Source organism: Macaca mulatta, chromosome 8 (genome assembly GCF_049350105.2).
Source record: "Macaca mulatta isolate MMU2019108-1 chromosome 8, T2T-MMU8v2.0, whole genome shotgun sequence".
Lineage (NCBI taxonomy): Eukaryota > Metazoa > Chordata > Mammalia > Primates > Cercopithecidae > Macaca > Macaca mulatta.
The window spans coordinates 10,721,638-10,865,816 of NC_133413.1; the positions used below are offsets into that span (position 1 = coordinate 10,721,638).

Sequence of the window (144,179 nt, forward strand, 5' to 3'; positions counted from 1 at the left end):
CCTCCGTTCCAGCCTCTGTTCCAGGCTCCATTCCAGGCTCCGTTCCAGGCAGAGGCACACCTCAGACACATTGCGGGCTCCATTCCAGACCATGGCAATAAAGAGACTATCAAGCTAAAGCTAAGAACACTACTTGTTTTGGTTTGTTTGTTTCCCAGCACATATAAAAGTTATATTTCCAGCCGGGCATGGTGGCTCATGCCTGTAATCCCAGCACTTTGCGGGGTTGAGGCGGGCGGATCACCTGAGGTCAGGAGTTCGAGAGCAGCCTTGCCAACATGGTGAAACCTGGTCTCTACTAAAAACACAAAAATTAGCTGGGCATGTTGGTGGCACGCCTGTAATCCCAGTTACTCGGGAGGCTGAGGCTGGAGAATCGCTTGAACTCAGGAGGCGGAGGTTGCAGTGATCTGAGATCGTACCATTGCACTCCAGCCTGGGCCACAAAAGCAAATCTCTGTCTCAAAAAAAAAAAAAAAGTTATGTTCCATTGTAGTCTGTTAAGTGTGCAATAGTATTGTGCCAAAAAAAAGCCATGCACATACGTTAATTTCAAAATACTTTATTGCTAAAAATGCGAATGAAGTAAGCACATGCTGTTGGAAAAATGGCACTGATAGACTTGTTCGATGCATGGTTGCCCCAAACCTTCAATTTGTGAAAAATATGAAATAGCTATGAAGTGCATAAAGTGCAGTATAATAAAACGAGGTATGCCTATAAAATGTTCCTAGTGACTGGGGTGAGCTATCCATATACACAAAGCAGGGTACCCCGGGTGGAACAGTCAAGACAGGTTCTCTGGAGGTAAACCTTCTTACCTGGGATGGGGGATAAGTGACTGGTTCCCTGAGCAAGTCAGAACTATGGCTGGTCCAAGATCTCTTGTCCATTCAGCCAGTGCATGTTGCAAACCATCTGCTGTGTAAACAGCCAAGTCATTCATGAGATATTTCCTACCTCCAGAGAATGAACCCCCTCTTTCAGAGTGACAGGGCAGCGTGTCTACAAATCTGCTCCCCTGAAACAGTGAAAGCACAGCGTAGACTTCACACCCCAGCAGCCTCCTCATCATCCAGTGACAGGAAGGCGTCTAAGTGGGCCCCTCACCTGGTAGCAGGCAGGTATATGTTCCGGGGCCTGCGTGGTGTTGCAATACACAGACCACGGACATCTGTAGGAGGGTGGTGGACCCGCGCCCCACGGCCCCCATTCCTCCCTAAGGTCTGTGCCAGGTCGACTTTGCTCATCTGTGTGTCCTGCCTGGTTCACGTGAGCAAAGCCTCCCTTTCCCTGTGTGCGATTCCACAGATTGTGTCCTGTGTGTAATCTGGTTTGGGATCATTTCAGGTAGCACTGGGTGAGCAGGCCATCCCCACCTCCTTGTTTGGGAACTAAGGGCCAGCTTTGGTGAGGAAAGTGATGAGCTCAAGGTCACAAGGCGAGTCAGAGGCGGCAGCCCCCAGGCTCCTGTCTCTGACTGCTGCAATGTTCCCCTGGAGTGGCTGTGCCTCAGCTCCTGCAGGGGGATGGATGTTCCTCAGCTTCTAACCCAGTCCTCCCTGCTTTGCTGAGGCCCTCCTCATTCCAGTGTCTCTGCCTCCCATCACCTGTGGCCACCTGTCTCCATGTGCACCTGGATCCCCTCTCCTGAGTGTCTCCTATGGAGAATGAGGGGGCGGCAGACCTGGCTGTCATCTGGTGACCACCTTCTCTCCCCCATCCCTCACCATCTCCTTCAGAAGAGATCCCACAGAGCTGGTGCCATAGGGATCAAGCCATGCTCATCACAGAGTCCTGGGAGCCCAGGCCCAAGGAGCCTCTGGTGGACACGGTGAGGTCAGGGGCACGGGGCAAGGGGCCGGGGCTGGGCGGGGGATGATTTGGCCCCAGCGGCCATCCCGAGCCTGAATGGATGGAAGTCCCGGCGGAAACACCTGGTGGGGACGGAAATCCAGGACAACTTTTATTATCCCTGTTCACAGGTCCATTCAGACTATATTGGGGGCTTCCTATTTCCTCTGCTGGCACCTCACACTCATTCATAACAAGAAAGGCCATTGTGCTCCTGAGTTATGGGCCCAGGAGCCCCATGGGGCGGGCATTAAACACATCAGCCCCAAAACTTATTTTTAAAATCGTATTCCCTGCTGAGTTGCAATTCTTATTTTTTCCTCCTCCCACAAAGAAAACTTTATGGGTAGTTTTGTCCCAACTTTGAGGGTGAAAAATAAGTGAAGTCCCTTTCAGGCACCCTGTGGGATCCCGCTGATTGGGAGGGGAGCTCCCCACAGCTCCACCCCGATTCCAATCCTGGCTGTGCCCACATAGTCTCTGCTTGGCATTGAGTGAGGAATGTAACCCAATGCTTCAGTCCCTAATTGTCAAATGAGGGAGTGAGCAAGATCTCTAGCGTCTCTTTCAATTCCTAAATGCTAATGATTACATGGAGTGTGCACCAAGGGTGAAATCTTCTGCTGGGATGTGGCCCATGGAGAGGAGCTCCACTCAGAGCACAAGAAGCCGGGCACGGTGGCCCTTGTCTGAAATCCCAGAACTTTGGGAGACTGAGGCAGGTAGATCGCTTGTGACCAGGAGTTTGAGACCAGCCTGGGAAACATGGGGAGAATGGGAGAACCTGTCTCTACAAAAAATAAAATTAAAAAAATTAGGTGGGTGTGGTGGTGTGCACCTGTAGACCCAGCTACTCAGGAGGCTGAGGTGGGAGGATTGCTTGAACCCGGGAGTTTGAGACTGCAAGCGAGCTATGATCGCCCCCCTGTACTCCAGCCTGAGCAAAAGAGCAAGACCCTGTCTCAACACACACACACACACACACACACTCGGCAAGACATGGACACAAACCTGGTTGTTCATCTGCGTGCAAGAGTCAGCCACAGCTCCAGGAAACACAGACCCTGGCCAGCATCCCACGATACTGGGAGACTGTCTCCAGGGTGAGGGTGGCTTTCAGCAGAGGCTCCATTTTCAAGTCAGACCCTCAATAAAGAGGCATCCAGCCTTGGTAACCACCAACAGAGCAGTAGCTGGCACTCTGCTAGGGCTCCCCTCCAGGGCTGCTGCCTGGAGCTGCTCAGACTCTCCTCCCCGAAAGGGAACTCCCGCACAACTGGGTTTTCCACCTGCCACAACTCAGCGTTGGTATAAGGCCCCATAATGGCTCCTCGAGGCACTGAGTCAGCGCCACAGCTCATGCAACTCACAGGCAAGCGCCGTATTCAGCAGAGCACCCGACCAGAGCAGATACGCATTTGTTTGTCTTTGTGTTTGCACCTAATATTACCTGTTAAAGGAAACATTATTTGATGCGTGTTTAAAGGGTAAGGAAGGCTTTACTCAGGACTGTCTGGGCAGGTTTCAAGACTGTCACAATAGAGGAGAGAGATTGGCCCAACTTGGAACATAAGAATAAGTGGGGACTTATCACCAAAGAGCAGGTAAGCGGGTGAGCAGGTGGAAAATCACTAAGGGGAGATATCAAAGGGAGGGATTCTGGCAAAACTGACCTACCAGATTCTTGCCGAAGGCAGGCCAGGGGATGGGGCGGAGGAGGAATTTGACCTGCTGTCAAGGGTGACTAACGGGGTTCTTAATTAAACTGAACTGTATAAGGACAGACGAGGAGGCCCAAGGAGGAGCCTGTGCTGAAAAGAGGGCACAGAAGAGCGTGTCTCATGTTTGACCACAGCAAGTGGCTTGGTCCCGCCTCTGCCCAAACATGGGAAATAGATTTTCTTCTATTTTCTCTTCTGGGTCTTGATAATCCTACAGTTGATGAGTTCTCTCCTTTCTTCTCCTGGCAGGGAGAGGGTCCTGGCCTTGGGGGCAGTTGGGTCTGGATCCTGACTCAGTTGCCTTTGGATTCCGAGTCCACGATGGGAGAAGTGCTTTGGGAATGATGGGGAGAGCCCCAGGGCTGCTGGGTGCACCAGTCCCTTCCCCAGTGCAAGTAGCTTGCAAGAAGCTGGCTTTTTTTTTTTTTTGAGTCTTGCTCTTTCTCCCAGGCTGGAGTGCAATGGCATGATCTCAGCTCACTACCATCTCGCCTTCTGGGTTCCAGTGATTCTCCTGTCTCAGCCTCACAAGTAACTGGGATTATAGGCACCCACCACCATGCCCAGCTAATTTTTAGTAGAGACAGGGTTTCGACATGTTGGCCAGGCTGGTCTCAAACTCCTGGCCTCAAGTAATCCACCTGCCTTGGCCTCCCAGAGTTCTGGGATTATAGGCATGAGCCACTGCTCCCAGCAAAGCTGGCATTTCTCTTTGTCTCTTTTTCTTCCTCCTTACTTAGCTGCTTGTAGCCAAGGGGAGGGGTCACATGGATTGTCAAGCCTGGGAGGAAAAGGCTGGGGTAGGACCTGTTCTCTGTGCAGAGACTCCTCAAACAGTGCCTGCAGGAGTGAGTGAATGAGGAGCAGATGGGATAGGGGCAGAGATGCAGGGTGAGCAGGTCCCTGGAATGTGAGGCTTTGTGAGGTTGTAGGACCCTCGGCCCACCGTGGCTTCTGAGAAAGGTCCAGGTTTCCCTTGACTGCCTTCTTAGCTCTTATCTGGGGTTTTGCTAGTTTGGCAGCCACTGGAATTGAAAAATGGAAAAGGAAATACACTGATAACCCTAATTACTGCTAGTCCCAGACCTCAGTGGGTCAGATTAGAGCCAGCCTTGGGGTGGGACAGCTGAGCAAAGAGGCCTCTGCACACCAGCTCTGCTCTCTGCGGTCCTGGGCTGTCCACCTGCCCTCTTGGAAGGTCAAGGAAGCAAGGAGGGGCTGCCACATCTATCTCCAGCTGTGCTTCACGGTTTACTCACTTTGTCTCATCAACCACTGTGAAAGTCCCTTGATAGATTCTAACATCCCCGTTTTACATCTAAGGATGTTGGGGTTCAGGGAGGTTAACCTTGCCCTAAGTCACACAACTGCAAAGAGGCTGAGCCAGGATCCCTGCCCTGATCCCCATCCATGCTGCCAAACCGGGCAGTACTACCCACTCTGCCATAGCGCCACTGTGAGAACCCCCTGGGCATGTCTTTGTGTGGTGTGGAAGGGCTTCCTAAGATGATCTGTGTCTCTCACAGTCAGAAGATTCTTCTTCTCTCAAATCCCGATCACCTCTGTCTCTTTAAAGTGGGGGGCCTCCTGAAGAAAAGCAAACAGACCAGCAATGAACCAAAGGAAACCTCTGAAGAAGGAACGGGCTGTAGGGGAGAAGCACATGCCTCCATCTCTCCGGGGTGCAGTCAGTACTTGCTGTGCTGGCCCCATTCACAAAGAACACTGCAGCCTGAACTGCAGACTCCTTATTCCTCCTGGGCCCAAGGGCCTTTCCTCACCTCATCCAGGGCACTCAGCCACTTGTAGTGCATGAGAGTGCACACACACATGCAAACCTATGCATGCATATGCATGCATGGGCACACACCTGCACACACATACACACACATGCATGCCCACACATACAGGCACACATGCACGCACACACACGCATGCACATACATGCATGACACACACACATGCATGGCACACACATTTGCATGCACACACATGCACACACACAATACGGAGTAGAAACCTAAATGTCAGGAGCCACTCAGGGACACCCAGGACACCACATATCAGCCAGGCAAATGACTTGTGCAAAGCGGAGCTGCCGCAGGCTGCCATGAGGACAGAGGCAAGTGCTTCTCAGAGCCTTCAACACCCCTCAGAGAAGCTTCGTCAGGGCAAGTGAGCTGTAAAACAGTTACCAGGTGAACTCACGGGGACATGGGGTGTGTCGGGGGCAGGTGGGAGGTAGAAATCCCCAGGAAGAGGGAGCTAGTTCCAGAGAGGGGAACCCCAGCAGCTCATGGATGTTCTGAGCTGCAGCCAGGTGGGCCAGAAGACAGGCGGTGAGAGGGATCAGTGAGGGATGAATCGGATTTAAATGCACGGGTGCTAGTCATGGGGGAGCGGGAGGAGTGGGGTGGGGTGCTGAACAGTCCTCAAAGACTGCCTCTGAGTTTGGAGGAGCCCTCGGACCCCCTGGCCTCCCTATCTTTCACAGGCTTGACTTGGGGGGCTCCTTGACAAGGCAACTGGGCTCTGGTTGAATATGAGTGTGGGAGGGGACTCCCCGGGTTCTAGTTTTAGCTCTGTCCAGGCTCCCTGGGTGGACTGGGGTGGTCCCAGGGTGAGCTAAGCCCCAGCTTCCTGGCCCCATCTCAATGGTCTCCAGACACCCTCTTGTTCCTAAATGCCACTGCTCTGCTTCTCGTGGTGGGAGCTCACTGCCTTCCCTGAGTTGTATGTCCACCTCCAGCATAGCGGGGCATCCTTTATTGACAGGATCTAGGCTTCCAGGAGTTCCCACTCTGGTTCTAGAATCTGCCTTGAGTTACTCAGAGTAAATGTGCCTCTCTGCTCCACGGCAGCCCCTGATAGATCAGGAACCCACTCCCTCCCCACCACCACCCCACCAGCATCCCGGTGTTCTGGTCTTCTCTGGGCCTGGCCTCTCGAGTCCACTTGACTCCTTTGCCTTCCATGGAACTTCCAGGCCTTTCCGGGGCCCCCTCTGGCCTCTGCCTGGTGGGTCAATGTTTCTTTGAAGACACACATGTCTCATCAGCTTGTGTCCCTGTGGCTGCAGAGAGTTAGTTGGCCCTTTCTCAGGACAGCCTCAGTTTCTAAGATGCCACCCTCTTCCCCTCCAACCTCTCCCATGTGCCACCAATCACCCAAACTGCTCTTTGCCCAGGCCCTTCCTGGAACCCCGAGTCACTGTCCCCAACCAGTACCGGGAAGATGGGGCCAGGGTCTAGGCTGGCTGCGCCTGTGGTTGGAGGAGCCCCATTCCTTCTCCTGCTCTTTGAAGGGTTAACAGGACCTTGATCCCACAAGGCCAGGGTAGGAAGCTGGCTCCAGGGCAAAGGGAAAGAGATCTGACTTTCTTGTCCAGGCCACAATGCTGAAAGTGAGCCAGTGGGGGAAGGGCCACGAGCCAAAACCCAGCCACCCCAAGCAAAATTCTGAATGGGCTGCTCCACAGTGTGCAAAGTTTGGTGGGGGTGAGGGGCCAGCGTGTTGACAAGTAGCAAGGTCAGGGCCCCCATTAGCACTGTAAACAGGGGCGCACAATGCCCTCCCTTCCTCCGGAGAGGCAGCTCCTCTCCGGGCCAGTCCCCTGGGCCCAGGCCTCCCTGTCCCCCATCCTTGCAGGAGTCTGACACTGAAAAGCCACTGCTGCTTCCTCAAGGAAAAGCCAGGCCTTTTGTGAGCTCTCACTTCCTCCTTCTGTGGGAACCACTCCTGGGCCTATGAACATCTGCCTGGAGCGTCTTTCTCAGAGGCCCGAGGTGGGAAAAGAGGAGGGGTGCTGGCTGCCAGGGAGGGGGCTGCAACCCGCGGGGCTGGGATTGTCATCACCAGGCTGCGGAAGAGAACAATGGGGGACCCCCAGCCCCCCCTGGCTTGGCTTCCCTCTTCCCACAAGCCTGCTCTTTTGTGCTTAGAGGGAGGCCAGGGGAATTCTTTTGTTTGCTTTTGCTTCCCTTGTTTTGTTTTGTTTTTGTTTGGCCTTTTGCTCGCCCCCCCCAACCCAGGTTGGGGCTCGGGAGTGTGGAGGTGGTGGCCCAGGCAGAGGGGCAGCGATGGGGTTGGTGGGAAATCCCGCAGCTCCTCTGGGAGGAAATGTTTTGGGGGCTTCGTGAGGTGAGGAGAGTCAGATGCTGGGAGTCAGCGTCAGATGTTTCACTGCTGGGCAGACCTGGCCTCCAAGGTGTGTGCTCTCATCTGGGCAGCTCATGGAGACCCTAGGGAAGTGCAATGTGGGGCAGCTTATGGCGACCCTAGGCAAGTGCAGCACGGGTCAGCTCATGGAGACCCTAAGCAAGTGCAGCACAGGTGACAGGTGCCCCATGGTCATCCGAGGGGCTCCTGGAGGTGTGGCCTAGAGCTCTCTCTGGAGGGGAATCTGGAAGCAGCTCAGACTTGGGGACTCCGATCCTTGCTTTCAGGCTGCATTCCAGGAAATGTGTCCCAGGAAGTCCTGCCCATGCTCCCAGTGTGGCTGCCCCATGGGTTCACCTTGTCCACTGCCTGGACAGAGCCAATTTATTAAGACAGGACAACTGCAAGGTAGAAAGAGTGATTCACGCAGAGCTGACTGTGTGGGAGATCGGAGTTTTATTACTACTTTGTCAACGAAAAGAGTAAAACTCTGTAAGATATTTGAAGAGATTTATTCTGAGCCAAATATGAGTGACTATGGCCAGTGACACAGCCCTCAGGAGGTCCTGAGAACATGTGCCCAAGGTGGTTGGGGCACAGCTTGGTTTTATATATTTTAGGGAGGCACGAGACATCAATCAAATATGTTTAAGAAATACATTGGTTTGGTTCAGAAGGGTGGGACAACTCAAAGCTGGGGGCTTCCAGGCTATCGATAAATTTCAACATTTTCTGGTTGACAATTGGTTATCTGAAGACCTGAGACCAATGGAAAGGAATGTTTAGGTTAAGGGAAAGGATTGTGGAGACCACGTTTTATTGTGCAGAGGAATCTTTCAGGTAGCAGACTTCAGAAAGAGAGCAGGTTGTAAAATGTTTCTTATTAGACCTAAAAGGGTGCCTGGCTCTTGGTCAATTATCTACTGGATCTGGAAAGAAAGGAAGGAAGACAAAGGGGGAAGGGGATTCTCTATAGAAGGTGGATTATTCCCACAAAAGACTTTGCAGGGCAATTTCAAGGTATGAAAGGAAATATATTTTGGGGTTAAATATATTTTCCTTGTCTCATAATGTTATGCCAGAGTCAAACTGAAAAGTAAGTCACAATATATAGGGTCAAATAAACCCCATCTGATGAGAATTTATGGTTTGTAGGACGTGGCTCCCTAGACCCCTTAGGTAGGAATTTGGCTAAGATAAAAAAAAAAATAAGAGCTTAGTCCTCAACTTAAATCAGTCTCCCCAAGCATTAGGGGTTTAGCGTTCTTAAGGATAATTTGGTGGATAGGGGCTCAGAAGAGGGGAGTGCTGCTTGGTCAGGTCGGAGATGGAATCATAGGGGGTGAAGTGAGTGTTTCTTGCTGTCTTCTGTTCCTGGGTGGGATGGCAGGACTGGTTGAGCCAGATTACCGGTCTTGGTGGAGAGCAGGGTCTGCAAAATCTCTTCAGTACTGATCTTAGGTTTCCCAATAGTGATGTTATCCCCAGGAGCAATGTAGGGAGGTTCAGACTCTTGGAGTCAGAGGATGCATGACCTCTAAACTGCAATTTCTAATCTTGTAGCTAATTTGTTAGTCCTGCAAAGGCAGACTAGTCCTCAGACAAGAAGCGGGTCTTTTTGGAAAGGGCTGTTATCTATTCTGTTTCACAGTCAAACTATGAACTGAATTCTTTCCCAAAGTTAGTATGGCCTCTGCCCAGAAATGAACAAGGACAGCTTAAAGGTTAGAAGCAAGATGGAGTTGGTTAGGTCTGATTTCTGTCACTGTCATAACTTCCTCAGTTACAATTTTGCAAAGGCAGTTTCACCAGCTGCAAATGCTATTTGCTCCTCATGGCTGGAAAAGACATGGAACACTCACCCCAGAACACCCAACAGTGCCCAGAGAAGTCACACCTCTTGGGAAAGAAACGGTCTTGACTTCGATTCTTTGCAAGCTCCAGCATGAGGCTCAGGGCACAGGAACACTGGGCTATTGCAAAAGGGCTGTTCCGGAGAAAAACCCCTCAGCCTCCAAGACAGAGTGCCAGCAGTCAGAGGAACAATTGCCCCCAGTCACAGAGCTCGGCCAGACCCCCCAGTCAGCTGCATTTTAGGCCAGTTTGCTACCCTTGAGACCTGTGTAGATGTCAGTGTGGACACTCACATTCTCTTGAGCTTGCACCCGAGTGGCCCACACATAAGTACATCAAGAAGGCAGAGGAAACAGCCCATTTCAGTAGCTGGGAGATGATTCAGAAAGATTTCCCAGGAACTATCCCTGAAAACAACTGAGCGCCTTGTGTTATGTGTGGATGAAATGAAGACCTCAGCTTCATGAGCTGACATTTCTGCCACATCTGGGATGCCTCAGTTTGGCTTCCAGAGCAGCAACGCTCAGCCCTGACTGCACAAGAGAGTCATAGGAGAGTTAAAACAACAACAACTACAACAAAATCCATCTCTACAGAGAGAGAGAGAGAGAAATTAGCAGGGCACAGTGATGGACCCGTAGTCCCAGCTACTTGGGAAGTTGAGCGGGGAGGATTGCTTGAGTCCAGGAATTCGAGGCTGCAGTGAGCTATGACTGCACAACTACACTCCAGCCTGAGAGACAGAGCGAGATATTGTTTCAAAACATACCCCCCCAAACCAAAAAGCAACAGCATCAACAAAGGCATTTATTGTAGAAAAGAGTTAGGCTGTATCTTATAAAACTGAAATGCAATTATCACAGAACCCAGCATTTGCACCGTTGGACATTTATTCTAGATAAATGAAAAGTTATGTTCACATGAAAACCTGCACCTGAATGTTCATGGCAGCTTTCTTGGGGATAGCCCCAAACTGGAAACAATCTGGATGTTCCTTCAGGGGTGAGTGGTGGAACAAACCACTCCGGCCGTGCTCTGTCCATGCCAGGGAGGTCTGCTCAGCAGCAAAGATGACGGACTCTTGTTGCACATGACAACTTGGGAGGATCTCAAGGGAATCATGCTGAGTGAAAGAAGCCAGTCTCAGAAATGTTCTTTGAGAACGTGTGATTCCATGTAAATAACATGCTTGAAATATCAACATCAGAGACGGAGAACATGAGTGGCTATTCAGGGTTAGGAATGGGGATGGAGCCTGAGGGGTAACTTGAGGGATGTCATTGCCCTGTGGTCATGAAGCAGTTCTGGCTGTTGTCACTTGTGATGGTCACACGAATCTGCACACATGAGGAATTGCACAGAACTACACACCCACATGCATGTAAACCAGTGACATCTGAAGAAGTTAGGCCGGGTGTGATGGTGCATGCCTGTAGTCCCAGCTACTTGGGGACTGAGACAGGAGGATCTCTTGAGCCCGTGAGGTCGAAGCTGCAGTGAGCCGTGTTCCCATCACTACACTCCAGCCTGGGTGGCAAAGTGAGACCCTGTCTCAAAAAGAAAAAATAGAAAATGAAATACGAAAAAGTTCTGTGGATGGTACCAAAGTCGTCCTCATGGCGCCATCCCGGAGTTCTGCACAGCGTTACCATTGGAGTTGAGGAAAGGACATACAAGCCTGCTGTTTGTTGTTTTGCAAATTTCTGTGAACTCATAATTGCTTCCAAATAAAAAGTAAAAACCAAAACCTAAAATGAAGCATTCCAGCCTTCATCCCTACCTGCTGTTGAGTCAGATTCTTGTCAAGTACACCCATGGAACAAGGACAGGGCCTCACACATGAGCCACTGTTAGAGCCTTTTATTATGCACAGAGATGGAGAAAAGAGTTAGGCCAAAGGTACCATCTCCCCCTGAGCCTCATCCCACACACTGGAAACCCTGACTAGGACACCACAAGACAAGGGGCCGGATGGCTGGGATAGGAGCTGCGGGACACCCTGTTGCTAGGGAGCTGGTTCTAGACTGCAGCGGAGTGGTGTTGTACCCTGCACCTGCACTCTAAACACTTAGAGTGTGGGAGAAGACCTTTACTTCACTAGCCCTGAGGAGAAGGGAGGGGAGGGGGAGGCAGCTCCAGAGCAGCTCCTCTTTGGCTCCCATCCTCTTGCTTTCTGGGGGATCACAAACTGTTCTGTCAAGACCTGGATAGGCAGTGCTTTGATGGAGCCTGTGTGGATCCACACAAGGTTGTCCGGGCACCATGGCATAGCAGTTTCCGTAGAACTCTGTTGGAGTGGGCCCAGGCATCAGTATTTGTAAAAGCCTCCTGCTAATTCTGCTGGGAAGCTGAGCTTGAGACGTCCTGTCTAGCTGGCAGTAGGAGGAGCCAGAAGCGTGCATTTGGTTTCTGCCTGCAGCGTGGCCCCGGGCAAGTCAGCATCCTGCCCCATTTTGGTTCCTCACCTGCAAAAATGCAGGTCTGGCCAGCCTGAATGGGAAAGCCACTGGGTGTAGGATTTGGAACTTGCTCCCTAGCCACTCTGGCACCTGCTGCCATGAGCTGCAGCACAACCTCCCTGTTGGTAGAGAAATGGTCAGGACGTGCAAAAACCACACTGATCAACCATAAGACCCAATGAGGCTTTTTCCTGGCCATAAGCAGGACAGTGAGAAAGGCTGGAGAAAGAGTGCACCTGCTACCATATGCCACCACTGCATGCTCTGTCTAGAGCTTTCTAGAGCAACTTCTCCCTCACAGCGGGAGAGTCTTTTGCACATTCATATACACACGTCTAAGAGGGGGAATATGATGGTTTTCACCTACACATAAAAATACGTTAGAACAATGTCCTAGATCCTAGCTTATTAGCTTTCTCATTCATTCAGCTAATCCCCATGTCCATTCAATCCCTCATTCATTCAGTCCACAAACACTAAAATGTGACTCATCATCACCAAGCTTTGCTTACATCAGGTTTCAACTTCTCACTTGGGATTGCATGTTCAGGTTGAAACTCTGGGGCCTCTAGAAAAGCCCCAGCTCCTTGAGTGACAGAAGCAAATTTTTTAAAAAAGAAAGAAAAAAAAAAAGAAAAGAAAAAAGAGAAAGAAAGCCCCAGCTCCTTGCTATTAGATCAGGGCTTGAAATATAATGAAGTATCAGGGTAAAGACAAGACTAGGGGCTTGGTGAAGAAGAAGGGAGCTGGACTTGGGATACCTAGGAAGAAAAGGGCTGGTGCATGTGCTGGTAGCCAAATTATCAGTGCTTGGCTGGAGCAATCACACCAGAACGCCTTTGTCAAATGTCCGTGTCTGTCTGCATCATTCGTGGCATGTTCGCAAATGTTATGTGGACATGGAAGTCCAGGGTCATGAAGGTTTAGGGAAGGCCAGGTTCACCAGATGGAACAGTAGCTTATACTGCAGAACCTTCCAGAAACTTTACGGTGCTAACACAGTGAATCTCCAATATGAAGATGGAGACTTTCAAGATGGAGATGCAACCAGGAGAGTTTCCCAAACATGCATTGACAGGGTTTGGATCTGCGTCGCTGCCCAAATCCCATGTCAAATTGTAATCTCCAGTGTTGAAGGTGGGGTCTGATGGGAGGTGATTGGATTGTAGGGGTGGAACCTTCATGAATGGTTTAGCAGCATCACCTTGGTGCTGTCTTGTGATAGAGTTCTCATGAGATCTCATTGTTTAAAAGTATGTGGCACCTCCCCCATCCTGCTCTTTCTTGCTCCTGCTCCAGGCATGTGAGATGTGCCTGCTTCCCCTTTGCCTTCCGCCATGATTCTAAGTTTCCTAAGGCCTCCCCAGAAGCAGAAGCCACTATGCTTCCTGTACAACCTGCAGAGCCATGGGCCAATGAAAACTCTTTTCTTTATAAATTACTCAGTCTCAGGTGTTTCTTTATAGCAGTGAGAGAATGGCCATGAGCATGGAACATCTCATGGGACCCTTGGAAGTGTTACCTGAGGGTAGTAACACGATCTGTTGGAAGGGACAGCTGACTCTGGGTCCTTGGAGAGGCCAGGCTCATGCCAAGGGCCAAGCAGCCAGGTCAAGGGTGGGGACAGGAGGAAAAGGAGTCAGTTGGGATGGCAAGGGTGTGAGTTGGGAGGTTTTTTAGGATTTGGGACCAGGAGTGACCTGAAAGTAACAGGAACACATTCTGTCGACTCTAAAGGAAGAGGCAGCTGCTTCTCCCTGGGTTCTGAAGGACTTGGGGCAACCCAGTTTAGAGTGAAGGCCGACTCTAGAGAGCAGGAAGAAGATGGCAGATATCTCATCTGCAGGGGACAAAGATCCTGGCGAGAGAAGGAGCAAGCCTGGGGAGTAGCAGAGGCTTCCCTAACAGGGGCTTCTTACAGACTCACAGCCCAGGCAGGATGGGGCCTGATCTTCTAGTCTGAACCAGAACCTTCCCTCCCATGATTAATCCATCAACTTAGCAGTCATAAGAAACCACAGCTGGGGGAGCTGTTGGTAGGAGTCTCAGAATCCAAAGGCCCAAGAACCAGGAGCCCTAATGTTCAAGGGCAAGAGAAGATGGATGTCCCAGCTTGAGAAGAGAGAGAATGAATGTACCCTTCCTCTGCCTTTTTGTTCTATCTGGGTCCTCAGTGGATTTGGTGATGCCCACCCACATGGGAGAAGGAGGATCTTTCTTACTCATTCTTCATTTTCAAATACTCATCTCTTCTGGAAACAGCCTTGCAGAGATACCCACAAATAATGTGTTCCCAGCTATCTAGGCATCACTTAGCCCAGTCAAGTTGATACATGAAATTAACCATCATGCCCTCTTTCAGCCTCTGAGATCCAGCATGTCCCCTCTTGCTACAAGGGTGTTGAGCACATTGTGCCCTTTGTCTGGAATGCTCTTTCCTTCATTGTTCTCCTACTTGTCACTTCCTATTTTGGTTTTAAAATTGAGTACTTGCATCTTTCTAAGAACAAGAGAATGAGTTTATTACTTTTTTTTTCTTCTTTTCTCCTTCCTGCTTTCCTCTGCTTCCCACTTCCTACTTAGCTCTTTAGAAGGGCAATTATAGCCTTTTACCTCCCCTTCACCAGGTACTGTCCACAGGGCAAGTTCAGCTAACTAGGTGCTTAGTAGCTCCAGTGTGGGACTCTCTCTCAGCTTGAGAGAGAGCAATCCATCTACAACTCAAAGTATCCCCAACACGAAACTCTCTCCCACCTGAAGATTGCCTCAAGAGACAGCAGTCTATCCACAACTCAAAGTATGGTCAATGTGAAACTCTCCCACCTAGAGATATTCAATAACTTTTACAACTTAGTTCTGCCCGTGAAGGTGCCAACTCGACCACCTAGTAGATACAGCACCAAAGTGAGTTATACAGACCTCTACCTGCCTGCTTCCTCCACTGCATGCCATTTATGTCAATTTTCCTTTCCTTTTCTTTTTTTTTTCTTTTTTTTTTTTTGAGACAGAGTTTTGCTTTTGTTGCCCAGGCTGGAGTGCAATGGCATGATCTCATCTCACTGCAACCTCCACTTCCCAGGTTCAAGCGATGCTCCTGCCTCAGCCCCCCAAGTAGCTGGGATTACGGGCAAGCACCATCACACCAGGCTAATTTTCTTGTGTTTTCAGTAGAGACGGGGTTTTGCCATGCTGGCCAGACTGGCTCGAACTCCTAACCTCAGGTGATCCACCTGCCTCGACCTCCCAAAGTGCTGGGATTACAGGCATGAGCCACTGTGCCTGACCTGTCAATTTTCCTTTTAAAAGCACCCGCTTTCTGTTCCAAAAGGGAAGCAGAACACTTAAGGCAGAAAGCCTGTACTTCTTCCCCTAAGCTAGCTCTGTAATAAAAAGTCACTTTCTTTATACCAGACCTCACTCTTATTAATTATACTCTGCCAGCAAAGAACAACTGAGTCTGTGTTTTGGTTACAGCTTCAATGCCGTGTTCACAGGAAGACTTCTAGGAGACTGTCCAGAAACCAACTCCTCCTCTCATCTCCACTTTCTCTCTACAAAGTCATGTTGACAAAAGGAGAAAAAATAAAATATTTGAAGAGATTTATTCTGAGCCAAATATGGGTGACCATGGCAGATCCTGAGAACATGTGGCCTAGGAGATCCTGAGAACATGTGCCCAAGGTGGTCAGGCTACAGCTTGGTTTTATACATTTTAGGGAGACAGAAGACATCAATCAATACATATAATATGTAAATTGGTTGGTCATGGGGCTTCCAAGTCATAGGTATATATTCAAAGATTTTCTAATTGGCAATTGGTTGAAAGAATTAAATTGTTATCTAAAGACCTGGAATCAATAGAATGGAGTATCTGGATTATGATGAGGGATTGTGGAGACCAAGGTTTTTATTATGTAGATGAAGTCTCCAGGCAGCAGGTTTCAGAGAGAATAGATTGTAAATGTTTCTTAACAGACTTAGAAAGAGGCCAGACTCTCAGTTAATTCTCTCCTGGATCAGAGAAAGATCTGGAAAGGAAAGAAAATTACAGAATGTAGATTTTCCTCACGAGAGACAGCTTTGTGAGACCATTTCAAAATCTATCAAAGAAATAGATTTTAGGGCAAAAAGCTTCAATTTCTTTCAGGGCCTGCTATCTGTCATGTTGGTATCTTATTACTACAAAGAGTCAGTTTTGTCAGTCCTAATGCATCTGTTTTAATGTTAATGCTGGCCAGCTGTGCCTGAATTCCAAAGGGAGGAGGGCATAATGAGGCATGCCTGATCCCCACTTCCCATCATGCCCTGAACTAGTGTTTCAGGTTAACTTTGGAATGCCCTTGGCTAAAAGGAGGGGGTCCATTCAGTTGGTTGTGGGGCTTAGAATTTTTTATTTGCATTCATGTTTATTGCAGTTGCAACTTATATATATTTGTGTAGTGATTTCATAGATGCCAGCCTTCCCCATACTGTATATGCTCCACAGAGCAATGCCTGTTCCTTTTTGTTCACTGCTCCATTCCCAGCCCCAAGCCCATGGATGGCTTCTCATGAGGCATCTGTTAATGGCTGTGAGACAAATGAAGGACATCAGGACAAACAATAGGGGCAGGTTGGTGGGGCTGAGTATTTAGAGTGAAAGGGATTATAATTAAAACTTGTCTCACCCTTGGATCCTTTACAAAATAATTGTTGGGTTATTTTCTTGGTGAAGCAGTGATCCATATTGATTTTAGAAAATGCATGCATCTCAGCTGGGGGATCTGGAAGTCTAGAGGGTGGCTACAGGAGCAAAGACCATGCAGTGCAGGCAGAAGAAGTCCTTGGAGCCCTGTTCCCTAGCTTAGGAGACCACGTGCCCCAAACCTGGCTGGCCACCAGGGCTTGCTCTTTCCTGGGTGGTTCTCAGCAATTTCATGGAGGATGACCCAGAAGGCAGAAAGTCTACTGCCAGTTCCTGTGCGCCCTTGGGCAAGCTATCTAAACCTTTTATGTCTCATTTTCTTAATCAGTCAATAGGTATAAATAGTCTGGCCTACTTCATTTGGCCACATTGAGGATTAAGTGAGATTTTACATACAGTGCCTAATAGTATACATAAAAAGTGTTAAATAAATATCATTATTAAATCAGTCGTCATTCAAAGGTACACCAAAGCAGACTCCTGGGCCCCTCTCTCGCCATGAAATGAAACCAGTAGTCATAATCATGATGAGGCCTAATTCTCCTCCCAAGGCAACTTGTTCTCTTTGCTAGTAATTGCCTGGATTTTCATTATTAGACAAGAAAAGAGAACCCTTTAGCAATAATTTGAGGCTACTCCTATCACAAAGCATGAGCATCATCAAAACGAAGAGTTTTTGGTCGATTTTTTCAGTCATTTGGACAGAAAATGCCCTCAAAGATTTTCAACTCAAGGCTATGACCAAGGGTATGTTTTCTGCCTCAAAAATGACTCCATGTAGAAGAAAGAGCAAAGCACCAATTTTGCAGATGAAAGGTGTGAGACCCAGGTGGCTTTGTTTGAGAGCTTCCAGTGTTCATTCTTTGTAAAGTGGGAAAATAGCTTTGCTTTTTAAAAAATTTTAAGTATAATTGACAAATTCAAAAAATTGTACGTATTTATGACGTACAATGTGATGCTTTGATTTATGTATACATTGTGAAATGGTTACTCCAATTAAACTAATTAACATATCCATCACCTTACATATTGCTTTTTTGTGATGAGAACATTCAAGATCTCTTCTCTTAGCAATTTTCAAGTCTGTAATACATTATTACTGTATTAACAATAGTAACCATGCTGTACAATAGATCTTCAAAATTTAATTCTCCTGTCTAACTGAAATTTTGTGCCCTTTGACCTCAGGTCTCATAACCACCATTCTACTCTGTGATTCCATGAGTTCAAGTTTTTTATATTCCATATGTATGTGAGATAATGCAGTATTTGTCTTTCTGGGCCTGGTTTAATTCACTTAGTCTAACGTCCTCTAGGTTCATCTGTGTCATTGTCAATGACAGAACTTCCTTCTTGTTTAAGGATGAATAGCATTTTATTGTGTATATTATATATATATCCATCTTATATATATGTCCATCAACGAATGATAAAGAGAATGTGAGAGAGAGATATATATATATTTTTATCATTCATTTGTTGATGCACACATAGGTTGTTCCAGGTTGTATTAGTCTATTCTCACACTGCTATAAAGACATACCCAAGACTGGGTAATTTATTTAGAAAAGAGGTTTAATTAACTCCCAGTTCCACATGGCTGGAGAGGCCTCAGGAAATTTACGATCGTGGCAGAAGATGAGAGAGAAGCAAAGGCATGTCTTACATGGCAGCAGGTGAGAGAGAGAGCAAACGAAGGGGGACGAGCCCCTTATGAAACCATCAGATCTTGTGAGCACTCACTCACTATCACGAGAATAGCAAAGGGAAAACTGCCCCCACAATCCAATCACTTCCCACCAGGTCGCACCCTCTGCACCTGGGAATTATGCTTCAAACTGAGATTTGGGTGGGGACACAGAACTAAACCACAACACATGTCTTGGCTATTATGAATAATACAAGCATGAGAGTGCAAATATCTTTTCAACATACTGATTTCATTTCCTTTGAAAAGATACCCTGAAGTGGGATTGCTGGATTATATGGTAGTTTTTGAGAAGCCTCCATACTGTTCCCCATTTTGGTTGTATTAATTTACATTCCCACCAACGGAATACAAACATTCCCCTTTCTCCACATCCTCACCAACACTCACTATCTTTTGTCTTTTTGATAACAGCCATTCTAACAGGTGTGAAGTCATATGTCTTTGTGATATTAATTTGCATTTCCTTGATGATTAGTGATGTTGAGAAGTGTTTCATTCGGCCACTTATGTGTCTTCTTTTGAGAAATGTCTATTCAGGTCCTTTGCCCATTTTTAAATTGGGTTATTTGTTTTCTTACTGTTGAGTTGTTTGGATTTTTTGTATATTTTAGGGATTAACCCCTTAAAAGATACATGGTTTGCAAATGTTTTCTCCCATTCCATAGGTTGTCTCTTTACTCTGTTAATTATTTCCTTGGCTGTGTAGAAGCTTCTTAGTTTAGTGCAACCCCATTTGTCTATTTTTTTGCTTTTGCTGTCTGTGCTTTTGGGGTCACATCTAAGCTTTGCTTTTTCAACCCAGTGCTCAGTAGATTAAAGTAGGAAGATGTTTCCTGGAGGCCTCCAGCCATCCTTAGCTTTGCCATGATTAACACTCCCATGATTTCACTCTCTCAAAGAATGGGATTCTTTAAAAGTTCCAATCTTGAGAGCATCAGCAAGTTAGAAATGGGCTTTCTGCTTTCAATCAAATAGACCCCAGCCTTTGTTCTAAGAGAAAGATGAGGAGCTTCCTCATAACCAGTAGCTTCCAATACTCTTTATTCTAAGCATGAAGACATTTCCCTTTGCACAGTGTACATTAAGGCTTACTGAGGCAAGGCAGGAAATGGTGCCCTTTCCCCCAGCAACTTCCAGCATGTTCTGTGGTGCATCTCAATATCCGGCTGCTCTGTATTGCTATTATCCAAATGGGCAATGTTTCTGTCATTTAACTGCGTCTTTGGGCAGGAACAGTCGAAAGCAGGGATTTTGCAAAGGTTCTACTTTGGGAAGAATTTGTTGGTTCCTATTAAATGGGCAGATGGAAAGCACAGGGAATCTGGAGATGCTTTACAGTGAGGACAGCGTGGGGCTTGACAAAAGAGAGAGAGGAGTGTGAATTTTTCGTGCCCCCCTAAAAGGATGGGGTGAGAACTTTTCCCCATCACCAAGTGCTCTTAGAGCCTGTGCAGATGGAGAGACATGGTTCCATTGTTCTCAGCCGTTCCCTTCAGCCCCTCTCATTGGCATGTTGGTCAGCATTGCCAGAGTTAGGAGGTGAAACCCCCCTGCAGAGTGCCCCTACCTTGCACAAGATGACCTTGCAGGACATGCAGTCACAGGGAAGCTGGTCCTCGATCTGCTGGGATTCGTGGCCTCAGTTCACGCCTCCACCTGTGCTGCGTCTCACACCTGCAATGCTGCCGGTTACCCTGCCTTCCCACCAGAGGTCGAGTTCCCTAAGACAGCAACAGGGCACTGCCTGTCTTTGTGTTTCCCAGCACAAAGAGAAGAACTGAACACTTATTCTGATTCAATAACAGGAAGAATAAATGAATGAATGAATGAGTGAGTGCATTTTAAAGCCAAGGGAGTTTCTGTCTCATAAGCTCATTGTCTTAGAAGAAAAGAAGGCAAATAAGGAGATCAGTAAGAAGTCCTGTGCGCCCGATTGCTTCCTGTGCCTTTCGACCTTCAGCCATGAAGCACGACCTTTATTGCTTGTTGAGCACAGACAGCTTTTAAAGGATATCCTTCCACTGCCCTCTCAGAAGGAAAGGGTCTTGGAAAGTGCTCAAAGCCCATCACTTGCAGGACCTTCTGAGTACGCTATGAACAAGAAGATAGTAAGAGAAGGTGGCGGCAACAGGGGATTTCAAAGTGTCCTGGAAGGCTGGGTCCATGTCACTCTTGGGGCAGTAAAATGTTTTAGTGGGAGTAATTGATTTATTCAGTGTCATCTGAAAGTGAAAGAAGACAGGATAGCTGAGCAAGCAATCCTCCCTCCAGCTTTCCATCCACCCCTGCAGATGTGTTTGTGCTCACGCACACACACGTGCACACACATGCTCACATGCTCACACACACATGCCCCCACATACATCAGGTGATTAACACAGGTATTGAATGGAAAGCTACATCTTCAGGAGAAGCTGATACAGTAAAAACCCAGGTAACCTATCCCAGGGTAACACTGTTGTCATCAAGCATTCTCTAGGGGCAGGCAGGGAGGAGAGGGGCAGGCTGGTTGGGAAACTGCAGGCAATCAGTCTCAGAAGTGGGGAGGCAGAGACTGGGTCCCTGTGCCCCAATTTTCTCCAGTCAAGTCAACAAAATGGCATCAGTGGGGAGTGTTCTGGAGTTTGCGTCTGTCTTGGATGCAAACTCTTGGAAGTCCCATCAAGAGTCCTAGAAATTCTTGATGTTTAAGGCACAGCAGCCAACTGCCACCAGCTGATGCCACACCACAGCCAGGACTAGGACAGATTTATGGGGCCAGAAACGTGAGGCCAGGCTGCCGGCTCCCCAGGCTCGGCCCCTTCCTTCATTGACTTGGCCATAACCAGCCTTGTACTTCAGGAGCTGGGAGTTCTGGACCCCTACTTATGTGTTATGGGGCTCACTAGGTAATTCTCTGTGGATAACGATGACTTGGATAGCTAAAATGCCTTGCGGGCCGGGCACGGTGGCTCACACCTATAATCCCAGCAGTTTGGGAAGCCAAAGTGGACAGATCACCTGAAATCAGGAGTTGGAGACCAGCCTGACCAACACGGAGAAACCTGTTCTACTAAAAATACAAAAATTAGCAGCGCATGATGGCGGGCACCTGTAATTCCAGCTACTCGGGAGGCTGAGGCAGGAGAATCTCTGGAACCTGGGAGGCAGAGGCTGCAGTGAGCTGAGATCGCGGCACTGCACTCCAGCCTGAGCGACAGAGTGAGACTCTGTCTCAAAAATAAAAAAAATAAAAGATAAAAATGCTTTATGGATTATCAGTGCTTCTCTTTTTTTTTTTTTTTTTTTTTTTTTTTGAGACGGAGTCTCGCTCTGTAGCCCAGGCTGGAGTGCAGTGGCCGGATCTCAGCTCACTGCAAGCTCCGCCTCCCGGGTTTACTCCATTCTCCTGCCTCAGCCTCCCAAGTAGCTGGGACTACAGGCGCCCGCCACCTCGCCCGGCTAGTTTTTCTCTATGCATCATCTCGCTGTAACAAGACTGAGAGCCAGGCCGGGAACGGGACCTTACTTCCACCTTGCAGGTAAGAAAATTGCAGTTTAGAGAAATGACAGAGTGGGGAGCTGCTGGCTGTGCCTGTGCTGTTCCATGGCCCGGAGCACTCCATCTTTCTCCAACGTCAGGGGGAGAGACACAGCCCAAAAGGGGCACTGAGCGTTGGAACTGACGTCAGGAAGCCCCTGCCTGGCACCCTAACATGGCCACTGAACAGCAGGTGGGCTGAGCTCCTGGGGCCTTGTTTCACATGGTAGAACCAGCGGCTTTTCTTGCTGCTCTGCGGGGTCTCATCACTGTCGCGTTTAGCAGGGCTTCGTGAGCCTCTGTGTGACCCCCAGAGTTCTGGACACAGGCTGGACACGGGCTTAGGCCTGAACCCAACCCACATCTCAACATTCCGATGCCATCGTCCACCCTCTGAAATGCCATCAACCTCGGACCCTTTCCCATCCCCACAGGCCGCCTTCCTAGGCTCTTACAACCATCTCCCACCCGGGCGCTGGCTCTGCGGCCGTCCCCTCACCCCCACTTCCCACACCAGAGTTTCTGGGATTGGATCATGTCACTCCTGCTCAAGCCTGTTCCGTGGCTCTCTGTGACCATGGCCGCTGCAGGAACCTTTCAGAGGCCTACAGGACAGGACCCAGCTCCGTCCCTCATCGCCCTCACTTCTGTCTTAGCACGTATTATGGTGAGGGGACTGTCCGTTTACATCCATCTCCCCCTCTAGACCAGGGTAAGCAAATGTTTTCTGTCAAGGGTCAGGTAGTAAATGCTCCAGGCTCCAGGGCCCACCCAGCCTTGGTTGCATCTATTGAGCTTATGCCTGTATATACAGCAGTACCCACAGACCAGACGCCAGGCAACAGGCATGGCTGCGGTCCGATAAGACACACGGCGGGCTTGATCCCACCCCGGCCCGGTGGGGCCCCTGCTCTTGACTTTGATCTCTGGGGCTGGCCATTCCAATCTGTCTGCCCCACTACCAGGTCCCCAGCACAGTACCTGGCACACAGGAGATGCTTAATAAAAGGCTTAGAGTGGATGTGTGACCAGGAGGGCTGCCCAGAGCGGGCACAGGAGCCCTGTGGCTGCCCTGCAGATCCAAGTCTGAGGCTTTGGAGCCGTGGGTGCCTCAGGCTGCCGGGTCCCGCCTGTGCCTGGGCTTCTGCCTCAGCAGCTCCTCGTCTGCTTCCGGAGGGGACTTCTAGCCAGGGGGAATGGCCGGGGCTAAGCTGTTGGCCCAGATTCCTGGCTCGCTGTGTCGGGAAGGGAAGGGTCCAAAGTGGCCCCAGAATCAGAGTGAGGGAAATCGTTCCCCAGCTCCCAGGACCCGGGCGACGGGGGAACCCCGCGGAGCCACGGCCCATTCGATGCAATGCCTGGGCCCAGGGCCCCACCCGTGAGGGCCCAGGAGGGTGGCAGCCACCGGGAGGGTGGGGACACAGCCGCTCCTGGAAGGCTCCAGCCAGCTGTCAGGGAACCTCTGCTTCCCTCCCCTTCCAGGGCTGTGTCTGTCGCCTCCCTGGGGCTAGGTCTCCAGGCCTGACCAAGCACAGGGAGACACTGAAGTCCTCCTGCCTGGTCTGGAGTCACTCTGCCACCTTGAGGCGACATCTGGGAACTGCATCCTGCCCCAGCCAGGCCCACCTGAGAGCTCGCTGCCTGAGCTCCCTCTCCAAAGCCAGCCCCAGCTGCCTAAGGAAGCCTGTTCATTCTGCAAAGCTCTGGGAAGCGCTGTTCTGGAAAGGCCCAGAGATCCCCGAGACACCCTTTCACACGGAACAGTCCTGTCGTAAGCCTCCTGTCCTCCAGGTCTCAGCTCTCAGCCGGGCCTTCCGGGACACCTGCTGTAGGAAGGAGTCCCTCCTCCGCCCCCGCTCCTTCTTCCTTGTTCTCCCCTGGGCCTCTCCACCCATCAGGTTCAGCAACAGCTGTGTGTTTATGGCGTCTGTCCCCTTAGAGTGTCGGCTTCTGAGGGCGTGACATTTTGTTCCCTGTTCCTCCCCGTGACTGGAACAGCAACGGCATATAAAAGACTCTCAGCAAATGTTTGATGAGTGAATGAGCAACACCAAATCCGCAACAATCCACCAAGACTGAGTGGAGGCGGGGAGGCGAGAGGAGGGAAGAAGGGGATAGGAGGGAAAGGGAGAGGGAGGAAGGGAAGGAAAGAAAAGGAGGGAAAAGGAGTGGGAAGGGAAGGGAAAAGGAGGGACGGGAAGGAGAAGGTGCCAACTTGGGGCTTCGAGCCTGAGTGGTGCCTGCTGATGGGGTTGGCTGGAGGAGCAGAGCACCAGGAGGCCCGGGGATGTGGCGAGGCAGCCGTGGTGTCAGACAGAGGAAGGCAGGAGGCTGAGACTGAGGGCCCTGGAATCTCACACATTCCAGGGTTTAGAAAGGTCAGGGTGGTGTCCACCTCCGGAGTCCACAAAAGGGAAGTGCGGGGTGGGGATGAGTCTAGAAGCAGCTCTGCAAAACAGTGCAGGTTTCCAGGCCACCGGAAGCTCAAAGAGGAGAGAAAAGACGTGGGCTCTCGGAGTGGGAGGGGGGCGTTGTTGGAGGCCCCATCTTTGGGTGAGTGCTGACACCCCCTTGTCAGAGCCAACAGGCTGGCGCACACGTGGACCACCCTTGGCGGCTCACTCTGGGAAGAGTGTTACAAGGGAGGTTGTCTAGTGACAAGGATGGCGGGAATCGTGGAGCTATAAATAGGAGCGGTGACTGCAGTAGCTGAGATGTGTGGTTTGGGGATGTCATGGCTCCATGAAGCCAGAGCAAGGTCTTCCAGCCTGCACACTGCCATCTGCTGGGCTACGGCGAGGCTGATGTGGCTCAGCATAGGATTCTGTACTCTTGGTCAAAGCTGAGGGCTGAGCTGGGAACAGTGGCTCACACCTGTAATCCCAGCACTTTGAGAGGCTGAGGTGGGAGGATCATTTGAGCCCAGGAGTACAAGGCCAGCCTGGGAAACATAGGAGGACCTTGTATCTACAAAAAATAATTAGCTAAGTGTGATTGCACACTCCTGTGGTCCCAGCTACTCAGGAGGCTGAAGTGGAAGGATCACTTGAGCCTGGAGGGTGAGGCTTCAGTGAGCCGTGATTGGGCCACTGAACTTCTGCCTGGGCAACAGAGTGAGACCCTGTGTTTTTGTTTGTTTGTTTTGTTTTGTTTGTCAAGAGCAGGCAGCAGAGGGCTGCCTGTAGGTGGTGAGTTCTCTATGTGACCAGGAGGGCTGCCTGGAGGGGGCAACAGGAGCACGTGGCTGCCCTGTGGATCCAAGACTAAGACTTTGGAGCTTGCTGAGGCTGGGTTGACAGAGTGTATGGTCAGTTTTCTGATGCTGGATGCCTTGTTACTGCAGAGGCATTCAAGGGTACAACTAGCTGTTGGGATTGATGTGAAGAGCGTCAAGGGGACTTGATCCTGTTGCAGGGAGGGATTTGGGGGTGAGATAGGGAACTGGCTAGCCCTGAGGGTTATAAGGGTCTGTGGCAACCCTGGGGTCGTGTGGCTCTGCTTTGTCTGGGGCCGTTTAGTTCCCTGAGTGTTCAGTGTATGGCAGGCTTTGCTCATGGCTCTTTCTGCATCGTCACAGCCTCAGTAGCCTTACTCTGTCCATGCAATGATTCTCATTTTACAGGCAAGGGACCTGGGACTTAGAGGCTCACATTCTTGGGGCTAAGCTTTGAGCCATGGCCAACGTCATTCTGGAAGCTGGCTCAGCTGAGGGGAGCCTAGTTCCCCTGGGCATAAGTGACACTGAGGCCTGCCTTTGCTCCTCGGACCTCAGATGGGGGCTGCCTTCCTCTCCCCATCTGTGCCTAGCAGCTGCTCATGCAGCATCTGAGTCTCAGGGTAATCTGGGGACAGCACTCTGGCAAGAAGCTCTGCAGGGAGGGGCCCAGCATTCACACACGCAAGCAAAGAGCAATAAGCCAGGACTAAAGATAGAAGATGCCTCTTACTGGGCCGGTTCTGATGTAAAAATGCAAAACTCAGAATTAAACAGGCACTTTGCATTGCAGAGCAACAGTGCCCCATTAAGCTATTCTGGGCTAGGACACTGAGAAGCTTTGTGAGCTCTCACTGCTCAAGACAATGAATAATACATAAGTCTCTACAGTCTCAATTCAAACGATGATTCACGAGCCACACCGAAAGCTTCATTCCAATCCAATCCATATTCTAATGTGATCCTCTTCTACCTTAGAAAGCCTGGGCTTGGTAGCCAGGCGGCATCTATTTCTTGATGATTAAAGTCTGGGTCTTCTAGGGAAATGCTTCTGAAGTGTGGAACAGGGACCACTGCTGGTCGGCAAACTGCTTGTTTCTGGCCCACGAAGAGATAAGCAGAGAAATGGAGAGTAAATGCTTAGAAACCTTTACAGAAACTTAAAGTTAAGTGGGTTATGTGGGTTGACTGTAATGAAAAAGTTTGCAACCTGGGCAACATGGCGAGACCCCATCTCTCCATAAAATAAAATTAGCCAGGCATGATGGTGCACACCTGTGGTCCCAGATACTTAGAAAGCTGAGACAGGAGGATCACTTGAGCCTGGGAGGTTGAGGCTGCAGTGAGTCCTGATTGCACCCTGCCCTCCAGCCTGGGTGACAGAATGAGACACTCTCTCCAAAAAAAAAAATAACGTGGGCTTGCATTTTATGTGTTCATTTTCGATTTCATTTTTTAAGTAGTTCAATTTTATGTTTTATGAAAGTATTGGTTTGAAATAAGTTGGAAATTTCCAACAAAGCAAAACCAAAAACCAAAAGCCCTGGTCTTTTTCCTCACGGATGGTCTGAGAAGCACGGGTCCAGGCCACCATGTCCTGTTTGTTGAGGCTGGGTCAACAGAGTACACAGTCAGTTTTCTGTGCCTGTTAAGGTTAATATAAAAATTGTATAAAGACATACTTTATCTCCTTTCTTCTCTTAAAATCTATGAGACATAAAGTTAAATAATGTAACAATTATAGTGAGGTATTTTTGGATTTATAACATATGTAGATGTAAATATATGAAAATAATAGCAAAAAAAAGAGGAGGAGGAAATAGGACTACATAGGAAGGAAGTTTTGATCTCTTACTAGAAATAAGTTAGTCTAAACCAGAAGTTAATTCTAATAAATTGAGATGTGTATTATAAGTCCTAGTGCAACTACTACGAAAACAACTCAAACATATAATTAGCATCATTAAAAAATTAAAATGCTACACTAGAAAATATTGACTTGATGCAAAAGGCTATAAAGGAAGATCAGAGGGACAAAAAGGAAAAGCATCATACAGGAAAACAAACCAAAACGGCATCTGTAAATCAAACTATATCAATGATCACATTAAATGTGAGTGGACTAAAAATCCAGTTAAAAGACAGAGATTGTCAGACTGGATAAACAAACAAGTTCCACTATGTGTTGTCTACAGGAAGCACAGTTAAATTCACATATATAAGTAGGTTAAAAATAAAAAGATGGAAACAGATATACTATGCAAATGGTAATGATAAAAGAGCTGATATGATGCTAATAATATCAACAAAATAGACTGTAAAACAAAAAAGTCATTAGAGATAAAGAAGGACATTTTATAATGACTAAAGGGTCAATGATTCAGAAAGATACAACAACTATAAACACATGTGCAGCTAACAATAGAACATTAAAATATTGGAAGCAAAAAATGACAGAATTGAAGGAAGAAAGAGACAATTTAATAACAGAAGTTGGAGACTTAAATCTCATCATGTTAAATAATGGATAGAACAACTATGCAGAAGATTAACAAGGATATAGAAGATTTTGGCAATACTATAAACCAGCTAGACCTAACAAACATCTATAGAACACGCTACCCAATAATAGCAGAATATACTTTTTAAAATAGAGTACATAAAATATTCTTCAGGGTAGACCATATTCTTAGCTATAAAGCAATTCTCAAATTTTTAAAAGGATTGAAATAATACAAAGTATGTTCTCCAACCTCAGTGGAATTAAATTAGAAATAAATAACAGGAGAATAATTACAAATATATAAAAATTAAACAGCACACTCCTAAATAACCAATGAGTAAAAAGAGCTCACATGGGAAATTAGAAAATACTTTAAGGTCAATGAGAGTGAAAACATAACACACAAAAACATATGTGATGCACTAAAGCAGCAGTGAGAGGGAAATGTATAGCTGTAAATGCTTATATGATGTGGAAACTAAAAGATGTTCGTCTCATGAAAGTAAAAATTAGAACAGAGAATACTAGAACCTAGGAAGGATAGGGGAAAGGGGAAGACAGGGAGAGATTTGTTAAAGGCAACAAAATGGTGCCACTGCACTCAGCCTGGGCAACAGAGTGAAGACCTTGTCTAAAAAAAGAAAAAAAAGAAAAAAGAAAGAAAGAAAGAAAAGAAAAGAAAAGAAAAGAAAAGAAAAGAAAAGAAATATGTGGTTCAGGCATGCCTGGCTCTAAGGGCTATAAAAATGTCATCAGGATGTGATGTCTTCACTCTTCAACTTCACTCTCAGGGCAGTCACCTCCACATGGGGCCCCCAGAAGCTCTAGGCTTACATTCTCCAAGGGTCAGTCCTAGCAGAGAGAGAGATAGAGCTGCTAATCTCAAAGAGCCTGTGCAAGTCCCAGGTGAAGTTCTGGGACTTGCCAAGATTGCCAAGCTTGGTTCTTAGGGCCACCTGAAAGACATCCTGAGGCCCCGGGTTGAGGGCCTCTCATTGGCCAGGCCTGGTTCCATGCAACCTCCGGAATCAGAGGTGGGGCTCTACCTGTCCATACGAAATGGATCTTGAGAAAGGTGAGATCAGAAACTGGCAATGAGGAAGAGGGTTCCCCCAAATAAACCGGAGCCACTAGGTGCAGAGCAGACAAAACAGCCCACAGACACCTGAGCCTTGATTTCATGTCCCTGCTGCAGGAGGTCATTTTTTTTTTTTTTTGAGACAAAATTTTGCTCTTGTCACCCAGGCTGGAGTGCAATGGTGTGATCTCAGCTCACTGCAACCTCTGCCTCCTCTGCGATTCTCCTGCCTCAGCCTCTCAAGTAGCTGGAATTACAGGCGCCCACCACCACACCCAGCTAATTTTTTTTGTATTTTTAGTTGAGATGGGGTTTCACCATTTTGGCCAGGCTGGTCTTGAACTCATGAACTCAGGTGATCCACCTGCCTCGGCCTCCCAAAGTGTTGGGATTACAGACGTGAGCCACCATGCCCAGTCAGGTCATCTTTAAGGAGACGTTTGGGCTACTCTCAAATTACCCTCCACAAAACTATTGTAACAACTCACCCCTAATTCTTAAATACAAAATATTAAAATCAGCAATTATCTTTTAGGCTAGAGGTTCTTCAAACTTTCCCAGTTCACAAACCCTTAGCGTATTAGCTTTTTTTTTTTTTTTTAATGGTGCTTCTAGGCCAAATGAAATGCCTAACAATTGCATTTATTAAGTTGTTAAGTTTAAACACCTTAGTAGCAGTGGTCGACTCCATGTCCAACACACATTGTTGTTTCCCTTGATGTCCAACAGATGTCTCTGGGTGTCTGTCTTGTCCCCACACATCCGCACTGGGGAACCACAGTGCAGGTTAGACACGACGCTGTGTGACTCTAGGTATGAAAACTCTCTTGGGACACAGATGATAATCCTGTAGCCTGACTAATCACAATTGATGGGATAATGCTTAAACTGACAATTTCTATATCATGACAAAATGTTGCATTCACTGGTGAAACAGGGCCAGGTGCGGTGACTTATGCCTGTAATCACAGTACTTTGGGAGGCCATGGTGGGAGGATTGCTTGAGCCCAGGAGTTTGAGACCAGCCTGGGTAACATAGTGAGACTCCCATCTTACAAAAAATTTTAAAAAATGAGCCAGGTGTGGTGATGTGCACCTGTAGTCCCAGCTATGAGAGAGGCTGAGTTGAGAGGATCGCCTGAGATCTAGGTGGCAGTGAACTGTGATCATGCCACCGCACTCCAGCCTGGGCGACAGAGTGAGACCATGTTTCAAAAAAGAAAAGTGAAACAGCAACATTGCTTCCACCTCATTATCTAAGAAGCCCCTTCACAGCACAGAAGCTCTTCCCCCATATTAGTCAGAGTTCTCCAGAAAAAACAGGAGAGAGAGATTAGATAGATAGAGTTGATATAGAGATGAGATGTAGATATGTAGGTGATATAAATATGGATATACAGATATGAAGCTGTTTATTATAAGGAATTGGCTCACCTGATTACAGAGACTGGCAGGCTCGAACCTGGTGTGTGGACCGGCAGACTCGAGATGCAGGAGAGCCGATGGTGCCGCTCTGGTTTAGAGACCGGCAAGCAGAGCCCCAGAATTGCTGACAATGCAGGTGAAGTCCGAAGGTGGGCGGCTGAGGAATTCCCTCTTGTGCAGGGAGGGCCAATCATTTTTGTCCTACTCAGGCCTTCAGTGGATTGGATGAGGCCCACCCCCATCATGGAGGGCAATCTGCTTCTTCAGAGTTTACCAATTTAAACATTAATCTCATCCAAAGATGCCCTCCAAGTTAACAGATAAAAGGAACCACCACACTCCCCAGCAGCCTTCGCATGAGCAGTACCTTCAGCATGCACCCTACCATCTTGGGAGTCCCAGGGGAGACAGAGAGAGAGTCTTGTTCCTGATAACTCCAGCAGAAGTCTTGGTCTCGCTCTTATGACCCACAAAGCCCACAGCCCATTGCTGCTCCCATCCCTGTGGCCAAAATCAATGTCCTTCTAGGCCAGGTTTGAGTTCTATGCCCACCCCAGGCCCCAGCAAAGGGCCAGCCATCCACAACTACGCGAATTGGAGAGTGAGTGAAAACCATCCAGAACTATGCAAATTGGAGGACCCCCAATTTGGGAGTCCTTCTCTGTGGGAGGCCCTCACACAGAAGTCAGAGCGCAGTGAGCAGGAAAGTGGAGTGGACACTGGCGATGTCCTGAGATGGTGCACATTCTGGCTGGCCACCCTCCACTGGGCCTGCCTGAGTCCCAGGTTCTTAGGAGCTTCTGAAAAAATGGCTTCTAGACATTGTAGCTGTAGGACCTCTGGAGGAGCAGGGTTAGAGTGGGAAAAAGGAGAATGAGGAAGCTTTTTTTCTTTTTTCTTTTTTTTTTTGGAGATGGAGTTTCACTCGTGTTGTCTAGGCTGGAGTGCAATGGCGCAATCTCGGCTCATTGCAACCTCCGCCTCCTGGGTTCAAACCATTATCCTGCCTCAGCCTCCCGAGTGGCTGGGATTACAGGCACCTGCCACCACATCCAACTAATTTTTGTATTTTTTAAAGTAGAGATGGGGTTTCACCACGTTGGCCAGACTGGTCTTGAACTCATGATCTCAGGTGATCCACCTGCCTCGGCCTCCCAAAGTGCTGGGATTACAGGCGTTGAGCCACTGTGCCCAGCCAGGAAGCTTTTTTTCACAGTCTCTGTCTGGAGAACTCTCAGCCAGGCTGTAGGTCCCCAGGAAAAGCCCAAGCTTCCATTTAAGGATTTGCATTTCCTGAATTGCCTTTGCATCTTTGGTGGTGGCCCAGGAAATTCGAATCCGGAGGAAAGAAGCACGCAGCAGCACTGGGTCTACATGAGGGGAAGACGAGAACATGTTCTCAAGGGGCTTCTTGTGAATGGTGGTCCGCCCCACACCAGCCCTTGCAGCTGCATGCTGCAGGGTGGGGGAGTCCTGCTTGGTGCAGGGAGGGGCCATTCAACATGCTGGTGGAACACAGCAGGCAACTCAGAAGGACTGAGCCATGGAGGGAGGTCAGCTGAAAGAAGAGGCGAGAGCCTCTGAACATGAAGGAAAGAGCAAGAGGGGAGCACCATCAGCTTGGCTCCAGGATGAGCCAGAAAGGAGAACAGGTGACAACTCGAGAGGAGAGGGAAAGGGGAGCCCAGGCCTGCCTGCCCCAAAAGAGAGAAGGCCCAAGATGGGGAACGGAAAAAAGGTGATTTTGAAAAGTGGGTGTGTTAGTCTGTTTTCACACAACGGATAAAGACGTACCTGAGACTGGGTAATTTATAAAGAAAAAGGGATTTGTGGACTCACAGTTCCACGTAGCTGGAGAGGCCTCACAGTCATGGTGGAAGGCAAAACGCACATCTTACATGGCAGCAGGCAAGAGAGAACAAGAGCTAAGCAAAAAGGGAAACCTCTGATAAAACCATCAGATCTCGCGAGACTTAATCACTACCATGAGAATAGTACGGGAAAACCACTGCGCGACTCGATTATCTCCCACTGGGTCCCTCCCACAACACGTGGGATTAAAGATGAGATTTGGGTGGGGACATAGCCAAACCATATCAGTGGAGTCCTCAGGAAACATTAAGGTTGCGTGATAGAAGGGTTACAATAAGCTGTTGTCCTTAAGGTAGGGTGAGCATAAGCACATCCTTCGTTTTGATGGGCGGGAGTAATGTAAACACCATGTGAAGGCTGCCTGGGCAGTGTGGTGGTTCATCTCATATGTCAACTTGCAGGGCATCTTTGGATAAGATTGACACTTAAATTGATAACTTTTGAATCAGCAGATTTCCCTCCATAATGTGGGTGGGCCTTGTCCAATCTGCTGAAGGCCTGCATAGATCTAAGAGACTAACTTCCCAACACAACAGGAAATTCTTTATTCTCATCATGGCCACCACTGAGAAGCCCTTCTTGAGGGAAATGGCCACAGACAACAGTCACAGCCTTCACCTTTCAGCCCCTCAACTCACCCACGCCTGAATTCATCATGCCTGCCCTGGATATTTGTGTGTCGGTTTTTTATTTTTATTTTTATTTTCCTGTTATATGTATCCATAAATGCCTCATTTTGGCTGAATTCAGTCAGACTTAGGTGACTGTCACCTAGAATGGAGAGAGTCCTGACTAATCCACAGACCCAAAGTGCAGTCCCCAAACCAGGGCCCCAGCCTGACTTTCTGGTTCTCCTGGTTCCAGTCTCAGTTTCCATCCTTGAGCCCTGAGCTGCAGCCAGAGCCTCTGCTGGAGATACATTTTCATGCACCCTCCCTTGGTTAAAAAAATAGCCTCTATTTTATTATCAGTACAAAATAGCTCTGAACAACACATGGGACAGGGGACAGAGCAGGAGCCAGGATCTGAGGCCGCCTGGCTCTGGGACCCCTGAGACTCGGGAGCCCATAGGTTTCTGTTTGACAGAGGTCCTCATTTTCTCCGCAGTGAAGGGCCTGCCCTCTAGCTGGGTCACCTTCTCGATCCAGAGGTTGTAGTTCACCAACGAGGTGTATATCCCTGGGGTGTTCTTCTCTCCACAGCTCTTTCCCCAGCTGATGATACCCACCTGGTACCACTTCTCACCAGGCTCTGGGGTGCAGACCAGAGGTCCCCCGCTGTCACCCTGTGGGCAGAGAACACAGCTCAGCAGGGAGTCTGGTTCTAAGCTGCCCATGGGAGGCTGGGCACAGTTCATTCTCGGAAGAGGATTCCTCACCTTCCCAACTCTGGCTGCCAAAGGACATCTCATCAATGCTGACCTTTACCCACACCATCCCTGCTCCACGGGAGAAGCGTGTGGCTGCCAGGTTGGCTCTGGAGGTTGTAGGGTTGTAGAGCATTGGGGGTGGGGTGCTGTGGATGAGACAGGACTGAAGATGGGGGAGGAAGAGGGAGGGCTTGGTGAGAAAAGACCACTCCATCGGCAGCACAGAGAGACGCAGGCCAAGGGATGAGTGGAGACTTGTTTTGAGGGTCTTATCAAATGAGAGGCTCTGGAAAGGGCAGGAAAGGAAATGGGACATGTGAAGAAGTGTTGTAGGGCTAGGAACTGGGTCTCCTTTGTGTTCTTGCAGAGGCACAGAGAGAAGGACGTTCCTTTTTAATTCAGCCAAGCTTTTCAGAATGGGTGACCCTTCCAGGATGGAATCGCATGGTCTATGACTCGCATAGTTATCCGCTTATGTTGAGCTTCTGAACCAAGTCCCTGCCATGCCCCACATCTACATAAATCAAACAAATGCCCCACATCTTTCCGTCCACCTTCACACAAGGCAGATGAGCCTGCAGGAGGAGAAAGGGCTTGCTGAGGGTTCTATGGTAGACTGGCTGGGATTGGAACCCAGGATTTTCTTTTTATTAATTTTAAATTAATTATTATGGGTACATAATAGTTTTATATGTTTATGGGGTATACGTTTTGATATAGGCATACAATGTGCAATAATTAAATCAGGGTAACTGGGTTATCCATCCCCTCAAGTATGTATCATTTCTTTGTATTAAGAACATTTCAATTCCACTCTTCTAGTTATTTCGAAATATATACTTGTTATCTATAATCACTTTATTGTGCTACCAAAAACTAGATTTTATTCATTCTAACTAACTGTGTTTTCATGCTCCTTCACTGGAGTCCCCACCTGCTTTCTTTCCCAGCCTCTGGTAACTATCATTCTTTATCTCCATGAGTTTTTTTTTTTTTAAGCTTCCATTTATGAGTGAGAACATGCATTGTCTTTCTGTATCTGGATTATTTCACTTAATGTAATGTCCTCCAGTTCTATCCATGTTGTTGCAAAGGACAGGATTTCATTCTTTATGGCTAAATAATATTCCATTGTGTATATGTACCTCATATTCTTTATCCATTCATCCGTTGAGGGACACTTGGGTTGACTCCATATCTTGGTTATTGTGAATAGTGCTACAGTAAAAATGCAAGTGCCGATGTCTCTTTGATATACTGATTTCCTTTCTTTTGGATGTATACCCAGCAGTGGGGTTGCTGGATCATATGGTAGTTCTATTTTTAATTATTTTTAGTACCCTCCATCCTGTAACCCAAGATTTTCTTATTTTCTCTTTCAACTTTTATTTTACTTTAATAGGGTACATATGCAGATTTGTTATGTGAGTAAATTGCATGTCACTGGGGTTTGGTGTACAAATGATTTAATCACCCAGGTAGTAAGCACAGTATCTGATGGGTAGGTTTTTGCTTCTTACCCTCTTCATACCTTCTACCTTTAAGTAGGCCCTAGTGTCTATTGTTTCCCTCTTTGTGTCCATGGGTATTCAACATTTAGTTTCAACTTATAAGTGAGAACATGCGATATTTGGGTTTCTGTTCCTGCATTAATTCACTTAGGATAATGGCCTCTAGCTGCATCCAATTTGCGGCAAAGGACATGATTTTGTTCTTTTTTATGGCTGCGTAGTATTCCACGGTGTATATGTACCACAATTTCTTTATCCAGTTCACCATTGATGGACATCTAGTTTGATTCCATGTCTTTGCTACTGTGAATAGTGCTGTGATGAACATACGCATACCTGTGTCTTTGTGGTAGAATAATTTATATTCCTTTGGATATGTACCAGTATTGAGATTGCTGGGTTTAATGGTAGCTGTGTTTTAAGTTCTCTGAGAAATCTACAAACTGCTTTTTACAGTGGCTGAACTAATGATTTACGTTCCCACCAGGAGTGTAGAAGCCTTCTCTTTTCTCTGCAACCTCACCAACATCTGTTATTTTCTGACCTTAATAACAGCTATTCTGACTGGTGTGGGATGATATCTCACCGTGGCTTTGATTTGCATTTCTCTAATAATTAGTGATATTGAGCATTTTTTTCATATGCTTGTTGACTGCATGTATGTCTTCTTTTGAGACGTGTCTGTTCATGTCATCTGCCCATTTTTTAATCTTGTTAAGTTCCTTATAAATTCTGAATATTAGACCTTTGTCAGATACATAGTTTGCAAATATTTTCTCCCATTGTGTAGGTTGTCTGTTTACTCTGTTAACACTTTCTTTAGCTGTGCAGATGCTCTTTAGTTTAATTAGGCCAATGTTTTACTTTGTTGCAACTGCTTTTGGAGACTTCCTCATGAAATCTTTGCTAAGGCCTGTGTCAAGAATGGTATTTCGTAGTGACTTTCTTTTAGTGTTTTCACAGTTTTATGTTTTATATTTAAGTCTTTTATTCATCTTGAGTTGATTTCAGTTGATGGTGAAAGGAAAGGGTCCAGTTTCAATCTTCTGCATATGGCTAGCTAGTTATCCCAACACCATTTATTGAATAGGAAGTGCTTTCCCCATTGCTTGTTATTGTTGACTTTGATGAAGATCAGATGGTTGTAGGTGTACAGCTTTATTTCTGGGTTCTCTAACCTATTCCATTGGTCTAGGTGTCAGTTTTGGTACCAGTACCATGCTGTTTTGGTTACCATAGCCCTGTATATAGTTTGAAGTTGGATAGCATGATGCCTCCAGCTTTGTTCTTTTTGCTTAGGATTGCCTTGGCTACTTGGGCTCTTTTCTGGTTTCATATGAATTTTAAAATAGTTTTTTTCTAATTCTGTGAAGAATGCCATTGGTAGCTTGATAGGGAACGTATTGAATCTGTAAATTGATTTGGGTAGTATGGCAATTTTAATGATATTGATTCTTTCTATCCATGAGCATGGAATGTCTTTCATTTGTTTGTGTTGTCTCAGATTTCTTTCAGTAATGTTTTGTAATTCTCATCATAGAGATCTTTCACCTCCCTGATTGTCTGTCTTCCTAGATATTTTATTCTTTTGGTGGATATTGTGAATGGAATTGCATTCTTGATTTGGCTTTCAGCTTGTATGTTATCTAGTGTATATAAATGTCACAAATTTTTGTACATTGATTTTGTATCCTGAAACTTTGCTGAAGCTGCTTATCAGTTCTAGGAGACTTTGAGCAGAGACGATGGAGTTTTTCAGGTATGGAATCATATCATTTGCAAAGAGGGATAGTTTGACATCTTCTCTTCCTATTTGGATGCCTTTCATTTCTTTTTCTTGCCTGATTCCTCTGGCTAAGACTTCTAGGACTATGTTGAATCGGAGTGGTGAAGGAGGGCATCCTTGTCTTGTTCTGGTCCTGAGAGGGAGGCTTCCAGATTTTGCTCATTCAGTATGATGTTGGCTGTGGGTTTGTCATAGACGGCTCTTATTATTTTGAGGTATGTGTAACCCAGGATTTTCTGATGCCAAAGCCCATGCCCTCTCTACCTTTGTTATATTACTCTCTCACCAAAGGAGCTGAGCAACTACAACCTTGCAAGCAGACTTCAATGAGAGATGATGTCCCATTCCATGATCCTTGAGAGGTGACTAGAATAAGTACAGTATTATAACAAATTCTAATCAGGGAGGACAATTAGTGTTTTCTGGTCATGCTGTGTGTAATGCATTCTTGCATGGCTATAAAGAAATACCCGAGGATCTCCAGTCAGACCATCTTCTCCTCACCTTTCAGAGCCTTTTTGTTTCTATTTTACAAGATACTATCCTGTGCTTTTAGTTGTATTTAGTGGGAGGGGCTGGGAGAATTGTGTTTACTCCGTCTTGTCTGGAATCAGAAGTCTCAATTCTGTGTGCATTGTTTTTTGTTTTTTGGCAATATTTTAAATTGCCCAGAAAGTGAAGAAAATACAAGGTTCATGTGTCACTCTTTTTGGTCCCCACAGTTTTCACCACATGGGGGGCTCCTAAACCTAGTGCTATGCTGCCAGGGTCTACTTCTTACTTCAGAATGCCTTCTCCTTTCTCTTTTCCCTTTCTGCCTCTAACCCCTGTTCCAGTACCCACCTCTCAAGGCTCTCATAGCCTATCAGGAAAAACTACCAATTTTCTCACATTAAACCATAACAGATTATTCTAGATAAATATATTTCTTTTCCATGGGGCAGCCTCTCCATCACTGTTCAGAATATTTATCATCTGCATTTGTGGTTTTATACCAATGACCAGGTCCACTGTCTGGCCAATGAGCAGGTCTCTAGTCTTCAGCTGGGACTAAGCAGGTTCATCAGGCTGGCCACTTTTAAGATGAAGAGAGCACCTTTGAGCACGAAAGACAAATTTCCTCATTCATCCTTAGAGCCAGAGGAAGCTAATTTATGGGTGTTTTTTTTTCTATTTTTCTGGCTATCAATAATTTTTAAAGAAGAACTTGTGTTCATTTTATTAAAGAGAGGCAAAGAGACCAGTTTTGGTTCAATGAAACCCACATGCAATACCCAATATATTATCATCGTTTGTTTATCCACTGCCTGTCCAGGAAACCGTAGGGTCCCTTAGGTGAGGAACCATATCTCATTTACGGGTCTCCAGGGCCTTGTATGCTCAACAAAGGTTTCCAAATTAATGAATTAAAATGACTTCTTATATAGATACCAAGTCCTCCTTGGATTTTTTTTTTTTTTAAAGAATTCCCAGAAATGAGAAAAGCCTTGGCACCCTGTTTCCCTAGTGTACCTGATGAAGATCAGAAATAGTTAAGCAGGGTTGCAGCATATTGACTCCCAGGTGTGCTCACTCATAGCTCCAGAGGTCCTGCAATCCACATCCTCATTCCCATGGCTGAAGGCCCTAATTCCCATACACTTTCCAGACTCAGAATTGTCTATTCGCAGCAGAGAGAGAATATCCTTGCACTGGCAGTTCCGAGAGGGTGAGGACCTATTACGTGAGGGAGGGTACCCCCTAGTTACCTGGCAGGCGTCATAGCTCTCATTATTGTATCCGGCACACAGCATATTTTTGGTGAGTTTTGGAAATGCCTTTGAACACTCCTCCCAGTCCATGATGACCATCGGCGCTTTCATCAGATCCGTTTTCACAGAGTTTTTGTCAGCTGGCCCGGAGAGAAAGCACATTAGAGAAGCCACCAGGCCTCATGTCCCCACGCTCATGATGCAGCTGACTGTGCCCTCGGCCCTGTGTCCACCAGTCCCCACCCCCTGCCTTCACAGGCTCTGTAGCCCCTCACTTCCTTCAGGTTGCCCCATGCCTGCAACTTACCCACTCGCCCCAAAACTCCCGCAACTACTGGAATTCTTCTTCTCATTCAACACCAAATTTCTACTCCCAAGAAGACTTCCAACTTGACTCCAGTCGTCCCCACAGACTCAGCTTCTTGGAACTGGCTACTGACTGTTTCTCAGCATAATCCTTCCTCATCAATATATTTGCCTATTGTGACATTTTATTACATGAGGATGGCATTTCCTTCACACAGGGCCTTGGGAGGTGGGTTTGCACTCCCAGTGAAACAACTTTAGTTCCTCAGCAAGGGCAGGTTGGCAGAGTGTCTTGAGATGGGATTAGAGGGGATTTGCAGAGGCTCTTTCTGGGCCACCAGATGCTGGAAATTCAGCCAGATTCCTCTCCATCTCATTAACTCTGACCACAAAGAGATTTCACATTTCTTCCCCTGATTGAAGACTTTTAAACTTGTACGTGCCCACGTGCCTCCTCTCCCTCTTCTACCTTTCCAGGAGTGCCTGGAGCCCAGAACTAAGGTCCCACCACTTTCCCTCTGGTTGCTCAACTCCTGAAACACCCACGGCCGTCCAGGCCCAGGCTCGCTGCGAATCATCCCTGTGGATCCAGAGCCTCGTTCAGGCTGACGCAATGCTTTGCTGTTCTCATCCCCTCCCCTCCCCTATCTATTTGCTTTTGGTTTTGTTGGGTTTTCTTTGGGGACAGTCCAGCAGGCCCTTCATCATATCTTTCTGTCCCAGTAGACTTTCTTCTGTTTTGGCCAAGTAACAGCATAACAACAAGTAACAACAGATTCATTTCTAACAAGAGCCAGGCAATGCTCCAGGACTATCAAAGCCTAGCCCAGGGTGGGCATCTCCAATGCTTGGAGGAGCCAGGTAGGAAACACACCCGTGGGAATCAGGGAAGATGTTTATGAATACAGAGTAGAGGGGCCTCTGGCTAACTGCAGAGTTTAAATTCGATTAAACACACAAACCACACTGCTCTGTGCTGGCTGGATCAGACTGGCTCAGACCTGGTGTCTCAGTTTGGGGTTTCAGCACTCAAAAGGAGCTAAGGCTTGGGCTCTGTGAGCCTCCACTACGCAGGAATCTGCTCCAAAGCAAGTCTTGTCCTCACTCCTTCCTCAGCTCTTCCCCTTCCCCCTTCCTCCCCTCTCCTTCAGATTGCAGTGGCTCTTTCCCCAGGGGAAGCTGAGCAGTCACATACCAGCATTGGTCTGGCCCCAACCTGCCACCCAGCATTCGTGCCATGTGGCGGGGCCGTGCTGCGTAGGGAGGCAGATGGGCACCTTCAGGTCATCGAGTGTGATGGGCGAGGCCAGCAGCAGCAAGGCAATGTCATTGTCCATGTTGGCTCTCTTAAAGTCCTTGTGAAGAATGATGCTGGCGACCTCCTTTATTTCCATGGATGAGCTAGTTAAGTCGTTGGTCCCCAGCACGACATTCAGTTCTTCTGGACTGGTGGCAGAGAACCAGAGAGGGGCGAGTGAAAGGGGAAGGGAAGCCTCAAAAGTGGGAGAATTGGCTGTGCTCAGAAACCTAAATCTCATATAGCTCTAGGACATTTAGACCCTACTGGGGCTGTAGCTCAGAAGGTGTGAGGATTGGAAAAAGGCAGGAAAAACAAAAACAAAAAACAGAAGAGCCAGTGAGCAGACCACAGCCACACCATGGCACCATTGGGGGCCCCAGAGATGTGAATGGCGTGCTTCTGTCTAACACAGCAAAGGCAGAGCTGGGTTTAGGGCACTCTACAGAGCCCACAAAAAGCCCCTTGGCACGGATCAAACTGGTTTTCAGATAGGTAAGGCATTCATTATTATATATCTTTTATCTCAACCGGTCTACCAACACTTTAGAAACTCAGGACCAGAAGTTAGTCTAGACCACCACTGACCAAGCAGACAGGAGCTTCAGTAATAAGTCCACATTCAGAACCCCACAAGATATTTGTTATCCCATGACAGCAGGTGCCACAAGGGTCTTTGGTTATGACATGATGAAACTGTCCTTGGGTTTTTGATTAACCTTCTAAAATCAGCCCTTCTGTAGGTCTTCAAACTTCCTTGAGCTGGTGTAGCAGAAAGCACAAGTGCTAGAGCCAGAGTTTGAATTCTGTCTCTATATACTAGGTGGGTACCGTGGGTGAGCGGCCTCAATTTATTGGACCTCAGTTTCCTTATCTATAAATGAGGGCTCTTCATTCTACCTGCTCCAGGGGTCACTGTGTGATTAAATGAGGTAACAGAGGAATCTTTCCTTCCTTCCTTCCTTCCTTCCTTCCTTCCTTCCTTCCTTTCTTCTTCTTCTTCTTTTTTTTTTTTTTTAGATGGAGTCTTGCTCTGTCGCCCAGGCTGGAGTGCCAGTGGCATGATCTTGGCTCACTGCAACCTCCGCCTCCTGGGTTCAAGCAATTCTCCTGTCTCAGCCTCCTGAACAGCTGGAACTACAGGCGCACGCCACCATGCCCAACTAATTTAGTAGAGATGGGGTTTCACCATATTGTCCAGGCTGGTCTCGAACTCCTGACCACTGAACTCCTGACCACGGAAGTCCTGATCCACCCACCTCGGCCTCCCAAGTGCTGGGATTATAGGCGTGAGCCACCGCGCCTGGCCAATAGAGGAAAGTTTCTCAGCAGGGTCTCCAGCACATAGTTAGTCATCAGTAATACCAGGCATTCATCCACATGCTGTCACAAGGAGCAGGAGAGTAGGGGGTCAGGTGGCCCAGGAAGTCAGGCTTCCAGAATTAGAAGGATTTCCCCCTAGATGGACTTGAATGCCCCAGAAGAGGCATTTGGACCAAGCCGCTTGGCTCCATCAAGCCACAGGTGTTCCTGGAGAGGGCAGATGTGACCTCAGGGAGGTCATTGGCCCTGGGTGATGTGAGGAGGACGCAGCCTCAGGCTGGCTACCTCCATGTCCCCAGGACTAGGGGATGGGTGGGTGGGTGGGAGCCGTTCATGCTGACTGGACACTGAACAGCCACAGGTTCCTCTCAGCCTCCAGGTGTGGGTGAGGGGGAGGGTGGCCCAGGGGTGGGCGCCCTGAGAGGCAGCAGCGGGAGGCTCGTAGTACTTACAACAGCTCTTCGGAATATAAGCAGTGAGCCGCAGTGAGAATCCACCACTTGTTGAGGATGGAGCCGCCACAGAAAGGTTCACCTCTGGCCTGAATACTCACCTGCCACGGAAACTCACCCACCTCCGCCTCCATCCCCCCTGTGATTCTGGAATACCGAGTTCTTCCCTCGAAAATGGATCTGTCGCCACATTCTGGTGGAATGAAAGAGAGTGGAAAGCAAAAAGGGAAACATTTAGTCAGCGTCCAGTGTGAGCCGGGGACCGGGCTGGGAGGAGGAGGCTTCCAAGTGGATATCCTCGCCCCCATTCCAGAGAGGAGCTCACTGAGGCTGGCGAGCGGGGCAGCTCTTGTGGCATCAGCCAGCAGATGCTTCAGTTTTTCTACACAGAGCTCAGCAGGCGAGTCAGAAGCATTGGCTCTGACTCTATCCAGCATTTGTGACCTCAGGAGAGTCACTTCACTGAGCTTTCTGCTCTCATCCAGGAGAAATTGGAAGAAAAATAGCGTCCAAAGCCAACGTCCTGTGGTGGGCAGGACAGTAGCCCCCCAAAGAGGTCCAAGTTCTAATAGGCCATCTCCCCAGAACCTGCGAATATTTTAGCTTGCAAGGAAAGAGGGGCTTTGGAGATGAAATTTGGGTTGCTAACCACTGCTCTCAGAGTGGGGACACGATGCTGGCTTTTCCGAGGGGCCAGTGGAATCACTGAGGCCCTTGAGGGGGTGGAGGGAAGCAGAAGGTCAGGCCGAGGGAGAAGTGACTGCAGAGGAAAGGCAGAGAGATGCAATATAGCTGGCTTTGAAGATGAAGGCAGGGGCCCAGAGAAGCTTCTAGAAGCTGGAAGTGGAAAGGCGAAGAATTCTCCCTTAGAGCGTCCAGTAGGAATGCAGACCTGCCGCACCCTGAATTCAGCCCCGGAAGGCCTCTGCTGGAGCTCTGTCCCACAGTACTGTAGGATAAGATATTTGTGTTGTTTAAGCCGCCGAGTGTGTAGTCATTCATTTCAGCAGCCCTAAGAAACCACAAGGGGCGGGGCACAGAAAGTGCCAGAACCTACCGGAAAGCCCTGGCTGAAAGCCCTGGCTGTTCTAGGCTAGTCCAGGCTGAGCAGCTCCTTTACTTGGGGGACTGAGAGCAAAGCTGTAACTGCCTGTGCTGAGGCAGGAAATTCCCCTTCCGGACAGAGGCCGGGTCCAGCTCCTCGCCCCCAGGAAGAGGAGATGCTCCATTAATATTTGCTGACTTGAATGTCTGCCTTGCGTTCTGGGACAAGGTATGAGTTTGACTCTAAAAAGCCTGAGACCCTATTCTTGTCTCTTTCTTGCTGCTCATTTTCCAACCATCAGCTCAATAGAAGCTGTGAGGGTTTTGTCGTTTGGGTGACCCCGTGGTGATCATTTTTGGTTTAAAAAAAATACACGAGTGAGAACTTAGCAATGTGCATCCAGAGCCTTCTGCTGTCAGTAATGCATAAAGGCTCTCTTCGGGACTTTTGTTTTGTTTTGTTTTTGAGAGATGAAGTCTTGCTCTACCGCCCAGACTGGAGTGCAGTAGCATGATCTTGGCTCACTGCAACCTCTGCCTCCCAGGTTCCAGCGATCCTCCTGCCTCAGCATCCCAAGTAGCTGGGACTACAGTTTTTGTATTTTTTAGTAGAGACAGGGTTTCACTAAACCTGTATGTTGGTCAGGCTGGTCTTGAGCTCCTGACCTCTGGTGATCCGCCTGCCTCTGCCTCCCAAAGTGCTGGGATTACAGGCATAAGCCACCATGCCCAGCCTATTCGTGACTTTTGGATCCACATTTCTTCTCTGATTTTATTTACATATGATGCTTACTGTGTGTCAGGCACTGTCGCAAGCACTTTACAAGCACCGATTCACTTGGTTGTCATAACTGCCCTACTGAGGTAGGCTCTCTTGTTTTCATCCTCACTTTGTAGTTGAGACAAATGAGGCACAGAGAGGTTAAGTAGTTTGCCCAAGGTCACACAGCTAGTCAGTGACTGAACCATGATATGAGCCCCAGGCAGGCTGGCAGCAGAGCTGGTGTTCTCATCACTGCCCCATGTGGCTCTCTGCCTGAAATATTCTTCCCCAGGCAGCTACTTGGCTCACCTCCTCACTATGCCCAAGAATCCCTTCTTCAGAGTGTCCTTCCCTGACCTGTGTCTGAAACAGCCCCTCCCATCCTGGTGACTCCTTATTTCCTACCCAGTGTTACATTTCTTCATTGCATCCTTGTTACATTAACTCCTACATTATAAGTCCCTTTTGCCTGACTCTGGTACCAGAATGTAAGCTCCAGACGGAGAAGGCAACATGCTTGTCTGGTTGATAGCGGGTCCCAGGGTCCGAAAACCACACGTGGCATGGAAGAGGCACTCAACAACCATAAGTCATCCTCTGACTCAATGACTCTGGGAGTCTGGAAGGCAGCACATATGTGCATCTGATGATGTTCACTGCAGCGATCTCTATCATCGTGACAAATTGAAAACCAGCTAAATGCTAGGGTTGAATAAAGTAAGGCACATCCATATCATCAACTGCTTCTCAGCCACAAAATTAGGCTCATGGGGGATTTTTAACAACACAGGGAAATGTTTGTGATAAAAAATTGAGCGAAAAAGTCAGGATGGAAATCATATTTAAAACTTGTGATTTTATTATGTTAAGAACGTGGGTTTATAAGTATGGAAGGAAGTACATCAAAATGCCGAGTGTCTATGAGGTGGATTGGATGGTGGGCAGCTATGATGGGTGCCCTCTGTCTCTCCATCTGAGATGCAGAACGTGGCACGTGCCAGACAGCCCAAGCTTGAATCCAGGCTCTGTTGCTTACTCACTAAATGATTTAGGGAAACCTACTTATCTTTGAGTACCCCCCCACCGACTTTCTTCATTCCTAAAATAAGCATAAGATAATGCCAACTTTATAAGACTGACGTGTGGATGAAATGAGGGGATGGATGTTGAAATGGCCGACAAAGTGCTTGGACCAAAGTCAACTCTCCAGAATGAACTGGCAGAATTTCTCATATCCATTTTGAATCAAAGTCCCCATGGGACCCATCCCCCACATTCTTGGTCCTGAGATCAACCCACAACATCCATATGGAATCATGTGGACTTTTAGGTTCATGCAAGAGCTCAGAGCCTGGAAGCAGTGATGGAAGCAGAAACGGCTGCTTCTGAGTGATCTGAGCAATCATGCATTTTGGGCCCCCTTGCAATGGGACACCAGAGGAGCATGTTCTGCTGATGCTCTCCCCTCACTCCCCCCACCCCCTGTTCACACAGAGTGCAGTGGACCCCAGGCTGGACTGAAGGAGGCCAGGTGAACCTGCTGTGTTCTGGGCAAGAGGCAGTGTGCACAGGGCAGGCAACCTGGCGCTGCGGGCCAGTGCAGGCCGAGCAGACAGCTCTGTCATTTCCCCATGGGTCAACTTTGGGCAAATCCTCATCTTCAGTGAGGCTGAGTTCCTTGTCCACACGTGGTCTGAGAGCAGATGCCCCACCATGGTGGTGTGTGCGTTAAACACGGGGAAGTGCTCAACCCCTAACAGTTGCTAAGTACCCCAGTGTCCCTGAAGTCTCGCCCATCCCCTTGGAGAAAGAAATGAGCCATCAGGGAGCTGCAGGGGGCCAGGCACAAGGACACAAGCATCCTTGAACTTGGTCTGACTGATCTAGGCTTCCCTGGGCATCTATGGCTCCTGGAAGCCTGGTGCTGTTGGGAGCCACAGAGGCCCAGGGTAATGGTCCCCCTCCAAGTGGCAGAACTCAGTCTCAGCTAGTTCTAGGCACAAGCTTGAGGGCAGCCTACTATTCCTTTGAGGATGAAGTGTCAGTTTCAAAACCAAAACTCAAGGTCAGACAGGTCAAACACTGGGCCAGGGAAGAGAGGAGAAAAGGGAGAAGTGATTTGGAGGAGGGGCATGTGGGGACCCCTGGAGCTCTGGCCTTGTGCTCTGCGATCCACCCTCCTGGCAGCCAGTCAGCTGGACCATGAGCCCCCATCCATGCCCCCTCTGCTCCTGGACTCACCACTGACTGGGCGGGGGGGATGAGGGCGCTGAGGGTGGTGGGCGCCCCTAGCCCCACCTAGGAGAGCCACTTCAGCCTCTGGGAGAGGAGTCCGCGGACTGAGTTGAGCTTCTGTAACCAGGGACAGGAGCAGCAACACTGAGAACAGGAGCATGGCCCTAGGCTGTGCTGTGGGCCCAGGGGTGACAGAGGCCAGGGCTCAGGGAGTGAGGCTGACAGCCTCTGGCTCAGATCCAGGGCCCCCGGGTGATGTCACAATGGGCTGTGGAGCCGAGAACTCAGACTGCAGTCATGAAGACTTCTTTTCTGACTGTTTTGTTTCTAGGATGGCTGCACAGAGGCATCTCATCTCAGAGCCTTTCTTATCCCAGGTTTCCTTCTCCCTGACCTGGGCACCACCCAACTTCCCGAGTGTATTAGTCCATTTTCATGTTGCTGATAAAGACATATCCGAGCCTGGATAATTTATAAAGAAAAAGAGGTTTAATGGACTCACAGTTCCAGGTGGCTGGGGAGGCCTCACAATCATGGCGGAAGGCAAAAGGTGTGTCTTACATGTCGGCAGACAAGAGAGAATGAGACCACGTGAAATGGGAAACCCCTTATAAAACCATCAGACCTTGTAAGACTTATTCACTACCAAGAGAGCAGTATGGGGGAAACTGCCCCCGTAATTCAGGCATCTCCTGCCAGGTCCTTCCCACAACACGTGGGAATTATGGGAGCTACAATCAAGATGAGATTAGGGTGGGGACACAGTCAAGCCATATCATTGAGCCTCCGGTGGGCACAATGATGCTTTCAGCCATTGTCACCCCCAAACATTTTTTGAGGCTCAGTTCAGGCCACGGCTTCTCTGTGAACGTGGGGGTAATGTCTGGGGGAAGGGCTTCCAGCCTGGGCCCTCAGTCCGGGGAGGCCTGGAGGCCTCTGCCAGCACCCGCACCCTGTGGGGTACAGCTGCCCGCTTAGTTCTCTGCCCAGGATTCTGACCCGGGGCCTCAGGTGTGGCTGCCCGGGTCAGGTTGAGAGGTTCTGGCCTCCCCTCATGCCCAGTGTGGCGGGTCCCAATCCCCTTTCTACCACCTTCTAGATGGATCCCACATGGCCCCCAAGTGTCCTGATGGGCCCCTGTGTGTTCCAGATGAAACAACCAGCCTCAGATGGAGGTTCCTGGTGTGTGGCCTCACTGGATGTCAGTGACTCAGTCATGCTTTAGACTTTGTGTGTTTTTAAAACTTCCACACCCCTCAGTGCACTGACCCAGGTGGGCTTACCCAAGCAGCCTGGGCACTGCCTTCCTGGCCACAGGCTGAGCCTAGTGGTTGGAAGTGACTTATGCACTCAATCGCCAAAGTGCCCATGTGTCTACCTGCCCAGTCTTACCTCCTCGGTTTTCTCATCTGCAGCAGAGAAACACAACGCTCACTGGCATGCAGGTTACTGTGAGGCTTAAAGTGAGATCACATGACCGGCAAGGTGGCCTCTCACGGGTGTGGCTCGAGCTACTTCCTGGGGAGGAGATTCCAGGACTTCTCTGCTCTTTCTCCCAAGGCAGCTCCCTGGCGAAGGTTGCTCCTCACTGCTCAGGCATCCCCTCTGAGGCTGAGCCACAGCCTGTTGAGTGGCCCTAGGTGGTGCCCTCCCCACCTGCTCTGAACCATGCTTCACCCACCTGTTCAACAGGGGATGCCTGGCCCTGATGGAGGCCAGCACTTTTCTGACTGGCCTGTGGGACAGGAACCCACAGCACACCCAGGCACCTGGCCCTGATCTCACCACTTAGTCTCACTCTTTGGCCCTCAGGGTGGCCTCATAGGGAGCCCCTGGCTTTCCTCTTCCCCTCCTTCGGGCTCAGGTCCCCACTGGACCTACTACTCACGCATCTACTATATGCCAATGCTTTCTCCTTTGCTCCGTTTCTATTGGCTCTGGGGGTAGGGTGTTGAGGGGAGGAGGAGCCTGGGCTCCAGGTCTGATGAGGGAATGGAAGATGACAGCTAATCTCATGGATGGGGAGACAAGGGGCACAGGCATATCCACTGCAAACTGCTGCTCATTTTCAACAGAAGTGACTGAACAAAATCGTCGGTCATCTCCGGAAAGATTGATTTCCTGCTGAAGACCACCTCGTAGAGTCTACGTCCCTCCTAAGAACGTGACTTAGATCTATTCTTGTGAAATACTCGTTCACTGTCCAGCATTGCTTTGCAAATCTTCACAGTGATGCTGGGTTGCACCATGTCCCATCTTCTGGATGGAGACAGCCCAGCCTCACATACTGAGCTCTGCGCAACTCCAGAGGGCGCCATCCCCCATAGGCGACAATGGGAAATTCTCTCCCTCGGACTGTGCTAACGAGGGGGTCCAGGGTGAGAAGAGCAATGCTAGTGCTGTAGAAGGAATCTGATGAAATTCAAAGAGGAAAGGAGGCACATGATGATATAGGTTGGATATGGGTTGTGTGGGGACTGTTGCCTGGCTGACGCCCCAGAGGTCCCAGGGTGGCATTGACTTGTGGACTTTACCGAAGTCTGGGCCAGTGATTCTCTGACTGTCTTAGCCTATTTGTGCTGCTATGACGGAATATTACAGATTGGGTAAATTTTTTTCTTTCAGATGGCGTCCTACTCTGCCACCCAGGCTGGAGTGTGGTGGTGCAATCCTGGCTTACTGCAACCTCTGCTTCCCAGGTTCAAGTAATTCTTGTGCCTCAGCCTCCCCAGTAGTTGGGATAACAAGTGTGCACCACTATGCCTGGCCAATGTTTGTATTTTTAGTAGAGAAGGGGTTTCACCATGTTGGCCAGGCTGGTCTTGAACTCCTGACCTCAGGTGATCTGCCTGCCTCGACCTGCCTGCCACCTCCCAAAGTGCTAGGATTATAGGCATGAGCCACTGCACCTGGCCAGATTGGGTAATTTATAAAGAACAGAAATGTATTCTTTCACAGTTCTGGAGGCTGGGAAGTCCAAGATCAAGGTGCTGGCAGGTTTGGTCTCTGGTTCCAAAATGGTGCCACATTTCTACGTCCTGTGGGGAAGAGGAATGTTGTGTCTTCAAGTTCTTCAGAGGAACAGGAGAGAGTGAACCCACTCCTGCAAGCCCTTTGTAAAGTGGTGTTAATCTGTACATGAGGACAGAGCTTTCATTACCCAGATGCTTCCCAAAAGTCTCACCCCTCAGCACTGTTGCGTTGGAGATTAAGTTTCCAACGCATAACTTTTGGAGGAGACACATTGGAACTGTGGTGCTGACTTGGATGTGCAGCCCAGGGAGCTTGTTCAGTGCAGATGAGGGTTGCCAGATTTAGCAAACAAAAATCCAGGATGCCTTGTCAAATTTGAATTTTAGATAAACAAATATTTTTAGTATAAATATACTCCATACCGTGTTTAGGACATTTTCATCCTAAAATAATTTGCTGTTTATTTGAAATTCAAACATAGCTCATGTCCTATATTTTATCTGTCAACTCTAATATCTGTTTACAGGCTGAGTCCTTCAGCTCCTGATCTAGTGGGTGGGGCAGGCCGGGGGTGGGGAAGAGGTCTGAGCACTTGTAACAGCACGGCTTCTTCCAGATGAATCCAATGCAGGTCATCTCTGGACATCTTTGAGAAGCGTCAGTTAGGCCCCCTGGAGAGAGCTTTGCTGGGATCGCTGGGGTCTGACTCACACCTGGGAAATCTGGAGGTGACAGAATGGTTCTGGGAGGGATGCTGCTGGGTAGGGACTGTCCTGAACCCACAGTTTTTCCTTGGAACCAGTGTGGGCTGCACAGAGAGAGATACGCCCAGGGGTGGTCTTAGGATTCATCCCATGAGGCTCCCTGGAGGCGGCAAAAAAATCTGTAAGAAAGAGTCTGGGGTGTATCACCAGGTGCTCAGGGGATGACAAAGAGCAGAAAGCAACACGGCATAGAGAGAGCCCCACCCTGGCCTGGGGACTTCAGGAGAAAGCCACCCAGCAGGGAACCATGGAAGAGCCCATGAAGACACCACATAAGAGCCAGCCTTCAGTATCTGCCAGGCCCAAGGAACAGTGAGCTGGTATGTGGGCTCACCTGGACCTGTGCCTTCCCCTAAACTTTCACCTGTGGGGGGCAGGTGAACAGAGAGGGAGGTGAGAAAGGAACCATGTTCCTAACTGGACCCAGGTAGGGAGGAAGCACTGAGTCAGATTCTGTGTCAAGAATGTGACAAGGGTTTGGATATTCTAATGCATAAATCGTCCTGAATTCAGACCCAAGTGACCGTAGGACTATTACCTGAGAATAATCAGAAAAGCTCCGAGTCCAAGTTTTATCTGGACAGAATACATCATGCCCTCTGAATGGCTTATTTATTTATTTATTTATTTTGAGACAGAGTCTCGCTTTGTCCCCCAGGCTGGTGTACAGTGGCATGATCTCAGCTCACTGCAACCTTCGTCTCCCGGGTTCAAGTGATTCTCCTTCCTCAGCCTCCCAAGTTGCTGGCACTACAGGTGCCCACCACCACGTCTGGCTAATTTTTGTATTTTTAGTAGAGACGGGGTTTTACCATGTTGGCCAGGCTCGTCTCAAACTCTTGACCTCAGGTGATCCACCGCCTCATCCTCCCAAAGTGCTGGGATTACAGGCATGAGCTACCGCGCCCGGCCTCTGAATGGCTTTTAACAGGAGACAACCAGCTGTGTTTTGATCACAAGCCATGTCATGGTGCCCATTCCACTCCTCAGTGCCTTTGCTGCAGGGTTTTCTGTTCAGACTGGTGGGAAAGGTCTGGCTGAAGCCTCACGATTCCTCCATGTACAGCAGTTTGCTGAACAGCATGTGTGGAAACCTACAAAATCACACAAGCACAGGCAAGTCCCCTGGCACAGGCAGGCAGAGGTCTGGAACAACGGCCACACTCTACCTCCTCCCCCTCCCCAGCTCTCATGTTGGTCTTGGCCGATGGATCACAAATGAGCCAAAAGTTGGCCTTGGAATCTCTTCCAGTGTAGTAGTTTGGGCATCTATCACCCGGTGAGCAGATGAAACCCACTGTCATTGTTAGACTAGGACCTGACAGACATAAGGACCTCACAGGGATGAGGGATCGCCAGCAGAGACGAAGGTCAGAGGCTTTGGGAGGATGCTTCTTGTGTCCTCTCTGATGATCACGCAGGCACTCGCTGCTCTGAGAAGCTGTTCTTCTATTTAGGTTGTGTGCATTGTTTAGGAGGTGGTCTGCCTGCTGCTTTAGAGTGGGTTCTGGAATCAGACGTACCTTGCTTCAAATTCTGCTTCTGCCATCTCCACAAGGGGCTTTGCACAGGTTATTTAGCCTCGCAGAGCTTCACTTTCCTTACCACTACATGGGGGATAAGAATAGGCTGACCTCCGCGGTCACAGTGACGACGGCACAGTAAGGCATCCATAACTAGTTTGCTGTGATGGTGGCGTTGATGTTCTGCAGCCCAGGCTACAACTTTAACCACCAAGTTGGCATTTTCAGCCAGTGATAGATCACGGCCATAGACTTGGCTTAGGCACATGGGATCCCAGAGGCCATTCCCATCTAATCCTGTCTGATTCCAAGTGAGTCACTGGGGTGCTAGAGGGGTTGGGTGTTGATTGGTTCTGATGCTTTCCTGCGTGCTGATGGGTTTGCATTTCAGAACAATCCTGAGAACCGGATGAAGTCAGCCCCTGCCTCATTTCGTGGAGGATACAGCCAGCATCACAGGGCACTGAGCATCACACCTGGATTCCAATCCAGGTTGCCAGTCTCAGAGGCCCTGCTGCTGTCACGGTGTGCTTTTATATACAATCCTATTGAATGATCACACGATTTTCCTTAATCCTCTCAAAAAACCCACAAGAGGGAAGGAGACTCAGACTTTAAATGACTTGGTCAAGAGAATGCAACTCATCAGGGTGAAGCCAGGTCCGGAACACCTCAGGGTCAGCCCCCAGCTTGAGTGGGAGGTGAAGCCTTCTCTTCTCAGGGCATCCAGCCAGGCATGCATGCATTCATTAGTTCCGACTATTTATAAGTGCCTAATATGTTCCAAGCAACATTCTAAAAATGAGATAAGGGAGTACATAGAAAGGAAAAAGCTCTCACCTCATCCAGGTTATAGTCTAGTGAGAGAGACAGAAAGCAAATAAATACTGAAAGCATAGATGATGTCAGAGGGTGACAAGCGCTAGGGGAAAAATGAAGCAGAGAAGGGCATGGGGAGAGCAGGCTGGGAGGGGTGGGTGCTGTTTTCTGCAGGGTGATTGGGCAGGTTTCACTGACAGGGTGACTGGGAAGATACCTGAAGGAAGGCGGGAGTGACCCTTGGAAATAACTGGGGGGCTCTTGGATAACTTGAGAGCCTTGTAGGTAGCTGCTGTTTCAGCCAGCAGGCACTTCATTCATTTCTTCTTTGAGTGACAAGGACTGTGGTTGTGAATGAGAGGAGATGGGGAGGTGGCTATAGGTAAGTCACTGACAGGGAGGGGATTGGGGAGCTGTTTATTTTGAAGGATTTAAGGTGGCATGACTAAAGCACCTTCAAAGGCTGATGAGAAGGATGTGGAAGAGTAGGAGAAGTGGAGGATGAGGGAGAGGGCACATAACTGATGGTATCAGATCCTTGAGGCTGTAGGAGGAGCAGAGGGGAGGGATTATCTGTAATCAGAGCACCTCTCCTTGGAGCATTCTTGGCCCATTTTCCGTTTTCCACAGCAACTCCCTCTCCTGGGTTTCCTCCAGCTCTTCTGGCAATTGCCAGCCTCCTTTTCCAGCTCTGCCTCCTCTGTGTAGATGCTGAGGGTTCTTCAGGGTCCAGCCTGGGCCTTCTGCACTCCTCTCTGCAGATGCTCTCCCCGGGGGACCTCACCCACCCCTGGACTTCAGTAGGCTGATGACTCCCCAGCTTATCCTTCCACCCCAGACTTTCAGATTGGGCTTGTAGCTGCCTGCTTATCCCGCAGAGCCCATCAACCACGGTGCCTCTCTGCTCCGCCTCATTGCCTGTGTTTCTCTCCAGGTCCGCTGTGTCTTTCCTACTTTAGGCCCCTGTCATGTCCCGTCTGTATGACTGGAACCACTTCCTACGTGATACTCTCTTCTAGTTTCATCCTCTCCAAAGTATTTTCCACATTACACCAAGAGTCATCTTTTTTTTTTTTTTTTCTTGACAGGATTTTGTTCTGTTGGCCAGGCTGGAGCAATGGAGCAATGACAGCTCACTACTGCTTCGACCTCCTGGGCTCAAGCATCCTCTTGCCTTGGCCTCCAGAGCAGCTGAAACCACAGGCACCCACCACCATGCCTGGCTTTTTTTTTTTTTTTTTTTTTTTTTAGTAGAGATGGATCATCTTTTAATGCAAATGTTACCACATGACCCTCTTTAATTCTATCCCTTCCTCCCCAGCTGACCTCATGGGTAAGATCCAAATGTCCTAACAAGGCATTTCAGGTTTTTTGTAACTTGGTTCCAGAGAACATAAAAAATCACCCAAAGACCTAGAGCTCTTTAACACCAAGGCAGACACTGGAGTAAAAGCGCAGCATCAAAGGCAGGAGGGGAGCAGGCCGACAGCTGCTCACCCAGCCTGGTCCTTCCAGGGTGCCCCGTTAGCCCCTGCTGCAGAGGGGACGCGAGACAGGGAAGGACAGGACATGCGGACTCTGCTCACCCAGGCTAACCTGCATCCCCTGCCCCTCCCTGAGCCCAGGGCTCACTGTGAAGTCACCAGCCCTACTCTGCCCTGCATTGTGACGCCCCTGCCAGAAACCACTGTGGCTGGCATGTTATCAGCTCTGGCTGGAGGCAAAGGTTGGGCAATTTTGGACTGAAATGACAAGAAGATGTTCCAGCTTCTAATTCCCCTGCTTTTGGCACTCAAGGGACATGCCCAGGACGATCCAGGTCTGTGCCAGGCCCTCCAGGAGCAGAGGTTGGGGGAAGGGATGCCATCTCTTAACTGGCTCCTGGAAAGTTAACTTAGAGGCCCAAAGGATGCTGAGTTAGGGCCAGTGACTCAGGAAATGAAGAGATTATAATCGATCAATCCAAGTCCATGCATTGGTTCTGCAAAGATGCCGTCTAAAATGATTCCCCAGGGTCTGGACCCAGAGTTCTGGAAGTTCAGGGGAATTGGAGGAACGATTTAGCAACTGACTTTGCTTCTCATCTCCACCTTCCTCTTTGTTAAATCATTAACAATCCTTCCAGGTCCAACACCCTTGGGGTGGGGGCAGCACAGTAGTGGTGGAATAAGGCCTTATTTAATTTAGAATGCCAGTATTAGATTATATAATCTCGTAACATGGAGAGCATGATAGGGCTATTATGTGGAGTAGATGAGTTAATGCAAAGTTTGTTCTGCAGAGCCTCAGTCCTGGGAAAAGCTCCAGAGGAAAAAGTCCTATGCTAGACATGATTTGGAAATGTTCCATTTGATAATTTTTCTGCAGAATCACTGTGGATAACCACATATAAAAGGCTCTGATATATTTTACAGTAAAGAAAATGGCTTAAGTTTAATTTTGTTGAATCTGGCATTTTTGAGATGGATCTATCCATAAGATCACTCTTGCCCCGACTCCCAGCCTGATTCAGAACATTTTATATTTATTCTTTTGAGAATTACCTGTTCCTAGAGTTTTCCCATTTTTCTTATCTGGGTGAGTTTTTAAAGCTGATTTGCGGACCGTTTCGAATTTTAATGACATTAGACCTTTGTCTCTTATAAGTGCTGCAAAATCTTCCTACTTCTTCAGTTCTCTTGCAATTTTATTTTGGACCAAACAAATTTAAAATATGTGTAAAAAACTTGTCAGTATTTTTACTTACGATTCTTGGCTTTTATTTCATGTTATTGGAAGGGCTTTTTCATCCCAAGAATATGAACCCAGCATATTGGACAGCACAGAGTGAGCTCTGAAGTAAGATTGTGTTCTAATTATATTTCCTCCACGCACCTGCTATGTGACCTTAGGATGAGTTACTTCATGTTTCTGCATTTCAATTTCCTCATCTGCAAAATGGCCATATTAAGGTTGTTGTGGAAATGAGATTTGCACAAAGCTCTGAGAACTGTGCCTGAAACTTTGTACATACTCAAAATACGTTAGCTTTTATTATTCTAGAGCTTTCGTGACTTTACTTCTTAAATTAATTTTTCCCCATTCTGGATTAGTAAAGATATTTTCTATGTTATTCTCTAGAAGTTTCATACTTTCATCGTTTATGTTTAGACTTAGAATCCATTTGGTATCAATTTTCACACACAATAAAAGGATCGGGATGAATTTTTTTCCACCTGGATATCCTACCGACCCAGTTCATCTGGGAACATTTGTTCCCCAGCCGCCACCTGTGTCAAAAATCAGGTCTCACTGTATCTGTCAGGCTGTTGGTAGACGCTGCTTATTTCATTGGCATATTTATTGATCTCTGTGTCGCACCACACAGTCTGAATTCACACAGTTTTATAAAAGTCATGAACGGGCCAGGCGTGGTGGCTCACGCCTGTAATCCTAGCATTTTGGAAGGCCGAAGTGGGTGGATCATGAGGTCAGGAGTTGGAGACCAGCCTGGCCAACATGGTGAAACCCCGTCTCTAATAAAAATGCCAAAAAAAAAAAAAAATTAGCCAGGTGTGGTGGTGGCATCTGTAATCCCAGCTACTCAGGAGGCTAAGACAGGAGAATCACTTGAAGCTGGGAGGCAGAGGTTGCAGTGAGCCACAGTCATGACACTGCACTCCATCTGGGCGACAGAGTAAGACTCTATCTCAAAAAATAATAAAATAAAATAGAAAAAACACCGCACCAATGCTTGCCACTTCACCTCTGCCCCCCTCTGCCCGTCATATACAAGGTGCTCAAGCTGTCACGTGCCATGTAGGGGAAGCTTCTGGGCCATGTGTTGTTATTGCCTAGTATATTGCAGTGGCTCTTGAGGAGATGAAATATTATTCCACGTGTACACTTGTAGCCCAGTTTACTTGTGATGTGCCCATACTCCTAGGGTGCAGACCATTAAGCTCCTAACCAAAGCCACAGGAACTTATGACGCCCCTCACCATTGACTAGTCCTAGAGTCACAAACTGCCAAGTTGCCCCCAGGGCATTCCTATTGCCTGGCTCACCTCTCTGGATTTCCTTCTTTTGCTATAAACTGGCCCAGTAACTCTTCATTAACTTAACTCTCTAGTGCTTTTGACCAAGGGATGGTACATATTTTACACTTTGTGATTATTCTCAGCAACAAGGTTGTCCAAAATTCATATTCCATCTATTTTGGTTTTAATTTTTCTTTTCTTCTTTTTTTTTTCTTTCTTTTTTGAGATGGAGCCTCGTTCTGTCTCCCAGGCTGGAGTGCCGTGGCGTGATCTCAGCTCACTGCAACCTCCACCTCCCGGTTTAAGGGATTCTCCTGCCTCAACCTCCTGAGTATCTGGGATTACAGGCGCCCACCACCATGCCCGGCTAATTTTCCTATTTTTAGTAGAGTTGGGGTTTCAGCATGTTGGCCAGGCTGGTCTCGAATTCCTGACCTCAAGTGATCTGTTCTGCCTCTCAAAGTCCTGGGATTACAGCATTGAGCTACTGTGTCCGGTCTAATTTTTCAATTCTGTTATTACCCCTTATTTTTTATCTGTTCCTGCCAGCTCCTTTTTATTTTATTCTTTCCTCTTATGAGCTTCTGTTTTATAGTGTTTCATCTTTTCTTCAACGTCCTTGCATAAAACAGTTCTAAGGTATTTTTCCCCTGATACTAGCCAAACAAATGTATTATTCATGTTTATGTTGTATATTTTGTTTCTTTTTTTGTAATAGTTTTGCAAGATTTTCCTATTTTTCAGCTTGTTTGTTTTTAACTCGGGGCCAGTTCTAGGAGATCTGCCTTTTGGTCCACATGATCTAGATAGAAACCCACTGCTGTCTTTCCTTTTTGACATGAGCCTGGTCGTGATCTTCTCTCTGTACCTGGAGGGCTGTACGCTGGCAATCCATCATCTCTGTTCAGCCTGCCTGGGGACAGTGGCGAGGGAGTTAGGGTCCCGATCAGTCACAATCAAGGAATACAGTATTGGAATACTTTCCTTCAGAAGGCGGCCAGGAAAGGAGCGAAGTTCTATCAGCTTGGATGGAATCTTTTCATGTGTAGGGGTATCCTTAGATTTCAAGAGGTTCTTCCCTCTTTGTGGTGATTTTCTTGAAACTCAAAGCCTTTTTAATTTCCTGAGCCAGATATGTATTTTCCTGTGCAAAGACGGCTCTAGTCCTGGCTGGGAAACTTAGTTGCCTCCTCATCTTGCCCATGACCTTGAAGAAGCTGTGTCAAGGGCGGGAGGAGAGGTATCATACAGGCAGACTGTTCTGTCCAGCATGTCCCAACAGAGGTCAAGTGGCTTCCAAGGGGAGCTCCCTGTCCTTCCCATCATCTGCTTGGGCCACAGGCTTTTGTCCTCTAAGCTGTAGGCCGTGGTGGGACTCTGTGGACTTTTTTTCATGTCATTCCCAGTCCTCTGCATTTCAAGAAACTCTGGAATAGCAATGCTACATGTCTGTGCCTTTTCTGGATCTCCTTTCATCCTGGTAAAATTATAATGAAAACATACAAAGTTTGCAGAAAGAGTTTGGTTCTTCTAATTTCAACACAGATAAGTTTTTCTTCTTTTTTAAAAATGTATTTTGGCCGAGCGCGGTGGCTCACACTTGTAATCCCAGCACTTTGGGAGGCAGAGGCAGGTGGATCACTTGAGGTCAGGAGTTTGAGACCAGCCTGACCAACATGGTGAAACCCTGTCTCTACTAAAAATGTAAAAAAAGTTAGCCGGGTGCAGAGGTGGGCACCTGTAATTCCAGCTACTTGGGGGGGTTGAGGCAGGAGAATTGCTTGAACCTGGGAGGCAGAGGTTGCAGTGAGCTGGGATTGTGCCATTGCACTCCAGCCTGGGGGACAAGAGCCAAACTCGGTCTCAAAAAAAAAAATAAAATAAAATATATTTTGGTTAATTTCAGTATGCACCTAGGATGGGTGTATATGTATATGTATATTGTGTGTGCATAATGTATTTATAAGCCATCTTTCCTTAAATGTCACTGTAAAGTTATTTTATAATTCAAACAAAAGATTATATATTGAAACTCAAACTACAGACCCAATTTTATTTTAAAACGACTGAGGCGTATTGAAAATATCTAAATATATCAAACAAAAGATTATATATTGAAACTCAAACTAGAGACCCAATTTTATTTTAAAACGACTGAGGCATATTGAAAATATCTAAATATATTAATAAAAGTTCCAAATCATCAAAAAGAATGGTGGTGGAACTATGGCCAATATCTTTTCATAAGGGCCATAGTGTAGAGAATGCATGTCAGGGCCTGGAAACTATTTTCCTGGTTCATCCATGGAAAATGTCCAGACAGTGGAAATCCTTGATGGAAAAATTTCCAAGGTTTTTCTATGTGTAAGGCAAAAAAGTGATGATTTCCCATGGGAGCTATTGAAAATAAAGCATATAAAATGTAAGTTAGAACGGGGAGCTTGCTTCCTTCAGCTGTGTCCAGAGAAGCAACACTGAAACATGAATCTAGCGTTATAGTGGCCAGAAGGAGCAACGGCATGTGAGTAGGCAGAACTGTGCACTGCTATGAAGAAATACCTGAGGCTGGGCTGAGACTGGGTGATTTATAGGAAAGGAGGTTTCATAATTCTGCACACTGTACAGCAAGCAAAGTGGTATCTGCTTCTGGGGAGGCCTCAAGAAGCTTCCAATGATGGCAGAAGGCAAAAGGGGAACAGGCATGTCACATGACCAGAGCAGGAGCAAGAAAGAGAGAAGGGGAAGGTACTACACACTTTTAAACAACCGGATCTCACAAGAACTCACTCACTATCGCGAGAACACCACGAAGGGGATGATGCGAAACCACTCATGAGAAATCCACCCCCATGATCAAATGCCCTCCCTTCAGGCCCACCTCCAACTCTGGGATTACAGTTCAACATGAGATTTGAGTGGAGGCACGGATCCAAACTATATCAAGTGTAGTGGTCTGACTCTAGAATCAGACTGCCTGGCTTCCATTCCCGGTTTGAGCACTTACTGACAGTATGCCCCCGAGGAACTTGCCTGCCTCTCTGGGCCTCCATTACTTCTGTGAAATAGATTTAATAATAAAATTCATCTTATAAGTGAAGATTAAAGGAGTTAATATGTATAAGATCAAGAACATAGCACAGTGCCTGGGCTACAATGGGTGTTAGCAGTTACTATTACAATGTCTTGCCCTGCAGGGTCCTTGAGGAAGGGGCTGGGCCTGATTGACAGACGGTCTATGTGGAAGGAATAGCATTGAACTAGGATTGAGAAGACCTGGGTTTGAAGCTCAAATTTGCCACTAAGATAATATACAACCTTATGCCTGGTAGATTTTCTTTTTTTTTTTTTTTTTTTTTTTTTGAGACGGAGTCGCGCTCTGCCGCCCAGGCTGGAGTACAGTGGCCTGATCTCAGCTCACTGCAAGCTTCCGCCTCCTGAGTTTACGCCATTCTCCTGCCTCAGCCTCCCGAGTAGCTGGGACTACAGGCGCCCGCCACCTCGCCCGGCTAGTTTTTTGTGTTTTTAGTAGAGACGGGGTTTCACCGTGTTAGCCAGGATAGTCTCGATCTCCTGACCTCGTGATCCACCCGTCTCGGCCTCCCAAAGTGCCGGGATTACAGGCTTGAGCCACCGCGCCCGGCCTAGATTTTCAATAAATATTTCTGAGATGAATAGATGAGTGAGTGAATAATGAATAATTGATAGCTCTTAATCACTACCCAGATTCAACCAATTCCTGAGAGAGAATCAAAGAGGTTTCCAAGATATTGTGCCAGCAGAACTAAGACTTTCTGATTCAATCCCCTAAACGAGTTGTTCTGAGTACAGTTTGAAGATCTAAAAAGCTTAAAACTGGGATAAATAGAAACTGAAAATTATGGGTGGTAAACCTCTGTGAGTAACGACTCCAAAAGGTTGCATAAGCTGAAAGCACTTAAAACATTCAGGAAACGTATAGCTTTTTTGTTCACTCATTTATTCAATAAATATTTACTGAAACTTAACATATTCAAAGACTGTGTTAAATGTTAGCAATACAGAGAGGGCACAAAATGATTTACAGCCTCAAGGCATTTATAGTCTAGTCATGGAGACAGACGTGTCAACAGATAATTCATACAACATGGAAAGTGCCCTGTTGACATGTTTTCAAGATGCTTTGGGGTTTCAGAGAGGGGCTGAATGCTGAGTTGACCACCAATGGCCAATGATTTAATCAATCATGACTATGTAAAAAAGCGTCCACAAAACCTCCACAGGCAAGAATTTGGAGCACTTCCAGGTTTCTGAACACAGGGAAGGTGGCATGCCCAGAGAGGGCATGGAAGCAGCACGTCCCCTCCCCCATACCTTGCCCTGAGCATCTCTTCATCTGGCTGTTCATTTGCACCATTTAAAATATCCTTTGTAATAAATGAGCACTAGTAAGTAAACGGTTTTTCCTGTGTTCTGTGAGCTGCTCTAATGAATCAGCAAACCTGAGGATGAGGTTGTGGAAATCCCCAGTTTGTAGTCAAGTCAGAAGTTGTGACCTGGAAACCTACTATTTGTGATTGTCGTCTGAAGTTAGTTGGGGGGCATCTGTGGGACTGAGCCCTTTTACCCTGTGGGGTCTGCACTAACTCTGGTTTCTATCAGATTGAGTTGACTTGTACGAGGCCCAGCTGGGGCCCCAAGGAAAACTGCTTAGTGTGTGAAAAACACCCATCCACCTGGCATCAAAATGAACTATTGAGAGTGGGGGGTGTATAGAGTAGGAGGAAACTGTTTGTTTTTTTCCTATCCACTGAGCAATGTGACTTTGTCTTGTTTGTGGACATGGGAAGGGACCATGGAAGGGTTTAAGGAGAAAATCAGCAAGATCGCCCCCACATGCTAGCCAGGGAACTGAGGTGGCCGTGTGGGAGGTGGGAGGAGGGGGTCGAGGGATCAGGGCTAACATGAGGGTGAGGAGACTGCCCCACAGTCCCAAGGAGAGATGCCAAGGGGGCTGACGGAGGCAGGGGCACAGGAAGAGGAAAGACAGGGTCCTCCTCTGTGTGTTGGAATATGGGGGATTTTTGGAGCTGCAGGGGCTTGAGGAAGAAGTTGCAGCTTCAATGGGGAAGAGAACAGCTCCAGGCAACATGGACCAATGCAATCTCTATTTCACATGGGGATCAACCTGGGGAAACAGGAGGACTGAGAACAGCCAACTCAGAGTAAAATGCAATATCCTCACAGGGTGGCAAGAGTAAAAAAAGATAGTGCCAGCTTCTGCAAAGTGACATCTTCTGACATAAATATTACTAATTTATTGCCATAAATTTGGTGTCCTGGGCAATCTGTGTTTATTGAATTTTAAGCATTGTCAGCATTAAACATAAAGTGAACGTTTACTCTCTGTTTAAATGCTACTAGCTGTGGGGTTTTCCTTAGTGCTGTGACCAAGATTGTTAAACAATTCTACCACTGCAACCATGCATTCTTAAACCTGGTGGCTGAGAGCTCTGAGAATTGAATAAACTCTTTGATGAAGAATTTGGGCACTGAATTCAGATTTGGTTTAAACCTTCAATATGAAAAAAAAGCATTTGTCTATTTTTGTATTGGTGGAGAATGACTACCACTCAGTTTCAGTGTAACAATCAAAATTGAAACCAACCAGGCATCTGTAACAAAAACTATTGCTACACATTCACGCTAAGCTGGGTTTAGAGCTCACCGTGGGCTTGCATTCTCCGTGGATATGTGTTCACTTGGGAATTCGAGAAACTCTACAGAGATGGGGAGAGGAAAATGCAGAGAGAATGGGGGAAAATGAGGAGATCAAGAGCGGAGCTGTGAGAAATGGGAAATACCCTTTCTACTCTGATTTAAATTTCAAGTCTGGAATTGCAAAACGTGAAATGAAAATCTGGGGCAAGAGATGGGTTGAGAAATGTCCACCCTGAATTAACAAGAGATGAGCCCTAAATAAATTCTCCTAATGATGTTACAGCATTCTAATGCTGTAGAGTGACATCTTCTAACATAAATCTCTACTAATTTATTGTCATAAACTTGGTGTCCTTGGCAACCTATGTTTATTGAATTTACATTCTAAAGCTGTAACATCACTAATGCTTCTTCTCTCAAAGAGAAGATTATTAGAGCAAATGATGGCAATCATGACAGATGGACATGGACAGATTCCTTCAAAAGAAGCTTCTTCAACAATCTCTTAGAAAAGAGAATGACTTTCTAAGCATTTGAACCATAAGAAGAAATGAAAAAGGAAAAGGTTTAATCAAGCAACAAATTTTAACTTCCAAACATCAAAACAGAAGAAATTGATACATTGGGTGAGGTGAGTATTATTCACTGAAAAACAAGTTTTATTTTCAGAAAAAAAGATGTTCAAATATTCTTAATATTTAGATAACTTTTTTACAAAAACAGTTGGTAAATATTATACTTAAAATGAACTTTAAACAAGTTCATAGGTGATGTCCTAGGAGCACAGAGGTAGAGAAATGACCTTTCAGAGCAGATTCTTGGGGGGAAAAAGGCCATGTGGGACCCCAGATAAGTATCCTGAAGGAGCCAGGGCAAGATCACATCCCTCAACTTTAAATACAGTCAGGGGATGCATAACAACATTTGAGGCAATGACAAACTGCATATATGACAGTGGTCCCACAAGATTACAATGGAGTTGAAAAATTCCTGTCCCCTAGTGACATGGTATCTGTCACCGGAGCACAACTCATGACTCATGTGTTAGTGGTGCTGCTGGTTTTAGCAAACCTCCCACACTGCCAGTTGTATAAAAGTCCAGCACATACAATTAGGCACAACGAATGATACTTGATAATGATAAGACGCAATTATGTTAGTGATTTGTGTATTTATTACACTATATATTTTTTTATAATTTTAGAGTATGTTCCTTCTTATTAAAAAATAATTAACTATAAAACAGCCTGAGACAGGTCCTTCAGGAGGTGTCCAGAAGAAGGTATTGTTATCATAGGAGATGACAGCTCCAGGCATGTTCTTGCTCCTGAAGACCTCCCAGTGGGACGTGGGACAAGAGGTAGAGGTGGAAGACCATGATATCGATGATCCTGACCCCTGTGTAGGTCTATGAAGAGCTAATGTGTGTGTTTGTGTCTTAATTTCTTTAAAAAATGTTTACAAAGTAAAAAATAATTTTTTAAAAAATAAAAAAGCTCATGAAATAAGGATATAAAGTTTTTTTTTGTTTTTTTTGGTGATGGAGTCTCACTCTGTCACCCAGGCTGGAGTGCAGGGGCATGATCTCGGCTCACTGCAACCTCCGCCTCTGGGTTCAAGCGATTCTCCTGCCTCAGTCTCCTGAGTAGCTGGGACTACAGGTGCACGTCACCACACCCGGCTAATTTTTGTATTTTTAGTAGAGACAAGGTTTCACCATATTGGCCAGGCTGGTCTCAAACTCCTGACCTCATGATCTGCCCACCTCGGCCTCCTAAAGTGCTGGGATTACAGGTGTAAGCCACCACACCTGGCCAGAAAGAAAATATTTTTACAGTGTACAATGCGGGTTTTAAGCTATGTTATGACAAAATAATTTTAAGAGATTAAAAAAATAAAAGTTTATAGGTAAAAAAAGTTACAGAAGCTAAGATTAATTTGTTAATGAAGAAAGAAAAACTATTCTTCATAAATGTAATGTAGCGTAAGTGTGCAGTGTTTACAAAGCCTATAGCCGTGCGGAGTCTTATCCTAGGCCTTCACGTTCACTCACTGCTCACTCACTGACTCACCCAGAGCAACTCCAGTCCTGCAAGCTCCATTCATGGTAAGTGTCCTGGACGAGTGCACTATAATATCTTTCATATCATATTTTTACTGTACCTTCTCTATGTTTAGATACACAAATACCATCATGTTACAGTTGCCTACAATATTCACTACAGTAACTTGCTGTATTGGTGTGTAGTCTAGGAACAATAGGCTATGCCATACAGCCTAGGCATGAGCAGGCTACACCATCTAGCTGTGTGTAAGTTCACTCTATGATGCTTGCCTTTAACCACATATTTCTCAGAAAGTATCCCATTTTTAAGCAACCCTCCAACTATCCCTGGCCCACTCAAGAGACTCTTTTTTTTTTTTTTTTTTTTCAGACAGAATCTTGCTCTGTCTCCCAGGCTAGAGTGCAATGGCATGATCTTGACTCACTGCAACCTCTGCCTCTCGGGTTCAAGCAATTCTCCTGCCTCAGTCTCTCAAGTAACTGGGACTACAGGTGCCCACTACCATGACTGGCTAATTTTTGTATTTTTAGTAGAGACGGGGTTTCACCATGTTGGCCAGGCTGGTCTTGAACTCCTGGCCTTATGTGATCTGCCTGCCACGGCCTCTCCAAGTGCTGGGATGACAGGCGTGAGCCACTGTGCCCGGCCCCTCGTAGACTCTTCTAGATAGAAGCCCTGTCTCACTCTCCTCCCATGTGCCTGTTCCCACCCCCTCCGGCCATCATCTAACATGGTGGCAGAGGGATCCTGTGGGCTCCCTCTGCTCAAAATCTATCACCATCTCCTCCTAGCCACCTATACAATGGTAGCAGGTAGCAGAGGTAGTGGACAGCTGTGCTGTTCTTGACTCCGTGGGGAGGCTTCTAGCTTGTCCCCAGTCAGCATGCTACTCACTTTCAGGCCAAGATACACTTTATCATGTTAGCGAGATGCTCATCTATTCCTATTTTTATGTGTCATTTAAAATTCGAGAACAATCATTGCCCGTATTCTCTAGCTATCATTTTTTCTCATTATTTTTATAAAGAGTGACATTTATGTTTTGGGGTACCATTCTATGGGCTTTTACACATGCATAGATTCATGTTACCCTCACTATAGACAAGATATTGACATTTTTAGTACTCCCAAGAATCCCCTCTATCTACTCCTTTGTACTCACCCTCCCCCATCCCCAACTCCTGGCAGCCACTGACCTGTTATCCATGCCTAGAGTTTTGCTTTGTCCAGAATGCCATACAAATATAACCCTACACAGTATGTGACTTTCTCAGCCTGTGTTCTCTGACTTAGCGTAATGCTTTTGAGATTCCTCTGTTGTTGCAGGCACCCATAGTTCCTTTTTATTTGCGGGTGGTATTCCATCATGTGGGTAGATTACAGTTCACTTATCCATTCACCCATAGAGGGATATTTGGGTATTTCCAGTCTGGAGGATTGTGAATAATCCCACAATAAATATTGCTGTGTGTCTGCTACAATGGCTAAAATAAACACTTCTGATAGTACCAAGTGTTGGCAAGGATGTAAAGTGATAGGAACTCTTATCCATTTTTTTTTTGAGACAGAGTCTTGCTCTGTCTCCCAGGCTGGAGTGCAGTGGTGCGATCTTGGCTCACTGCAACCTCTGCCTCCTGGGTTCAAGTGATTCTCCTGCCTCCTGCCTCAGCCTCCCGAGTAGCTGGGACCACAGGCCCATGCCACCATGCCCAGCTAATTTTTGTATTTTTAGTAGAGACAGGGTTTCACCATGTTGGTCAGCCTGGTCTCAAACTCCTGACCATAGGCCTCCCAAAGTGTTAGGATTACAGGCGTGAGCCACTGCACCCAGCAGGAACTCTTACCCATTGTTGATGGGAATGCAAAATGCTGCAGCCATGTGGAAAGCAATTGGGTAGTTTCGTAAAAGGTTGAGTGTGCACTGACCACGTGACCTAGCAGTCACTATCTGGATATTTATCCCCCCAAAATTAAAAATTGCATTCTCACAAAAATCTCTTTTAAACTCTGTTTTTATTTAATTTTCATTGTTTCTCTAATTTACACACTCCTTATCCCTTACTATGCTGTCCAAAGAATTTTCTGTATTTTATTCTTCCGTTTCTAGCCCAACATCTGCCAGCTCATGCCCCATCGCCTCCTTTTTTCTCACTTTCTCCTCATGTTTTCTTATAACCTCTTCCTTGAGTTTCTAATTTATAATCTTCTTTCACATAGGTGATTGCTTTATAAGGTTTTATTTTTTATGATTTATGGCAACATATCTACTCAGATTTTTTTATTTGTTCTGGATAATATTTTCCTATTTAGAGTTTCATCTAGTAAATGTTGCTGTTTTTTCCCATCCCTGTTCCTTTAAAAAAAGAATACATATTCATTATGCCTGTGCCGAATCTCTCTTTGCTTCTCATTTTCCTGGGCTATTTCCAGGAGTCCTTCAGGGCATGTATATTTGCTGGAGACTGGTGGCCACAGTGACCATGTCCTTTACTCTGCATGTCTTTTGTGACCCCCAACCCCCTACAGGCCTTCTTTGGATCCCTGTAAATTGGGTGGCCAATAATGCAGCTGGACCCTATAAGACATGGTTCTTTGTAGCCAGCCCAACATTAAGCTTTCTCAGCAGTAGGCGCTGGAAGGACACTGTAGGCGGAAGGGGCCTTTCTTCCTGGGCCTCTCCAGCATGCTTCTGTTTGCTGCTTCTTGCTCCTGTGGCGTGGTTGCCACCAGCATGTGGGGAACACCTAGTGGTGCTCGACTCTGCCATGCTTCTCTCAGTGAGCTCCAGCCCTGTCTTCTGTTCAGTGACCTGTTCTATAAGTGAGCCAAGGATGGCCCTTAGCTTGTCAATTTGTTCACAGCAGGCTTCTCCTCGTTAGCTCAAAAGCCTGCTGGTCCTAAACTCAATGTTTTACACATCCAGCTGTTTTTGAACATAGTCCAAATACACAGATATTTAGCCATCTAAACTTGTCTGCTTTGCATACCCTGTGAAACTGCACCCAACATCTGCTCGCCACAGGTAATACGCAGCCTGCGGCTAGGAAAGGCCCGCAGCCGTTGTTGCCCTTGAGAGCTCTCTGACCCAGAGACTCCCCACTGTGCCAGTGAACCACATCACCTAGACGGGTAACCCCCTGTCAGAGTCCTCTTTCCTCAGAAGTCCCCTTGTCTCTTCCTCTTCTGGATGGTGTCTCCTTAACCTCCAGATAGTCTCAGGCCATAAAGGGCTTCCCCTGCATGCAACCTTCCAAAGTATTCCCCAAATGAAACTTGTGTGTGCTGCCACCACCTTGTGATCATATCTTTTTCTTGGATCAGCATCGAAATCCCCTGAGCCTTCTACACCTTTTCACTGCAGCTGTCCCAAGGCGGACACACACACCCAGGTCTTGCACCCCCCTAGCCAGTGGGCAGGCTCTCGACAAGCTCCCTGCAGGTGTCTGTGTGCTGCACCAGTCCGCCTGCACTCCAGAGGGGTGTTCCTTGTTGCCATTCCTGGCCACCGTTTCCTGGCCACCTGCACTCCAGAAGGGTGCATTCTGCTTCTCTAGCAAAGGGGATCAGCTCTGGCCCGGGACAACCGGGCAAATGTCTCTGCCTTCCGCTGGGTTGCAGACACCTTCTCCAATGTGCTGTGAGTCCCACTCCTGGGGAGGGGGAGAGGCTCCCCTGCCAAGTTTGGTTCCTCCTCAGATACTCTCCTCCTGCCCTGCCATATCTCAGAGTGCTCCTGATGCTTTGCAGTCACTCCCCAGTTACAGTTTGTGATTCTTCCTGTTAAACTTTCCTTGTTCAAATCACTGCACAGTTTCCATCTCCTGAGTGGACCCTGTGTATCTTTGGTGCATCTCCGTGACCACCCTAAGCCCATACGCCTCTGACAGAGCACTGCCCAGACTTCCCCAGGTCTCCCAGCTCTCTGCAGCCATGAAGAATAGATACGGAAAAAGCTGCAGGTTTTCTGAGCTCTCCCCCTCCTCGGCTTGTTTGCGCTACCTCACTCAGCTTTCAGTACTGGTCTTACTTGGGAAGATTCCATGAATAAGGGATAGGGATCTCTCCATGCTCCTCACATACAAATGGCTCTTTCCTTTCTCCTTCAGAAAACGTTCAATGTGGCTACAGGCCTGCTTTTCCAAACTCGTCATGGTTACCATTTCATGAACGGCTTCAAGTCCAGAATGGTGAGTTTCCGTGGCAAGTGAGTATCCAGATGTCTCGGAAACACCTCTGTGGAGGCTCAATCATACATCAGTGGTGGGTTCTGACGGCCGCACATTGCTTCCCAAGAACCCTGTAAGTGTCTTCATCTACATCCTGTCTTGTCAATGTATTGTCTGGGCTGGGCAGCTCAGTAGACCTGTGCACAGCCCTATGAAGCCCTAGGCTCTAAGTGCAGAATGTTGCACTGGCTTTGTGCCCCAGGGTCTCTGCTGTACACCCACTCTCTCCTCTTTATTTAGCCAACCGTATCCAAATGCGGGCTGCTAGTCAGAGCTCTGCACCCAGTACATCAGTACACTCTCTCCTGTCTGTCTTCTGTGTATGAAGACAACACACTGGAGTCATTTATTGAATACCTTCCCATTGAGCACCTACTATGTGCTGTTCCGAGAGCTAGGGACATAGGAGTTGACAAGACTGCCTAGGTCCCTGTCATCAAGGAGCTTACAATCTCATCTCTCAGAGGGATTCATTCCTCTTCTTTCGGTCAGGAGAGTTTCCCTGGACTGTCAACCCACCGGTTCAGAGATTTGTCAGAGTTTGGGCTCCTGGTTCCTACCTATCTAATCCTAGCCATGCTCCAGACCACGGTAGCTCACCCACTGCACTGGACTTCTCCTTAGTTGTCAACTCACTGTTTACAAACGTGTCTATGAATGTGAATTGCACTATCACCCTTGTTAGCACTGGTGCTTTTATATTCATTCTTTAGATTAGACATGGCCGTGGTAAATGTCACTGTGGTAATGGGAACGAGAACATTCAGCAACATCCACTCAGAGAGAAAGCAAGTGCAGAAGGTCATTATTCACAAAGATTACAAACCGCCCCAGCTCGACAGTGACCTCTCTCTGCTTCTACTTGCCACACCAGTGCAATTCAGCAATTTCAAAATGCCTGTCTGCCTGCAGGAGGAGGAGAGGACCTGGGACCGGTGTTGGATGGCAGAGTGGGTAATGACAAATGGGTATGGTACGTGCCCTCTTTTCAGAACCCACAGAAAGCCCAAATGTAGGGTGCCCTGGGCTAGAGAGCATGAGGCTTTGGGTGTGGGAATGCTTGGGTCTGAATTGTGGCTTTGTCTCTCTTGAGCTCCTTCACCTTCCTCACCTTTAGTTTTCTCATCTAGAGAACACCAGGAACGCCTCCTCAAATAAGTTATGGGGATTAAATTAAATGAGGTACCCAGTAAAAGCCTAGGACATAGAAGAATCTCAAAATATGAGACCGATGATAATTTTTGTGGAGTCAAAAGCATGATAAGCCAGTTTGGATCATCCCACTTGTGGCTGTTTCACAATGGCCATCTCCCCATCTATTGGCCACCCCATGTAAAACACCATCCCGAGATAGCTCTGAGCCACTGATTCTCCAACCAAGCTCCATTACGATGATTCCACCCCTTTCCCTGCAGGGCACCAGGCTGCCTGGCCACGGAAGATCTCTGGGAGGGTGGGAGTGTGGTGGGGAGAAGGCCAAGAGTTCCCCTGGCATTGTGGTCAGTTCCTTCCTACGAAGTGGTATGACCAGGCATGTCTTCTTCTTGGTTTCTCCATTTGGCTTGGTGAAGACACTGGCCAACACCAATTCAGAAGTTGGGCTGCTCTGATCCTCAGGACAAAGCCTGGCTGTGAAGGGATGGTGGGGCCAGGGAAGACCTTCATTCCAAGTTCCCCTGGCAGGGGCTGAGGCTGGGGCTTTTGTGGGCTGCTTCTGGAGAGAGTGAACTTCCCACAGGAAGCACACATTTACTGGAGGAACTTCTTGTTGGGACTGTTGGAGAGGAGACTGAAGTCATCCCAGGCCTCCACGCCCTGTGAATTTGTGATCTGCTGGATGCTGGTGGCCTCCCAGGCTTCCATGCTGATCACGTGTGGGCTGGTCACTGTTGGCAGCTGATGCAGTGCTCACTCTCACACCGGCTTTCTCCCTTTGTCAGACCAATATGATGACCTAAACATGCACCTGGAAAAGCTGAGAGTGGTGCAGATTAGCCAGAAAGAATGTGCCAAGAGGGTAAACCAGCTCTCCAGGAACATGATTTGTGCTTGGAAGGAACCAGGCACCAATGGTATCTGCAAGGTACTCACCCCTGCCCAGCCCCCTTCTCCCTCCAGGTACCCCATCACTTTCTAGGTTCCCAAACAGGGCGGAGGCTAGCCTACATCACTAGGACCCTCCTGTTTTCCCCTCCATGTTCTTTCTGGAGGTACCATTGATAGCAGACTGTTCTTCCTTTTCTCATTCCCAGGGAGACAGTGGGGCACCTCTGGTTTGTGCTATTTATGGAACCCAGAGACTCTTCCAAGTGGGTGTCTTCAGTTGGGGCATAAGGTCTGGCTCCAGGGGGAGACCTGGTATGTTTGTGTCTGTGGCTCAATTTATTCCATGGATCCAGGAGGAGACAGAAAAGGAGGGGAAAGCCTACACCATAATCTCAGGATCCACGAGAAGCTCGCTGGTGTGTGTTCCTCAGTACCTTTTCTTGCTAGGACTGGGGTCTCAAATGCTGCTGGCCACCATGTTTACCGGTGATAAACCTAATTGCTAAGCTTTGGACCCACCCTTTTTCCTTCTTTTTCTTCTCTCTCCTCTCTTCCTTTCCATTCTCACACAAGCATCTGTGGAGCATCTGCTATGGGGTAGCATCTACACCGACTCCCAGAAGTTAGACATGGACTCAATTCTTCCAAATCTCACAGTCTAATGAAGGAATGTTAAACACAATGCTAAAAAGAGGCACGCGCAGTGCATTGGGAATCCCGGAGGAAAACAGTAACCTCCAACAAAGAAGGACAGTTTCAGGAAAGGGTTGGAAACTCAACCTTGGGAAATCACTTATGTTTCTTAACCTCAGTTTCCTTATCCATGAAAAAGAGATTCCATTAGATGAACTGTAAGGTCTTTCATCAAACCAACATTCTGTAATGCTTAATAACTTATTTATCTCGTGGAACACAATATTACCTCGTCATTGCCCCACTCTAATTCCATCAGTTCTGTGCATGATACGGACGCACACACAGGGAACCCCCATCTGAGGTGCAAATGCTTTCGTCTCCTGGGCCATCCATGAAAGAAAGTCTCTGGTAGAGTTAGGATCAGGGGTCTTTCATCTGGTTTGGACTTGAACATGGGGAGATGATGGCTTGCTACTTACAGACCACACCATTTTTTCTTTCTCCTTATTTATCCAAATAAAAAGTTAGGATAATGAGGTGGATGAGAGGAAGTGGCAACATCTGCCCTCTCCACATATATGGGTCACTGAGTGAAGCCCACTGCCAGTCGCCAGAGTCTTCATCCATCCAGTAAGAAAGGATAACCATTCCAGGACGAGAAAGCAAGCACATCTTTTCACTGAGTGGAAACACAATAGCTTGTGTGGCCAGACTGAAATACAAACGATAAGAATTTGTTTTTAGAAAACTAAGAGACCACGTGTATTTAAAGATTGGTGCCATGAAGGAGAGTCAGGGGCTAGTGGTAGTTTTCTGAGGGGTCCTTTCTTGGTTATGTCCACCTGGCATAGCTACAAAGGAAACAATCATATGTGGCCCCATAAAAGAGAAAGACATTCATCTGCTCATTCATTCATGCATTCAGATACTTTGTGAAACAGGCACTGGAAAGATACAGGAATGTAGATGGTATGGGTGCTTCATGACGTCTAATGTATATGTTACAGCCAAATTTGTGCCTCCTCTCATAGGGTCCCTCGCAATTAGTAATTAGTTCCATTATATAAATGCAGTTGTTCCTCGGTATCTGTGGGAAATTGGTTCCGGACCCTTCTTGGATACGAAAATCCACGGATGCTCAAGTTCCTCATATAAAACAGTATTTGTATGTAACCTATGCAATCCTTCTACATATTTTAAATCTTCTCTAGATTACTTATAGTACCTAATACAATGTCAATGCTATGTAAATAGTTGTTATACTGTATTGTTTAAGGATAATAATTTTTAAAAAGTTTGTGCATGTTCAGTACAGATACAACCATCCCTATTTTTTCCAAATATTTTTGATCTGAGGTTGGTTGAATCCACAGATGCAGAACCCATGGATATGGAGGGCCAACTGAACATGTATACATATATGTATACATATACTTATGTATGTACATATATCTGTATACATACCTATGTATGTATGCACGTGTCTGTATACATACATAATTTTATATACACATAAGTATATAAAAATACATATTGTTTTACTTCTAAATACATATCATTTATTTATGGATAGTTTCCTTTCATTACATATATGTAAAGAGAGAGGGGTTTATTTTAAAGAACTGGCCCATGTGATTATCAAGTTTAAAATCTGTGGGGAAGGCAGGTAAACTGGAGACCCAGGGAAGAGTTGATGTTGTAGTATCAAGTCCGAAGGCCATCTGGGGGCAAAATTTCTTATTTGGGGGACTTAAATCCTTTCTCCTAAGACCTTCATCTGATTGGATGAGACCAACTCACATATGGAGGGCAATCTGCTTTCCTCAAGGTCTACTGATTCAAATGTTAATCACGTCTAAAAATAGCCTTCAGAGCAACATCTAGACTGCTGTTCAACCAAACAACTGAGCACCAGAGCCTGGCCAAGTTGGACACATTAAATTAACCATCACAGTGTCATAGTCCCATCTCTCAGGCTACTGGGAACAACAGGAAATGCAGCACTTCCCTCTTTGAAGTTTAATAGAACACAACACACACCCAACATTAGATGGCAAAAGAAAGTGAATTCCCTATGCCACTAAAACGCCACTCTTCTTGATGCGCTTCAGTTCACGAAAGGAGACACTTGGTTCTTTTCTCTCATGACCCTCAGATAGGGTTCCCTGTTTAAGTCAAAGTCACAAAGATTAATTGTTTTTATTTTAGCTTTTTTATCTCTACATTTTAAAAAATGAACAGGCTTTTGACAGTTACAGGTTTATAAAAAAAATTTGAGCAGAAAGTATTATACAATGGATTCTCAGAGGCCCCAGATCCCAATTTCTCCTATTTTAATATCTTGCATTAGTGTGGCACATTACAATTAATGAGCCAATATTGATGCATTATGACTAACTAGAATCTAGAGTTTACATTAGGATTCACTGTTTGCATTGCACATGCTATGGGTTTTGATGAGTGTATAATGACATGTGGCCACCATTGCAGTAATCACACAGAGTGGCTTCCCTGCCTAAAAATCCTCAGTGCTTCACTTGTTCATCTATACCCTGGCAACCACTGATATTTTTACAGTCTCCCACAGATTCCCATGAATTAAGTTCAGCCAAATATGAGTACAAAACACACAATTGCTAAATTCATAAACAGAAAACAAACCACCATGAAAAAGAGCAGGAAAGAAGATTACACACCTAGAGTTCAGATATTTAAAGTATTAGACAGTAAATATAAATAATTATGTATAAAATATTTTTTAAAAGGAAGAAACTTAAAATGAGACTGAAAACAAAATACCATCATAAAAATGGCCAGGCAGAATTGAAAAAGAATCCATTGGAATTTATGGAAATAAAAATATAATCAGTAAACTAGTAGATGGATCTGAACGTTACTCAGGATGCTAAAAGGCAATATGGGAAAACATGAGAGAGAAGTATTGAAACAAGGCAGATGAAGTTAAAAGGACTAACATATGACTACCGAAGTTTCAGAAGCAAAGAATAGAAATAACGGAGATAAAGGAAACATTCAATGAGTCCGTGACCAAGAATGTTCCATAATTAATGAAAGACATTGATCTTCCAATTCTGGAAGCACAACAGAGTCCAAGCAAAATTTATGTATCTCTAAACACATTTTAGTGAAATGGCAGAACAATAAAGGCAGAGAAAATCTCAAAATCAGCACATGTGAGGAAAAAAGGGATTACTTACAGAGGAGCATCAAATCAACAGACTTCTCAACAGCAGCAAGGGAAGCTAAAAGATGGAATAGTACTACCAATGTGCTGAGAAAAAATAACTGCGACAAATTGTTGACACTAAAAACTATCATTCATGTAAAACATATTTTAAAACATGGTTTTCCACTAAAAAAATTAATACAGAGGTGCCACAGAACGCCATTTCGGTCAATGATGAACTACATATATGATGGTGGTCAGAGCAAGACACTACACCATATGGCCTAGGTGTGTAGTAGGCTGTTCCATCTAGGTTTGCATACATTGATGTGTGCCTAGCAATGAAATTCCTAGTGATACATTTCTTAGAATGTATCCTGACATGACTGTATTTTAAAACACTTAAAATTTTAAAAATTTGAAGGTGGTATATATAGGAATATTCATAGCACCCTAGTTTGTAATAACAAAAAATTAGAAACACATATTTGCTAAATTCATAAATAGAAAACAGACCAATCTAAATGCTCATTATCAGAGACCTGAATAAAGTTTGGTATAGTCAAACAACAGAATGTCATTAGAAGGTGATTACGTACATCAGCTGGAGTTAAACAAATCAACGTAGCTTAATCTCACAATGCAGCACAAAGGCAAGTTACAGAAAAATGTATTCAGTGTGATATTTTTATAAATTTTAAAAATATGTAAGGATATATTCAGATGTAGAAAAAGTAGGCAACTGCAAAGGGAAAAGAAATGCAAAGTTCAGGATATTCGTTATGGCTAGAAGAAATGGAGAGATCATCAGAGAGCTTCAACTCTGTAGTGTTTTATTTTATGGTATTATTGTTTATATCATTTTGTATATTTAATATTTTACCATAATTTTAGAAAGAAACGGAAAGGAGTGAAACAGAGAGAGAAAATTTGAAGTATTTATAAGCTCTTCTCATTTTGCAAAACAAAATGCATTTTTAACGGCAAAACTAGTACTTGCAAGAGACAGTTGAAAGGGGAACAAGGATGAAAGAATGGAGCAGCTCTAGGTTAGTAAACAGAAACCCTTATCTTACGAGCAGGCTTGGTTGCAGGGCTGCTCCTCCAGCTTGCCAGGGATTTTATAAGGTCACGTCATTGTGGCTGTGACCTAAGGCCAGGAGACTGGTGTGCCAGCCAGTGGTTGGGAGGTAGTGGGAAACATGGCTACTGTCTCTCCCCCAGGCTGTCTCAGAGCCTGTAGCTGATGACCAGGAGGAAATATCACACTGAAGAGTTAGGTCACTGTAAAAATCCAATCCATCTCTACCAGAGCTCAGCTTTAGCTGGCGCTGCTACTGCCTGCATTGTGCATTGCAGATATTAGTAAGTGCATCTCATTGGACCCAAAAATCACATCCAGAATTCTAGAGTAAGGCAGTTGCAACATGACACAGAACAAATGGAATGAGGAGAGGGGAACTGGATTTTGAGTGCTTACTGAGACACGATCTAGCAAGCCTACCACTTTGGCTGCTCAGCGTATGCACACAACCTTCTTTATTAAAATTCCTAGAAAACAAGAATAGTAACAACAGCATGCTCCTGACACAACACGACTATTCTCTACACAAACAGAACACTCTGATCCTCTCTGAAAAGTCTCATAAAATCATCATATCCATCTTTGAGTGAGATTGTTTAATCACAATCTCAGCTTCACATCCCTGTCAGTTTGGGTCCTCCAAGAGCCAATGCCAAGACTGAATTATATGTGAAAGAGATTTATTGGTGGAAATGCCTGGCAACAATAAAGGATCTTGGGAACAGGAGGAGGCAGAGCATCTTCAGACCCCATTGCAGGTCTGAGAAAGTCTGGACCAGGTTGATGAGAGTTCATGAGCAAAGGGTACCAGGTTGAGAGCAGTAATGGCCCAAGAAAAATTGGCCCCTGCCACTCTCAGCCACTGGCTGGGTGTACTCCGTAGAAGTGCAGTGTTGGTCCGACAGCTATGATGGATCTGGAGGAGCAGTAGTTGAAGGCCATCATCAACCATGCTTCCCACAGCAGGTTCTTTTGAAGTAGATCTGGGTGGTACACCTCCATGGCCACCACAATCTCATATCCTAAAGATCAGTAATAAATGTAACCAATGTGAACACTTGGGGAAAGGAGGTAAAAGGGGAAATTGGTATATACAAATACATAAAACAAACATGAAAATCCAGGCAGCTGCAGTTGTTCTCAAGTCTGCAACTGATCCTGAGACCACAGCTGGCCTTCTTCCAATTTGAACCTCAGCTGATTGTGGTTCTTTATTTGTTGGGGTGACCACGCATTCATTTCTGAACTCTCAATGATTTTTCCTGGATGGGGTTGCTATGGTTTCCCACTGATTTCTCCCTTTGGACAATGAAATAGAAAGAGCATCTTCAAAGGATGTAATGGATTTCAGATATATTCCCCCTTGTCCCCATGTGTGTAGCAAATCTCTGTTCTTTGTTATTTGGGGTCAGTCTTCTCAGCCAGTACACTAACCTCCTCCTTTGCCTATTGGCTTAGTGGTATAATGAACTCCAAATGTCCAGGTGGCAGTCTCAACTCTCCATGCAATAAACCCATCATATTCCCTGGTAGAGGCATTCTTCACTTGGGAACTAACATCTCTAAATCTCCAGAGCTCAAAGTTGCGGTGGTAAAAAGCAAAACGTTATTGGGTGTGGATCGTTAAGTGCAACAGTAAATGAAGCCAGTCCCATTCTTTTCCCTTGGTTCCCAAACCCAAGTTTTCTGGCCACACAAGGATCAGCTCCTATTGAATGTGCTTCATAATAGACACGGTACTTTGTAAAAGAGCACTCCAGCCTCACATGTCATGAGATCTCAACAGGCTCAGTTGCACGACCTTCATGGGGCCATTCCACTGTTCTATCAGGCATGCTGCTTCTGGGTGGTGGGACCTATGGGAAGATCCGTGAATCCCATGGGCACCAAGTGCATTGCTTCAGTTCTGTTGCATTTTAATCTGTTGCATTTTAATCAGTTTGTAAGAAGTAATGCCAAATGTAAAACCATAGTGATGAATAACCAGGCATTTAGTAAGTTTTGTGTGACGAGGCAGCAAAGGCCTTTTGGGCCTGGGAGACACATCCATAGACAGAATAAATAAATGTCTACTACTGTGATGAAAAATTGCTGACTACTCCATGAGGGAAGGGGTCAACTGTAATCAATTTTTCACCAGATGGGTACGTGCTACATCACCCCCAGCCTACAGACGATGGCCACAGCAGGGCCTTCCAAGGATGCTGGTGCCCACCTTGGAAATGTATTTTTCAATGCCTAATATAACAAAGCATCCTCAGGGATCTCATAAACTAGAGTTAAAGGATGGGGGAGCAGGTCACAATTAATAAATCCATTCTGGCATTCTTATCTGAGACTTTGGATTCCTTCTTTTATATTCTGGAAAGCAATTCTGTTTAACATAGGCCATTTTTTTTGGTCCAAGGTTTTAGTCCTTCAATCAAGTAGAGCCACTTCCAGCTGCTCTAATGACATTCTGTTGTTTGGCTATACCAAAATGTATTCAGGTCTCTGATAATGAGCACTTAGATTGGTTTGTTTTCTATTTATGAATTTAGCAATTATGTGTTTCTAATTTTTTGTTATTATAAACTATGGTGCTATGAATTCAGAATTTCTCGTAAGTGCACCTAGACTGATAAATTTGGCCCAGTCAAATCAAATTCTAAGTCCCTTAGAATCCATTCTTGCACATAATCCTCAGGTTTCTACAAGTATATATTAGGGGAATGTTGCAGTTCTTTTAATGTGTTTTCTATCTTCTCCTGGGCCAGATTTGAACTGATTTATATGAATTCTACTGGGATGGCTCTACTGACTGCTGTGAGAGGTGATTGGGGGTAGCGGGCTATGGGAGAATCAGCATTCCCTGGGAAAGTACTATCTTTATATAAGTCTTTACAAAGTCTTCAAGCAAGAAAGGACTAGGGTCCCAGAAAGGAAAGGAAGGGAAGCTCAGTGGACTTTAAGGTTGTGAAGTACGTTGATTCATCTTAATATACCCAAGTTTCCCAATGCAATACTCCTGGTCACAGTGCTTCCCAATTAATCACCTTTCACATAAGCTCCTAAAGAGGCTATGAATTCAAGTTAGGTTGTAATTCTGCCACCTGCAGGAACAACCCTGGGTTCAGTTTCTGCTATGATAAGAGATTTCTTCAGAGGCAGTTGTAGAAGCTTCTTTGATGCTTCTGCAATGCTTTTGAGTTATGCCTCTGAGGTGAAATTTTAAAGCCTTGAGATTGTTGGGGTATTTTGTTCTGTATTTTTTCTGTAAATTTTCCATTCAGTAACTTTAACCCTTGTACTTATCTCTTCCACCAGAGTATTCTATCAAAAAGGTGCTTGGTCTCTTTTAATAGGCAATTGATTCCATGAATGACAGGTCATAACTTAAGACACTGCATGCCATGGACTACCAGAAACCCATTTTCCACTAGCCAGGAGGTCATTACTGGCTTCAAGCTAATCCATGCCTAACAACACATCTTAGATTTCCCTCCATCTTTGCAGTTGTATTTCCTGGAACCACTTTCAGTACCAAATACTGTATCAGTCAGGATTCTTTCAGGAAAATAGAAAACGCTCATGTATGTCAAACAGAAAGGTATTTAATACATGAAAATGGGTACTTCTAGAACCATCAAAAGTGCTTGAGTGTCAAGGTCAGGAAAAACAGTTGCTTCTTTTCAAGAGCTCAGTAAACTACAGGAATCATTGGAACCCCCTGCAAATGATACAATTAGCTTCAGTATCAGGATGATTTGCAGGAGAAGACCCAAAGTTAATGGCAAAACCTCATGACTGCCATATGCTGAAATCTGCGAGCCTGCACACAGCTGCCATGGGAAAATGATTGCTCCCTTTCCCCTGCCTCCTAAAGCTTGGCTGAGAATCTAAATTGGAAGCCTGCTGGGATCCTGAGAAACATAGCTCTTAGACTTTCAGCCTCTACAATACCTGGGAGACTTAGAAAGGCAGCGATGGTGCTAAAAATCAGTATATAATATCTGGCCTATTGACCTGCTAAATGTGGAAAACAAAAAGAGTAATTCCCTCATGTGGTTGCTATGAGGATTAAGCAAGATAACACTTGCAAAGTCCTGGGCATAGTATATTGTACATGATAAGGCTTACTAATGGGTAGTGTGGTGTCTTTATCAGCCCTAAAATAAAAATAGCTCATAGCTGTCAACTCTGTCCTCTGTGAGAATGTGCTAGATGATACTGAGCCATTATTTTCCATTTGTCTCCCATTTCCCCAGTACAGATCCATGTGCCGTACTTCCCTTGGTGCTGGGAGGCTGGCTCCTAGGGACTGAGTTACCTGGGATCCTAAATGCCACTTGGCTTGACCTCAGCAAGTACCAACAGAAAGTACCAGGGCAGGAAGGGAGATGGTTGGGGTATTTCTTCCCCATCACTTTCCTGTTTGGGCCATTGTTCTGCCACTGGCTGGGTCCATTCTGGACTCAGTTCCCACGGGGTAGTCCCTCCTTTACGCTTGCGGTCCTCACTGGATTCCAATGACAGTATCTTCCCCTATGGCTTACTGCTGCTGTTCAACTCTGGACACCTTGTTCTCCTTCGCTGAATCCCTTTACAATGCCCACAACTTTCAGTCCCTTCATTAAAATGCCTTCATTTGCACTTTCAGAGTAGAATCGTGTTTCCTTCTGGAGCCCTTCCTAATTGATATGCTTAGGGCCATCTTCCTTAACACCCCAGACCTGCTGGTTTCGGAGCCATCGACCTCCTCATTTCCACCGCAGAAGGCTAGAGGGAGATTCGGAAAATCGGGGCAGGGCCCAGGAGAAGGTGAGGAGTGATGGCCAGTGGAGAAGTGGAATGAAGCTGAACTCTAAGTTGGCATCGCATGCCCCTCTTGGCTGGCATGGGGATTTCATCTCCAAGAGGCCGGTGGACTGTGGCACACAGACAATGCCCTCCTGGATACAAGTCCGGGGCCCCCACCTGGCACCCCTGTCCAAAGTGGAGTCGCTACATCTGGAGTTGCACTTCTCTTGCATTGCCTGCAAAGATCCAACTGTCCCCGTACAGGGGAAGAATTAGGGCACAGCTGAAACCCAAAAAGGAAAAGAAATGGGCTGAAATCCACGGGGAGCAATGTCTATTTCTTAGTCTGTCTCCTGCCCCAAATAGCTCCCCACTCCTCCCGCAGCTTGTGTTGACGCGTGGCTTTCCCTGGCAGCAGATGCCACCGGAACGTAAACTAGGACGCAGAGGGTGGTGATGAGCCACAGGCCCTCAGGCCATGTCCTGTCCTGCCCTGACTCCCCAGGCTCCCTTGCCTGGAGTTCAGAGCACAGACCCTGAGTGACCCCCTGCTCGCCAGGATGTCCCAGCAGGGCCCCTGCTCTCCAGAGCCACAGCAAATTAGGGGGACCCTCTGTTCAGCCTGGGAGGGAGCCGGGGTCCCATTTGTGAACTGGTGGGCAGAGGGGGTAGTGCCAGGTGGAGTGGTAGCTCTCCCTCCTATCCCTGCCCCATCCCTACCCTGTCCACCCCTTTCATTCCCTCCCGCTGTGGCCCTGATGAGCCCTCTCAGGGAAGCCCATTCTCCCTCTGAACTTTCAGGGAGTGAGGCTTACCTGCTCTTTCCCCTGGGACAGCTTTGAGGTCGGTCTCAAACAGGACCTTTCTCTCCCTGCACAGGTTCTTTCAGAGCACAGCTTCAGCCTGGTTACTTCTGGCACCAGCCAGGAGGAACAGACTTTTTCCCACACAGCAGTTACCACCAGAAGTACCTGAACAAGATCACCCTCAGCTCCTGCAGCCTCAGGGCACCCAAGTGTCCTGTCCACTGGGCATTAGTTATGGACAAAGATTTGTGTAGCCCTTCACTTTGCACGCTGAAGCTCTAACCCTGGCTGCAACTGGAGAGGGGGCCGCCAAGGAAGTCATTAAGGTTAACTGAGATATGGGGTGGGGCCCTGGTCAATAGGATGGTGTCCTTATGAGGACACTTATAAGATGGACGCCCACTTGCCCCCCTGACTCCTCTGGCACAGGAACTGAGGAAGAGTCACAAGAGGACATAGCAGATGCTGGTCACCTGCAGGCTAGGAAGAAAGCCCTCCCCAGGAACCTGGGTCTTGGATTTCCAGCCTCCGCTGTGGAAAATAAATGTGTGTTGATCAATCCACCGAGTCTATAGCGTTTTGTAACGGTGGCCTGAGCAGACCAAGACAGTATGAAAACATAACTTCTCCCCACGTGTTGAAGTTACAACAGCAATGCTTTCAACAAATTGGGCAATGCTTTCGTGGTTCCCACTGGGCGAGTGTTGAAGCTCACAAAACGCAAAGGCATTTTTGAACGTCTGGTCTTTGACGTATAATTTCTATTCAGCAAATTCACCACTTCAAGATGGATGGTTCTGTGAATTCTGATGAATGTAAATGACTGTGACCAGTACCACAGTTAAGACATAGAAGCTTGGCTGGATGCAGTGCCTCATGCCTGTAATCCCAGCACTTTGGGAGACTGAGGTGGGCGGATCACCTGAGGTCAGGTGGTTGAGACCAGCCTGACCAACATGGTGAAACCCCTTCTCTACTCAAAATACAAAAATTAGCTGGGCGGGGAGGCATGTGCCTGTAATCTCAGTTATTCAGGAGGCTGAGGCTGGAGAATTGCTTGAACCTGGGAGGTGGAGTTTGCAGTGAGCCGAGATCACGCCATTGCACTCCAGCCTGGGTGACAAGAGCGAAATTCCGTTTCAAAAAAAAAGAGACATAGAACATTTTCGTCACCCCAAAACATTCCCCTGTGCTCCTTAGTAATCCATCCTCTTCCTGGAATCCCAAACCCTGGCAACAACTGATGCGTTCTCTAAGCTGGGAGTTTTGACTTTCCCAGAATGCCATGGAATCACATGGTGTGCAGTGGCTTGTGTCTGGCTTCTCCAACTCGGCGCGATGCTCATGAGATCCGAGTTGCTGTCCATGTCAGTCAGCTGTTCCTCTTTGCTGCTGTGTAGCACTGCTGTTGTGTGGATGCACCACAGTTTGTTCATTCCTTCCCCTGATGATGGACATTGAGGTTGTTACCAGTTTTTAGCAATTAAGAAGAAAGCCACCATGAACAATGGGTACTGGTTTTCATGTGGATGTATGTTTCTATGCAATCCTGTTTTGATTCAAATGTGAACTCATCTACTACTGTGCTAGGCAATTTTTGGATGATTTGGGGTCTAAATGAAGATAATGCAGGTGCTTGCTGTGTTCTCCCTTTCTGAAGTCTGGGACTGCCATGGAATTTGTGTGGTTTCTTTGGGCAGGACGGCAGGTAATGCAGGAATTCTTTTATCCATGCCTTGTTCCATCTCATATACATGTGCCCTCTAGTGCTCAAAAGTTTGCAAACACTTAGAGCAGTGATGAGATGTTTTGCTCTACTGACCCCAAATACACGCTTTCTCTCCCATTTCAGGACCCCGCTTGGCAGAGAAAAGCAAAGCATTAGGTTGCTGAATTCTAATGCTTTGCTTACAGGTATGAGAAATACAGTAAATGCTGGTTCTGACAAAACTCCACATACAATAAAATGAATGAATGGCCTAATGTTTTATCTGTCTTTCAGTTATTCCGATGGGATAGTTCCAAGAGGTTTTAAGATAAAATGTGAAGCCTCAAAACAGCTGGAGAAAGAAAGTCCCATAGTCATTTTCCCTAACATAGAATATGGATAGAATTTTGGAAAATGTTTGCAAACTTCCCTTATGTATAGAATTTTGGAAAATGTGTACAACCATAGTTCCTTGCCGTTAATTAGTAATACTAGCTATTCTTCATATACTTGTCACATCCACGGTGAGTTCTTATCAGAACGATTCTTGGCCACATAGAAGGGAAGATGGCTTATTCAGATTTGAGCTTTATTCAGTAAATTGACCCCCACCCCCACCTACCACGCAACCTGGTACATTATTCCAACTTGATAGCTTAACTTGAACCATGCAAATTTGTCAATATTCTCCTATTTTTGAACCACCAAAACAACAATTCTGATTTAACTCAGAAGTTCCTGCAGTTCCCGTACACCTCTGTACCTTTGCACATATTTTTTTGCCCAGGTAGAATGCTGCTTGAATTTCAGGGTTGCTGTAACAAAGTTCCACAACTATGAGGCTTAGAACAACAGAAATATTGTCAGGAGCTCTGGAGGCCAGAAGTCCAAAATCCCAGTGTTAGCAGGACCGGGCTCCCTCTGAAGGCGCTAGGAAGGATCTGTTCCACTTCTCCCTCCAGGCTTCTGGTACACTCTTGGCTTGTGGCAGCACAACTCCAGTCTTCACATAGGACTCTCCCTGTGTGGGTGAGTGTGTCCAAATGGCCACTTTCTATAAGATCACCAGTCATATTGGATTGGGGGCCCGTCCTACTCTAGCATGATCCCTCTCAATCAATTATATCTGCAAGGACCTGCTTCCAAATAAAGTCACATGCTGAGGTCTGGGGGTTAGAACATCAACACAGAAATTTGGGGGACCATCACTTAAACTGTAACATATGCCTTCCTGCCCTTCCCCCAAGCCTTTCCCTTTGGGAATTGGCTTACCCCAGACAAACCTTATTTCCTATAGACAATTTTCCCTATGGCCTCTTCTCCCACCCACCACACACCGTGCCCCTCACCTGGCTGCCAATGACACTCTTATCCCATTGTATTAAGGTAGTCTCCCTGCCAATGTGTCTCTCCCAGATGATTATGAGATTCAAAGAGACAGAGAACATCTATTGTTCATCTTTGCATTGTCCTCCAAGCCCAGCAAGTAGCAAGTAGAAAGTGCTCCAAAGAGCTCTGGATGACTTCATGAACAAAGAAATGAAAGAACTGCACCACCAAAAGCCACCCTGCAGCTGATCCAGGCATGGATCTGTATTTTGGACATGTCTTGTTCATAGAAACTGTTGGTCAAGGTGCCTTCCTTTGCAGGAAGACATTAGTATAGATGAAATGGGAGAATTAAAATCGTGGGCGTGGTATTTGCCATGTCCTGTGCTCATTATTCCTCTCAACCATATGGTGCTGCACTATCATCATCCATATTTTACAGGGGAGTCATCAGAGGCACAAAGCTAAGGGACACTGCTAAGGTCCAACAGCCTGTGCCCTCTCTGCTGTTTCACTTGAGTGGTTTGGAACAGCAGCCTCAGAGTCTTTCTCATTCCCCAAGGCTATCCCTAGAGCGTGCGTCCAGCTATTTTGTCCTGACACATTCATGAAGCTGAGACACCGCCTCTTACAGGAGCACAGCTGGCTGGGGAGCCCCTCCCACTCCGAGCCTCTCACCCCCAGCTCCATCCTGACCTCCACACCGCACAGGGCTCAGGGTGACCCCGGCTGCTTTGTCTGGACTGTGGCGGCTCCACCCATTCCCTATTGTGACCTGGGCAGTCAGGCTGGGCTGTGAGCTAGCGGGCGTGGAGAGTGAAGCCCCGACCCCCCTGCCCCCGATGGGTTCTGGGGCAGTCGGAGGAATTATTTCTGCTGGGTCCCTGGATTAGGGTCTATTTCAATCCACTATGACCTCATCTTAATTTAACTAATTATATCTGCCAAGCCTCTATTTCCAAATGAGGTCACATTCTGAGGTTCTGGGTGGACATGAATTTTGGGACGATACTATTCAGCCCAGTCCAGATCCTCTGTAAGATCTTTTAAGAACAGGTCCTCTGTAACCAAAGGGAGGCAATGAGGGACGGTGGTTAGGAGTGCAGGCTCTGAAGTCAGACGACCCAGTCTCCCTCCTGACTCCCCTACTTGAAATGCCTGTGTAACCTCAGCAAGAGATGTCCCCCGTGCCTGTGCCTTTTCAGATTTCCTCATCTACAACAGGGGAATTATAAGAGTTCCTACCTTTTGGGGCTGTTGTGAGAATTCAGTGAGGTAATGCACATGAAGCACTGAGTGAATGGGTAATAGGAGATGCTACATAGACTTATCTTCATCACTGTCTTTCACTCCCATCCAGTTCTCAATAGCATACACACGGCTGCCACAAATACACAGAAGTATTAGGAATTAGCTCTGCGAGACAGGCCTATTTCAGATAAGAAAAATGAGGATCAGAGAAGTTGAAAGTCTTGCTGAGGACACCCCAGCAAAGTGAATTACAGGCCCAGAATTCTATCAAAGGCATCCCGCCTTCTGAGATTAGAACCGCCTTCTGTGTCCCAGGAAAAACCTACTGTAGTCATGCCTAGATCTGCCTGGTCTAAAAACCACAAAAATAGCAGGAGTTACCACTGAGTCAATGCTTGCCATGTATAAAGACCTGGATTTAGCTGTTTCCTTCCATTCACAGAGCTGTCCTGCAGGAGAGATGTAACTTTTACCATCACTGTAAAAACTGAGCCTTAAACTGCTTAAAAAACTGTTCAGATTAATTCAACTGAATATTCACACTGGAGTTTGAATGAAGGTCTATGTGGCTTCAGAAATTTAAGATCCAAACCGTACCGCTGTTGTACCTGACATCCTTCGCGCAGCTCCCTCATCTTCAGAAAGACAATTATAATTCTTCATTTTAAAGCAAGGTCGTGTGACTTTCCAGTGACTTCTGAGCATTTGGTAAAGAACAGCTTTGTTCAAAGTAAGTTGATGAACACAGCAATTTCTTCATAACAGCAATCTGGTTAAAAAAATAAAATAAACCCATATCCAGCTTTGGCAAGGGAGTTATTTGTTTTCATGTTTTGTATTTGGACTTGCAACACATCGAGGGGTGATTTTTTTTTCAACGTTTTGTGTGTCACTTAACATTTTTGAAAATAAAGCCTTATAAGCTGTGAAACAATATGAAATCCTGATCCTATCTCTGTAAAATCTGATGGGTGCACATTGATAGACAAGGGTGTGGAAAGTTACATCTGAAGGTGGCAATAGGAGTTGCCTCTGCATGGGTGGAATTAGAAGGATTGTTGATTTCATTTATTTATTTGAATACACGATAAAGGAAGTTCAAGCAGTAAGATGGCTGCACAGCGAAGAGGAAGTTCACCTCTTACGCTCATTCTCAGTCCACTCGCCAAAGGCAGTTATATGGATATGTATTCTTCCTGAAATATTCCTTTCATACACAATCGTGTATAAAATCGTGTATGGAAAAAAAAAAGTCTGCTCATCATGTAGTGTGTGTTTACATATAAATGCACTTATTTATGTAGTTATGGGTATTCTTCATGGTCTTTTTCCATATCTGAGTTTTCCAGCTTTTTATTATTATACATTTCTTTTTATTTTCTTTTACTTTAAGTTCTGGGATAAATGTGCAGGCTTGTTACATAGGTATACATGTACCATGGTGGTTTGCTGCACCCACCAACCTGTCATCTAGGTTTTAAGCCCAGCATGCATCAGGAATTTGTATGAATGTTCTTCCTCCCCTTGGCCCCCACTCCCTCCCCAACAGGCCCTGGTGTGTGATGTAAACATATGGGACGCTTCACGAATTTGCATGTCATCCTTGCACAGGAGCCATGCTAATCTTCTCTGCATTGTTCCAGGGTTAGGATATATGCTGCCAAAGTGAGCACTATACATTAATTTTTAATCGAATTTTTTCAAAGGTCTGAAAGGTTTGGGGAAACCTGGAAAACCATGAGAGTTACCATATTCCTCAATTTTCACATTAATCACGCCTGCTCCATTTATTTGTGCTATTTGGCAATCTTTTTCAGGATGTTTTAGGATCTGTAAGTTGTTTATAATTCAGTGTTTTGTGCCACAAGATAACATTTTGATACAATATTTGTAATTTTTGCATTGGCACAAGTCAGTTTGAATATCTACTGTATTCCTCCAGTGACCTATTATGAGGTGCGATGGATTTTTTGTTGGTGTTTTTGTTTTTTTTTGTTTTTTTTTGAGATGGAGTCCCGCTCTGTCTCCCAGGCTGGAGTACAGTGGTGCGATCTCCACTCACTGCAAGCTCCGCCTCCTGGGTTCACGCCATTCTCCTGCCTCAGCCTCCCGTGTAGCTGGGACTACAGGTGCCTGCCACCACGCCCAGCTAATTTTTGTATTTTTAGTAGAGACGGGGTTTCACCGTGTTAGCCAGGGTGGTCTCAATCTCCTGACCTCGTGATCCGCCTGTCTCGGCCTCCCAAAGTGCTGAGATTACAGGCATGAGCCACTGCGCCCGGCCTTGTTGGTGTTTTTACTTTTTGTTATTGTGAACTATATAGAAAGAGAAAAATGGGTTGGCTGAAAATGGATTTGGTGTGAAAAGGCGGGGAAAATGTGAAGAATTTTGAAAAAAACATACAAAAGTGCTTAAAGGTAAAATAGATTATAAAACCAGCCCTTGTTGTATTAAAATTAATGCACGAGCCGGGCGCGGTGGCTCACGCCTGTAATCCCAGCACTTTGGGAGGCCAAGGTGGGTAGATCACCTGCAGTCAGGAGTCCAAGATCAGCCTGGCCAACATGGTGAAACTCCTTCTCTACCAAAAATACAAAAATTAGCCAGGCATGGTGGCATTTGCATGTAGTCCCAGCTAGTTGGGAGGCTGAGGCAGGAGAATCGCTTTAACCCAGGAGGCAGAGGTTGCAGTGAGCTGAGATTGCACCACTGCACCCCAGCCTGGGCGACAGAGTGAGACTCTGTCTCAAAAATAATAATAAAACTAATGTATAAGACTAGATGGTGATGATTGAGAGACCTTGTTGACCAAATTGTTTTCTTTTCCAGCAGTCCCAGAGCATAGCTATACGGTTGGAGAAACTAATCAAAACCATTATCCCAAAGGCTGTATCCCAGCCCTTTCAGAAGCCAAGGCAGGAAGATGGCTTGAGCCCAGAAGTTCAAAATTGCAGTGAGCTATGATTGCACCACTGCACGTCAGCCTGGGCAACAGAGCAAGACCCCGACTCTTAAAAAAAAAAAATCTGCCCATCAAAAGGTGCCATAAGTGCTTTTTGCCTATGCCAGCAGGCTGCACCTCAGTAGGCTATAGGAGTAACTTGTTTCTGCCCCTTCCCCTCCCAAACAACCTTTCTTTCCTAGGGTGACAGTAGGGGGGCCTTTGGTTTGCCAGAAAAACAACCAAAGCACTTGGTACCAGCTGGGCATTACTGGCTGGAGTGTGGGCTGTGGCCAGAAGAACATGCCTGGAGTGTACACGGAGGTGTCCAATTATCTGCTTTGGATCGAGAGGAAGACTGTGCTGGCAGGGAAGCCTTACAAGTACAAGCCAGACTCTGCATACGCTTTGCTTCTCTCACCCTGGGCCATCCTGTTACTATATTTTGTGATGCTTCTATTATTCTGGTGATTAAACACCACGTTGTCTCAAAAGTCAAGCGTCCTTCTCAGTTTGTGCACTAAGTATAGGGCAATTCCAGGTTGCAATGAGTGGCTCTCAGATGATGAGTTGTGCCTGAACCAATCATAGAACTATAGCAGTACTTAAAAGATAGCTAAGACCCAAACGTCACAGCCTATGGGTCACCTGGAACTCGGAAGTAGCTTGCCTGAGTCCTCTCCAAGAGTTTGGAGGGAGTGCCTTTCCACCAGGGGGATCGTGCTGGGGACCTGGGAAGCAGGAAGCTTGTTCTTTCCTCCTTGCAAACAGGCATCCTTCCAAGGCAGCTTTTATCCTCCAAAAGGGTAGATGGCTGATGAGATAGGAAACATGTTGAACTCTTTCCCGCTTCATTGGTAGCTCATCCCGGAGACCTGCAGATTTGGTTTCCAGAAAGATCCTTGTCCTTTACCCTGCTTGCTCCCTCAGCCACCATCTGGTCCTGAGTCCCCAGTAAAAGTTGCTTTTGGCTCTCAGAGATTATGAGCAACAACTCTAAGATTCAGGATCAGAAGGCATTGAAGCAGAAATGTCCTAGTGTTGGGGTGGAAAAAAAACACACAGCTAGTGAGATGTAGCAATCAAGGTACCTTTGCTTGCAAGCATTGGGAGCTCCAACTGAAGCTTAAAAGGGTGTCGGTGGTGCAGACTCGAAAGAAGAGCAGAAACCCTGGGAGCTGCCCCATAAGCAGCAGTCTGACAGTCTGATGGACACCAAGGGCATCTTTCAGGCCATCTGGACGAAAGGGTGGACTGTCCGTTCTTTATGCAATCATCCTTGAGCAGAAATTTTTCAGTCAGGCACGACATATAAAACGGCATTCTTTACTGAGGCAACTTGGCATATTTTTGAAGAGAGAGAATGAAAAAGCTACAGGGTATTTTTTAAAAATGAGAGCATTTTATATGAGTTTGCCTTAAGTGGAATTCCATGAGCTGTGAACAACAACAACAAAAACACAGGAAAAGCATCAACCTTTGTGCACATGCATTTGAGAAGAAAGAAAAGATGATGTAAAGAGAGTTCCTTTAGCTTGGCCTTCATCAGCTTTCTCAGAACAGGATAGCTTGTCTACCATCTGACTCTAGAAAGCATTTAGGTGAGGAAGCACCTAAATGCTTTAGCAGGAAGAATTAGTATATACCTGCAGTCCATTTTGGTCTAAAGCTGCAGTGGCCACAAGAATTTTGGCAGTTGGGAAGCACAGAATGGTGGCTACACGCAGATGGGGTAGTGTCCCCAAGAAAGGTAGATTTAAAAAGGATTTCCTCTTGTCTCTGAAATAAGAGCAGTGATGATTCCCTGGGCTTGAAGTTCAGAAGGCTGAGGCTAGGAGAGGCCACAGTCTTGTGTCTTCAGCTCAGGCCAGTAGGCAGATAGAAAAGCTGAAATGACCAGACCACTCTACCAAGCTCCTGTGAGAGGTGGTGTGTGTACATGTATGTGTACATGTGTGCACGTACATGTACATGTGTATGTGTGCAGATGTACTATGTACATGTACGCGTGTGGGTACTTGTGTGTGCGTGTATGCACTTGTGTGTACTGTGTGTTTGTGTCTGTACTTGTGTGTGCATGTATGTGTGTGTACGTGTGTGTGTGCATGTGTGTGTTTAGTGGGGGTGCTTCTCTGCCTCCATCACAAAATAGTTGTCAAACTTTCAGATTTTTGCTAATTCTATAAGAAGTGATAACTCAAAGTAGGTTTTTGAAAAAATTATTCTGATCTTAAGTATACAGTGTGAAGAGTTTTAAAAAATGGTTTTATCAAACACCGCATGTTCTCACTCATAGGTGGGAACTGAACAATGAGATCACTTGGACTCGGGAAGGGGGACATCACACACCGGGGCCTATTAAGGGGAGGGGGAAGGGGGGAAGGATTGCATTGGGAGTTATAGCTGATGTAAATGACGAGTAGTTGGGTGCTGACGAGTTGATGGGTGCAGCACAGCAACATGGCACAAGTATACATATGTAACAAACCTGCACGTTATGCACATGTACCCTAGAACTTAAAGTATAATAATAATAAAAAAAAGAAAAAAGAAAAAAAAACCCACTTATTCTATGTTAGTAATTTTTTAAAATAAAACTTGGATTTTACAGTGAAAAAAAATGGTTTTAATTTTTATTAAACCCATTTGATCAATTATTTATTTCATGGTTAGTACATGCTGAATCCTAAGAAATTTTCACCTATTCCAATATTGATATTGTATTGTTTTCTTTTACAAGCTTTATTATTTTAGCTCTAACATTTAGGTCCATCATCCATCTTGAAATAATTTCTGTGTATGGTGTGATATGGGTCAGGATTCATTTGTTTCATATACACAGCCAATTGAATTGAAAAGGCCTTACTTTTCATTGGATTGCCTTGACATCTTGGTCTAAATCAGTTGGTCTAAATTAGTGTAAGTATAGGTCTGTTTCTTGAGTTATGTCTTTTTTTTTGCTGACCTGGGTATTCTAGGACTGGATATCTGGTTTGGTTTTTATTTGGTATCTGACCTGGATGTCTTTGTTTCCACTTGGAAGTGACATACAGATAGTCAGTAAAAATAGCTATTTAAGGCAAGCTTTTGGTAGCCCAAGTGGTTGCTGCTATTGGCCATTACAGTGAGAACAAGGAAGACAAGTGCTAGAGTAGGTAGTGAGGCAGACATGAGCAGAGCAGGAGAGGGCCCCATCCCTCAACGAGGAGTGCAGGTGACCGTCAGGTGATGGTCAGCAGTTGTTGAGCTGTCTCGTTAAAACAATAATTGGTCACAGCTGGCACCAGGGAACGGCAGTCTCACAGTAGATAGAAAACACCTGAAGCTGGTGATCAGCAGCTTCCCAGTAAGATCTCGGGAGCTGGGTTAGTGGCTCAAGCATGTGCACTAAGAGGCAAAATGGCAGAGTTTAACTGGTATATGACCTTCCTCCAGAAACACCCGACTGATAAGGGAAAAATGCCTCAAGTGAACATGCACACAACTTTAGTCAATACACTGTGCATGCTCACCTCCCAAGTTCTGGCAGGCCACTGGGCATATGGAGAGCCCACCCCCAGGGAAGAATCAGGGAGAAAGATATGCAGACCCCTCAAGCCTGCCAACATATCAAACCCCAAGTCAAAGGTCAAACAGCACACTTGAATCTCTCCAGTTGCCTGCTTGGCCTCTTCCAAGTGTACTTTACTTCCTTTCTTTCCTGCTCTAAAACTTTTTGACAAGTTTTCACTACTGCTCAAAAACTTGCCTTAGTTTCTGCCTCTGTCTTATGTCCCTCAGTCAAATTCTTTCTTCTGAGGAGGCAAGAATTAAGGTTGCTGCAGACCCACCTGGATTTGCTGTTGTTAACACAAGAACTGTCAGCTAATTGTTTAGAATAGAGCTTAACTGAAGAAAATAGCAAGCTCAGGTTTATTTTATTTTATTTTAATTTTGGCGTAAGTCTCTTCTCTTGTAGCTGTAGAACCAGTGTAGCAAAAACTTGGGCCCAAAATTTAATCCTATTGATTGCATGAATACAATATAAATAGAATTCACAGCCTTTCTAGGTCTCCCATGTGAAAGGTAGGGTTGGGGGAAAGATTAGATATCTGAGACTCAAAATAGGGAGATTTGGGTAGATTTTCATATATCCATTATAAAATGGAAGCATTATTATTATTTATGTGTGGTAAAGCCAACAGATCAGAAGACAACTGCCATTGAAAAAAGAGTTTGTTACTCACAGTTCCTGGGAGGAGGAGCATGCAGAACCACATGGGGAAGCACCAGAGGCAGAAGGAGCAAGGAAGAGCATGTAGGCAGTCTTTACTGTGGGCTTTGCAGGAAGGAATAGGTGAGGCAGACTCTGCAGGCTGAGGATTGGCTGGATAATTCGGCAGGCTCTGGAGGATAGGGATTGCTGCCAGTTGCCTGGTGCCTGGCTCTGGTGATAAGGGGAGAGAGACCTAAATAAAGGAGGTATTTGGTGGGTAGTTGCTTTGCATTGGTTGGGTTGCATATGAAAAGTGCACTTGCAGGTGAGTCTTTTACTCTGTCTAGGAACTGTCCAGCCCTGGGATGGGCAGACACTCTAGGATGAACAAGGTCCCAAATATCAAACATCAAAATACACAAACATCAAAAATACAAAACATTGAAAATACAAAAACATCAAAAATACAAAACACAAAAAGGCACGATCAAAACAGTATTCAAGTACCTTGAACACATAAATCCCACTGAGTCTCACTCACCAGCAAAAAAACCTTTCATCTCCTCTGGAAACTCTGGCCATTTCCATTTCCTGCTTGAGAGTCCTAGAATGGTCTCATATGAAGCAGTTACTTTATAGAAGGATGCTAAGCTTCAAAACTCAACCCACCAACTCTCATGGCCTCCAGGATTATAAATACAACTCAATTTCATAGTATCCCACAGGAAAAAGAGTACAAAAATTGGATCTGGGGAACATTAAACAACAAAAGGACGCTAAAATTTTGCTAAGACATCAGAATGCACCTGCAATATATAGTTGAAATAAAGTATAAAAGTGCTAAAACAAGGGGGAAAAAACATAGCATTGGAGTGGACCGGATTAATCCATATAATCAGTTTATGGCATATTCTGAATTCAATAAACTAACGAACAGCTGGGAGTGGCTCTAATATTTTGCTTGATTGGTTAATTAAGCCTTGCATTTAAAAGCGGTCTACATTAAATGACGCAGTCATGTCAGAAATTTCTTCTTACACTGATGAGAAAGGGATACAAACTATTAGGGAGATGAGAAGTTGGGGCAGATTCATTACGTTAATCTGTTCACTCATCCCTCTCTATGTCCCATAAGAAGGTCTAAAGATGTGTCTTTCACCAAAGCAGTAGGAGTGCATCAATGAAGGGTAAGGGGCAATGTGGTGGAAGTGGTTAACTGTCCGCAAAAATCATGCCTCCCTTCCATGTTGTAGAAGGATACTAGAAAGTGTCTCTGCCTGGCTGTGCATGGTGGCTCCCGCCTGTAATCCCAGCATTTTGGGAGGCTGAGATGGGTGGATCACAAGGTCAAGAGATTGAGACCATCCTGACCAACATGGTGAAATCCGTCTCTACTAAAAATACAAAAATTAGCTGGGCGTGGTGGCACACACCTGTAATTCAAGCTACTTGGGAGGCTGAGGCAGGAGAATTGCTTGAACCTGGGAGGTGGAGGTTGCAGTGAGCCAAGATTATGTCGCTGTGCTCCAGCCTGGTGACAGAGTGAGAGTACCTCACAAAGGAAGGAAGGAAGGAAGGAAAGAAGGAAGTAAGGAAAGAAGGAAGGAAGGAAGGAAGGAAGGAAGGAAGGAAGGAAGGGAGGGAGGGAGGGAGGGAGGGAAGAAAGTGTGTCTGCCCATCCAGACATTGCATTTCATAATGTCCCCTTTGCATCTAGGCAAGACCATGTGACCAATTTTCAACACTGGAATTTAAGCATAAGTTAAAAGGTCTGCTGACTTCACTGTTATTCCTCTGATGGTAGTACGCATTGTTTTGCTGTTTCTGAGACTTTTTTCCCTTCTATTTAGTTTTCAGCAGTTTGAACACGGTATTCCTAGGTGTGGTTCTCTTGTATTTACCTTGCTGGTGACACACAAAATTCTTTCAGTTGATGAGTTGATGTCTTTCATCAGTTCTTGGAAGTTGTTACCCAGCGTATCTCCAAATACTGACTCTGCCTCAATTTCTGCTTTCTTCTTATTCTAAAATTCCTAGGCTTGCTTTAGCAGTTCTTTATGCCCTTAAACATAAGGTTTTTGCATTTTATTTGAGTTTTCTGGTTATTTTGGGCAAGTGCTTTAATTTCCTGCAAAACTTTTCCATCCTGCCTGGAAGAGTAAGTTCTTATATAAAATTCTTTTACTCTGTAGTTTAAATCTTTGTTTCAAGAAAATTGTCTTTATTCCTTCTGTTATGGATTTGAAAGGCTTTTCAGTTCCAATTTTTTCCCTTTTCATTACTTCAGGTATACTGGTTACTCACATGCTGGGTGTAAGTTGTCCATCCCCTGTGTCTTTCATCTTATTCCTGCAATTCCGCATTGGATCATGCATGAATGTCTGCTGCATTCTTCTTTTTTGTTGGTTGGTTTGTTTGAGGTGCAGTCTTGCTCTGTCTCCCAGGCTGGAGTACAATGGCATGATCTCGGCTCACTACAGCCTCCATGTCCCGGGTTCAGAATCGTTTGAACCTCCACTTCCAGGGTTCAAGCAATTCTTGAACCACCATGCTCGGCTAATTTTTGTAGTTTTAGTAGAGACGGGGTTTCACCATGTTTGCCAGGCTGGTCTTGAACCCCCAACCTCAGGTGATCTGCCCACCTCAGCCTCCCAAAGTGCTGGGATTACAGACATGAATCACTATGCCTGGCCCATGTCTTCTGCACTCTGCATGAATAGCTTACATCAGCCCACATTGTCACTTACAAGGTATTGGGTTCTTATTTTGCTGTTTCTTGTTTGGTTTTAACTTCATCATTTCTATTTTCTTACTTTTTATGTTTCTATCCATTTCCTTTTCATTTCTTTTTTTCTTTTATAAACTTATGTATTATAGGGGCAGCTTTAATTTCTTTGAGTAAAGATGATAAAATAAAGCAGCTAAAATTTTCTATTTCCTGGAGTACATCCAACAAAATTTTGTTTTATTTAATTTTACATATATATGTGTATTTTATCTATATCTGTATCTACCTACTCATATGTAGAGAGATTTAGAAATATTGATATATATATATAACCTAATGCTAAAGTGTATTCATGTTTTTTGTTGTTTTCAGACATTTTTGTTTTTGCGGTTGATTTATGAACTCAGGTTAGTTCTAACCATTCTAACCAGCTCAGGCTTTAACTCCAAAATACAAAAGATAGAATATCTTTTCCTATTTTTATGAGTTTTTATTTTTGAGGCAGGGTCTCATTCTGTTGCCCAGGATTCAAGTGAAGTCATGTGATCATAGCTCACTGCAGCCTCGACCTCCTGGGCTCAAGTCATTCTCCTACCTCAGCCTCCCGAGTAGCTGGGAGCACAGGCATGCACCACCACGCCTGACTACTTTGTTGTATTTATTGTAGAGATGGGGTCTTGCCATGTTGCCCAGGCTGGTCTTGAACTCCTGAGCTCAAGTGATCTGCCCGTCTCAGCCTTGCAAAGTGCTGGGATTACAGGTGTAAGCACCGCGCCTGGCCTTTTCCTATTTTTCTTGAGAATTAGCATGAGACCATCCCTCTTTATCTATATGGCTGGGTATTCACGATTTATGTTCTCGATTTCTCTATTAAGTCATTCTTCTGTTTGAGGAGAGGAAAGAGGAACTGGAGCTGGGGCCGGAGCCCGGAACAGTCACCATGTGGGAATGCTGTTGCTTTCTTTCTGAAGAGGGCCTGAGTCTGGGATTGAATCCCATCAGTTTGGGAACCCTCCTATTCTGGAAAAGCATCCATGATTTTCAGCAGCCCCTGCTCTTTGTGATTATCTCCCCAGAGCTCAAAGTCTTCTTTTTATTCCTGAGCCAACACATAATTTTCCATAAACAGTGGAAACATCATCCACAAAATCTCTGTGCCCTACGTTATACCCCTGCCAGTCAAGCAGCTATGTCAGGGGTAAAAGAAAGGCACCATATTGCGATACTGTCCCCCATAGCCTGCTCCCTGGAAGGATGAGGCTGTGAAGGTAGCGCTCTCTGTCCTTCCCATCATTTCCCAGGTTACCAGCCCTTGGCTGCCTGAGCTGTGAGTGCAGGTGGAGCTTCATAGAAATTCCTCACTTTGTTTTGCTGAACATCCCTGAGAATGCCCCAGAACCGGGGAGCCACGTGTGGATTTCCAGCACTAACTAAACATGAAAATGAAGAAAGTCTGAATGAGAAGGCACAGGTGCGAGAATAGGAAAAGATATTTGCAACACCTGCAACTGAAAACTGCATTGATCTGAGAACGTATTTAACACGTCCACACATCAATAAGGAAAAGGAGAGACAATCAACCAAGAAATGAGCACAAGACACAAGGGCCGAACAAACACCTTGAACAAAGAGGATCTTCAGTGGCCAATGAAAATGCAAAAATGTGCCAGACTTGTTAATTATCTAGAAAATGCAAATTAAGACCACACTGAGATGACTCTATAACATTCCAGAAAAGATAACATTACAAATATTGATACATTGAACATTGGCAGCATGTGAGCCAACAGGAACTTTCAAAGTCTGCTATTAAGAGGGCAAATAATTGGAAACCACGTTGTCTGTACCTACTACAGATGGGAATATATTCGCCTGTGACAGGAGCTCTACTTGTTGTTATCCACCTGTATGAGTTTCCCATAGCTGCTATAACAAATCACCACAAACTTAGTGACATAAAACAACATGAATTTATTACTCTACGGTTGCGGTCAGAAGTCCAAAACACCTCTCACTGGGCTCAAATCAAAGTGCTGGCAGGAGGCAGTAAGGGACATTCCATTTTCTTATCTTTTCCAGATTTCAGAGATGTTCCGCATTCCTTGGTCCATGGTCCCTTCCTCCATCTTCGAAGTCAGTATCAGGCCAAGTTCTTCTCATGCTGATCTCTCCCTGGTCCTCTTTTCTGCCTCCATTTTCCACTTATAAGGAATTTTTGTAATTACATTGGTCCCATTTTGATAATCTAGATACCCTCTCCATCTCAGAATCAACTGATGAGAAACCTTAATTTCATCTGCAAGCTTAATTCCCCTTTGCCATGTAAGCTAACATATTAATAGGTTCTGGGAATTGGACTGTGACCATCTTTGGGTCAGGCAAAACTCTGCCTACCACAATACCCAAGAGAAACTCTTACACATGTAAACATATACATGTTTACAACATACACAAGGCAACATGTGCAAGAAGGTCTATAGCAGGGCTATTCAGAGCAAGACCTAAACAAAACAAATACCTAATAATTGAGTGCTAGAGGACTAAAGTGATGTCTATTCATATAATAACAAAAGAATCAGCCATATGCAACGATATAGATGAATTTTAGCAATGGAAGGTTAATTAAAAGATTACATACAGAATGATACCAATCTTATAATATTAAAACATTTAAAATAGACTCCTATTTGTTCTAGAAATAGATATATTCCTAGAAATAAATGTATATTACATATAATTACTACATATAGATATCTATAGATACAGGTATCTATATGCCTGTAGATATCTATAGTAATTAAATCACATAAAAGGATATCAAGGGCAAGCAAGCCATGAATATGAGACTCAGGATGGTGTTTATTATGGGATAAAGATTGAGGATGGTTGTTGGTGGTGATAATATATTTAGATATTACATTTCAGCTATTGTTTAGGTAATTGGTTCATGGTTGCCTATTGAATTATTAAACATAAGGCCAGCTGGTGCAGTGGCTCATGCCTGTAATCCCAGCACTTTGGAAGGCCCAGGCAGGCTAATCCCTTGAGCCCAGGAGTTTGAGACTAGCCTGGGCAACATGGCGAAAACCCATCTTTACAAAAAATCACAAAAAATTAGCTAGGCGTGGTGGTGCATGCCTGTAATCTCAGCTACTTGGAAGGCTGAGGTGGGAGGATCACTTTAGCCGGGAAGCAGAGGTTGCAGCAAGCCGAGGTCGAGCCACAGTACTCCAGCCTGAGAGAAGAGTGAGACTGTCTCAAAAAAAAAAAAAGAAAAAAAAAAAAAAGAAAAAGAAAATTGAATAAAATAAAAATACCTAATTTCTTTTTAAAACCATGTATGAACCAGTGACAACTCTGTATGAACAAAAGACGAGGATTAATATCATTCAGTGCAGCTGCATGCCAATACAAGACAGTCTCCGTTTTTGAGAATTTGATAGTTTAATGAGGGAGATAGTCGTATAAACAAGTATTTTCTTTTCACTGTGATTAGTGCTTTACAGGTGTGTGGTTTCAGGTGCTTGGACAGTTGCCTGATGTGGTCCAGGAGGGATTTACAGAAGACATGAAGGCTACACAGTTTCCCGAGTGGACAAGGGATGTGTCTAAGGCAGAGAACCAGAACTGCAAAGGCATGGAGGCAAAGAAGGGTCCTGTATTTCCGAATTTGAAAAATAACCATGACTTGTATTCTTTTGCTAGGGGTGCCATAACAAAATACCACGGTGGGCAGGATTCAATGACAGAAATTCACATTCTCACAGTGCTGGAGACTGAAAGTCTGAGGTCAACGTGTCAGCAGGGCTGGTTTCTACCTAGGCTTCTCCCCTTGGCTTGCAGATGGCCACCTTCTCTGAATCCTCACGTGGTTTTGTGCTGTGTACTTGCATTCCTGGTGTTTCTCTATTTGTCCAACAGGTATCTGTTGTATCTAAGTGTTGTTATAATGTTGGGACAAGCCTGCATGCCTAAAAGCAGAAACTTACATGTGGCTTGGTGAGGGCAATGTTCAGGGTCTCAGCTCTATATAGAGTCCTTATTCCTCAGAAAATGTGTTTCTCCTCTGGTTTTGTGTCAATCCCTTGTCTGGAACTCCCTGGGGTGCCACCTGCCTCTCTGCTTATTCTTGTTGAAGCACGAAGCTAACGCTGCCTCTTCTGCTGCAGGAAAGGACTTTGCCCCCTCCCCTTCCATTCCAAAAGATGCTTGTACATCTGCCTCCAGCCAAGTTTAAAATATGAGCATCAGAATGTTCTTCTGATGGATTCTTCTTGACCCCTTCCAAGCTAACCCAGAAAGCATGACATATTTGGGGATAACACACCCTTTCTAACTAAACGCTGGCCTTGGCTTCTGACTTTTCCAAAGGGAGCAAAGCCATCTGCTCAGCAAGCTTTCAAAATGCAGGCTGAGATCTCCTTGACTGATATTTTTAAAATCTGAGTTGCTATGGTGGGATGATCACAAAGAGAATTGAAGGACAGGCGTTATTGCACAGGATCAAGGTCATGAGCCTGACCAATGACAGAGAAGAAAGGAGGCAGAGCCCTGACCCCTGCTTTCCTCATGCTCTGTATACTTGACTGAGCCATGGACATAGCTGAGGCCAATGCTGGTGCCAAGGCAGGAACTACTGGCCCTTATGTGAATCACTGCCCACGTCCCCAACACACATGATGAGAAAGACATTTGGTCTTGAGACAACAGACAGTGTAATCACTGGTGTCACTGAAGCAAGACAGAACGCTAGAGTAAAAGAAGCAGACGGTGCTGGGGCCTGGCTGCAATTCATTCCGCAGGGATTAGTGCCTCATATGACACACTGTCATCCTGGAGCAGAGATGGGTTTGCTATCTACCCATCCTGGCTGTTTCGTTTTAGTTCATTGTTGACATTTCAAAGACATTCTGGAATTTGGATCTGTATTTCCACTCTGACGCAGTGGTGGTTTAATAAGATCCTTCTGAATTCACAGATTGCTTTAAGAGTATTTTATTTTATTATTGTATTGTTGATTTCTAGCTTTATCCTATTGTGGTTGGAGAATGCTGTGGGTATTATTTCTAATTTTTTTTAATTTAGTGAGGTTTTTATTGTGGCCCCAAATATATTCATTTCATAATTGATATGATTTGGCTGTGTCTCCACCCAAATCTCATCTTAAACTGTAGTTCCCATAATCTTCCCCATGCATCATGGAAGGGACCTGGTGGGAGGTAGCCAAATCATGAGGGAGGTTCCCCCCACGGTGTTCTCATAATAGTGAATGAGTTCTCATGAGATCTGATGGTTTTTAAGGGACTTTTCCCCACTTCACTCTGCACTTCTCTCTCCTGCCGCCGTGTGAAGGACCTGTTTGCTTCCCCTTCTGCCATGACTGTAAGTTTCCTGAGGCCTCCCCAGCAATGTGGAACTGTGAGTCAATTAAGCCTCTTTCTTTATAAATTACCCAGTCTTGAGCAGCTCTTTATAGCCATGTGAGAATGGACTAATACAATAATGTTCAATGTGCACTTGGAAAGAAGGCAAATTTTTCATTATTGGATTTTACAACCTCAATATGTATTTATTTGTTCTAGCTTACTGATAATGCTGGTTTTTCCACATCCTTACTCAATTTTTGGGTCCACTTGATTTCTATAGGTATGGAAGAGATGTTTTAAAATATGCAAGAATATTAATAACTTATATCTTCATTGCATATTGTAGCAGTAAACATGAACTCTCATTTGTTCTTTCAATGACTTCTCATCTTAATTTAATAATGTTAAGATGTTGAATATCAATATATCATAACACTTATCTCTCATGCATTTGCCTTGCATGTCTTTTTTCTCAATCTGAAAGTTTGTTCTATTTTTTATATACTAGTCTTAGGGTTGTCCAGAGAAACAGAACCAGTAGGAGGATAGATGTAGATATAGATATAGACAGATAGATTTATTACAGGAATTGGCTCATTTGATCATAGGTGCCAAGAAATCTCACAATCTGCCATATGCAAGGTGGAGAACCAGGAAAGCCAGTGGTGTAATTCAATCCAAGTCCAAAGGCCTAAGAAACTGGAGGGCAGAGAATGGAAGGAAGGCAATAATAGTATAAGTCCTAATCTGAAGGCCTGAGAACCAGGAGTACTGATGTCTGAGGATGGATGTCCTAGTTCAAACAGGAAGCAAATGTGTCCTTCCTCAACCTTTTTGTTCTATCTGTGTCCCCAACAGACTGGATGATGCTCACCCACATTGGTGAGGTCTGGTCTTCTTTATCCAGTCTACAGATTCAAATGCTCATCTCCTCTGGAAACACCTTCTCAGATGTGCGTCCAAATAATGTTTTAACAGCTATCTGGGCATCCCTTAGCCCAATCAAGTTGAGGCATAAAATTAAGCATCACAGTACTGTTCCTATTTCCTCTGAATTTTTTATCATTGTCCTTTAGCTATATTGTCAAAACATAACACTATTATATACTATATTGCCTTCTTCACTCTATCTTATGGTCTTAATTCTACTGCAAGTATATTATATGCCAACTATCTATCCTTATATAATACCTCTCAAATCGTTTTGGCAGGCTTAAGTTTGTTCTGCAGTGGATTCCTTAGAAAAGGTTTATGGCAACAAAATTTTCTGAGCTCTGGTATGTTCATGAAGTTGAATGTGGCCTTTAGAATTTGAGGTCAGTTTGGCTGGATATAAAATACTTGGCATAACTTTTCTTTCTATAAATATTAAGTATAGTATTCCGTTTTCTTCTAGCCTAAAGCACTTCTATCAAAAAGTCTAAGGTCAAACGCATTTTCTTTTTCTTAGGAATGATATGACCTTTTAGCCTGGATGTTCAAAGGATTTTTTTCTTTTTCTTTAAGCCAAGTAGTTATATTGAAACAGTGGCTCTCAAAGTGTGAACCATGAACAACACATGGGGGTTCCTGAACCTTTCAGTGGACTCATTAGATTAAAAACTGTCTTCATAATGATACATTTGCCCTTTTAAATTTTGTGGATATTTGCAATGACAGCCCAAAAGAAATAGTCTGATCATGAATCAAGGCTCTAGTAACAAATTATACTATTAGTTATTGAATTCCTCACTACGAACCACTCACGGTACTAAAAGATGCATTTTACTTACAAATATCCTTGATGAAATACTAAAAATGATTAATTGTATTAAATATCAATGCTTCAGTATACAATTTTTGAACACTCTATGTGAAGAAATGAAAATTACACATCAAGCATTTCTGCTCCACGCCTGAAGTGTGATGATTAGCTCAAGGAAAAGTGTGTGTGAAATTGTTTGAGGTGCAAGTTGAACTTGGCATGTTTTTCAAAAAACACCATTTTTTCTTCAAAGAACAATTTATAGACAAACTGTAATTATTTGAATGTGGATATTTGGCAAGCATTTATTGAAAATTAATAAAAGTAATCCCGTCATTTCAAAAATATTTACTGCCAATGATAACACTGAACTTTCAGGCACATTTTAAATTTCAGAAAGCTTGGTATTCATAGCCAGAACCATAAGCTTGACAGCTTCCCAAACTTAAAGGTTTGTGTTTAAAAAAATTTCAATAGCTTTTGGGGTACAAGTGGTTTTTTTGTTAAATGGATCATGTATTCTGAGATTTTGGTGCATCTTCCACACTGTACACTGTACCTAATGTGCAGTTTTGTATCCCTGGTCCCCCTCCCACTGCCCCCCTGAGTCTCTAAAGTCCATGATATTAATATCACTCTGTATGCCTTTGCATACTCATAGCCTAGTTCCCACTTATAAGTGAGAACATATGGTTTTTGGCTTTCCACTCCTGCGTTACTTCACTTAGAATAATGGCCTCCAGCTCCATCCAAGTTGCTGCAAAATATATTGTTTCGTTCCTTTTAATGGCTGATTAGTATTCCATGGTGTATACGTACCACATTTTCTTTATCCATGCATTAGTTGATGGGCACTTAGGGTTGGTTCCACATCTTTGCAATTGTGAATTGTGCTGCTATAAACATGAGTGTACAAGTGTCTTTCATATAATGACTTCTTTTCCTCTGGGTAGATACCCAGTAGTGGGATTGCTGGATCGAATGGTAGATCTACTTTTAGCTTTTTAAGGAATCTCCATACTGTTTTCCATAGTGGTTGTACTAATTTACATTTCCACCAGCAGTGTAGAACATTCCCTTTCCCCACATCCACACCAACACCCATAAAACAATGGATGTTTTTAATAATGGTCACTTTTTGCAGGAGTAAGGTGGTATCTCATTGCAGTTTTAATTTGCATTTCCCTGATGATTAGTGATGTTGAGCATTTTTTCATATGTTTGTTGGCCATTTGTATATCTTCTTTTAAGAAATGTCTATTCATGTCCTCTGCTCGCTTTTTAATTGGATTATTTGTTTTCCCTTGGTGATTTGAGTTCCTTGTAAATTCTGGATACTAGTCCTTTGTCAGATGTGTAGTTTGCAAATATTTTCTCCCATTCTGTGGGTTGTCTGTTTACTCTGCTGATTAGTTCTTTTGCTGCATGGAAGCTTTTTAGTTTAATTAGGTCAATTTATTTATTTTTATTTCATGGCATTTGCTTTTGGGGTCTTAATCATGAATTCTTTGCTTAGGCTGATTCTAGAAGAGATTTTCCAATGTTGTCTTCTAAAATGTTTATAGTTTCAGGTCTTATATTTAAGTCTTTGATCTATCTTGAGTTGATTTTTGACTTAAAGGTTTTTGTAATAAGATTGGTGACAATACTGATGAAACTGATTTGTTAATATTGTATCATGAACTGAGTGAACATTTGGTAAATCTGCACAGCAGTGAACCAGCATTTTCCAAATAATGCCTGTTTGATGCTATAAAATAATGCATAAGTAAAAGATCCACAAAAAGCCTGATAAAAATTAATATAACAGAGTATGGAAAGCTCATTGATTTGGCTACAGATTCCATACTGCAACTGACCTTTAAAAATGACCACTTTTCAAATTTTGGAATAGTATCAAGAAATATCCACAACTATCTGAAAAGGCTGTTAAAATAGTCCTCTCTTTCCAAACTATGTATATGTGAAAGGCCAGATTTCCTTCATATACTTCAACCAAATGACATAGTGCCACAGATTGAGTGCTGAAGCACATTGAAGAATCCAGCTGTCTTCTATTAAGCCAGTCTTTAAAATAATTTGAAAAAACTTAAAACATGCCATGGTTCTATTTCTTTGTGTTTTGGAAAATAACATTATTTTCATAAAGTATTTTATTTATATTATCAATCAGTTTATTATTTTAAAATGAATACATTTTTAACTTTCTCAGTGTTAGTTTTCTAATATGATAAATATTAATATATGTAACCCATGTAAATATAAGATCTTTGGGATTATCAGGAATTTTTAAGATTGTATAGACATCCTAAACGAAAACATCTGAGAACTACCGTATTTAAATACGTCTCAATTTTGGGCATTTTGGATTGATTTTTCCAGCTCAGTAGAGTGCCCTTTCAATAGGTTAAAGCTTTCCTTTATTTCAGGATATTTTTAACAAATATAACTTTCAGTAATCATCCTTTGCCTATTGCTTTCTTTCTTTAGGAAAATCTATTATACATATGTTAGATATTTATTATCTACTCTATCAATCAATTACTTGGAAAAAATTAATCTTTTTTTCAGACTTTTTTCTGTTTCTATCTTTGTATTCCCTATTATCCATATAGTACAATCCACAGAGGCATTTTGCTTATGTTACTTCTAGTTTAGTCCTCATTACATTAGTGGTTTTTTCGTTTTAAATATTTCCTTATCGCTGTCAGATCTCTTTTTGATTTTTCCTTCTGGCATATTATCTCATTTCTAACTCTGATTTGTGCTGTTCTTTAATAGCTTTTTTCATTTAAAAATTTATTTGATATCATTTGCATATATTTGGCGATGGTTTCCATGTACTTTATAGTCATATTTTCTGATGTGCCATCATTGTCAATAGAAATATTAGTCTGCTTATTTTTTCATTTTTAAAAATAAATGTGTGAGTTAAACTCAGTATTTTCCTTCTGCTCATGTTTTAATGAAATGGTATAGTAAGGAGCTTCTCAAATGGCTTCCAGTTATGCCCACCTACTTGTGTTCACTACAGTACACCTTCCTCTTCCCCTGAGTACCTTGCTTCTAATCAATAGCATACTCCACATGGAGGGGATCACACTCAATGATTAAAATACTAAGGATTCTGGCTTCCATCTCGCTGTCAGACCCACTCCCTTGCTGGCTGTTATTAAAGCAAGTTTTTCATGTGGAGGAGGCCACTTGGCAAGAAACTGAGGGCAGCATCCAGCCCACAGCCACCTAGGAACTGAGCCACTCAGTCCAACAGCCCTTGAGAAACTGAAATTTGGCCAGCAACCACACGAGTTTGGAAACAGATCCTCCCTCCAGTTAAGGCTCCAGATGAGATCTCACCCACCACGGGGTGACACTTCGATTGCAGCCTGTGAGACACCATGAAATCTGAGCTATGCCCAGATTTCTCACCTGCAGAAACTGAAGTAATAAACATGTGGCTTTTGTAAGCTGCTAAACTTACGGTAGTTTGTTACACGGCAATAAATAACCCAGATGGGTTCCCCTGTCCTCTTTGGAGAAGGGTAGCTCTTATAATTTCACAGCTCTGGCTCTCTAGAATTGTGACCACAAAATACTGAATACAGTATTATAGCGAATTAATCTTTCCTGAGGAGGCATTTAATGACTACATCAACATTTCAAATGCTGTGTTGTAACCGGAGAGTGGAATCAGCTTCCAATGGTTATTTCATTAAATAAAAGCCATGTGAAAACTGTGTGAAATTTGTTTAAAATTTAATTATACTAAAATCTTAAAGGAGAAGAACTTCTGGCTATGGCTTAGTGATGAAGTCAGCAAGTTTTCTTCCTAAAAAGCAATTGTAAAGCTGGACAAAATTAACCATCTTAGCACTCTGGAAATCAAAGGCATATAATAATCTGAGAAGTAGCTTTGCTTGAAAATTTGCTGAGCTTCAGGTACGAACTGTGGGAATCTTGCCCTGTGGCTGTTTCCATTCCTCCCAGCTTGGTTGACACAAAAGTTCTGCTGAGACAGAACTGTAAGTACTGGAAGATTCCCTGCCACAGTGAAAGGAGACTCAATAGATTCTTAGACAAATGAAAAATCTTGGTGGTAGATTAGCAGGGAAGTCCAAAGGCTCTACTAGCTTGAGGTCTGGTAATGATTGGGACAAACATATTCTTCGATTAAGCTGCACATACGTACCCCAAAGACCAGAGAGAGGCTGAGCTATCCACACATTCCTGGCTGACCCTGGGGCTGTGTTTGTGCACAGAGGAGACATGAAAGCGCTTGCTGGAAAGTAAAAGCTAGGGAAGACTTTAAAATGGCTGAACTTCGAATGCACTTTGCTAATCAGACATAGATGAATTGGCAAACGATGGAAGCCTTACTGGATAAAGCTGTATGAGCCCAGCCTTACCTAATCGACTGCTTGGCCACCATGCTACACAGGCACAAGATCAACCCAGAGGAAGTCAGGCTGAAAAACGACGAAGCAGAGACATCAGAGTCTACACATCCTAAGGAAAACAGATTTCACCAATTGAGCCCAGGCAGATTACTAAACAAAAAATAAAGAAAAGAAACATACGAAAACTTCAAAATGATTATTGTAACAATTTTCTGGGGGGAAAACAAGCATCTAGAGTTGTTACAATAAATAAATAGAGTATCCCTTATGTAAAATGCTTGAGACTAGAAGTGTTTCAGATTTTGGATTGTTTTGGATTGTGGAATATTTGCATATGCAAAATGAAATATCATGGAGATGGGACCCAAGTCAGTCTTAACACAAAATTTATGTATGTTTCTATATACCTTATATACATAGGCCGAAGGGAATTTTATATAATATTTTTTAAAACTTGGTGCGTGAAACAAAGTTTTAACTGTGTTTTTAATGGCAACAATGAGGTAACGTGTGGAATTTTCTACTGTGGCATCATGTCAGTGCTCAAAAACATCTGGATTTTGGAGGAGTTCAGATTTCAGATTAGGGATATTCAACTTATATTTAAAATGTGTAGTTTTTATCCAAAAAATTTATAACATATGCAAAGAAACAGCAAAATGTGATCCATACTCAGGAAAAAAGTTAATAGTGTTTTAGTATCTGCAGATGTTGGATTTAGCAGATGAAAACTTAAAAGCAACTGTTACATTTAAATTGCTAAAGGAGACCATTTTTAAAGAATTAAAGAAAAGTAGAACAAAAATGAATTAACATATAGAGAATTCCAGTGAGGAGATAGATGTTGTACGAGAAAGATTCAAATGTAAATTCTGCACTTGAAATGAACAATTGACATAGAAATTCACCAGATGGGTTCAACAGCAAGTTCTAGATGGCAAAAGAACTATGTGCATGAAGACAGATCAATAGACAGTATCCCATCTTAAAAACAAAGAAAACGCTATTGAATGAAATAAACAGAGACTCAGAGACCTGTGAGGCAAAGCCACATACGTATAATGAAAGTCTCAGGAAAGGAGGAAAGAGAAAAGTACAGAGAAAATATTTTAATAAATATGGCCCCAAACTTTCCCATTTTGATGAAAAATACCAGAATACATGCAAAATAGCTCCAAAACCTCTATATAAAATAAACGCAACTATATTCACACCTAAACCCATTATAGTTAAGTGATTGAAAGTCAAAGAGAAAAAAAACTTCAAAAGTAACAAGAAAAAAATGGACTATATTTACATTTCTAGGGAGCCATCATCATGATTAATAGCTCACTTCTCACCTGAAACAATGGAGGCCACGCAGTAAAGAACATATTCAAAAGCACTGAAGGAAAAAACAATTATCAACTGAGAATTCTATACTTGCCCAAGCTATCCTTCAAAGATGAGGCAGAATAGACTTCTGGTGCTGGACAAAATGAAGTAGATACACCTCTCCCTATTTTAGCTAAGTACAGCTAAAATCTCTGAACATTATAAATAAGACAAGTATAAAAAGACTCTGAAAGGTGGAGAGAAAAGGCAGATCACCTAGGTGTCTCAGGACCTGAGGAATAAGAAAGCGATGAGTTCCATGACTTCCCCTGTTGTTTCATATATCCCACACTGAGTGCTGGAGACATCAGCAACCTGAGAACACCACCAACAGCAAGGCAAAAAAGCCCCAGGAAAAGTCTTCTCTCTCTAGCCATACTACAAGAAAATGGGCAATCTAAAAATACAGAAAAGAAAAAGAGGAGAAGGCTGAAAAGGCATTTAAAGAAATAATGGCTGAAAAAGTCCCCAATTTGGCAAAATACATAAATCTATCTATTTGAGAAACTGAGTGAATCCCAAATAGTATAAATCCAAAGAAATCCATGCCAAGACACAACCTAATATAGAGCTTCTGGAAACTAAATTCAAATTAAAAATCTTTAAAGAGGCAAGAGAGGAATAGCACATTATCTAGAGCCGAACAAAGATTCAAACACTGTAGATTTCTTATCAGAAATCATGGAAGCCAGAAGGAAGTAGCACATTTTTCAAAAGCTGAAACAAAAATAGTGTCAATGTGAAATTCCATATCCAGCAAAAATATCCTTCAGGAATAAAAGAGAAATCAAGACATGTTCAAATAAAGGAAAACTAAAAGAATGTGTTACCACTAGACCTATCCAAAAAGAATGCCTAAGAAAACGGAAAGAAATTAAAACAAACAAAAAAAATTTTTGTGAGACCAGTCTACCAACATGGTAAAATCCTATCTCTACTGAAAAAAACCACATAAATTAGCCAGGCATGATGGCATGTACCTGTCGTCCTAGCTACTTGTGAGGCAGAGGCAGAAGAATCACCTGAGCCTAGGAGGTTGAGGCTACAGTGAGGAGCCAAGATCACACCACTACACTCCAGCCTGGGTGACAAAGCAAGACCCTGTCTCAAAAATAAATAAACGAATACATTTTGTAACATCAGGAAAAAAGAAAGAATAATGAAAAAAGTAAAAATAAGTATAAAGGCCAGACGTGGTAACTCACACCTATAATCTCACCACTTTGGGAGGCTGAGGAGGGAGGATCGCTTGAGCCCAGGAGTTTGAGACCAGCCCTAGCAACATAGCATGACTCTACAAAAAAATAAAAATAAAAAAAATTAGCCAGATGAGGTCGTGCACACCTGTAATCCTAGCTACTCAGGAGGCAGAGATGGGAGGGCTGCTTGGGACTGGGAGGTTGAGGCTGCAGTGAGCCATGATTGTGTCCCTGCACCCCAGCCTGGGCAATAGAATGAGACCCCATCTCTAAAACAAATAAATAAATAAAAGACTTTCCTCCTCCTCTCTGTTTTTCCTTTTTCTTTTCTTTCTTTCTTTCTATTTATTTATTTATTTATTTATTTATTTATTTTGAGATGGAGTCTTGCTCTGTCACCAGGCTGGAGTGCAGTGGTTAGATCTTGGCTCACTGCAACCGTCACCGCCTGGGTTCAAGCAGTTCTCCTGCCTCAGCCTCCTGAGTAGCTGGGACTACAGGCACGTGCCACCATGCCCAGTTAATTTTTGTATTTAGTAGAGACGAGTTTCACCATGTTGGCCAGGTTAGTCTCGAACTCCTGATCTCAAGTGATCGGCCCACCTTAGCCTCCCAAAGTGCTGGGATTACAGGTGTAAGCCACCACGCCCAGCCTCTGTTTTTCTAACTTGTGTTTCATCACTGAAGACAAAGTTATAATATTGTCTGATGTTCCCACTGTATAAAGATAAAATATTTAAGATAATTATATTACAAATGGAGAGGGTAATGAATCTTAAATGGAGGTACGCTTTCTATACTTCACTTGAACTGGTAAAATGTCAAGACCAATAGAGCATAAGGAATTACATAACACTTAGAGTAACCAATTAAAATCTACACTAAGATGTACTCAAAAATGCTACAGATATCTAAAAAACATTCAAGTAACCCACAAAGGGCAGGAAAAAGAAACAGACAAAACAGAGAGAGAAAAATAAAAGAAAACAAAAATGAAGGCAAAATAAAGACATTCCTAGATAAAGATTAAAACAAATTGCTGGTAGCAATTCAGCCTTATAAGTAATAGTAAATACTTTGGGAGGCTGAGGGGGAAGGGTTGCTTGAGGCCAGCAGTTTGAAGCCAGGCTGGGCAACATAGCAAGACCCTATCTCTCCAAAAATATTTTAAAAGAAGAAATATTAAGACATATTCTTCAAATTGAAAAAAAAGGCACAGAAAAAAGTACCATAAATAATAAATATTTGAGTTACTATAAGAGACTCTCTAAATATACTTTATCTTGTGTGTTGCCTTCTTTAAAATACATAGAATTAGATAAAGAAATAATTGTTACCTTGTATTGTTGCTTCCCTGGCATATCTACAGGACCATCTATATGACAATAATAGCACAAAGAGTGGGGAATACAGCTATACTGGAGCAATGTTTCTATCTTTTACCAGAACTAAGTTAGTATCAAGATAAAGCTGACTGTGGTTTAAGATATGTATTGTAATCTCTACCACAACTGCTAAGAAAATAACTAGGCTGGGCATGGTGGCTCACGCTTGTAATCCCAGCACTTTAGGAGGCCGAGGTGGGTGGATCACTTGAGGTCAGGAGTTTGAGACCAGCCTGGCCAACATGGTGAAGCCCTGTCTGTACTGAAAATACAAAACTCAGCCAGGTGTGGTGGCACATGCCTGTAGTCCCAGCTACTTGGGAGACTGAGGCAGGGAAATTGTTTGAATCCAGGAGGCGGAGGTTGCAGTGAACCAAGATGGTACCATTGCACTTCAGCCTGGGAGACAGAGCGAGACTGTCTCAAAAAAAAAGAAAGAAAAGAAAAGAAAAGAAATTATATAGCTAAAAACGCAAGAGATGTTTTTCAATGGTATACTAAAATATGTATTTAACACAAAATAAAGCAGTAAAGGGGAAACAGGAGAACAAAAGAAAGACCTACAGACAAAAAATGGCAAAATGGCAAATGGAATCCAACCATACCAATTGGGTTAAGGGCCTAAGCTCACTTTTTGTTTTCTTGGTGATTTTGTTTGTTTGTTTTTGCATGTGGCTATTCAATTGTCCCAGAACTATTTGTTGAAAAGACTATCTTTTGCCCTATTGAATTGTGAGTATTTTTGTCAAAAATCGATTAACCATAAATTTCATAAATGTCAACTCTGTTCCATTGATCCATATTTCTATCCCTGTGCCAGCACTACACTGGCTTGATTACTGTGGTTTTATGGTTATGTTTTTAAATTAGGTACAATTTCAGACATTATTTTTCATTCTTGTAATATATTTGCCATATTTTAGAACCAAGGTTATACTAGCCTCATAAGAAATGTTTCCTCTGTTTCCTAGAAGAGTTTGCACAAGACTGTTGTTCTTTCTTCCCTAGGCATTTGGAAGAATTCACCAGTGAAACCATTTAAACTTAGGGGCTATTTTATGTGAAGGTCCTTATTTATACTCAGAATTAATTTCTTTAATAGCTAGAGGTCAGTTTAGGCTTTCTGTTTTTTCTGCTGTCAGGTTTGGTAAATTGTCCTTTTTGAGACATTTGTCCATTTTTCCAGCTCATCAAATTTATTGTAATAAAATTGTTCATAAAATTCTCTTATATTTAGATATCTGTAGGATCTATAGCTCTGTTCTTTCCATTCCTGTTATTGGCAAATTCTTTTTCTTTACTTTGATTATGATTGATCATACATGCAGCAAATAATTTTATACATTTTTTGAACTTTTGACTCTGTTGATTTACTTTGTTTTACATTTTTTAAAAGATTTAACTGATTTCTGCTTTTATGGTCTTTTTTCTTCTTTCCTTATGTTAAATTTGCTCTTCCTTTTCTAACTTTCTAAGATGGAAACTTACTCGAATATGTACATTTAAGGCTAGATCATTCCCTCTAAGCACCACTTTACCTCCATCCTACAAGTCTTGATATGTGTTAATAATATTACTCAATTATTTTCTAGTTTCTATTTTTATTTCATCTTAGACCTCTGAATTATGTTAAACTGCATTGCTAAATTTTTAGGGGGGTGTTTTTCTTATCATTTTGTTATTAATTTCTACCTTCATTCCATGATAGTCAGATAACATACTCTGAATGATGTCAATCATTTGATATTTACTGATGCTTTTTTATGGCTCAGTACATGGTTATTTATGATACATGTTTTATGGCATTTTTGGGTGTGATCATATGCCAATTACATCAAGCTTTCTAATTGTGTTGTTCAGGTCTCCTACATGCTCACTGATCCTCTGAATTCATTGTTCTATCAGCTATTCAGAGAGTTGTATTAAAGTTTCCCACTATAATTGTGAAGTTGACTATCTTTTGGTTTTTTTTTTTTTTGAGACTGAGCCTCACTCTGTCACCCAGGCTGGAGTGCAATGGCACAATGGCAGAATCTTGTCTCACTGTAAAACTTCCGCCTTCCAGATTCAAACGATTCTTCTGCCTCAGCCTCCCAAGTAGCTGGGATTACAGGCGCCTGCCACCTTGCCTAGCTAGATTTTGTATTTTTAATAAAGATGGAGTTTCACCATGTTGGCCAGGCTGGTCTTGAACTCCTGGAGTCTGCCCACCTTGGCCTCCCAAAGTGCTGGGATCACAGGCGTGAACCACTGTGCCCGGCCTTGGTTCTTAAATGTTTTGTTTTACATATTTTGAAGCTCTTAGTAAGAGCATACAGATTTAGTATTGTGATATTTGTAAGATAGGTACTTTTTATAATAAAAAGAATATCTTTATAGCAACGCATCTTGACCTAAAAGACAGTTTGTCTAATATTAGTACAGCTACGTCAGCTTTTTTGGGTTAGTGTTCATGTGGTATATGTGTGTGTGTGTGTATATATATCCTTTACTCTCAACCTTTATGTGCTTTTATATTTTAATTATGACTCCTGTAAGAAGAATAGATTTGAGTTTTTTATTTAGTCTGGAAATATCCTACTTATTAGCAATATTGATATAATGTGGTTTATATATAAATGTACTTTTAGTTTTCTATTTGGCCCATATATTTTTTGTTCCTTTCTGTCTTTTCTTGATTTCTTTTGGAGTAGTCAAATAATTTTTATTAATCCATATTTTCCATCTATCCATTTAGTTATGCTTTATAATTTTTTAACCACTTCTCTGATATTGGCAAAAACCTAGAATCTTTGGTTTCTATTTACCAACCCCCACCTTTTGTGTTTTTGTTGTTATGCATTTTAATTCTATATATATTTTAAATTTCATGAGACAGTTATTGCCTTGTACAATAAATATTCATTTATATTTTCCACACATTTTCTCTTTCTTTTTTTCTTTTCATCCTGCATATTATGGTTCCATCCTGGATCATTTTTCTTCTGCCAGAATAACTGTCTTTTATTATTCTTTTAACACAGGCCTGTTGGCAACAAATGCCCTCAGTTTTCATTTGCTTCAAAATGTTTTTATTTCACTATATTTTTTGAAGGATATTTTACTGAGTTAAGATTCTAGATTGTGTCTTATTTTTCTTTCATCATTTCAAAGTTGTTATTAAATTACTTCCAGCTTTCATCATTTCTGTTGGGAAGTCAGCTGTCATTTCTATTGTTGTTTTTTGGAAGGTAATGTGTCTTTTTTTTTGCTTCTGGATGCTTTTAAGATTTTCTCTTCATTTTTCAACAGTTTTACTAGGATTTGCCTACTTGAGGTTTTGCTTGTGTCTCTCTTGCTTGAGGTTCTGAGTTTTTTAAACATGGGGATCAATAATCATAAGTTCTGAAAAATACTAATTTGGTATTTCTAAAATATTGATTTTGTCTTGTGTTTCTCTTCTCTTTCTGAAACTATAATACTATAGAGTACATATATACATATACATAGTATTATGTGATAAACATTATGAATGTGTCCCATGTATCTCTTATGCCATGTATGTTTTCTTTTTTTGTCTCTGGGCACTTGATTTCTCTTCCAGTTTAAAAATTTTGTATTCTGCTGTGTCTAATCTGCTGTTGAAACTACCCATTTCATTATTAATTTCAAACTTTTTTGAATTCTACAACTCTATTGACTCTTTGTAATTTACAATTTTTTTGAAGATCTGAATCTTTTCATTCATTCTGTCCACCTTGCCTCCATTTTATTTAATATATTAATTATGGTTATTCTAGAGCTCCTGTCTGCTACCTCCAATATCTGAATCCTATGTGATTCTGCCTCCACTCATGACTTAAAGTCTACTTTGCTTCACCAGCTTTCTCTTGGTTAGTGTTTACATCATTTCTTTCCTGTATTTTACTTTCAAACTTTTTGTGCTCTTATTTTTAAAATACACAAGTAACATATGGTTGGTTTTCTTTTTAAATCCATACAGGCAATGTTAATGTCTAGATTGTAGAGTTGTATTTTTTCCACTTCTTTGTATAGTTAGTAATTTTTAAATGTTTAATCTTAATGAAATTGAATACATTTAAATACTCAACACTGTGTATTGAGAAAGAGAACAAGGATGGAGGTTCCACATGTCTTCCACCATAGCAGAGCCTTCTGTGCTCTACTGTGCAGATAAATTCAAGGAATGATCATCTCAATCCAGTCAGGGATTTAGCTGGGTTACGACTGGTTTTGCAGTCAAACCTCAGATAAACTCAGTGTTCCTCTCACGATGCTTATTTTCTGGGCATGCCCTTGCAACCTCCTCACAGAGAGACTGGCAGGTGTCAAACACCTTCGCCTTGAAGAGCTGCAGGAGATTCAGGATTCCCAGCGTTTTCCCCCAGGCAGCTTCATCCTGGTGCCTGTCTTGAGAAGCAGGTGACTGGTGATCCTGATGCAGATTCCTCCATTGATGGGTCTTTGTTCCCTCAGCATTGGAGGCTGCAAGGTTTTTCCCTTTGACATTTAGATAATAGTCTAGCTGTCCAGACGCCCATACAGCTTGAAATTGGGCACTTGGGTCTCTCTAGTTTCTAGTTTCTCCTCCAGACCCACACGACTCCACTCCTAAAAGGCTTACTGGCTTCTCTCTGACTCTGCAGGTGATCTCTTTCCTTCTGGACCAAGTCTGATTCTCAGCCTAGAGACAAGATTGACAATGTCCCCTGGGGGACAGGAGGGACAAAAACCTGTTGGCAGTGACAGCTCAAGCATAATAGTGATGCTTCCCTGAAATTCCAGTTGATTAGTCCTCATTGGTCCCACAGTTTTCCTATGCTTTTAAAAAATTCCTATGATTTAAAAAAACTGATCCAGCTTTTTTTCTGGATGGGAGCACTGGCCTGCCATAATTTACAGCATCCTACCCAGGAGTGAAAATCCAAACATTATTTTTAAAATGCCAATTGGAAAGAAAAAATCATCTACTCCCAAGTCTATAGTATCCATCAGGATTTTTGCTTCAATATTCATGACAGCAATCTTTCGTAAAATGTAACATTTTCCCTTTCAAATATCAGTCATAAGTATGACCTACCTATTTTCTTAAAGGACATCTTGTGGAAAAGAAAAAAGTGGATCTAGGTTTTTTGTGTTGTTGTGCATTGAAGGAGGAAGCAAGTGTAAGGCTGCAGTCCACCCCTTGTTAAAGCAAACTAAATATGGCCTGAGAAGGACTCTGTACTTCTGTATTTGAATCATTGTGGTAAAACTAACCTAGGCAGGCAAGATTGAAACCCTAACTTAGGAGTATGCATCTGTAACAATCGCTGAGTCTTGGTCAATCCCAGCAGCCACACTTCAACCATTCATTCACTACTGAGTGTTCAAATTATGTTCAAACAAAGCAAATGCCAAGCTGTAACCAATCCAGTTGTTTCTGTACCTCACTACAGATTTCTATAGGTCACTTCCCCTCACCTTTTTTTTTTTTTTTTTTTGGTCTATAAATTTGTTCTGACCATGAGGCACCTCTGGAGTCTGTCTGTGACTCTGAGGGCTGCCCGATTCGCAAATCATTCATTGCTCAATTAAACTCCTTCAAATATAATTCCATTGAAGTTTTTCTTTTAATACCCTGGACTCTGTTCCTTCCTGTGTTACATTGGGAGAGACGTTATTTCTCTTGGTCTTTGTGCCCTGGAATTCGAAATAAGGTTCCTTTTATCCTATTTCAAACAACAACAAAAAACCTATTCTCTACCTGCTATACCAACGCTGTTACAACTGCACATGGAGCGGGGGCCCTGACTTGGATTCTGTTTGTTTGAAATGGGTCCCAACACATTGAAAGTTCTAGAAGAGAAGTGTGGTTTTCTGGCTGCTGTTTCAAGTGGCTAACTGTCCTCTGACTTTATGCCATTAGTGCCAGAGTGGAACGAAGATGAGAGGACTCAGGATACGGGAGGGGCACAGAGGGCTGGGGACGGTCAAGCCCCACCTCCCTCCCTCCTTCCAGCTATGAGGGCTGATAATCTGCAAATCAGGAATCCTGGGGCTGGACAGAGAACCCCCTAGACCTTTGTGGTTCTGGAAACAGGGGCTACCCTAAAATGCCAGGGAAAGCAGGCCAGGGAACTGGAGACGGAGTGAGGACACGGATGATGTAGCCTGAGGGACTTTGTCAATTCATCACTCTCTCTGACCTAGTTTAGGGACTGTCAGTCTGGTGGCATCTGCTACAAGAGAAAGACATTTAACACATAAACACGAGTTGGGAGAGGAGAGCTGAGCTATTCGGGACAGGAGACAGATTAAGAAATAGAAAGTCTTCCCCATGGATTATAGCCTGTTTCTTTTTCCACTTTTGTATCTGAGCTATGCCCTAATTCTTTCTTGTTACAAGCCAGCCAGGGTATTTGAGCACAAGGTGACAAAGACTGAACTCCCGTCTCATTAACTCCATCTGGGACGGAGGGTTATAAAGGCAGGTCCTGGCCTTGAGCCTTCATACAGGAATTGGTTAGACTCTGACTGATTCTGTTTAGACTGAAGAACTGCAGCCTTCTAAGAATGTGAACTCTAGTCTCGAATTGAGCTTGTTCTTGTAATTCACTGTTTTCTTCTTTTTTCTGAGCACTTGGATGAAATTCCGAGTCTCCATTTACCCTCTGAGCTGGAATAAAGGAGGCAGATGGTCCTGAGTACAGATAATAAGGACAAGGATCCTGTCATGGCTGTAACTATCCGATCAAATCAGACAGTTCCCCAATTAGGGATCAGAAATGAGATTGAGGGTCAGGCACAGTGGCTCATGCCTATAATCTCAGCACTCTAGGAGGTCAAGGCAGGAGGATCACTTGAGCCCAGGAATTTAAGACTAGCCTGGGAAATATGGTGAAATTCCATCTCTACAAAAAAAAAATACAAAAATTAGCCAGGTGTGGTGATGCATGCCTGTAGTCCCAGCTACCTGGGAGGCTAAGGTAGGAGGATTGCTTGAACATAGGAGGCAGAGGTTGCAGTGAGCCGAGATTGTGCCACTCTACTCCAGCCTGGGTGACAGAGTGAAATTATGTCTCCAAAAAAAAATGAGTCTGTCATTCTAACTAGATTCTGAGAAGACTGTCTTTGTGAGTTAGCAGATTCTGAGGGCTTATCACCTGCAGCACACTGGGCTAGGGACATCAAAGTGCTGTCATTAACAAATGGATGGGAAGTCCTATTATTGTCATTCATGTTTAACACTGTGTGCTGGATACCGGATACTCAGCAGCATCCTGGCCCTCTTCACTTCTCCCAGGATCATAGTGGCTGAAATCTTCGAAACATTGTTTTCCAGACTCTTCATGGTGGTATGGGTGGTGGGTAAGTTCCTGTTTGTGTTAGTCCATTCTCACGCTGCTATGAAGAAATACCCCAAACAGAGTAATCTGTAAAGAAGAGAGGTTTATAATTGACAATTCCGCATGGCAGGGGAGGCTTCAGGAAACTTACAATCATGGTGGAGGGCACCTCTTCACAGGGCAGCAGGAGAGAGAACGGGTGCCGAGTGAAGGGGGAAGCCCCTTATAAAACCATCAGATCTCGTTAGAACTCACTATCACAAGAACAGCATGGGGGAAACTGCCCCCGTGATTCAATTATCTCCCCCTGGTCCTGTCCTCGACACATGGGGATTATTACGATTCAAGGTGAGATTTGGGTGGGGACACACCCAAACCATATCACTGTCCACGGTCTCCACCACTTCACAATGCTCCTGATGCCTCTGACACCTTGATTTCTTCCTCTGGGAATGCTGGATCAAGCGGTCCCAAGGATGTATCCTAGTTCTGTCCTTCTGCCTTGTGTGACTCTGACACGCCCCTCTCTGTAATCCTCTGTAATCTTGGTTTCCATTACTTGGATCCTTCTTGTTTCTCTAATAACAGACACTTGCAGAAAATATTGCCCTTCCCACAAAACTTTCACATGTATCTCCTTGAATTCTCACAGCCTCCCTGCAAGGCAGTTAGCACTAACTCCTTTGTAGAGACAAGGAAACTCAGGCTGAGAAATGCAAGTGAACTTGTCCTGTGCTGACTTTAAGTGCCCTGCTCTGCACGCCACCCACACAGTCTTGTTGATGGCCTTTCTCTGGCCACCCTGTTCCTCTTTTTTCTCTTGCCAGTCCATTATGGGTCAAACCCAGAGCCTAGGCTTTGCTTTTGGCTTGTTTCCCAGGAAATTAGCTCTATTTGGGGGCTCACCCAATTACACCGTTTCATTACTATCTGTTGAGAGATGATGCTCTCCCCCATCCACATGCAAGGTTGGATTATGTTTCTGTGGGCCCCAGTCAACTTCGCCTTCCTGTACTACTTCCTCCACATATCCACATTTTCCAATTATATTGCCATAAAGATGAATATCTTAGCATGTATTAAAACATTTTCTTAGACTTTTTTAAAATAATAAAATAAATTAAAATATTTTCATGAGCCCCTGGAAGTATTGTAGGCCCTAGGCACTGTGCCTATTCTACCTAGTGGATAAATAGGCCTTGGTTACGTGATTCTTCCATATTCTGAGACTAAGGAAATAGTCATCCAAAAGGGTTAAGGAACAAGCTAGGAATAGTTCCTGTTTCCACCACCCTAAGTGGAAATTTTCACAATTCACAGGGCATAGAATAGAGTACTTCTCAGTGGGCTGTTAGTCTTAGACTAAATGCTGCTCTGGTCCCATGTCAGAAAATTTAAAAACAAGTTCTGAAAGAACTAAATGGTTTCCAAGTAACTTAACTGTGTCACAGAGTAACACTTAGGAATACTTAGAGGAATACAAAAATATCCAGCACCCCAAAAAGCAAAATTCACAATGTCTCTGTTATCCAATCAAAAATTACCAGGCATGCAAAGAAGTGATAAAATAAACCCCATAATGAGAACAATAAGTCAATCAACAAAAGCCAGAAATAACAAAGAAAATAGAATTAATAGACAAGGACACTTGAACAGTGATAACAAAGGCATTAAATACATTCAAGAAGCTAGAGGAAAGATTGGACATTTTAGTGGAGATAGAGATGATGTATTAAAGCCTTCAATCAAACATGAAGAGAAGAAAAAATCAAGAGATGAAAACCACAATGTCTGAGATGAAAAATACACTGTCTGGGATGAAGAGCAGATTAAACATTGGGAAAGAAAAGGTTGGTGCACTTGAAAATACAGCAATGGAACAATTGAAAATATCCCAAATAAAACTTAGAGATGTATTTAAAAAGCTTAAAAAATGATCAGAGTATTTGTGGGACACTTCATCGGAGTCCCCAAAGAAGCTGGGGAGGGCTGAAAAATATTTGAGGATTTCATGGTGGTTTGTAAGCTTGATGAAAACGACAAACCTGCAGATTCAAGAAGCTCAATAAAATCCAAGCACAAGAAACACAAACACTACATCGGGGCACAGCACAATTGTATTTCTTTCCTGGGTCTGCTGTAACAGAAACGATGTGGCTTAAAATAAAGTTATTCTCTCACAGTCCTGGAGGCCAAAGCCTGAAATCAGGATGTCACCAGGGGCATGCTGTCTCTGAAGGCCCTAGGGGAGGAGGCTTCCTTGCCTCTTTGTAGATTCTGGTGGCTGCCACTAATCCTTGGTATTCCCTGGCTTGAAGCATCAGTCCCATCTTTACTTCCATCCTCATGTGGCATTCTCTTTGTGTGCCTTTGTCTCCATACAACGTTCTCCTCTCTGTGTATCTGTGTTCAAACTTCCCTCACCTTATAGAGACACCAGTCATTGGATTAGGGCCCATTCTAATCTGGTATAACTGCATCTAAACTTGATTACACCTGGAAAAACCGTATTTGTAATCAGGTCACATTCACAGGTACCAGGGGTTAGGACTTGGATGTATTATTTTGTGGTAACACAATTTTACCCACTTTAATAATCAAATTACTTAAAACCAGTGATTAAGAGAAAATAATTAAAGCAGCCAAATGGGTTAAAAAATTGTATCCACCATACACAGAGGAACAAAAATAAGAATGACAGCAGATTTTTAACTAGAAACAATACAAGCCAAAAAAAAAAAAAAAAGACAATGGAGCAACATCTTTAAATTACTGAAAGAAAACAGATGTCAACATAAAATTTTATATCCAACAAAACTATGCCTTGTAAACAAAGGCCAAATAAAGACTTTTTCAGACATACAAAAGCTGAAAGAATTAATCACCAACAAAACTACACTGTAAGAAATCTTAAAGAAAGTCTTCCAAGTAGAAGGAAGATGATACCAGATGGAAATATGAATCAACCAAGAGAAAACAAGCAAAAGCACTAGAAATACTAACTGTGAGTAAATATAAAATAATTTTTATAATTATTATTTAATTATATATATTTGATTTTATTATAATTATTTAATAATTATTATTTAAATATATTTAAAAAGTAATTGGATATTTAAAGCAAAAAATAACAAAATTGTATTATGGAGTTTATACCATGTATAGAATAATACATGATAATAACAGCATAATGATCAGGTAGAGAGAAATGGAAATATACTATTTTAAGGTATTTATAGTATAAAGTAAGTGATGTAATATCAATTGTAGTAGATGGCGTTAAGTTGAAGATGTACACTGTAAATCTTAATGCAACCACTAAAATAACAGGATATGGCTAATATGCCAACAACGGAGATAAAACAGAATCATTAAAAAATTCATTATCCTAAAAGAATACAGAAAAACATTAAAAAATGAATGAAGAATAAATAGGACATGAAGAAAACAAATAGATATATGGAAGCTTTAAACCTAACCATATAAATCATCACATGAAATGTAAATAGTCTAAAACACCACTTAAAGTCAGAGACTGTCAGATTGGCTAAAAAAACAAAACAAAACAAAAAAAACCCACAACTCAACTATATGCTGTACAAACTCACTTTAAATAACAAGATACAAGTTGATTCAAAGTAAAAATAATGAAAAATTATATATCCTGTGTACACTCATCTAAAGAAAGCTGGAGTGGCTATATTAATATAAGACAAGGTGGATTTCAGAACAAAGAATATCACTAGCAATAAAGAGGGTCATTTTATAATCTAAGAGGGTCAACTCATCAAGAGGATATAAAAATCTTAAACATTTCTGCATCTAGTGACAGAACTTCCAAATATATGAAGCAAAAACTAGCAAAACTATATGGAGAAATAGATACACCCACAATTAAAGTTGGGGATTTAAATACCTCTCTCTCATTGATAAAACCAGTAGACAGAACACCAGTAAGGATACAGAAGTCTTGAACAACACAATCAACCAACTTGACTTAGTTGACATTTATAGTATACTTCACCTAATGATGGCAAAATATATATTCTTCTCAAGCATACATGAAACATTTACCACAATAGATCCTATTCTGGTTCATACAAGAAGTCTCAATAAACTCAAAAGCATTCAAGACATACAATGTTTTTTGATAACAATGGAATTAAATTAGAAATTGATAATAGATCTCTGGAAAATCTTCCAATATTAGGAAACTAAATAACACATTCTAAATAATCCATAAGTCAAAGAAGAACTCAAAAGAACAATTTAAAAGTATTTTGAACTAAGCAGAAATGAAAACACAACATATCAAAATTTGTAGGATCCCATGTAAGGCAAGGAAATTTATAGCACTAAATACCTGTATTATAAAAGAATAACGGTCTCAAGCCAATGTCCTGAGCTTCCAAGTACAAACTAGTAAAATGGAGAGAAAAGTAAAGCTAAAGTAAGCAGGAGAAAGAAAATAATGAAGATCAGGGCAGAAATCAATTAAATATAAAATTGAATAGAAAATTTTACAGAAAAATCAATAAAAGTTGGTTTATTCAAAAGGCAATAAAATTGATAAACCTGTAGAATGACTGATCAGGAAAAAGAGATAAATTGTCAATGTCAGGAATGAGAGAGGCAAGATCACTATGAATTTTATGGATATTAAGATAAGGAAATACTATGCAAATACATTACATGACTTAGATGAAAAGGATAAATTACTTAAAAAAACAGAATCTACCAAGGCTTATTCAGGAAGCAGATAACCCGAATAGCCCTGTATCTATTAAACAAATTAAATTTGCAATTAAAAATCTTCCTGCATAAAAAACCAAAGACCCAGAGGGCTTCACTGGCAAGTCCTACCAAACATTTAAGGAACAAATAATAACATAATAACAAAAATAATAAGAGAATAATAACAATTCTAACTTTTCCATAAAACTGAAGGATACCTCCCAGCTGATTCTATTAAGCAAGCATTACCCAAACCAGGTAAAGACATTACAAGAAAACTATAGATGAATATTTTTCATGAAAAAAGATGCAAAAATTAAGAAAATTTTAACAAATAAAATCCAACATTGTATATAAGGGACAGAAATCATGACCAAGTAGGTTTACTCCAGGAATACAAGGTTGAATTAAGACTCAAAAATCAATCAAAGTAATTCACAATATTTACAGATGAATGAGGAATGTCTGTATGATCATTTTCTGGATGCAAAAAACAGTTGACAAAATCTGAATCCATTCCTGATAAAAAAAAACTTTCTGCAGACTAGGAAGAGAAGGAAAACTGACAAACAGCTTCTGTGAAAAATCTACAGTTAACATCATATTTAATGGTAAAAGACTGACATAGTTTGTCTGTGTCCCCACCCAAATCTCATCTTGCATTGTAGCTCCCATAATTCCCACATGTCGTGGGAGGGACCCAGTGGGAGATAATTGATTCATGGGGGCAGTTTCCCCATACTGTTCTCATGGAGTGAATAAGTCTCATGAGATCTGATGGTTTTATAAGGAATTTCCCCTTTCACTTGGCTCTCATTCTCTCTTGTCTGCCGCCATGTAAGATGTGCCTTTTGCCTTCTGCCATGATTGTGAGGCCTCCCCAGTGACGTGGAACTTGAGTCCATTAAACCTCTTTTCCTTTATATTACCCAGTCTCAGGTATGTCTTTATCAGCAGTGTGAAAACAGACTAATACAAGCCTAAGATCAGAACAGATAAGTATTTCCCTTCTCACCACTTATATTAAAATTGTACTGGAGATAAAGTGCAACGTGGTAAGGGGGAAGGGGGAAAAGGTATACAGACTGGAAACGAGAAGCAAAACTGTCTCTATTTGCAGACATCATATCTACATAGAAAATCCCATGGAATTTACAAAAAAAAAAAAAAAAAAAAGAAACCAGAATGGATAGGTGAGTTCAGCATGGTGGCAATATACAGAATCAATGCACAAAAATCCTTCAGATTTGCATAAACTAGCAAATGAACAATTGGAAACTGAAATTTTTAAAACAATACTATAACAATGCCATGCAAATAGGAAATACTTAGGGATATATGTAACAAAAGATGTGCAAGACCTGGATGCTGAAAACTATAAAGCATTATTAAGGGAAATCAAATAAATTTAATTTAATTAATTAAATGGAGATCGATATTGTGCCCATGGATTAGAAGACCTAAGAGTGTTAAACTGTAAATTCTTTCCAAATTGATTCTGATTCAATGCAATCCTATTTGAAATCCCAGCAGAATTCTTTTTGTAGAAAATTGACAAACTGATTCTAAAATTCATATGGAAATGCAAAAGACCTTGGATAACCAAAAGCAACTTTATAAGAGAACAAAGTTTGAGAAGTTACACTATCTAATTTTATTAAGGGTTATAAAATGATTTCATAAGTGATTAAGTGAAGATGTAAACTATTAAAGCTTATGTTTCCAGAGACAGACTTAAAATCAATTATATTTTAATTATATATTAAAATATACAATTGTATAGAACATTTATAGAAATTGGATCTTCAATTTGTATGTAGATCCTTCCTATGTCCCCTCCCAGACACTCATGTCTGTTCTGTTCCCAGAGCTGCTCACTATCAGGGGGTCACAAGGCCCTACCAATGGCTGCTGAGAAATCCACTTCCTGTGCAATTGTCAGGTTCAAGCTGTTCACAACGTTATTTTATTATTAAAATAAAGAACAAAATCAACCTTCAGAGATATGTAGGGGATATTCATGCTAAATGATGAAAAAGGATCATTAAGTACCTTATTTGAAACCACAGTCCAATTTTAACTTCTGAACTCTCAGTGATTTTCACTGTTTACACTAGCTGATTCTAAAACTTATAATCTTTAGTAATCAAAACTGTATAGCAATGGCACAAAGGTAGACTAATAGATCAGTGAAACAGAATAGACAGTCCAAAAATAGATCCATACATATATGGGTGATTGATTTTCAACAAATGTGCAACATTGATTCAGTTGAGACAGGATGGTTGTCTGAGTCCACTCAGGCTGCTATGATGAAATACCATAATCTGGACGCTTCTAAACAACACAGATGTATTTCTCACAGTTCTGGAGGCTGAGAAGTCCAGGATCCAGGTGGCAGCAGATCTGGTGTCTGGCCAGCGCTCTGCTTCCTCATAGACTCACAGACAATCTTCTTGCTGCATCCTTCCAATGTAGAACGGACAAGGCAGGTCTCTGAGCCTCTTTTATAAGGGCATTAATCACATTCATGAAGGCTCTGCCCTCGTGACTTAATCAGATTCCCAAACACCCCACCTCCTAGTACAATCACCTTGGGGATTAGGATCTCAACATATGAATTTGCAGAGGATACAAACTTTTAGACCATACCAATAGCCTATCAACAAATGTTGCTGGAATAATTGAATATCTATATGCAAAAAATAAACCAAACTTTAATTCATACTTTACACTGTGTACAAAAACAAACTCGAAATAGCCCACAGGCCTAAGTGTAAAATCTTAAACCATACAACTTCTCATCTTAGGCAAAGATGTCTTAGACACAATACCAAAAACACAATATATAAAGGAAAAACTTGATAAACTGAGCTTCATCAACATTGAGAACTTCTGTTTTTGAAAGATACTGTTAAAAAAATAAAAAGACAAGTTACAGACTTTGCAAAATGGATATCTAATAAAGTACTTGTATCTAGAATATAAAAAGGACTGTCAAAACTCAATACTAAGGTAACAACTCCCCAAAATGAGCAAAAGATTTTACTAGATGTGTCACCAAATAAGATATCCAGATGGCAAAACAGCACATAAAAGAGGCTCAGGATCATTTGTTAGGGAAATGAAAATTGAAACCATAGTGAGATCCCACTGCACACCTGTTGGAATATCTAAACTCAAAACGACTGACCATGGCAAGCGTTGAGGATGACGCAGCAGAACCCGAACTCTCATAGCTGCTGGTGATAACATAAAATGTTACAATCACTTTGGAAAACAGTCTGGCAGTTTCTTAAATAGTTAAACATGCGCCTGTCATGTGACCTAGCCATTTGACAGTTGGGTATATAGCCAGGAGAAATGAAATCATGTGTCCATACGAAGATTCACACATGAATTCCATAGCATGTTTATGTGTTATAATCACAAACTGAAAACAACCCAAATGTCCATCAACAAGTAAATGGATAAACTCACTGTGGTACATCCATGTGATGGAATACTACTTAGCAATGAAGAGGAATGAACCAATGACACATACAGCAACATCGATGAATCTCAAAATACTTATGTTGAGTAGGAAGCCAGATGAAGAAAGAGTAAATGCTGAGACCAATTTCAGAAATGCAAACTAATCTTTAACGGCAGAAAGCGGATTGCCTTAGGACTGGGTCCTGAATATGGAATAGGTGTGAGGATATTTTTGCAGTGGTGGATATATTTATTATCTTGATTGTGGCTATGATTTCATGGCTATATACGTATATTAAAAATTTATCAAATTATATACTTTGTATGTAGTTTTTTATGTAAACTACATTTTTTGTTTTTTGAGACAGGGTCTCACTCTGTCATCCAGGCTGGAGTGCAGTGGTGCAATCTCAGCTCACAACAATCTCCACCTCCCGGTGCAAGCGATTTTTGTGCTTCAGCCTCCCAAGTAGCTGGGATTACAGGCATGTACCACCATGCTGGGCTAATTTTTGTATTTTTAGTACAGACGGGGTTTCGCCATGTTGGCCAGGCTAGTCTTGAACACCTGGCCTCAAGTGATCTGCCTGTCTCAGCTTCCCAAAGTGCTGGGATTACAGGTGTGAGCCACCACCCCGAGCCCTTGTGTTTAAAAAAATGAAATCCAACAGTGAGGTCATTGCAGTTTTAAAATAATCATCAACAGTAAAAACCAGGGGCCCCAACATGTGACCCTAAAAGATGGCTGAAAAAGTGGGGGAAAAAAACTAAGAGTTTCATGCAGCCAGGTTGCCGAGTTCAAATATGGGTGCTCAAAAAGGCAGAAACTCACTGTGTGGGCATCACCAACCTTCATCCCCAGCACCCCTCATCACACTGATCAGCTGTGAAAAATTAACCATTGGGCCAAAGACTGATGGACACCTCACCAATGAAGATCTATAGACACAAATAAGCACATGAAAACGTTCCGCATCATGGGTCATCAGGGAAATGTGAACTAAAACAACAATGAGACATCACTACACACCTATTAACATGACCGAAATCCAGAACACTGACACCACCAAATGCTGGTGATGATGTGGAGCCACAGGAACTCTCATTCATTGCTAGTGAGAATGCAAAATGGCCTAGCCACTTTGGAAGACAGTTTGGCAACTTCTTACAAAACTAAACATACCTCTCACTGTGCAATGCAGCAATCACACTTCTTGGTACTTATCCAAAGAAATTGAAAACTAACGTCCACACAAAATCCTGCACACAGATGTGTATAGCAGCGTTATTCATAATTTCTAAAACCTAGAAACAACCAAGACACCCATCAGTAGGTGAATGGATAAATGAATAGTGCTACATCCAGACAATGGGATATTATTCAGCACTAAAAAGAAATGTGCTATTGAGTCATGAAAAGACACGATGGAAACTTAAAGGCATATTTACTAAGCGAAAAAAGCCAATCTGAAAAGGCTACTGTGTGATTCCAACTATTTGACATTCTGGAAAAGGCAAAAGTATAAAGACAGTAAAAAGATCAGTGGTTGCCAGGGGTCAGGAGGGAGACAGGGATGAACAGGTGGATGGAGCACAGAGGATTTTTTGGTCAGGAAAACCATTCTCTATGATACTCTAACAGCGGATAGAGTCCAGACCCACAGCCTGTATAACACCAAGACCAAACCCAAATATAAACTGCAGACTCTGGGTGATAATGACGTGGCAATGTGGCTCGTCAATGGTAACAAATGTACCACTCTGGTGGGGGATGGTGATAGTTGGGGAGGGCATGGGGGGGCATATGGACATTTCTGTATCTTCCTCTCCATTTTGCTGTGAACCTAAAACTGCCCTAAAAAGTTAAGTCTTTGTAAAAACAAAAGCAGCATTAACACACATGGCACTATCACCACAGCTCTCAGATTCCTTCTTTCAAAGGCTCCATCCCAGGGCCTCTGTATATGACTCTGCCTGGAACGTGTCCCTCTCCCAACTGTATCTTCACACCCGCTTTGCGTGTTACTTCTCATGGAATTTCAGAATTCAGCCCAAATGCAGCTCCCTCAGCTTTGATTGGATCCCCTCATTTTTACTCTTTCACAGCACACTATGATTTTCCCCAAGAGCACATCCACTGTTTGTAATTATGGAGTTGTGACACTGCTCGTTTAATATCTGATTTCCCCACTAGAACAGTTTTATTGAGGCCGGCAACCATGTTTGGCTGACATGATGCCCCCTGCATCTAGCACAGACCCTGGCACACAGCCGGAACTGCATAGATTCATGTTGAGAGAATTAACTAACTAATGGCTGAATGAATAAAAGAGCGATGAGAAGCAGCTCTTAATGTCAGCAATGAACTCCTCTGAAGCGCCAGAGATTTTTACAGATTATCAAGGAGCTGGGGAACCTCTGTCCAGAGCTTTTCCTTTTGCTTCCACCTCCAAGGGGGCCACTTGGTCACAGAAAAGCCACTGTACAGCAAGGGAGGAGAGGGGCCCACGGAGATGTCATCTTCTGTGAAGATGCACAGACTAAGCGACCAGTGGGAGTTCAGAGACATTTGCCTCGGGCTCACTGCCGACATCAGGCAGACACGTTCTTGGCATCCCAGTGTCCCAATGTCCCAGTTGGAACTCAGAGCATGTTCAAAGAACGTGTAGCCTGTTCTCTGATGGAAATATTTAAAATTCGGGGGGCAAAAAGGACATCTCAGAGTCAACATATGGTTAAAAAATATTGTTCCCTGGAAATTTCATAAACTATTCAGACAAACTAATAATGTCTGGAAAATGTCACTCATCATTCTGGGGACAGGGTGGACTCACAAAAGCGAATGAGATTTTTTTAAAGGTCTCAGCAAATAATCCCCTTTTCTCCTTTATAAGAAGACAATAATAATATCTACCATGTAGAGAACACTTACTGTATCTCAGGCTCTGTACAAAGTGTATACACACACACACACACACACACACACACACACACACACACACACATATATATGTATAGTATTTAATCTTCCCCAAGCCCTACAACATGGGTGTGATTATCGCTATTTATCATGTGACTTCTGCAGCATCACTCAATCTATAAGAGGCAGAGCTAGCATTTTCCCTCAGGTCTGCCTGACTTAACTCCAGCTGATCCCTCCACCAGCCTCTGTGGAATTTCTGGAACTCAGCAAAGCATTTGTCCCAGGCTCTCTCTGATTACCATGCTGTGGCTAACATCATGATACGCTGTTCTTTAGATGACATCTCTTTGGTGAACTTACCCCTGGCTGAGACATTACATGCAAAGCTTTAGTCAGCAATTCTGGTTTCACCTGAAAACCAAGTCTGATCGGTTAGCAGTGCCCGCCCAAGGTCCTTGGTGTACAGGAATTCTGAAAGTGTGCCTGGGCTTGGCAGGAAAGAGCATGACTATCTACCAGTACTCTCTGCTAGAAGTTGGGGGTGGGAGGGTCACCGTGGGCAGTAGAATGACACGTCATGGCCATCATAACAGAAGCTCTAAGACGTTAAACAAGCAACATGTCCCTAAGTGAACTGTCCGGTTCAATTTTTATTTATTTTTCTTGAGACGGAGTCTCATTCTTGTTGCCGAGGCTGGACTGCAGTGGTTCAATCTTGGCTCACTGCTACCTCCGCCTCCCGGGTTCAAGTGATTCTCCTGCCTCAGCCTCCCGAGTAGCTGGGATTACAGACACACGCCACCAAGTCCAGCTAATTTTTTGTATTTTTAGTAGAGATAGGGTTTCACCATGTTGGCCAGGCTGGTCTGAAACTCCCGACCTCGGGTGATCCGCCCGCCTCGGCCTCCCAAAGTGCTAGGATTATAGGCGCGAGCCACCGTGCCCAGGCCCAGCTCAATATTTTGCATAATGACTTTCAAGAAGACATTGAGAACATGTGAATGAAACCTAAGCATGACACAATACTGCGAGACAGAAAACAGTATTTCAACTGCCAAACAGGGTGACGACATAGGGTTAGGCAGCAATCCCCAACCCTGTATCATTTGGGTTTGCCACTGGTGCCACCAAAATTTAAAATTCTCCCAAACAAAAGGCATTGTTTTATTCACTATATTGGGAGTGGGGGAGTACAAGAGACTTTACTCCATGGATCAGCGAGCTAAAATGGGGATTTCGTCAGTTATTAGGTATATCTATCTCACGATGTTTTCATAGGTTTTATTGTTATTTAGGTCTAATAAAGCCAACAGATCTAGAGATGGCTGCTGGTAAAAGAAGAGTTTTACTACTCAAAGGTCTCGAGAGAAGGGGAAGAACTGGAGCAGGGTGGGTGGAAACCCTGGACAGAGCCTCTACCGTGGTTTCCATGGGAAGGAATGGCAGAATGAACAGGCTCAGGACAGGCGTGTGTGAATAATTTCAGCAGCTCGCGGGCACAGGGGCTGTCCCTAGTTGTCAAGCACTTGGCCTGGGGTGATTGGGAAAGCCAAGAGTGGCCTGGAGTGTGAGAGTCAGACAGAGGAGGTGGTTGGGCTGTGAACTCTAGATCAATCGGTTTGTATTTAAAAAACTGCACCCCTGCCGGGTGCAGTGGCTCACACCTGTAATCCCAGAACTTTGGGACGCCAAGGTGGGTGAATCATCTGCGATTGGGAGTTCGAGACCAGCCTGACCAACATGGAGAAACCCCGTCTCTACTAAAAATACAAAATTAGCTGGGCATGGTGGTGCATGCCTGTAATCCCAGCTACTCGGGAGGCTGAGGCAGGAGAATTGCTTGAACCCGGGAGGTGGAGGTTGCAGTGAGCCGAAATTGCACCATTGCACTCCAGCCTGGGCAACGAGAGCAAAACTCCATCTTAAAAACCAAACCAAACCAAACCAAACCCAACCAAACCTGCACCCCTAAGAGAAAGACTCCTCCTAGTGAGAAGCAGGGGTAAGGCAGGCAGGCAGGAGGTCAGGGGCATATGCGCGTGGTGTGAATGGATGTTGAAAGATCAAGCTGCAGAAGCTGGAATCATGGCTAATACACACTATGCATTCTGGGAGTGGGGAAATAACTTCAGGCTTGTTCAGACCCACTGAACCCACTGAGAGACAGACTCAGAGCAAGACCCCATCTGTCACCTGGTCTTCATAAGCCCCACTCTGCAGTGGACCTTGGTCTTTCATGCTTAGGAGCAGTGGGTAATAACTCCTACAAGGCCTGGGCTATTTCCATTTCACCAGTGCAGAGTCGCCTTGGGAAAAGATCCCGGTTCCTTCTGGGGAAGCCTTAGGGCAAGATTCAAGGTATGTGCCACTTGAAACACTGCAAGATCCCTCCTCAAAGGGCTGGATGCCCCATCAGTTTTTACTTTGCTCTGCTTTAAACACGGAAGTTGGCCTAAGCTTTTCCCCAGACTCTAGAAACAACTTGCTTATAGGACACACTCGCTGCCTGTGCCTATTTCAGGGGTCACTTCTCCAATTCCTTTGCTCCTTCTTTCCCAGACCTCTGCATGTCAGAACACCCCGGCACTCAATGTTCAAACCCTTTCTCTCTCTCCAGTCTCTCCCTAAATGATCTCAGCTGGTCCCATGGCCTCAAACGCCATGTATATGCTGGGGATTCTGAAATCTCTCCTCCTCTCATCCTTTCCAAGATCTAGACCCATGCAACCAATTCCCCTGCTCCATATCCCCACTGGGACATCCGAGGAGCATCTCAAACTTGTGTGGCCAAAACTGCACGATTCATCCCATTACCTCCACCTCACATCCACCTTCTTACAAGCAAATCACACCCCCAGCCATCCAGTTGCTCTGGTTAAAAATAAATGAGGGAGGAAGTGTGTAAAAAGCTCCAATGGGGTCCAATTAAATAGAATAAACTAAAAAGCCCATTATCTCATCCTATCGAAGGCTCTCCGTGACCTGGTTCCACCTGCCTCAGTGAGAATTCTCTCTACTGATGGAACAGCTTCCACTTCCACTAGTGTATTCCCAACATGCTGCCTCCTTTAGATCTTGAATTATTTAGTTCAGGAGTCCCCAACCACTGGGCCACGGACTGGTACTGACTGGTCCATGCCTGTTAGGAATCAGGCCTCACAGCAGGAGGTGAGTGGCAGGCAAGCAAGCAAAGCTTCATCTGTCTTTTCAGCCACTCCCTATTGCTCACATTACCGCCTGAGCTCCGCCTGCTGTCAGATCAGCGGTGGCGTTAGATTCTCATAGGAGCGTGAACCCTATTGTGAACTGCACATGCGAGGGATCTAGGTTGACACTCCTTATGAGAATCTAATGCCTGATGATCTGTCACTGTCTCCCATCACCCCCAGATGGGACTATCTAGTTGCAGGAAAACAAGCTCAGGCTCCCACTGATTCTACGTGATGGTGAGTTGTATAATTATTTCTTTATATATTACAATGTAATAATAATAGAAATAAAGTGCACAATAAGTGTAATGTGCTGGAATCATTCCAAAACCATCCCCCTTCCTCCCACCACCTACTTGAGGAAAAATCGTCTTTCATGAGACTGGCCCTTGGTGCCAAAAAGGCTGGGGACTGCTGATTTAGTTCATTTGGTTCTCAAGTGATATGGTTTGGATCCGTGTTCCCACCCAGATCTCCTGTTGAATTGTAATCCCTGGTATTGGAGGTGGCGCCTGATGGGAGGGGACCTGACCATGGGGGCAGCTTCTCAGGGTTTAGCACCATCCCTCAGTGCTGTTCTCCTGAGGGAGTTCTCCTGAGATCTGGTCATTTAAAAGTAAGTGGTACCCCCACTTGTTCCCCCTCCTGCTTCCATCATGACTGTAAGTTTCCTGAGGCCTCCCCAGAAACCGAGCAGATGCCAGAATCATGCTTCCTGTACAGCCTGTGGAACTGTGAGCCAATCACACCTCTCTATTAATTACCCAGTCTCGGGCATTTCTTCATAGCAATGTGAGAATGGACTAATACATCAAGTCTCACCCACCTCACGGAGGCCTCCCTGACCAACCTCGCTAAAACAGCCCTGAACACAATCTCACAGTCCCCAGACGCAACTTACTGTCTTACCCTATTCATCATCTTCACATCCCTCATCAGAACCTGACATCATCTTATTTCGTCATTTGTTTACATGTGTATTGCTTATGCCCCCATCTCCTTGTCTGGAATATAAAGGTTCTTAAGGGCAGGGATTGAAGGGGTCTGCTCTAACTAGAATAGTCTATGATGTGAGGGATGTGACAGGCACCTGGAGAACAACTATAATTACTCAGGTTGCAAGGAGCTAGAGGTGTGCATGTTTACCAAAAATTTCAATCCGAATTGTTCCCATTTGCGGGTAAATGGCTCTGAGGCTTTTTCCCTCCCAAGCTGTTTAGAGCCGTTAAGTTCATCTTACAGCACTTAAAAATATCCTACCTAAGCAAGTCAAACACAGAGGAGACGTCAGGCAGTTTGCATTATTGGACTGTAGGTTTTTATTAAACCAAACATTTCTCATAGCTCTAAGCAAAGCATTAGAATTCATCAAGCAGACTCACATCTTTTCTCTGCACAGAGAGGGCTGAAAAGGAAGAGAAAGCCCCTATGCATGTCTAGATTTGGTAAAGCGAAGGATTTCAGTGAATGAGTCATTGAGGCTATACACGTTTGCAACTTGTAAGGCACTGGTGGGCAGAGAGCACAGATAAAGGACTTCTGGGGTCCCCCGCCCTGTCCAGCAACCTCCCAGCTCATGCCTTAGCTTCTACCAAGAAGGGTGAACACAGCATCCCCGATATCTTCACTCAGACCCCAGATGACGCAGGAAACTGCACAGCTCTGCTCCCACCATAACTTATTAGGAGATAAATCACATTTTATCAACTTGCCATCGTGTCTCCTGTAGATTATACTTCAGAAAACCAGATCTCTATAAATTCCTTTGTACTTTGTGCACTTCAAATGCCATGATTGTGAATCACACAAACACTGCCCAATGTGTTGAAAGCATTTTTACTGGAACCGCAAAGGCCCACTATGTGGGGAGAAATTATTTTTTAATACCCATTGGGCAGGACACGCCGGTGCCCCCAAGGCCGCAGTAGCCGTTGGGGTTCTTGCTCAGGTACTGCTGGTGGTAGTCTTCCGCGTAGTAGAAAATCTGTCCTTCCCGGATGTCGGTAGTGATGGGGCCAAAGCCGTGCTCTGAAAGAACCTGTGGGGACATGGAAAGGCACCATCAGCTCCCATGCTAGAGAGACAGCCCCTGCGAGGGGTGGCACTGAGGGGCCAGGGCTGCAGGGAGCGGACGCATGGCTCGGGACGAGAAGTGCGTCCCTTTGGGCTGGGCTCTGTGCATTCCAAGTGGAGTGATGCTGGGCAGGGACTTACTTTGCTGTGCCTCAGTTGACTGGAAACTGAAATCAGGCTTATATCAGATTTTTAAATCTGTAATTTACACTGTACCCCCACACCCCTGCTGTCCCAGGTGCAAGTTGGGGGCCCTGGTTTGGATGCTGTGGGCCCGTTTGAAACTTGCCCCAAAGCTCTCCCAGGGGAAACAGCAGGTAAGCATGGCTCCCTGCCTGTCCCCGAGGACAAATGGATGTCCCCGAGAGGGCTCAGCAGGGCTGCAGTGGGAGAGAATGAAACGGGTGGACAGGGTAGGGATGGAGCAGGGACGGAAGGAATGGCTGCAACTCTACCTGGCGCTATCCCATCTGCCCACCAGCTCAGGAACAGGACCCCAGCTCACTCCCAGGCTAGACAGAGGGTCCCCCCCCTCGCTGTGGCTCTGGGGAGCAGGACCTTGTTGGCACGTCCTGGTGAGCAGGGCGTCACTTGGGGTCTGTGCTCTGAACTCCAGGCCAGGGATCCTGGGGAGTCAGGGCAGGGCAGGACGTGGCCTGTGGCTCATCACCGCCCTCTGCGTCCTAGTTTACGTCCCAGTGACATCTGCTGCCAGGGATAGACACGCATCAACACAAGCTGGGAGAGGAGAGAGGGGCTATTTGGGGCAGGAGACAGACTAAGAAACAGACATTGCTCCCCGTGGATTTCAGCCTGCTTCTTTTCCCCTTTGGTTTTCAGTTGTGCCCTAATTCTTTCCTGTTGCAGGCTGCTCGGAGCATGTGAGCACAGGGCCACCGAGGCTCAACCCGCTCTCACTGCCTCCATCTGGTACAGAGCTGCAAAGCAGAGCCAGGACCTGTGTTTTTACGAGGGGACCAACCACACTCTGACTGTCCGTTGGTCCATGTGAGATGAAGTCTTCAAGTCTGCCAAGCACAGTGCATCCAATATTAATATTCAGCAGGATTCACTGCTTCGGGTTTTTCTTGAGAAAGGTCACTTATTTCCTGTATCTCTGCTTCACCGTCTGAGCCAGCATAAGGCCGATCCAGGATCTCGAGGCCCAGCAGCTCCAGAACGATAAGGGGCAGGGTCCCCATCGAGGCGGGTGGGTTGGACCAGCTAGCTCAGAGGCAGTCAGTTTTCTTGCAGGGGTCAGGAATGAGAATAAGGAGCCATTCTAATATAGTTTTGACAATTTTTTGTAAACTAGCAATTATTGAGGGTCTACCATATGCCACAATCTGTGCAAAGACTTCACACATGTTAATTTTAGCCTCACCACAGCCACGGGAAGGAAGTCCTATTATTATCACCCGTATTTAAAAGTGTGTGTCAGACACTGTGCCTTGGTCCCTGACATTCTCAGCTCACCCTGGTACACACAGGCGGAAAGCTCGCAGACTGCATTCCCCAGATTCTGCTGCCAGCAAGGCCCTGCTTCAGATTCCACCAATGAGAGAAACTCACACGAAATTTGGCAGGCTACGTAAAAGGAGAAGCTATTCTTTGCAGGGCGCAGCTGTGAGGATGAGCGCAGGACTCTGCAGGAAGCAGAATCGAGACTCTGCCAGCTCCTCCCGGCCCTCTCCGGAGAGTCCGTGGAATGCCATCAGCAATGACTTCTGGCAATTTCAGTAACATCTTGGTATCCTGAAATCTTGGGGTGCTTTCCCCTGACCTTCACGCTAACAGCCCTGCTAACGATTCTGTAACATCGAATTCCTTTTGTAGAACCCATCCAGCTTGATGGAATGGAAGCTTTCTGTTTCCATGACTGGGCCCCAGCTCACACTGCATTTGGCTGCAGACTGTTTTCAGCGAACAGAACCTCTCTAAGAATGAGCATGTGGGGTTGGCTAACTAACGGGTAGATTTAGAGTTAGCAATGACCTCCTTGGAAATGGAGTATGTGCCTGCGGTGGGACTTGAGCGATCGCTAGCATTTGCCTGTGAAGAAGCTGCCCACTGAAGGAAGGCTTTGGGATGCCAGGTGGCTGTGGAAATGGAATATTCTGGTGACGACAGTAAGGACGACGTCTGTGGGGGGTGCCATCTGCTCCAGGCAGCACCAGAGAGCTTGGAGACAAGAAAAAGGCGCGGTGAGGGCCTGACGTTCCTGGTCCAAGGCAAGTTCGGAGAACTGAGAGATGTAAAATAATCTCTCATCTCTCGCAGCTGTATCCAAATAGCAAATAAAAAATCGGATCCCAAGGGCTCCGGATTCACAACGCGAGCGGGATTCACAGACTTACTCGGCCCAGTGCCCGGGTGCGCTCTTGCCCACAGGTGTGAGGGTCCTCAGAGGGCCCACCCACTCCACGGCAGACACCGCCTGCTGAGGGGGCCTCGCTCCCAGCCCTGAGCTGTGCCCGTGTACGGGAGCGGTCCGTGTTCTACAGCCACCCCTGTGCAGACCTCCCAGCCTGCCCGTGTCTAAGATCCACCCTCTTCCCTGTCCTCCTAGGCACAAGGACGGCCTCCCAGGCACGGCTGCTGTCTTCAGAAGATTCTCTGAGCACAGCGTGGGAGGAAGTGGGTTCATACAGGGAGGCCGGCACCACTGCCCAGCTCCCCTCCTCCTCCCCTCGCAGCCACCTACAGGCCCAGGGACCCCCTTGGGGAGCCTGGAAGGGAGGTTTGCTGGTGGGCCCCGGCAGTACCAGCCTTAGCCACAAGATGGCAGACACTTCACTAAGAAAAACCTCCAAGGCGAGCAGGGAAACCGCAGCCCATTGGGCGGCCAACGCCTCCGCACCGTCCTCTGGCTGGGACCTCGTGGACGGGTCCTGTCGGGTGGCGGACAGAGGTGGCGGCCACCGGCCTGCAATGAGCGTGGTGTCAACCTGTAGGCTTCGGTTGTCCTTCCCAGTGCTCCCCCCCAACCCCCCACCGGCTGCCGAAACTGGGGGAAAGGACGAAAAAGAGACTGGGTGCGAAGGAAGGGGAAAGGGACCACGACAGGTCACATCTAGTGTCTTCCTGGTCCTCCTTCGTCCGCTGCCTCACTTGCAAGTCACTCCCCTCGGACAACTCCATGCATTCCGTGGGGTCTCCCTCCGCCACTGTTCTGATTCACCTCGACTTCAGTGGGCTTCGCAGCCGCCCTGCTCTTTCGCCCTCCCCCTGGGTGGGCCCCGCTGTGTGCGGCACAAGTGACAGCATTAAGTTAGTCACGACCTCTCCCTCCAGGGCCCTGCAGGCTTGGTGACCTTCAAAGAGTGCACTGCCCTGACTGTTCACCAGGGAGCCTGGGAGATCTGGGCCTGCCCCAGCACCTCCCCAAACCCCGGAGGGGGCCTCTCCCTGGCCCCGAGTCAGAACACCCCAGGCCCTTCTCTCCGATCCAACCCACCCCGGGCCCTGCTCCCCATCCGACTCCACGCCCGGCCCTTCTCCCTGTCCAGTTCGGCTCCGCCGCAGGCCCTTCTCCCTGATCCCACTCCACCCCGGCCCTTCTTCCTGTCCCTCTCCATCCCAGGCCCTTCTCCCCCATCCCATTCCATCCGAAATCCTTCTCCCCCTCCCACTCCACCCTAGGCCTTCTCCCTATTCCCGCTCCACCCCAGGCCCTTCTCCCTGATTCACCCCTCAGCATCGTCTCCCTCATCATATTCTACTTTTTCAGCCTTTCCCTTCCTCTCTGGGCACTATTTTTTTTTGGTGTTGTTGATATTTACCTATTTCCTGAATGTTCCATTCCCTTGCACACGATCTCCATGGAATGTCCTTTCCTCTTTCCCATCGCAGGAACTCCTACCCATCTCTCAGGACCCAGACCAAATGTCCCCACCTCTGTGAAACCTGCCCGATTCCTGAAGGCAGTAGCTGCTCCACATGCTATGTTCTCCTGGCATCGCAATGCCCGACAGCGCTGATGACGCTGCATTACAACAACCCTTCCACTCCCCAGGACTGTCTGTGTCTCTCCCCAGGACTGTCTGTGTCTCTCCCTGATCTCCGGGCTTCGTGCACCGTATGCAATGAATGAATGAATGAATGAATGAGAAAATGAACTATGGATTCTAGGGATCTCTCAGAGATTCTCTCAACTTCTGGATTCCACCTGGGTCCCTGTTGCTACCTCAAGCCCAAGCACCTCCTCTGGGGCCTGGGAAGGAACGGGGGGCAGGAGAAGGGGACTACGGAGCTCAAGCAGCCACTTTCCATGTCCCAGAGCCCTGGCCAGTTCCATGGGCGGGTTCAGTCTTTAGATGGTGGCGCTGTGGCGCTGTGTCCTTGCAGGGAGGAGCACAGAAGGATGCCACCCTGTCATCTGCGGCTCCTGAAAAAGTCCATTTGCTCTTCTGCCGGGAGACTGGGGTGGTGCAGGAGCAAGGGGGAGGTGGGGGATGAAGGCTGTCATCTCTGGGTTACAGACAGTCCCTCTGGGCCCCCTGCAAGTCCACTGGTCAACCTGGCACTGAGGCCAAGCTATGCAGGTGTCAGCGTGGGTGCACGCCAGTCTCCCGAGCCCTCTTCCTGCAGTATCGCCACACACCAGGTGTCCCAGTCAGTGACGGGACAGGGGTTCCTAGGTAGCGTGTTACTGATCATGGCTGACACACCAGTGCTTGTGGTCATCTACTTTTCCTTAACGAACTGCAGCAGATGGAAGGCCTTAGATCTTGATCTTGGTTTTACTCCCTCTCATCGGCCCTCAGGAGCAGAAAGGAGAGCTGGAGAGGAGGAAGAGGGTAGGGACCCACGTAATACGCAGCCTGATAGCCTCTCCCCTCTCCCGCCATCCATAGGTGGACCATTCGTGACTGCAGACACAACTGTTCACATCACCTGCCGAATCTTCAGGCGCCTCCCAGTAAGGAGGCTGTACCCGTGACAGTGGGGTGTCACCAGAAGGACTGTGCTGGATGGAGGGAGGCAGGGCAGTGGTGCTCCGGCCTCAAGACCCAGGTGCCCTCACAGGACTGTGCGCATCCTCCAGGCCCTATGGAGCCACTTTTGGGGATGGAGAATGAGTTCAGGTCATGACAGACTTGCCTGGTTGAAATAACTGCCTAGATTGGCTCAAAAGCCTAGAAAGAGGTGCTCTTGCTGCTCAACCCCAGCGCCTGCCTCTGCCCAGGGTAGCCCCAGCCCAACTCCCTACTCCAGCCTGTGGGGCCAGGTACCCCCAGGGCTGCACCAAGAGCCAGTCCCACATGCCCCTTCTCTCTATGTTCCACTTCAGGGGAGGAATGACCTGAGCCGAGCTCCCCCCAGTGTTTCTCTTACTGACTCCAAGTATCTTGACTTTTGCTTGTGGCTTTTTTTTTTTTTTTTTTTCTGTCTTGCTGACCTTTTAGGAGGAAGTCAGCAGGATTGCATACAGTAACACATGTGGGGCGACACCTGGCCCAGGGAATTTCCAGGTCACCTAACAGAATTGGTCATTTGTGCTTTTCTCACAGACTCTTCCTCAATGGCCCCAGGAAGCCTCCTGTGCCTGCCTTCTGTCGTCATTTTCTCCTTGGACTCAGCTTTCTGCCTGTGCAATGGGCCCTTACCCAATTCACTGTGCTGGGACGAGGAACCCAGAGAGGGCACAGAAAGTGCGCCATGCTCTGCCTGGCTTTTCTGTTGTTGAGACAGGGTCTTGCTCTGTCACCCAGGCTGGAGTACACTGGCACAATTATGGTTGATGGCAGGTCCTACCTTCTGGGCTCAAGTGATCCTTCTACCTCAGCCCCTCCAGAAAAGCTGGGACTACAGGTGTGTATACCACCATGCCTGGCTCATTTTAATTTTTTTTTTTGTAGAGACAGTGTCTCACTGTATGTTGTCCAGGCTGCTCTCAAATTCCTGGCCTCAAGCGATCCTCTCATCTTGGCCTCCCAAAGTGCTGGGATTACAGGTGTGAGCAACTACACTCAGCCTGCCTGGTATGTTTGAACAACTGCAGAGTGCTGGCTCCATTTCCCAAAAATCCCCACCCAGGGGTGAAAGCTAGCCTGCCCATCCTGCCTTCCTTAAGTAGCCCCTATCCACATTCCCCCCCCCCGAGTCCCCACTTCTACAGCTGAGCAGATCTCTGGGGCAGGAAGGTGGGTGGGCATTCATAAGTTGTGATGGACCCCCCCATCCCCTTGGCCTCATCCACCTCAGCTCAGTCTCCAGCTCCAGTGACTCATAGGAACACCACAGATGCACAAGAAGCAGCCAGTCACTCCCTCCAGAAGGCCGGCCAGCCGGGCACAGCAGGTCCCATCCGTCCTTCTAGGGCGGCCGGTAAACAGCCTTTCTTGTAACAAATGTAATGAACATGTGATCACTCCGCTGACTGCAGCCTGCTAATAAGCTTATGATTAGGATCACCGAGATTCTCCAAGCGCCCAAGTGTCTCAGCCTATTGCATGGAGGTGACACGCTCTCATACCACCCTGGGAAATGCAGGATGGCTCCTGGCAGCACAGGTGGCAGTGGGCACCAGTGGGCAAGATTAGAAAGGCATTGAGACCCAGAGCCCAGAGTGGAGACCAAGACCCTGTGTTTGTCCAGAACCACAGTGTTTCCGAAGGGCTTCCACTCTTTATTCACATGAGCCTTCCATTGACTCAAACGTAGGGTTCTTATTCCTGTTTCTCAGCTGAGGACAGGGAAGCCCGGGGAGAGGGGAGGCATGTCCACGGCCACCGGTCAGCAGCCGAGGCCAGCCCTGAACCCTGGCTCTTGACTCCTCCCACAAGTGGCTAGACAAGAATGCCGCCCCGCCCCAGGAGCCTGACAGTTTATAAAATATCCAAAGGAGCTCTAGACGTGGATCAGCCCGTATGTGAGTCAGACTCTCCCTATCCAGTTCACATCCCTGGGACTCAAAATATGTGATGCTTATTTCACAGGCCATCTCTTTGGTTTTTGGTGGTGGTTTTGTGGTTTTGTTTTTGGAGACGGGGTCTCACTCTGTCACCCAGGCTGGAGTGCAGTGGCATGATCATGGCTCAGTGCAGCTTCGACCTCTCAGGCTCAAGCAATTTTTTTTTTAAGTTGTGGTAATATACACATAAAATGTACTACCTTAGCCATTTTTAAGTGTACAGTTGTGTTAAGTATATTCACATTGTTGTACAACTATCACTAGAACTTTTTCATCTTTCTGAACTGAAACTCTGCATAAAACCTCCCTGTTCCCCTACTCCCCAGCCCTGGGCAGCCCCCATTCTGCTTTCTGTCTCTCTGAATTTGACTCCTCTAGCTCCCTCATATATGTGGAATCCCACAGTATGTCTTTTTGTGACTGGCGTATTTCACTTAATGTCTTCGAGCTTCCTCCAGGAGGTGGCATGCGTCAGAATGCCCTTTCTTTTCCAAGGCTGCATACTATTCCACTATATGTACATGCCATATTTTGTTGCTTTTCATTGTTTCTTTAGCTGTCAAATAATACACATCTTGGAACATGACCAGCACACCCCACAACAGACACCTCATTATGCTCCAGCCTGTTGTATCAGCAGCCTCTGGCGCTGACCCTGCACTCCTCTAGAGAACTGCAAAAGGAACGCGACAGCAGAAGGACTTGCCCCAAGTGTGTGGCTTGGCCATTCTTTCTCTTGCCCCACCCAGCTGATCCCAGTGGCCGTGACGCCATTATCAAGACAGAAAGCTAACAGAGAGCTTGTCCCAGGTCACCTGATGGCAAGAGCGCTGGACTTGCCTGCCTGCCCTCCACCTAAAGGGAGATATACCCTCTAAATACCAAGTGCCACCAACTTCCCAAGTAACTTCCCGATTCCAAGAGATGACAGGAGACACACTCAGAGTGCCAGGAAAGCAGCATTTGCGTTTTAAGCATCCGGTTCAGTGTCAATTTTCTAATGGATGTCAGGAGGAGTTTGCAGGGCCCCTCTAATGGGGCGGAGGCGGATTGCAGGGTGCCTCCATTTCCCTGTCTCATGTCATCAGGCGAGTCATCCTGCAGGGTGGGCCGTTATTCTACTTTACCCACTAGGAAACCCAAGGCAGTTAGCGACCTTACTCAAATTCACAGGCCTTACTTGAATTCACTTTACAAAAGGAAATCCAAAGCAGTTAGGGACCTTATTCAAATTCACAGGCCTTGCTCAAATCCACAAGGGTGAGAAGTGGGTCTGGGACAAGAATCCAGGTCTGGATTCCATGCCCCCTCCCACATCCATGCTGTCCCCGGAATTTGGGGCTGTGGAGTAAGGAAGCCCCCAGGATGCTGAGTATTCTGTCCTGAGACACGTGAGAGGTGCAAAGGGATGATACAAATCCACAAGGACCTTGTATAGGAATTCTACAGAGCGGAGCCAGGAGGGACTGGAGGAGGCTGGCTCTAGAGATGCTGATGCCTGTGCAACTGTGGGCACATGCGTGGGAGGGAGGGGCCTGCATGCGCACCCTGTGTTTGTGCACACGAGGATGCCGTGTGTATACATTCACCCCCCGCCTTAGGAGGACTGACCTAGGGACACCTTGTTTTTGTTTTGGTTTTGGAGACAGGGTCTCCCTCTGTCATCCAGGCTAGAGTGCAGTCGCGTGATCATGGCTCACGGCAGCTTCGACCTCTCAGGCTCAAGTGATTCTCCTTTTTGGTGTTCTTTTTTTTTTTTCGTGGTAAAATACACAACATAAAATGTACTATCTTAGCCATTTGTAAGTGTACAGCTAAGTACATTCACATTGTCGTACAACTATCACTACTATCTCTAGAAGTCCTTAGAAGGACTTAGAAGAACTGACCTACAGACACTTTTTAGAAGAAGTATCACTAGAAAGGAACCTGAATGTGAACAGTGTCTCTTAGGGACTATGGATTCCCTTGAGACTCCAGTGAACGCTTTGGACACTCTACCCAAATAAACTAACAATCAAATATTTGCTTACAATTTCAAAGGATTCTATGGCCCTCTGGAGTCCATCCAACCATGATTAGATCCTGTGGACTGAGCCGCCAACCCAAAGTCACCACTGCAAATGCCCATCCCCCAGCAGTTGCCATGCACAGGGCTCCGGAAATGGGCAGGCAGATCCACTCAGTGGTGCATATTTCCAAGACAGATGACCCTCATTTCCATCACAGTTTGAAGGCCCTCGTGGCAAGGAGGAATGGCTGTGCTTGCTAAAGGGAAAGTCACAGGAAAGAAAGACGGTACCTGCAGTTCATACCTCATCCGACTGCAAGCCTCATTATGTCTGATCCAAGCAATCAACATTCCCTACACCCACCAAAGGAATTTAGCTTTAAGTGTTAGGTTTTCATGTAATTATTTGTAAAATGCATATGTGTATTTCATTTTGTGATCACTTTTTAAAGTATTGTGGTAGTATGAAATTAGTTTCCTACAACAGAAATCTAATTTATGACTCTGAGTCCATCGGAGATTAGGGTCGGACTTCTAAGAGGTCAACCTGAAGCTGCTGTCTGGGAGCCAGCTGAGCTGCTTTAGGGGAAAACTCGCAGGCAGGACGCCGGCATGTGGATTCTAGACTCACTCCGCCCTCTAGTGGCAGCAGGATGCCTGTACCAGGCACTTCACTTGGTTCCTACCCTCACCTTCTGCACCGAGACCACTTCAATTCCTTCTACATCCACTCCATGAAATTCCATGCTATGCTTCTGTCCTGCGTGAGCACACGTGCGTGTACACACACACACCCATGCCGGTTTAATAAGCCCAGATAATGCCCCAGTCAGCTATTTTATTCCATAGGGAGCATAGGTTGACCAGACAGCTGTCAATCAAAACTTCTGGAAAAAAATGTGAAATGACTGGCATGGCTTTTAAATAAAACCACTAATAAGAAAACTTCATCTATTCTGAGCTGGGCAGAGGCTCCTGCATCTCTGGCGCAGTGGTGCAGAGCAGAAGCACCCCCACTCCCTGCGGTTCAGCCACAAGGAAGGGGTCAGCTGACTGGGCACTGACTGGCTGGGCTTACTAAGCCTGTATGGTGTGTGCGTGTGTATGTGTCTTCTGAGAAGGGGATGAGTGCTTCTCTTCAACACCAAAGAGGACCCCAGAGCAACAGGAGCTCCAGGCTCTGAGACAATGGAATTGTCCCCGTGAGTCATCAACCACTGCTAGCACATGCAAGGAGAACAAACCCAGGCCACCACAGTGTGACAATGACAAGGAGCACATTCAAAGGGGCTGAAGCCTTTACTGAAGCCCCATCAGAGCTCACTGACCCTCCCAGCTTTGTGAACTCATTGGGAGGGAAAGGAGAGAAAGAGGTGAC

The 144,179-nt window shown here is 44.9% G+C and overlaps 3 protein-coding genes, 1 long non-coding RNA gene and 1 other non-coding gene across 21 annotated transcripts in view; 2 read left to right on the forward strand and 3 right to left on the reverse strand.

Moving 5' to 3' along the window:
• The first annotated feature begins 1,477 nt into the window (after positions 1-1,477).
• PRSS51 (serine protease 51) lies at positions 1,478-81,866 on the forward strand. 2 transcript variants are annotated; one of them, XM_077943015.1, is made up of 6 exons: positions 1,478-1,834; positions 48,516-48,589; positions 67,858-67,938; positions 68,691-68,950; positions 69,918-70,060; positions 80,589-81,866. In XM_077943015.1, exons 4-6 carry the CDS (start codon positions 68,698-68,700, stop codon positions 80,682-80,684), a joined length of 492 nt encoding a protein of 163 aa, XP_077799141.1. In that variant the 5' UTR covers positions 1,478-1,834; positions 48,516-48,589; positions 67,858-67,938; positions 68,691-68,697; the 3' UTR covers positions 80,685-81,866. The 2 variants fall into 2 exon arrangements, with proteins under 2 accessions (XP_077799141.1, XP_077799140.1); XM_077943014.1 differs by lacking the exons at positions 1,478-1,834; positions 48,516-48,589; positions 80,589-81,866 and having other exon boundaries at positions 65,922-68,050; positions 69,918-70,258.
• PRSS55 (serine protease 55) lies at positions 17,393-46,105 on the reverse strand. 2 transcript variants are annotated; one of them, XM_015144766.3, is made up of 5 exons: positions 45,897-46,105; positions 41,849-42,041; positions 39,972-40,222; positions 38,468-38,610; positions 17,393-17,617 (listed from the first exon to the last, which is right to left on the reverse strand). In XM_015144766.3, the coding sequence occupies exons 1-5, from the start codon at positions 46,048-46,050 to the stop codon at positions 17,492-17,494; spliced, it is 867 nt and encodes a 288-aa protein (XP_015000252.1). In that variant the 5' UTR covers positions 46,051-46,105; the 3' UTR covers positions 17,393-17,491. The 2 variants fall into 2 exon arrangements, with proteins under 2 accessions (XP_015000252.1, XP_001089204.2); XM_001089204.5 differs by lacking the exon at positions 17,393-17,617 and adding an exon at positions 32,725-33,338.
• Positions 81,867-85,411: 3,545 nt separating the features above from the next.
• The window catches only part of MSRA (methionine sulfoxide reductase A), a 412,022-nt gene continuing 353,254 nt past the window's right edge, over positions 85,412-144,179 (reverse strand). For 9 of the 15 annotated variants that reach the window (XM_077943011.1, XM_001089547.5, XM_001089893.5 and 6 more), the window contains one exon: positions 133,097-133,839. In XM_077943011.1, the coding sequence (XP_077799137.1) occupies positions 133,675-133,839 (165 nt within the window). In that variant the 3' untranslated portion in view covers positions 133,097-133,674. Of the gene's footprint in view, positions 85,573-88,579; positions 88,781-91,971; positions 92,172-97,787; positions 97,921-116,480; positions 117,549-133,096; positions 133,840-144,179 lie in introns of those variants that run through there. The other 6 variants (XM_077943003.1, XM_077943007.1, XM_077943005.1 and 3 more) reach the window with 6 other exon arrangements.
• On the reverse strand, positions 86,370-86,476 carry LOC114680440 (U6 spliceosomal RNA). Its single transcript, XR_003732667.1, has one exon. It is a non-coding gene; the product is annotated as a U6 spliceosomal RNA (small nuclear RNA).
• LOC144330702 (uncharacterized) overlaps positions 135,481-144,179 on the forward strand; it is a 14,793-nt gene continuing 6,094 nt past the window's right edge. The window contains exons 1-2 of the long non-coding RNA XR_013397081.1: positions 135,481-136,105; positions 138,731-139,858. This is a non-coding gene — a long non-coding RNA (uncharacterized LOC144330702). The remainder of the gene's footprint in view (positions 136,106-138,730; positions 139,859-144,179) is intronic.

Coding starts and splice junctions, on each gene's coding strand:
- PRSS51 (XM_077943014.1), top strand. CDS start 67,968: ATGTCTCGGAAACACCTCTGTGGAGGCTCAATCATACATCAGTGGTGG. Junction 68,051..68,690: donor CATTGCTTCCCAAGAACCCT/GTAAGTGTCTTC, acceptor TTCATTCTTTAG/ATTAGACATGGCCGTGGTAA. Junction 68,951..69,917: donor GGTAATGACAAATGGGTATG/GTACGTGCCCTC, acceptor TCCCTTTGTCAG/ACCAATATGATGACCTAAAC.
- PRSS55 (XM_001089204.5), bottom strand. CDS start 46,050: ATGCTCCTGTTCTCAGTGTTGCTGCTCCTGTCCCTGGTTACAGAAGCT. Junction 40,223..41,848: donor TTATATTCCGAAGAGCTGTT/GTAAGTACTACG, acceptor CTCTGCCACCAG/TCCAGAAGAACTGAATGTCG. Junction 38,611..39,971: donor TTGGGGCCAGACCAATGCTG/GTATGTGACTGC, acceptor TCTCCGGGCCAG/CTGACAAAAACTCTGTGAAA.